The 143,825-nt window shown below is 41.9% G+C and overlaps 4 protein-coding genes and 12 non-coding genes across 16 annotated transcripts; 8 read left to right on the top strand and 8 right to left on the bottom strand.

The window, feature by feature from the left end:
- The first annotated feature begins 31,766 nt into the window (after nt 1-31,766).
- LOC122732830 (butyrophilin subfamily 1 member A1-like) lies at nt 31,767-34,881 on the top strand. Its single transcript, XM_043973227.1, has 3 exons — nt 31,767-31,820; nt 32,753-32,779; nt 34,101-34,881. The coding sequence occupies exons 1-3, from the start codon at nt 31,772-31,774 to the stop codon at nt 34,439-34,441; spliced, it is 417 nt and encodes a 138-aa protein (XP_043829162.1). The 5' UTR covers nt 31,767-31,771; the 3' UTR covers nt 34,442-34,881.
- A 10,853-nt stretch (nt 34,882-45,734) lies between these two features.
- On the top strand, nt 45,735-46,667 carry LOC122732394 (olfactory receptor 4D11-like). Its single transcript, XM_043972518.1, has one exon. The coding sequence runs from the start codon at nt 45,735-45,737 to the stop codon at nt 46,665-46,667; it is 933 nt and encodes a 310-aa protein (XP_043828453.1).
- A 22,334-nt stretch (nt 46,668-69,001) lies between these two features.
- Nucleotides 69,002-69,949, top strand: LOC122731819 (olfactory receptor 4D11-like). The gene has a single exon (XM_043972089.1). It carries the CDS (start codon nt 69,002-69,004, stop codon nt 69,947-69,949), a length of 948 nt encoding a protein of 315 aa, XP_043828024.1.
- Nucleotides 69,950-76,631: 6,682 nt separating this feature from the next.
- On the bottom strand, nt 76,632-76,704 carry TRNAV-UAC. The gene has a single exon. It is a non-coding gene; the product is annotated as a tRNA-Val (tRNA).
- A 510-nt stretch (nt 76,705-77,214) lies between these two features.
- On the top strand, nt 77,215-77,301 carry TRNAR-UCU. Its single transcript is given in 2 exon segments — nt 77,215-77,251; nt 77,266-77,301. It is a non-coding gene; the product is annotated as a tRNA-Arg (tRNA).
- A 1,331-nt stretch (nt 77,302-78,632) lies between these two features.
- On the top strand, nt 78,633-78,715 carry TRNAL-UAA. The gene has a single exon. It is a non-coding gene; the product is annotated as a tRNA-Leu (tRNA).
- An 820-nt stretch (nt 78,716-79,535) lies between these two features.
- Nucleotides 79,536-79,608, top strand: TRNAK-UUU. The gene has a single exon. It is a non-coding gene; the product is annotated as a tRNA-Lys (tRNA).
- A 99-nt stretch (nt 79,609-79,707) lies between these two features.
- On the bottom strand, nt 79,708-79,780 carry TRNAV-UAC. Its single transcript has one exon. It is a non-coding gene; the product is annotated as a tRNA-Val (tRNA).
- Nucleotides 79,781-80,234: 454 nt separating this feature from the next.
- On the bottom strand, nt 80,235-80,307 carry TRNAF-GAA. The gene has a single exon. It is a non-coding gene; the product is annotated as a tRNA-Phe (tRNA).
- A 3,856-nt stretch (nt 80,308-84,163) lies between these two features.
- On the bottom strand, nt 84,164-84,236 carry TRNAK-UUU. Its single transcript has one exon. It is a non-coding gene; the product is annotated as a tRNA-Lys (tRNA).
- Nucleotides 84,237-84,830: 594 nt separating this feature from the next.
- TRNAK-UUU lies at nt 84,831-84,903 on the bottom strand. Its single transcript has one exon. It is a non-coding gene; the product is annotated as a tRNA-Lys (tRNA).
- Nucleotides 84,904-89,481: 4,578 nt separating this feature from the next.
- Nucleotides 89,482-89,554, bottom strand: TRNAF-GAA. The gene has a single exon. It is a non-coding gene; the product is annotated as a tRNA-Phe (tRNA).
- A 443-nt stretch (nt 89,555-89,997) lies between these two features.
- Nucleotides 89,998-90,070, top strand: TRNAK-UUU. The gene has a single exon. It is a non-coding gene; the product is annotated as a tRNA-Lys (tRNA).
- Nucleotides 90,071-90,855: 785 nt separating this feature from the next.
- Nucleotides 90,856-90,944, top strand: TRNAR-UCU. The gene is given in 2 exon segments: nt 90,856-90,892; nt 90,909-90,944. It is a non-coding gene; the product is annotated as a tRNA-Arg (tRNA).
- A 1,240-nt stretch (nt 90,945-92,184) lies between these two features.
- On the bottom strand, nt 92,185-92,257 carry TRNAK-UUU. The gene has a single exon. It is a non-coding gene; the product is annotated as a tRNA-Lys (tRNA).
- A 17,976-nt stretch (nt 92,258-110,233) lies between these two features.
- LOC122730982 (oxysterol binding protein) lies at nt 110,234-143,617 on the bottom strand. The gene is made up of 14 exons (XM_043970651.1): nt 143,058-143,617; nt 137,538-137,746; nt 135,951-136,201; nt 131,772-131,970; nt 131,236-131,338; nt 130,851-130,905; nt 130,500-130,631; nt 127,901-128,146; nt 126,437-126,557; nt 120,132-120,235; nt 118,872-118,967; nt 113,845-114,026; nt 112,673-112,893; nt 110,234-112,586 (listed from the first exon to the last, which is right to left on the bottom strand). The coding sequence occupies exons 1-14, from the start codon at nt 143,435-143,437 to the stop codon at nt 112,444-112,446; spliced, it is 2,442 nt and encodes an 813-aa protein (XP_043826586.1). The 5' UTR covers nt 143,438-143,617; the 3' UTR covers nt 110,234-112,443.
- Between the last annotated feature and the right edge of the window lie 208 nt (nt 143,618-143,825).

Here is a 143,825-nt window from a genome sequence, read left to right as displayed (position 1 = left end):
GACACTTACTAGCTGTGTGACCCTGGGCAAGTCACTTAACCCCAATTGTCTCACCAAAGGAAAAAACATCTAGTGATCATGACAGAAATAGGAGGAGATGAGGATATGATATACAGATTAATCGAAAGTTCCCTAGAAGAGATTCAGGAGAGGGTTTGATAGAGGGGAAGTTGCCTAATGTAGAAGGCTCAGAACCTTTTCTTCAGTTCTGAAAGCTTGCTTCCCACGGTGCTAGGGGTTACAAGAAGGAGAATTTGATTCAATTCTGAGTCAAGGTGGAAATCTAGGTTAGGGTTCAAACTTCCTTTTGGGCCTTCTCCAGAAAGGAGGAAGGAGAGTGTATTGAAGACCTATGTCGTGTGCCCTAGTGATGTCACCAATGCAGGGGGGAAAGAGAGTCATACTATTATGAAGGAGATCTAGACACAGGATGGACAAAGCTTATGGTTGTCAGTTGGCTAGTGGTAGGACTTAGAATTTTGACATGTAGCCTAGCTCTCTATACTTACATCACCTAGTCCAACCTCTCTCCCACCTCCACTACCAAAAAAAACAAAAACAAAAACAAAAACACAGCAGACTCCTGCTTTTTATTATTACTTTATCCTTCATTAAAGGTCTCATGTTAAAGGTCATAGCACTGACTCCTACTCAGAGAGTTTTATAGCAGCATTACCACGTCCTTCTAAACCAAGGCTTTTCTCCCTGTTCATCTACTCATAGGCCATTCCCTCTCTGCGTGTCTAACTCAACCCTGGGTTCATAAGCATCCCTCCAAACCCAAAGTAGGTGCTAAAGCATGTCACATTTGTGTCCACCCCTGGCACAGAATGGACAAGAAGATAGCAAGAGGAGTATCAAGCCTGTAGGAACCCAGACCCATATTACATTCTCCTTGAAGTCTAAGCCTAAAAGAAGAGGGGCCATGAGTGAGGCATCTTGTAATAATAGGGTATGCCTGAAGATCTCAGGATCCCTATAGGAACAAAACTGGATTAAACTGTGAAAGAATTTCCCTCACTACTCACTGAACCTGTTGACTCACAGATAAGTGAAGTGTTTCTTAAAGAGAGGGATCAGTTAGTAGCTGGGAACAGTTCTTCTGGGACACTCACTGGGTTAACATCACTTGGCACCTCTAGAAGAGAGGGATTTTCTCTAGTCAACTTGGGGAGTATAAGGGGAGCACCAGGAGAGACCTTGAAAAAGGGACACATAGTCCCAAAGAAAGAGTATTTGGGAAAGGTATAAATATGGGCTCTATATGTCACATTGCAAAATGAAATCTCTCTAACCTCCTAGTCTAGGTAAACTCCAACTTGGCTAAAGTCAAAGAGAGAGAGCTCAGAGGGCTACTCAGAACCCCATAGTAATTTTTGTAAAGTCTCATTTTGCAAAACTCTTCTGGTGATAGGACAATCCAGCTTTTCATCCTCACAGCTTCCCTACAAATACACAGGGTGCAGGCTGCCCTAGTTCTCACTTCAACCTCCCAGTAATGTCTTCAAGAGGTGAAGCCCTTACTGGCCATCATGCAGGGTCAGGTATCAAATCACTGGCTGGTTTTAGGGACATCCTGTTCTGCATTCCCATAGGTCACCTGGCTCTGGTCCTCAGATAGGATCAGGATGGGATGAGCTGTGGCTGAGTCCAAAATTACACGTACTGGAAAGAGAGATGCACTTGGTTGGGGAACTACTTCCAGAATTGTACAGTTAATCAATCCTATAGCCACCCCAAGTTACATTCACTACTATCCACTTTCTGATAAACATCTAGTTTTTGAGTGGTTCTTCAAGGTCATGAGTTAGGATTGGTCATAGACCTCTGTGCCACAGCTACCTTGGGAATTAGGGAGAATAAACAATGACTAGTGATTAAGATTGACTGCCATAAAGGCTGAAGTTCTACGGTTCTGATAATTCTTTTTTTTTAGTGAGGCAGTTGGGGTTAAGTGACTTCCCCAGGGTCACACAGCTAGTAAGTGTTAAGTGTCTGAAGCCGGATTTGAACTCAGGCACTCCTGAATCCAGGGCCGGTGCTTTATCCACCGTGCCACCTAGCTGCCCCGAGAATTCTTAATATAACCATCTTTGAGACATTTCAGCATCATAAATTTCAATTCAACAAACAGATATTAATCACCTGCTATGCCAGACACAGGGGCAACTAGGTAGCACACTGGATAGAGCACTAGTCCTGAAGTCTGGAATACCTGACTTCAAATCTCACCTCAGACACTTAATAGCTGTGTGACCCTGGGCAAGTCACTTAACCCCAATTAACTTAAACATCCAGGGACATCTCCAATTGTCCTGATATATATAGATAGATATAGATATAGATATCAAGATAGATAGATAGATAGATCTTGCCACTGGACCCAGATGGCTCTGGAGGAGAGAGTGAGGTTGGTGACTATTCACAGCCCTCCCTCAGTTAAATCCAATCCACTGCAAGTCATGACATCACCTTGATGTCATGGTGCTCTTCAGGAACAAAGGACAAACAACAATAATAAAAACAATGTGCCAGACATTATGTTAAGCCCTACAGATATAAAAACAAAAATGAAACAGTCCTTACTCTCAAAGAGCTTATAGTCTACTGGAGGAAAACATCATAAAAAGAATCATGTTTGCTTCATTTGTTTAATTGAACTCTATTGGATGCTATCAGGCTACCTGACATTGGGTCAGGTAAAAGTGACCTATATCTGCAGTCCCAGGTCCAAGGGACACAAATACAGACAAATGGCTCATCTGGCATCATGCAAACTAAAGTAATTGATTGGCCAGGTTTCCCTTCAAAATGTGTTATTTTGGAAACAGAGTCAGAGTCCACAGAAAATGCCACTACTGTCACCTTGGATATGCACAAAAGGAAATATCCTTTCCTTCCTGTGGGTGGCTTATCTGCATGTTTCTGGGCTCTTCTAGACCCTGAAAAAAAAAGAAGTTCAATTTAGTTTTATTTTCTGAGACTACAAGGAAGACCTGTCACACCATATGTCTTGGGACCAAGCTTCCAATGGGCCTCCATAAGCAGGTTTAAAAGAGAAACAAATAGGGACACTGGTTAGATCAGGGGCTAGGGTGGCCGCAAAAGGAGGGGAATTTGTCTCTCTTCTACTCTTCCCTCTACAAGAGATTCAGGAAACTGATTATTTTTCTCCTCCAAAGATTCTGAGGGCATGCTGTTGTAGCAAAGTATTTTTATCTCATTTACCCACTCACCTTCATTGAAAGATGTGGTGGGGACAGGAAAGGATCACTTATTATAAAGATGTGTGTGTGTGTGTGTGTGTGTGTGAAAGAGAGAGAGAGAGAGAGAAAGAGAGAGAGAGAGAAAGAGAGAGAGAGAGAGAGAGAGAGAGAGAGAGAGAGAGAGAGAGAGAGAGAGAGAGAGAGAGAGAGATGAATGAAATCCAAAGAAGGCAAGCAATTTGCTATGGTCACTGAATAGGTAAAACCCAAAACCACAGCTAGAAATCAGGGTTTTTGAATGATAGCTAAGGCTCTTAATCTGCCAAATAAAGGAGTTGAAAGTTGGGGGTAGTGGATAGGGAGCTCCCCAAGGCAGGTGTTAGATCATAGATTCATATAAAGAGTGTTAGATCAGAGAGAATCCTTTGGGATCATGGAGTTCACTTTCCATATATTATAGAGTAGGAAACCAGGACCCAAGGGAAGTGATTTGCCCAGGGTCTCACACACATAACTCACCTGCATCTGTGCTGACTTTTTTTGGAATCTGCAATAAACAAATATGGAGATGAGATGGTGATAAAATAATCCCAAAAGAACCAATTTGGGGTTTTTTTGGTTTTGTTTTTGTTTTTTTTGGTTTTGTTTTTGGTGAGGCAATTGGGGTTAAGTGACTTGCCCAGGGTCACACAGCTAGTAAGTGTCAAGGGTCTAGGGCCAGATTTGAACTCAGTCCTCCTGAATCCAGGGCCAGTACTCTATCCACTGTACCACCGAGCTGCCAACCAATTTGGCCAATATAGAAAACTTACCACTTTCTTCTTGAAGAGCCACTGGGGGGGAGGGGTAGGAGATGGGGAAGGAGACAAAATTCAAAGATTTTAGCTGTGCATGGAACTTTAGACACAGAGCAGGATTTTATCCTTTGCAGGCCTTTGTCTTTTCTCATGAAGTACTTTCCATATTATCACAATTCCCATTGCTGAAATACAGGGCTATTATGTTCGGTAGTTCCTCTGCCAACACTTCCAAGAATTTAAGGAACAGTGGACAGTAATGCTTATGGACCAACCAAAAAAAGTGTGCCTGTTTCTACTACAGGTCCACATTAGGCTTATATATACATGTAGTGTTTGGGGGAAGGGAGGAAAGTATGGATCATTGGTATCAAAACCAGGAGCCCTGGCTTTTAGCCCCAGCTCGGTTCCTAGAAGCTTTATTCCTGGCTCAGCTCTCTCTCTTGACTACTCCACCTTCCCACCACTGCCTTGCCCATTGTTATCATCCATTCTATGAGAATGAAAGTCTATCATTAATCTTGACTTTTTGCCTCTCTCTTCATTTTGAGATTGACTTTCTGGAGGAAGAAATAGTGTGAAATTATATCTTCTCACATGTTAAAAAAAAACAAAACAAACAAACAAAAAAAGTCATTCAATACAGTCCAGGTTCCCTTCCTGTCTAGGTTCTCCATTCTTTTTCTATTGCTCTTCCTGGAAAAAAATTGCTTTGCATATATTTTGTTTCTTTTTATATGTCTACATATTCTTTCCCCCAATAGAATATAAGTTCCTTGAGTGCACAGTCTGTTTGGGGATTTTTTGCCCCGCACCTAAATCAGTGTCTGGCCTATAAGAGGCACATAAGAAATACTTCATGGGGGACAGCTAGATGGCGTAGTGGTTAAAGTGCTGGCCCTGGATTCAGGAGTACCCGAGTTCAAATCTGACCTCAAACACTTGACACTTACTAGCTACGTGACCCTGGGCAAGTCACTTAACCCCCATTGCCCCGCAAAAAAAAAAAAATACTTCATGAATTAATAAATGAATGAAATATCATTTGTGGAGTCAAAAATCACTTTCAAGTACTAGGTTGACTATTCTGTCTATGAAAATAGCTTTCTCTTCATTCATTTTCCTTGTTATTCTCCATGGATCTTATTCAACAAATTCCTTGGAGTAGAAGGATTCATTTCTGTAATGCTAGATAATGGTGTACAGTTTCCATCAGTCAAGGGACTAGGATGAAAGAAGAAAATCCCAAGTTTTCTTTGCAGCATAGTTCAATTGCTACCTTCTGCAGGTTCCCCTAGTTGATTTTCCCACCCCACATACAATCATTATTAGTACTTTACCCCCCCAAATTACCTCATTTGTTTTGTATATATCTTATATGTGTTCTTGCTGGTATCCCCCCACCTAAAAGATATAAGTTCTTCAAGAACATGGTGTATACTCCCTGGCAAGTAGTAGGTGCTTAATAAATGCTTGTTCAGGGCAGCTACATGGTGGAGTGGGTAGAGTGCCAGACCTGGAATCAGGAAGACCTGAGTTCAAATCTGACCTAAGACACTTACTAGCTGTGTGATCCTGGGCTAGTCACTTAATTCTGTTTGCCTCAGTTTCCTCATCTGTAAAATGAACAGGAAAAGGAAATAGCAAACCACTCCAATATATTAGCCAAGAAAACCCCAAATGGGATCATGAAGATTTGTACACAACTAAAATGACCCAACAATAACAACAACAAGAAAAAATGTTTGTTTCTTGGAGTTAAATAGAAAGTACCCCTAGAAGATGAGTGATATTTAAAGGGAAAAAAATGAAAGAACTGGGGCTATTAGGGGGCAGCTAGGTGGCACATTGGATAAAGCACCAGCCCTGTATTCAGCAGACCTGAGTACAAATCTGACCTCAGACACTTGACACTTACTAGCTGTGTGACCTTGGGCAAATCACTTAACTCTCATTGCCCTGCAAAAACAAAGAACTGGGGCTTTTGGATCTGTAGACACAATGTGTGGGTTCCAAATTTGGTTTTCCCAATTACTCCTTGTGTGGACTTGAGTAAGACACCAATGAGGTATTTGGACAAGGATCAGAGGATCAGAAATTTCCAGCTGACAGAAACCTTAGAAGCCATCAAGTCCAAACCTCCCCCCCCCCATATTTTACAGATGGGGAAACTGAGGACCAGAGAGGTTAAGTGATTTGCCTTAGGGCACATTGTAGTAAACGTCAGAGGTGAGGGCTAAATGACTTTGGATCATTTCCATCTTTAAGGTAGAAAGAGAGAGAACATGGAGGTAGTGCATTTATATAGGAAGAATTTTATTGAAGTATTATTAAGCAATTGCTGTTCTCTGCCCCCACAGAAAGACAGAGCTGACCTTACACTAGCTGGATGGAATCCCTTAGAGACACAAACTTAAAAGAAAGCAGGAAAGGCAAGAGTTGGACAAAAGCAGGAACCTCCTGGCAACTAAAGCAAGAAAACTCTCCCCTCTGTTAACTGAGCAAGTCTAGAGCCCTAAAGATCTTTCAGAGAAGAATAATCACCTACTCTTATCCTGGGAGGGACTTTTGCGTAAGGTTTTTTTTTCCAGATTTGGGGTTGTAACTTATTAAGAGTATGTTGTTGTTCGGTCATGTCCATATGAGGTTTTCTTCGCCAAGATACCAGACTGGTTTGCCATTTCTTTCTCCTGCTCATTTTACAGATTAGGAAACTAAGGCAACCAGGGCTAAGTGACTTGTTCAGGGTCACACAGCTAGTTAGATTCTGAAGTTGGATGTGAACTCACAAGAAAAGAGCTTTCCTGAATTCAGGCCTTGAACTCTAAGCACTCAGTCACCTAGCTGCTTCCTTATTAGGGGTATAATTAAACATAAAATGGAAGTAAATTTTGGTAATTAGTCACAAGGAATTCACCTTTTCCCTCCTAAAATGCCTTAGACATCAAGGTTGCTGAGCATCCACAGCTTCCACACTGGGCTAGAATGATCTGAGCTCTTTAACTCACAATGCTCATTGTTTTTGACAGATAACATTCATCTCTGCAGACTCCCCAGATCCAAGATTAACTCACCTGCTCCACCTTGTGGCCATTTTCCAATTATACCTCCATGAAAACAAGAAGATGGAATTAGATCATAAATGCAAGGCTGAAAGGAATCCATGAAGCCATTTAATACAAACCCACTTCCTTCATTTTACACATAATGAAAGTGAGGCCAGAAAATGGCTTGCCCAAGGTTACATAGGTAGCAAAAGGTAGAGGTGAAATTTGTACCTAAATCTCTGACTTCAAATCAATTAGTCATTCCAGGTTACCACACTTCCTCTTTGATTTTAAACATCCCTTTTAACTCTAAAACAAGATACCTTTGGAAGGCTTTAGAAATAGGAGAGTTTGGAATACTATTGTTCTGTAAGAAACAATGACCAGGCAGATTTCGGAGAATCCTGGAAGGACCTATATGAACTGATGCTGAGTGAAATGAGCAGAACCAGGACAACATGGTACACAGTATCAGCAACATTATGTGCTGATCAACTGTGATAGACATGATTCTTCTCAGCAATACAATGGTCTGAGATAGTTCCAAATGACTCATGATGGAAAATGCTCTCCAAATCCAGAAAAAATAAAAAAAAAGAACTGTGGAATCTAGATACAGATTGAACCATACTATTTCTATTGTTTTTATTGTTGTTTTTCTTTTTTGAGGTTTTTCCTTTTGGCTTTGATTCTTCTTTCACAGCATGACTAATGCAGAAATATGTTTAATATGATTTACATATATAACCTATATCAGATTGCTTGCTGTCTTGGGGAAGGAGCAGGGAGGGGAGGGAGGGAGAAAAATTTGAAACTAGAAATCTTATAAAAACAAATGTTGAAAACTATCTCTACATGTAACTGGAAAATAATAAAATACTTTTATGAAAAAAAAAGAAATAGGAGAATTTCTCATATGGGTCCCAGTTTGTTGTTCAACCTATTTGTACAAAAATATTTCTAGCAGCTCTTTTTGTGGTGGCTAAGAATTGGAAATCAAAAGGATGCCCATCAATTGAGGAATGGCTAAATAAGCTGAGGTCCATGATTGTAATGCAGTATTATTGTGCTATAAGAGATGACAAGCAAAATGATTTTGAAAAGGCCTGGAAAGACTTATATGAACTGATGTATAGTGAAGTGAGCAGAACCAGGAGAATGTTGTACACAGTGACAACAATATTTTTCAGTGAAGAACTGTGAATGACTTAACTATTCTCAGTGATACAATGGTCTAAAACAATAACAAAAGACTAATGAAAAAGCAAACTATCTATCTACCTCCTAAGAAAGAACTGATATTGATTGAACACAGACTGAAGCACACTATTTTTCATTTTCATTTTTTTCTTCAAGTTTTCTGATACAAAATGACTAATATGGAAATGTTTTACATAATTGTTCATGTAAAACCTATATCAGATTGCTTACCTCCTTAGGGAGGGGATGGGGAGGGAAGAAAGAAGGGATAGAATTTGGATCCCAAATAAATAAAATGTTACCTATTATTTTTTAAAATGTCCTTGGCCAGAGAAGGATGGAGAGAGGAGTACATCTTGTTCCCCAAAGGAAGCCCTGTCTTCCTGCATCCCCCTGCAAGCAGCCCTGCTCAGTCTCATAGCTTGGCCTACAAGTTGGTGCACACAGGCCAGGGTGACAGCACAGACCTCAGGCAGAGCATGAACAAGGCTTCACCCACCCACTTTCTTTTTTGTTTGGTTCGTTTTTTATTTTTTGAAGGGCAATGGGGGTTAAGTGACTTGCCCAGGGTCACACAGCTGGTAAGTGTCTGAGGTCAGATTTGAACTCAGGTACTCCTGAATCCAGGGCTGGTGCTTTATCCACTGTGCCACCTAGCTGCCCCAAATCATAATGTCGAGCTTTTATTATAGAGAAATTTGCCTTGGGAAACACCAACTTCTTCTTCTTCTCCTCCTTCTTCTCCTCCTCCTTCTTCTTCTTCTCCTCCTCTTCCTTCTTCTTCTCCTCCTCCTCCTTCTTCTTCTCCTTCTTTCTTTCTTTCTTTCTTCTTCTTCCTCTTCCTCTTCTGTCTGAGGCCGGATTTGAACTCAGGTTCTCCTGAATCAAGGGCCGGTGCTTTATCCACTGCACCACCTAACTGCCCCCACACCCACCCACTTTCAATCCTGGCATAGTCTGCGAGGAGGCAGGAGCTCTGAGATGCTCACTCTCTGCCTCAGTTTCTGAAGCTGCAAAGCCCAGAAGCCCCACAATAGTTCAGGGTCTGGGACTTCCTGGATCTTTCACCACTTCTGACCCTGACCTCTCCCCAGTCAGTCAGACCCTGTGCAGGAGGTAGGCATAAAAACCTCTTTCTGAGAATGAATCCAAAGCCTCCCTAAACTCACACAGTTAAAGGAAGGAATCAACCCACATTGTGCTGGGCCATGTTGGGGTGGAGCACAGAGCATGGGCATAGAAACAGCTGAGTGGTACAATACCCCAGAAGCTGAACTTGGAGTCAGAAAGAACTGAATTGAAATCCTTTCTCAGACGCTTCCTGGTTGTGTGACCCTACCCAAGTCATTCAACCTGCCTTTGCCTAGGTTTCCCCATGTGTACAATGGGAACAAAAATACCCCCTGCCTCCCAAGGCTGTTGTAAGGGTCAAATGGAAAGGGAAGAGGAAAGGAATAAGCATTTATGTGGCACCTACTGTGTGTCAGGCACCATTCTAAGCACCTACAAATATCTCCTTCGATCCTCACAACAATCTTGTGAGTGAGGTGCTGCTATTATCCCCATTTTAAAGTTGAGGAAACTGAAGCAAATGAGGGTTACACAGCTAGAAAGTATGTGAGGCTGAATTTGAACTCAGGTCTTCTCAACTCCCAGCACTCTAGCTGCCCTACAATAGTCAACATTTATATAGCACTGTACACGTATCTCATTTGATCTGCACAACAACCCAGAAGTGAATCCCTTTTGTAACTTGCCTATGCTTGACTTTGAGAAGGGAGGGTTAATTTTTCTTTCCCTTTTCCTTTTTACAAGGTCATATCACTTAGCACAGAGCCTGGCACAAAGTACATACTTAATAAATAACTCATTCCCTTCCCCTACTTTCCTTTCATCTTCTTTGGTTGGGAAAAGGCCCTTTTTACAAGCAGCAAGACAGGTGGTGTCCTATTAGACCTCTGAAAAATGGCATCGGTTTGCTACATTTTACCAAATACCATGTATTTGAATCTAGGGATGAACTTGAATTATTGAATTTGGTTACAAATCATGGCACATAAATTTTTCCCAAGACTCTCTCTTACAAGGCACTGGGGAAGACATTCAAAAAAGAAATGCAAGCCCCCACCCCCCAAGTCACTAAATAGTTCTCCAGAATTTGACTTTTGTCAAATGCACTCCAGCAGATTTGGGAACATTAAATACTAAAACTGGGGGGGAGTATAAAGATTACTTCTATTAGACTTGCAGTCAGAAAGTTGTTATTGAATCATTGTTCAGTCATGTCTGACTCTTTGTGATCCCATTTGGGGTTTTCCCAGCAACAATATTGAAGATACTGCTTTGAAACTTCCTTCTCTAGCTCATTTGGCAGATGAGGAAACTGAGGCAAACAGGGTTAAGTGACTTGCCTAGGGTCACACAGCTAGTAAGTATATGAGGCCAGATTTGAACTTGGGAATATGAGTGTTCCTACCTTCAGGCCCTGAACTCTATCCCCTGAGCCACCTTTGTAAGTCCCTGGTTTCAAAGGGGACCAGTGACATCACAGGGGGATGTCTTGACTTACAAGTGAATTGAATTTAAATTAGAACTCAAAGTTCTCAGCCTCATTCTTTCTTCCAGAATTGCTGAAGTCCAAGCAAAAGAACTGGTGATGGCCCAGGATGCACTGGATGGCCTTGGCATTGTCCATGTGTGACCAAGCTCTAAGCCCCGCACGGTACCTGCTCCAGCTGCCTTCATGGCTATTGGAATAAATTGTTCTCGTCCCCCCATTCCCCTGGGGGAAGCCTGACATGCTCGTGGTACACATCTCCCTGACTCACTGATGGTCTTGAGGACATCTAGGAAGTTTATCAGGCTGGGGCTGCCACCAGGGGCCACAGGGGAGAGTTGGGTAACAGACCAAAGGTAAATGAGAAGCCCTGAAAAAGGCTGAGCAAGCCGTCACAGCAGGGGTGCTAGGCCTCCTGGGACACCCCATACAACCCAGGGCCACCTGGCTGCCTTATGAAAGTGGTGGCGAGATCCAGCAATCCTCTACTTCACTCTCCAACACTCGTCACCTGGCTGTTCTACAAACAAGATACTCCAACTTCTGACTTGGGGCATTCTCAGGCTGTTCCAAATGCTCTGGATTCTCTCTCCTCATCCCTGCTTCAAGTACCAACTAATATCCCTTGGAGTCTCTTTAATTCTAGGGCTTTCCCTCTTAGATTATCTTCAATTGACCTATCTAGAATTTGTTTTTAAATGGTTGTTTCTGTGTTCTCTCCCTTTTGGGAGTAGGGATAGTTCTGTTGTTTTGCCCTTTTTTGTATGTTCAGCACTTAGCACAGTGTCTGGCACATAGTAGGTGCTTAATAAATGCTTGTAGACTTTACTTGTCCTGGCCTGTAGGGAGAAATGGGTGAATTATTTACACAGTTTGAAATATCAGGACTAAATTGTACTGGTAGTGACTCTAATTGACTGTTTCTCTTTCCTCTTCTCTTTCCACCCCAAAACAAAAATGAAAAGATTTTTATCATTACTGTATGGGATAGGTGGACTTGAGTCAGTTCAGATTCTGAGGATGGGGTCTAGAAAGAACCCAGCCCCCAGTCCCTGTTATTGTTAGATTATTCTGTTCATGTTTTATTCCATTGCTAATAACAGAAACCATGTATCTTGCCTTACTGAACCTGATGTACCTTGATACCACCCCTTCCCCAACCCCCCTTGCCTATATTCCAAAACCCGGTCCTTGTTACGGATTAGTTATGCCGTTGCTATGATCCGGCAGGAGATGTCTCCTGCTAGTGCAGACGCAGACCCACCTAGATACTACCTCTCCTTTCCCGCATTCCTAAGTCCTAACTCCGCCCCCCCCCTTCAGATCCTGGTACCGTCACTCCCTTCTTCCCCCTTGCCCCTCCTTACCTGGGTGGAATGGTTTGGAGTGGCTTCACCCTTCCTGTGGTTTGACCTTTTCCCCCTCCCCTTTGCCCCCAGCTCTCAGACATAGCTGAGCATGGATTCATACTCTGATCACGAGCTGAACACGCACTCTGGGTGAGACAGGATTGGCTGTTAGATTGTAAACTCATCCTGTGCATGAAGGGACCCCCCCAAAAAAAACTTCCAGAAAAAAACCAACTCATGACCCTATTACTGCACTCCTCATCTTCCATGAGGTTGACTGTTCTCATGAGAATGAAATAAATCTGCCTCTGCTTGACTTGGTGGTCTACTTGAATTATTTGGGTAAACTGAGGCAATTTTGTCCCAAACATTATAGAGGCTGTCTCTAAATACCCCAAGTTCATTCTTGTGAAATTTTTCATTTTTTTCCCAATGATAACCAGACAATTTGTAGCACTTAATAAAAGGCTTTTTTGATTAAGTCCCCATCTCTGAAACGGAAATTTTTTCAGCAGACAAGAGAAGTTCTTTTAGAAGTTGAAATTATTTCCAAGCCAACTATAACTTTCCTTTTCTTTAAGAAAGCCACTTTTCCTATCCCATGCTGCCTATTAACCCTATCTGTGAGCTTATATTCTCTTCACTTATAGCCACTGGCACACTAGCACCCCAGTTCCATTTAAACAATCATTTTCAAGTAGCTTCTACAAGGGAATATTTACTTCATAATCTTGGGAAGAACAAAAGTACATTTATTACCCCAGCTACTCATTCAGGGACACACTCTTTCTTACCTCAGCCTCCAGGGAAAATGGATTTGGGATTAATAGAATCTACAAGTCTTTGTTCCAAAGTCCTCAACCCAATGTGCATGTTACTAGCAGGATACACCCTTAGCTATCACTGGGCTGAGTATGAAAGGTCATTCCTTTAGAGTATAGAGCCTAGGCTATCTCCAACACTTGGCATGGATATGACTCTGGAACTCCTGGACTCCAAGAACATTGATGTGTGGGGGGGTGGATTTAACTGATCAAATTGATTGTGAGGCATCTCAAAAGAATTACAAGACTCAGTGACTTAGTTTCCCAAGTTTTATTGAAATACTGTGCTGACCACAGGGAGACACCACAGAGATAAGTGTCTCCGATATGTAGAGGGAAATGGTTATATTTATAGTGGAAAAAAATAGGTTATCTCCTCATTATCTTAATCTCCTCCTTAAGGAGGTATATGGGAGGTCTTATTCTAATTTGGACTTCCTGGGGTCCCAAGACAACCTCTGAGGTGAGTGCCTTTTTCCATGGAGGTGTGTTTTGGGGTTTGTATGTCATAAGGTGAGCCTAAAGACATATTTGGTCCTTTCTGCACATGTTCCTAAAAACAAGCTTAAACTTGTCAGACCCAGAGGGTCTCTATCTCTTTGATATCTCTTTACTTAAGACCTGGTTTCTAGGTGTCCTGTTATCTAGAAATATTAATGGCTAATAGTCCCTAGTTACTTTCTCTGTTGATGGTGAGGGTTGATAGGGAGTAGAACCCTCTTGGTTAATGTATTGTTGATAAGAACACAAACCTTAGTTTCTCTGTTAACCCTTTTGTGTACTATTGATCTTAGGTTATTTGTTAACCACTTTTAGCTACAGTTGATAGGTTATCTGTTAACCCTCCTCCATCAATGTAAGACTTGAATTTTAGGTGGTTCATTCTTTTTTTCCCTTTTTTTTTTTTTTAGTAAGGCAATTGGGGTTAAGTGACTTGCCCAGGGTCACACAGCTAGTAAGTGTGAAGTGTCTGAGGCCGGATTTGAACTCAGGTACTCCTGACTCCAGGGCTGGTGCTCTATCCACTGCACCACCTAGCTGCCCCGGGTTCATTCTTAGTAATCTTTTTATCACTAGGGGGAAATAGGTGGTGGGGGTCTTTAGGTATTTCTCTGTAAAGAATTACAGTGTCACATACACAGTCCAATTAGGATTAAAATGGTCCTTTACTGGGCACTAGAGAAAGTGACCAAGAGGGAAGTGGAAGACATAGCAAGAGTAGAAGATGGTTTAGAGACATTCTCCTTGTAGAACAGAAAAAAGGCCAAAGCTTTTATAGAGGATAGATGGGGTGACCACCTGACAGTGGAAAGTTCCTTTTGTAGGAGGGGGTGGGAAAAGTTTGAATGAGGGGTGGTGGCCCTGACTTCTGGAGTTATCTGTCCCTGGCCCCACTCCAGGTAGTAGCCATGCCTAATTGACTTTCCCAATAAAGAATTTTATCTCAGGTATTAATATGTAGTTGGCCTGTTTAAACTTTACTAGTCCCTTAATTCCTTGATATGTCCAAAGCCCTGGTCACTTGAAACTCACAAGGTTGTTGCCTCCAAGTTCCTTCACCTAAAATGAAAGAATAAAAATGAAGAGAACCAAGGCCCACATTCATGGGGTCACAAGTCAGCCTCAGAGGATAAAGCACTGGAGACCACTCCCTTCATTGTTTAACCAAAGGAAGTAAGCTGAAGAAAACTCAAGCCAAAATAGAGACCAAAACTGATTCGGGTCTTTTGAACATTTCCCCTCCATTTCTAGCTCTGCAGCCTCAGTCAATGAAAAGGCTGGTTTTTCTACAGAGGGTTAGCAGACTGGAGCCCCACCTAGGACAATACTATAAGTCGCTGAAACTATAAAGATGTCCCTGGTGAGAGAACGACTCACACTTTCTATGGCTCAGAAGAAAAGCCTGTCTATTTCAATTAAATTGTAAATGAAATAGTTTGAGTAAGGAGATTTGGGAGCTTGTGTACTTGAAACATGATCTGGAAACTACCCTTGGGAACCTGTCAGGTATCGATATTCCCAGACCATCTGGGTTACAGCAAAGGACAAGATGTGTGAAAAGTCCTTCCATTGAATTGCTCTATTTTAGTCAGTCACCCAGGATGCTGTGAGCTCTTACCAGGTGCTAGGCCCTCTGTTAAGCACTGGGGATATAAAGAGAAGTCAGTCCCTACCCTCGAGGAGCTAACATTCTAATGGGGGAGACAACAGGCAAACAATGGTATACATACAAGATACATATAATGAAATAGGAGGTGATTTCAAAGAGAAGGCACTTGCAGTGGAGGAGTCTGGGAAAGACGAAAGACCTCCTGATGAAAGTGGGATTTGAGTTGAATATTGAAGAAAGCCAGGGAAGCCAGGAGGCAGAGGTGAAGTGGGAAATTTTACGAATGGAATGTAATTATGAACTGACTAAGAATATAGAAAATAGCTTTTGCTCCAACCATAAATAACTGAGGGTGGCCCTTTAAGAAATATAATGAATATAAATATAATAATATAATATAATATAAATATAAAATATAATATAAAATATAATATAAATATAAATATAAAATATAATATAAATATAAATATAATAATATAAATATAATGGTTGCCTTGTGACTTGAGAGATTGGGGTGAGGTTAAAGTGCAAACAGTTTATATTTTCGATTTCAAGTGGCTCCAATGGCAGCTACAAGAAATGACATTTAAAGAGAATTCTAGACCTAAAGGAAAACCAGGGCAGTTCTGAGGCCTCATCCTCTGGACCAAGTCCCTGAAGGAGGATTAAGGGAAGTGCTCACTGAAATGGAGCCCATCTCTCTTCCAGATGTCACCTTCATGCTCTTGATCCTGCTCCCCTGTCCCCTCTCAGGTAGGTGGGCAATGTTGCCAAGATCTCTGTCTCCATTACCTTTCTGATCCCTCCAAGGGCAGGATCCCCTTGTCTCTGGACTTGTCCATAACTCTCCTGCCTTGCATCTCTCTTGCCTCCCATCTCTGGTGTCAGATATTTTCTAAGGGAGAGGGTATGGGTGTTTAAGGAAAAGGAACTAAGTGACTGGCCAGCCAAGGCGGAATCAAATTTCCCATTAAGACTCCAATCCCTGGACAGCTAGGTGGCACAGTGGATAAAGCACTGACCCTGGATTCAGGAGGACCTGGGTTCAAATCCAGCCTCGGACACTTGACACTTACTAGCTGTGTGACCCTGGACAAGTTACTTAACACTCATTGCCCTGCAAAAAAAAAAAAAAAGACTCCAATCCCCCCCCCTCACTAGAGACCCCAGTGAGATCCTTCTGCTTGTGTAAAGCTGTCCCTAACCTTTGGACATAGTTGAGATCTTTCCCTGCTTTCATACAGTGAATGGTCTGCCCCATTCATTTGGGCCATCGTGAAAGGGGTATAGGGTATAATCCTCAAGCCCTGTGCTTCTCCCTCAAAACTTCTACCAACTTAACATGAGTCCTGGGCCATGTAGGGAGGAGGGGTGGGGAAGCCTTCCACAGGAAAGCAGGTCACTGAAGGGCATCCTGAGCTGTTCAGAGGAAGGTACTTCCTCCTTGTTTTAAAACATTTTATTGATGACATTTGGGGGTTTTTTTTTATCAGACTTTTCTGGACATGCCCTTTCTCCTCCCCCATATTCTTAATCTTACTGATGAAAGTGGAGGGGAGAAAGTGAAGGGGGTGACCCCATCTCCAGACCCCCATGTCAGGACTTGTGACCTGACAAAGGATAGTGACTTTGCAAAGTCCAGTCCTTGGCATTGGGCTTGTCCTGCAGCCTCCTAAGATCACGTGAGTAATGATCTCTGCTGTGAAGAAATAATTTGAAAAATAAAAGTGGAGAACTCTAGCTGCTTAAAGGGAACTAAGTGGCTCAGTGAATAAAGCACTGGGAATGGATTTAGGAAGACCTTAGTTCAAATCCAGCCTCAGACACTTAGTAGCTGTGTGATCCTGGGCAAGTCACTTAACTTCTATCTGTCTCAGTTTCCTCAACTGTAAAATGGAGATAATAATAGCACCCACCCCAGGGTTATTGTAAGAATCAGATGAGATAACATCAAGCACTTAGCACAGCATCTGCACTTGGTAAGCAATAAATTCTTGTTTCCTTCCTTCCTTCTCTGTCCTACCTGAGGTAAACCAAGGACTCTTGTATGTCATCTGCCTCCATGTGTTCCTTTCTCCTCCAACCCGAGGGCACCCAAGAAATACAGACCAACTTCCCCCAAGGAAATTTAGCTTGGGGAAGCAAAAAGTTTTGTTACTACTGAGCCCTCCACATTTCCCTCCCTGCTCAGTGTCTCCCTTTCCTTTATGGCCAATACTCCACCAGCCCACCCCATTCATTCACTAAATAAGTTCTCTCACAATTGGATTTGATTCTCTATACACTTCAAACAAGCCATAGAAAGGGAGGAGTCCACAACCTGAGTTCTCACCTACACCGCTGTATGTCTTTAGAAGAAGCAATGGGGGGCAGCTAGGTAGCACAGTGGATAGAGCATCAGCCCTGGAGTCAGGAGGACCTGAGTTCAAATCCAGCCTCAGACACTTAACACTTGCTAGCTGTGTGACCCTGGGTAAGTCACTTAACCCCCATTGCCTCACTAAAAAAAAAAAGAAGCAGCAGCAATGAAGAGCCAAAGTGGGGAGGAGCCTTTGGGAGGTTGGCAGAAACTTCCACTACAATCAGCTATGTCAGGTTCCACAATGACCGATAGCACTGAATCAGTTTGAGACTCGCGGTTTACAAAATGCAAAGCAGATGTATATTTGGACACATTTGGACATTGACTTGTCTACACAATACCATGGACTCTTGAGAGTGACACCTGACGCTGTGTTAAAATGTAGAAAAACTAAGGACAATCCAATTTTACTACCGCTAGTGACTGAAATTCTTCTTGTTCACTCATTTCAATTCTATCCAATGCTTCATCTGAAATTCTTCTTGTTCACTCATTTCAATTCTATCCAATGCTTCATCTGAAATTCTTCTTGTTCACTCATTTCAATTCTATCCAATGCTTCATGACCCCATTTAGGGTTTTCTTGGCAAAGATAGGGGAGTAGTTTGTCACTTCCTTCTCCAGCTCATTTTGCAGATAAGGAAACTGAGGCAAACAGGGTTAAGCGAATTATCCAAGGTCACACAGCTATTAGGTGTCTGAGCACTCAGGAAGATGAGCCTTACTGATTTCTGGTCTGTGTGAATAGTAAATAGTCATTAATAAAGTTGAAAAAGCCTCTGGCAAGAAAATCCTAATTTGAAAGTTCCTAGTTAATTCAATGTGGTATTGTGTTATTGGATAGAGAAGCTATTTGTAGCAACAAAGCCTTATATTTTGTACCCCTAAATTCTAATTTATTGTTATAGTTTACTAAAGAATAGAATGGGGGCGGCTAGGTGGCGCAGTGGATAGAGCACCGGCCCTGGAATCAGGGGTACCTGAGTTAAAATCCGGCCTCAGACACTTAACACTTACTAGCTGTGTGAAGCTGGGCAAATCACTTAACCCTCATTGCCCTGTGCAAAAAACAAGACTACTGCCATATAAAACAGGTGAGTGATTTAGTGTTTTTTTTTTCTAATCAGAAGGCAATTTCCCTCTTATTCTCAAAAGAGAGGCCAGATTTTTTTTGTGGGGCAATAAGGGTTAAGTGACTTGTCCGGGGTCATACAGCTAGTAAGGGTCAAGTGTCTGAGGTTGGATTTGAACTCATGTCCTTCTGAATCCAGGGCCAATGCTTTATCCACTGTGCCACCTAGCTGTCTCCCCCACCTAAAAAAGAGAAATAGCCTTTCCCTCCAAAAATGTTTTGTAACTGAGAACTCTTGTGTTAACTTAAAAATAAAAACAATAGAAATTCTTTTTAGCAGCTAAGATTGCCACCTATCAGCCCATTGCTTTCACAAATTTGACTCAGGCCAATTTTTTCCAGAAGTTACTTTAAAATAACTTCTGTTATGTTTTATAACAATTTTAAGCTTTAAAAAGTTTTTTAATATTTTTTTTAATTTTTTTTTTGCAGGGCAATGGGGTTAAGTGACTTGCCCAGGGTCACACAGCTAGTAAGTGTCAAGTGTCTGAGGCTGGATTTGAACTCAGGTACTCCTGAATCCAGGGCCGGTGCTTTATCCACTGTGCCACCTAGCTGCCCCCAAGTTTTTTAATATTTTAAATTAATTAATCTTATCATGAATTATTATTTTTGTTTTCCACTAGGGGTTAGGCAACTTATAGGGATTGTTTGATTCTCAGGAAACCCTAACAAAAAAGCAGCTGCCTTTTACTTTTAGAATTTGGGGCTTTGTTCATATACATGTTCATTTTGATGGATTCTATTCATTTGGCTGGTCTAGCCAATTATTTGACTAATATGTTGATGAAATTGACCAATTGGCTTCTCCATTCAGTAAGAGAAAATTCAGGTGGTTTTGTCATATAAACAGAGCCTCGGACCAAAGTTTTGGTTTCATAAGAAACATGTTTTGAGACCCTAAGCCTAGAGGCTACTATTCATAGTCTTGTCTACCTTAGTTCACATTTCTTTTTTATTATTTTATGTTTCCATCAGTTACATGTAATGATCATTTTTAACATTCCTTTTTTTAATTTTGAGTTCCAAATTTTCTCTCTTTCTCCCTTTCTCCCTCTCTGAGGCAGTAAGCAATTTCATATAGATTAACTATTCATATAGGTTAACTATTCATCTCTCTATCCCTTTTATAGATTCTCTTAAGACAGAGAGAGGTATGTTATATTATCAATTTTTACATATATGTTTATGTATATATGTGTTTTATAATTTGTGATTCTTACATGCATAACAGAATTACTGGAGGAAGAAGTTTATTTATTTTCAACTTTCATTTTTAAAATTTTTGGATTCCAGTCTCACACCCTGCTTTCCACACCTCTACAATGTCTTCAGAAGATAACCAATATCATATCCTTTATATATGTGAAGTAATGCAAATCAAATGTCCATATTAGCTTTGTTATTTGGGATCTCTTTCAGGAGGTGATCGGTGGATTCTTTCAATTTCTATTTTAGCTTCTGCTTCTAGAATATCAGGGCAATTTTCCCTCACAATCTCTTGGAGGATGGTGTCTAAACTCTTGTTTTGGTCATGGTTTTCAGGTAGTCCAATGATTTTCAAATTATCTCTCCTAGATTTATTTTCTAGGTCAGCTGTTTTTCCAAGGAGATATTTCACATTGCCCTCTATTTTTTCATTCAATTGGATTTGCTTTACTGTGTCTTGGTTTCTCATAAACTCACTAGTTTCCATTTGTTCAATCCTAATTCTTAGGCAATTATTTTCAGCAGACAGTTTTTTAATCTCCTTTTCCATTTGGCTTTTCAAACTGTTGACTTTTTTCTCATGACTCTCCTGCATTGCTCTCATTTCTCTTTCCATTCCTTCCTCTCTTTCTCTACATCTTCGTTCTATCTCTCCTACTTTCTCTTCAAAATCCCTTTTGAGAGCTTCCATGGCCTGAGACCAGTTCATATTTTTCTTGGAAGCTTTGGGTGTTGGAGCTTTGACCCTATTATTATCTTCTTCTTCTGAGGATGTATTGTGGTCTATCTTTTCCCCAAAGAAGTTTTCGATGGTCTTCTGCTTTCTCTGCCTACTCATCCTGGCTTACTGTTTCTTGGCTTTTTACTCCTTAAAGTGTAGTGCTGCTTCCCGGACACACCGTTCGTGCTACAGCGTGGTCCAGGGGGTGATTGGGCTTCTTCTCAGCCTGCCTGGCTTGTGAGTAATCACAGCCACTTTCTCTTTGACCCGGAAACAGAAGTCTGATTGAACTCTGATTCTCTATGGTCGGAAGCTTGGCGTGCTTTTACCCCTCCCCCATTGGGCCACCACCACTCGATTCAGCCCACTGGTTCAGACCCAGGGCGCTTTGCCCCAACTCCAGCAGTTGCTGCCTCCACTTCACCCCGGCCTACCTCCGAACCCCCTCACCAGTCCGTGATCGGAGCCTCAGAAGCTGCTGGTGCTGAAGACTCTGACGTGTTGGAGGCACTGTCCCTGGCTGGGTCCGGACCGCGCGCTGAGCTGTTCAGCCTGATCAGTAGGTGATCAGAATTGCCCTCTTTTGCGGAGAAACAGTCTCACTCTGTTCTTATGTGCATTAGGCTGTTCTGGGTTTTGATTTTTACCGCATTATTTGGGTGTGAATGGACGGGTTTATCTGGAGCTTGTGGGAGTCACAGCCTCTCCTCCGCCATCTTGGCTCCGCCCCCCCCCCATATTAGCATTGTTACATAAATAAATTAACAGATAAAAAGGAAGAAATATTAAAAAGGGAAACAAAGATATATTTCAATCTAAGAATTGATCAAATCTCTTTCTGGAGGTGGATCACTCTTTTCATCATAAATCCTTTGGAGTTGTCTTGGTTCATTACATTAATCAGAATAGCTAAGTTATTCACAGTTGATCATTGTTACAATATTGTTGTCACTATGTACAATGTTCTCCTGATTCTGCCCATTTCATGTTTACATCAGTTCATATAAGTATTCCCAGGTTTTTCTGAAAATTTCCTGCTCATCATTTCATCTAGTATAATACTATTCCATAAGAATCATATAACACAATTTGTTCAACCATTCCCCAATTGATGGGTATCCCCATAATTTCCATTTCTTTGCAACTATCAGTGAAATTAGCTAACTAATGAAAGTCTCATAACCTCAGCTATACTGTCATCTTATTAGAACTTAGACATTGCCAGAAAGGAAAAATTAAAGAAACTGAGACTTCCATGAGGCAATAGGAAGTGAAGAACATAGGGACAAAAAAAAGTATTGAAAATTATTAAGAAAAATCTCGAAAAAGTCAATATAGAGAAGAGCAAAATTCAAGACAAATATAATAGACAATGTCAGTACCTTACTACCAAAGTCACAAGATATAGCCTTTATGTCTGTTAATCCATCAATTAATGTTTTTGATTAGGGGCAGGGAGTCAGATGTTATAGGTGTTTGTTAAAACGACTTGTTTTATCAAAAGAAATGTCAATAGAAATGTTATCGGAAAAATGACATTTTTAAAAGTAAATTAAGTTGGGGGCAGCTAGGTGGTACAGTAGATAAAGCACCAGCCCTGGATTCAGGAGGACCTGAATTCAAATCTGACTTCAGACATTTGATACTTTACTAGCTGTGTGACCCTGGGCAAGTCACTTAACCCTCATTGCCCTGCCCCCCTCCCCCCAAAAAAGTACTCAGGGCCTTAGAGATGATCTAGCCCAAAATACTTAGGCCCAGAACCATTAACTAACTTGTCCATGATCAAAAAGCAAATGAGAAGGAGGAAAAATTTCCACTGAGGTCTCCCAGCTACTTGGTCAATGCTTACTCCTTTACATCATACAGCCTCTATAACTTATTAAATAGAGCAAAGCAACCAAATAAGGCAGTCAAGTGAATAATAACAAGTTGGAAAATATTCAAGTGTTAACATTGTTCTCTCTTGTCTCTCTCCTCTTTCTCAATCTCTCCTCTCTCTCTCTCTCTCTCTCTCTCTCTCTCTCTCTCTCTCTCTCATCTCTCCTCCCTCTCCCTCTCTCTCTCTCTCTCTCTCTCTCTCTCTCTCTCTCTCTCTCTCTCTCTCAACAGATTCCCTTTTGATCAAGTCAGGTAAGTTTATATTATCTCTTTTACACACACACACACACACACACACACACACACACGAATTATGATTCTTACAAGTAAAACAAAATTGCTGGAGGTAAAAGAACTTTAATTGTTTTTAACATCCATTTTTTTTAAATTTTGAATTCCAATGTTTTCCCTCCCTTCCACCCCTCCACCATTGAGAAGACAAACAATATAATACCTATCATACATGTAAAGTGATGCAAATCACACTTCCATATTATCCATGTTGCATAAATAAATTAACAGATAGACGGATAGGTAACAAGGAAGGAATATTTAAAACGTGGAAGAAAAGTATATTCTGATCTAAGAATTCATCAAATCTCTCTCTGGAGGTAGATAGCCCTTTTCATCATGAGTCCTTTGGAATTGTCCTCGTTCATTATATTAATCAGTATAGCTAAATTGTTCACAGTTGATCATTGTTACAATATTGCTGTTACTATGTGCCATGTTTTACTGGTTCTGCTAATTTCATGTTATATCAGTTCTTATGCATCTTCCCAGGTTTTTCTGAAAGCATTGTGCTCATCATTTCTTATAGCACAATAGTATCCCATCAGAATCATATATTACAACTTGTTCAGCCATTGCCCAGTTGATGAGCATACCCCCAGTTTCCAGTTCTTTGTCACCATCATCCATATATTCTTGGTCCCAAACATCTATTGACAACTGTAGCAAGAAATATTGGATCACAGGACAATCCCAAGGAACTAATGAGGAAGCATACTATGCACTGCTATAGAAAGAACTGATAAAAAGAACACTTGTGGATTGTACATATATAACCTGATTGAGATCTTGTGGAGGGGGGAGGAAAGTCACTTAACCCCAATTGCCTCACTAAAAAAAAGAAAAGAAAAGAAAAGAAAACTACCCTTACATGTAAATGGAAAATAAAATAAATGTTTGTTGAGAAAAAAAAAAGAAATACTGGATCAGTGAAAGTAGCTATCTAATGGAAATCTCAAGTCCTCAGCTATACTTTCATCTTATTGGAATTTAGACATTGCCAGATAGATAAAATTAGAGAAACAGAGACTTTCCTGAAGCCAAATGGAGTGAAGAGAGTAGAGTCAAAAGAATAATATTCAAAATTATTTCAGAAATCTAAAAAAGTCAACATAAAGAACCAAAACTCAAGTCAAATATTGTAGACAATGTTAGTACCTTACTACCAAAGTAACAGGATACAGCATTTATTTATGTTAATCAATCAATTAATATTTTTGATTAGGGGCAGGGAGTCAGGTGTTTTAGATGTGTGTTGAGAAGTGCTTATTTTTATCAAATTAAATATCAATAAAATGTTAAGAAAAAAATGACATTTTTAAAAGAAAGCAAAGCAACCAAAAGAAATAATGGTGGCAAATAATGATGGGCTTCAAGCTGGAAAGGAGCTATGAGATCATCTAATTCCTACTTCCCAATTTTGAGATTAGGAAATATGAGTACCAAAGAGAGGAATTCACTTTACCAAGGTAATGTATAATAAGGGGGGAAATCTAGGGTAGAGTCATAAATTAGAAGTACACAGGGACATAGAGATTATCTTGACCAAAATCTTAAGGTTCTGAAAGATTAACTAACTTGCCCAAGATAAAAAAGCAAATGAACAGGAGAACCAGGCACCACTGAGACCTCCTAGCTACTTGTTTACTGCTCACTCCTCTACATCAAATAACCTCATTAACTAATTAAATACAGAAAAGCAAGAAGATAAAGCAGCCAAATGAATAATGACAAATTGGAAAATTATCAAAGGTTAACACTCTCTCTCCCTCCCTCTCTCTCTCTCTCTCTCTCTCTCTCTCTCTCTCTCCCTCCCTCCCTCTCTCTCTCTCTCTCTCTCTCTCTCTCTCTCTCTCTCTCCCTCCCTCCCTCTCTCTCTCCCTCTCCCTCTCTCTCTCTCTCTCCCCCTCTCCCTCTCTTTCTCTCCCCCCCCCCCTCTCTCTCTTTCTCATAGAATCTTTTAGGACAGAGCAAGGTAAGTTATATTATCACTTTTTACACGCACATATTGAGTACAGTATCCTGCCAACTACGCCAATTGTTGGGTATGGCCAGGGACTCAGATGTATACCTCCCCTCTACACTGAGATAACTCGATACCAAAGAAAGCCATTGGCAGCTCCAGTTTTAAAGAGATAGAATTTATTTAAAGGAGACTTACTTACACGGAGGTCAGTGTCCAGAACAGCCAGCAGGCATTATGTGAATTCCTTCCTAGCTCTTCCCCCAACCTTTCCTGATGTTTATCCATATAGGTTATAAAATCATACCTGGAAGAAAGCCTTCTTTGTCTGTGCAAGCAGGAACCAGAGGTATAGGGGCACATGCACAGGAGGTTGATTGGTCAAAAGGTCGCATAACTTCCCTGTGCTTGGCTAGGCTACACTAAATATACTGTAAATGCAACCCGTAGGGCTCTTCCTAATTTGGATGTTCCATTCTGCATCTCTTGGATCCCACATACCACCTATACTTCCCTAGGAAATTATTGATAAGAGAGTCTCTAAGACTGTCAAGGACAGGCAAACAATGTGGCAGTGGGCCTAAAAGATATGCATGTACACATACCTCCCATTATGTAATGGGGTAATTGGAAGGTCAAATTTTTCCTTGTGAGGCCTGACCATACAGCTAAATTCATGATACCCTACAATATAAGTATACTTGTGTGTATATAATTTATGATTCTTATGCATATAACAGAATTACTGGATGCAGAAGAAGGTTATTTAATTATTTTCAACATTCATTTTTTTAATTTTAGATTCCAATTTCTCCCCCTCCTTTTCACCCCTCCACAACTCCTTCAAAAGACAAAATCATACCCATTATATATATGAAGTAATGCAAATCAAATTTCCACATTAGTTATATTACATAAATAGGCAGATGGATAGATAAAAAGAAAGAAATATTAAAAAGTGAAACAAAAGTATGTTTTGATCTAAGAATTCAACAAATCTCTCTCTAGAGGTAGATAGTCCTTTTTAACATGAGTCCTTTGGAACTGCCTTGGTTCATGACATTAATCAGAGTAGCTAAATTATTCACAGTTGATGATTGTTACAGTATTGTTGTCACTGTACAATGTCCTCCTGATTTTGCTAACTTCACCTTACATCAGTTCATATAAATCTTCCTGCTCATCATTTTATCTAGTCTAATACTATTCCATAAGAATCATATAACACAACTTGTCCAGTTATTCTCCAATTGAAGGGTATTCCCATAATTTCTATTTCTTTGCCACTGTCAGATATTCTTGCTCTCAAACATCTGCTGACAAAGTGTAGCAAGCAATACTGGTTCAGTAAAACCAACTAGCTAATGGAAATCTCAAGACCTCAGCTATACTTTCATCTTATTAGAACTTAGACATTAAAAAAAAAGAACTTAGACATTGCCAGATGGGAAAAATTAAAGAAACTGAGACTTGCACAAAGCAATAGGAAATGAAAAACATAGAGAAAAAAGAACAATATTCAAAATTATTAGAGAAATCTAAAAAAAGTCAACATAGAGAACAAAACTAAAGACAAATAGAGTAGACAATATTTGGTACCTAACTACCAAAGTCACAGGATACAGTCTTTATTTCTATTAATCCATCAATTAATGTTTTTATTGGGGGCAGAGAGTCAGATGTTAGAGGTGTTTGTTGAGAACTGCTTATTTTATCAAAATAAATGTTACGAGAAAAAATGAAATTTTTAAAAGAAAAGAATGCAACCAAGAGAAATAATAGTAGCAAATAATGATGCACTTCAAGCTGGAAAGGAGCTATGAGACCATCTAATTCCTGCACCCCATTTTTGAGATTAGAAAACTGAGTTCCAAAGAGAGGAAGTCACTTTCACAAGATAATGTAAAATAAGGGGAAAACAGAGAGGCTAGATTTTTAAAGTATTAGAAGTCCTCAGGGCCTTAGAGATGATCTAGTCCCAAATAGGGCTAGAAACATTAGCTAATTTGTCCATGATCAAAAAGCAAATAAGGAGAAAAAGTCTCCCCTGAGGCCTCCCAGAAACTTGGTCACTGCTCACTCCTCTACATCACACAGGCTCAATAACTAATTAAATAATTAAATACAACAATGGAACCAAATGAATAATAACACGTTGGAAAATATTCAAGAGTTAACATTGCCTCTCTCTCTCTCTCTCTCTCTCTCAACAGATTGCCTTTTGATCGAGTCAGGTAACTTATATTAACTCTTTTTACATATGTAGATATATTATATATATATATATATATATGTGTGTGTGTATAATTTTTCCTTCTTACAGGTAAAACAATTGCTGGAAGTATAACTTTAATTATTTTCTACATTCATTTTTTTTTAATTTTAGATTCTATGATTTCCCTCCCTTCCACCCCTCTACCACTCATTGAGAAGACAAGCAACCAAATGAGGCACCCAAATGAATAATCACAAGTTGTAAAATTATCGAGTTAACATTCTCTCTCTCTCTCTCTCTCTCTCTCTCTCTCTCACACACACACACACACATAGAGTCTCTAAGGACAGAGCGAGGTAAGTTACATTATCACTTTTTACATATATATAAATATATTTGTGTATAATTCATGATTCTTAAACATGTAACAGAATTGCTAGAGGCAGTAGTTTAATTATTTTCAACATTCATTTGTTTTAATTTTAGATTCCAATTTCTCTCCCCTCCTTTTCATCCCTCTACAACTCCTTCAGAAGACAAACAATATCATACCCATTATATATATATATATATGAAGTAATGCAAATTACATTTCCATATTAGCCATGTTACATAAATAAATTAACAGATAAATGGATAAAAAGGAAGAAATATTAAAAAGTGAAACAATAGTATGTTTTGATCTAAAAATTCATCAAATCTCTCTCTAGAAGTGTATAACCCTTTTCATCATGAGTCCTTTGGAATTGTCTTGATTCATGACATTAATCAGAGTAGCTAAGTTATTCACAGTTAATTATTATTACAATATTATCATTACTATGTACAGTGTTCTCCTGGTACTCCTCACTTCACTTTACATCAATTCATATAAGTCTTCCCAGGTTTTTCCTGAAAGTATTGAGCTCATCATTTCCTATAGCACAATAGTATTCCATCAGAGTTATATAACACAACTAGTTCAGCCATGGATATCCCTCAATTTCCAGTTCTTTGCCACCATCAACCATATATTCTTGCTCCTAAACATCTGTTGACAACTGTAGCAAGGAATACTGGTTCAGTGAAGTAGCTGTCTAATGGAAATCTCAAATTCTCAGCTATATTTTCATCCTATTGGAACTTAGACATTGCCAGATAGGAAAAATTAAGAAACAGAAAACAGACTTGCTTGAAGCCATATGGAGTGAAGAAAGTAGAGTCAAAAGAGCAATATTTAAATTATTTCAGAAATCTAAAAATGTCAACATAGAGAAGTACAAAAACTCAAGTCAAATCTAGCAGACAACGTCAGTATCTTACTACCAAAGTCCCAGGATACATCATTTACTTCTTTTAATCCATCAATTAATATTTTTGATTAGGGGCAGGCTGTCAGATATTTTACATGTTTGTTGAGAACTGCTTATTTTTTCAAAAGAAATATCAATAAAAAGTTATCGGGAAAAAATGAAATTTTTAAAAAGAAAGCAACCAAGAGAAATAATGGCAGCAAATAATGATGGGTTTCAAGTTTGAAAGGAGCTATGAGGTCATCTAATTCCTACACCCTATTTTTGAGATTAGAAAACCAAGTTCCAAGTCACTTTCCCAAGATAATGTATAATAAGGGGGCAATCTAGGTTAGATTCATAAATTATTAGAAGTACACAGGGACTTAGTTAGAGATTATCTACACCAAGATCCTAAGGTCCAGAAAGATTAACTGACTTCTCCAAGATCAAAAAGCAAATGAGCAGGAGAACCAGGTACCACTGAGATCTCCTAGTTACTTATTCACTGCTTACTTTTCTATATCAAATAACATCATTAACTCATGAAATACAGCAAAGCAACCAAATGAGGAACCCAAATGAATAATCATAAATTAGAAAATAATCAAGGGTTAATTATCTCTCACTCTCACTCTCCCCCGCTCCCTCCCTCTCTCTTTTATTTTTACAGATTCTCTTAGGAAACAGGTAAGTTATATTATCTCTTTTGCATATATAATCATATGTATATGTACCTATATAAAATTATATATGTGCACTTATATATATGTAATTTTGATTCTTATACATGTAACAAAATCATTGGAGGCGGAAGAACTTTAATTATTTTCAACATTCTTTTTTTTAAATTTTGAATTCCAATTTCACTCTCTCCCTTCTACCCCTCCACCAATAATTGAGAAGACAAACAATATGATACCCCCATCATACATGTGAAGTCATGCAAATGGCATTTCCATATTAGCCATGTTGCACACAGAGAGATGATAGATGATAGATCGATAGATGATAGATAGATAGAAATATGAAAAAATGAAAAACATATGTTTCAATCTCAAAATTTATCTGATCTCTTTGGATGTAGGTTGAAGTTTTTATCATAAGTCCTTTTGAAACATCTTAGTTCATGATATTAATCAGAATAGCTAAGTTGTTCACAATTAATCATTCTTACATTATTACTGTTACTATGTCAATGTTCTCCTGGTTCAGCTCACAACTTATATGAATGGAATTAAATTGTTCCTGGTTTTTTCTGAAAACATCCTGCTCATCATTTCTTATAGCAGAATAGTATTCCATCAAAACCTTATACCACGGGAGGCAGCTAGGTGGCACACTGGATAAAGCACTGGCCCTGGATTCAGGAGTCCCTGAGTTCAAATCCAGACTCAGACAATTGACAGTTACTAGCTGTGTGACCCTGGGCAAGTCACTTAACCCCCATTGCTCCACAAAAAAAAAAAAGAGAGAGAGAGAGAGAGAGAGAAAAGAAAAGAAAAAAAAAAACAACCCATACCACAATTTGTGCAGCCATGCCCCAATTCAGGAATATATACTCAATTTCTGATTCTTTGCCACCAAAAAAAGAATATTTGTGTACATATATGTACTTTTCACTTTTCTTTAGTCCTTTTGGGGTACAGACCCAGTAGTGGTATTGATGGGTGAAAGCTATGCACGATTTTATATCCTTTTGTTCTCCATAATGTTTGTACTAGTTCCCAACCCCACCAAAAATGCAGTGCACCTATTTTTCCACTTGCCTTCCATTCTGTCATTTTAACCAATTTGATAGGTATAAGGTCTGGTTCTGTTTACTGGTATGGTCCACATGCCTGGATTTCAGATGGAGCATGGGCTGAGTCAATCTTGGGCTATCTACACACTATTCTGACTATTTTCTATGGTGCTCAAGCAGGGGCTCAAGGGTAGACGACTTCATTCTCGGCACTAGTCTAGCTTTTTCCCCAACAGAGGTTTGAAAGGTGAGCCCTGTACTGGATGCTGGCCCTGTCATCTGAGGTACCTTAATATGAAAACAGATTGCTAGTCTGGCCCTATCTCCTCCTACGCAGGCCCCATGATGTGCAGTAGTTTAATGAGTGCTATTTATATTGTGTTTTAAGGTTAGCAAAGCACTTCCCTTATGTTAACACATTGAGTGAAGGATCTTGAAATAAAGAAATAAAAGCTACCAAGCACCAACTTAAAAAGTTCCAGATTACACTAAGCAAAATGCAAATTTTTATAAATGCTCTATTCCTTCACACCCATCAAGTCAGCAAGAGTGAAAAAAAAATTCATTGTTAGAGAAAATGTGGAAAGATAGACATTCCAATGCAGTGATAGGAGAGTTGTCATTTGATTCACCTGTTTTAGGAAATAATTGAGATATATACAAGTAAAGTTACTAAATTATTCATATACTTTAATACAGAAATTTCCCTTCTTGGATTAGACCTCCAAAGAGGTCTAATACCAAAGAGGGTATTCAAAGGAAGGAAGAATATTACGTACAAATATGTTCATAGTAGCATTATTTTTAATAAAAGTTAGAAATTAAACTTGTTCCCATTCATTGGGAACGGATGAACGAACTGCAGTAGATTAATGTGATGAAATACTCCTCTGCCTTAAAGAAAATGAGATACATAGAATTCAGGGGAACAGAAACCTACATGAAATTATAATAAGTGAAGAGAGGAGAACCAAAGAATACTATACAGAATACTTATGTAGAGCTCCCTCTGGGATACTTTCAGAGAAAAAGATTATTCTCACTGTTTCTAAAAATAGTTCCCTGGTTCTGTCATCATAAATCTATTCATCATGAGTCCCGATTGGTGAGTTCACAAACCTGGGTCATCCAGTAAATATGCTTAGCTCAAGTCAAAGACATTAAAATGGCACATAAAAAACAGCAACTTCAAAACATTCTTTATAAAAACCCACCATTCGCTTTGCCTCAAATATACACAGGATCAATGAGTTGGTACATACACATATATTGCACCAGTCCTGAGGAACATATAGCAAAACATATATGTCCAGGTCAACTTATACCTATGGTCCTGCAGAGCCCTGATGGCCTTTTTCTCCTCTGAGTCCTCACATTTTTCCACTTAAGCCATAGAATCACTTCTCAACCACCCAGCTAAACTTCACATAGCAAATTAGTAAGAGAACCAGACAAGAACTCAGATCCCTTATCTCCTAAGATTATATTAATTCCCCTGGATTCCTGCCTGGATAATGGATAAATTGTAGTAAATGAAGCAGTCATAGTACAGAAAATAAAAAGGGAAATCATAAGATAATGCATAACCCAGAGTGGATGATTTTCTCCCCCTCCCCTCCCCCCCATTTATTATCACTCTTTTTTTCAAAATTTTTTTTTTGGCGGGACAATTGAGGTTAAGTGATTTGCCCAAGGTCACACAGCTAGTAAGTGTTAAGTGTCTGAGGCCGGATTTGAACTCAGGTCTTCCTGAATCCGGGGCCAGTGCTCTATCCACTGTGCCACCTAGCTGCCCCTTTATTATCACTCTTAAAGAAAAGTTTGATATGTTATATTTTGTTCTTCATTATACAACTATAGATGATAAAACCACATGGCTTTGGAAAATTCTAATGTCTCTAATTTTTATTTCAGAGGAAATTAAATTCCGGGGACAGGAAGGTAAGTAAACATAAAATGTCATTTTTTGAAGAGTTCAGTAAGTGGCTCACCATCTGCCTCTTGAGATTTATCCTTCATATTTTTGCACTTCAAATGGCATGTTTATGTACCCTAAATCTCCCTTTGACTTCCAGTTCATCGACCCCCTTCACTCTTGACCTAATACAAGAATGGTTATACTTTTGAATATGCCAATACCAATAAATGACTATGCACTCTGAGATAGATCTTATAAATTTTGAGATTTAAACATCATCTTTCACGTTTTTATATTTCTTTTTATCTCTCTCTCTCTCACACACACACACACACACACACACACACACACACACACACACTTTCCCCAGAAGAATGGGTGGGTGAGAACAATTTGTTCCAAATGCCATGAAGGTGGCTGAATCAGGTGCTATGGAGTACCTAGAGGTTGGACAGACATCAGAGTCACCAAGGCCATCCACTTCATTCCAGGCCATCACCAGTTGTCTCTACTTTTGTCTTGCCATTGAGTTCTGATGACTCTGAAAAAGAAAGTGAGTCTGATGACTTTGCGCAACTCTGCCTCACTTAAATCCAATGCAAGCATCACTCAAGATGTCTCCCCATGATGTCATTTGTCCTCTTCAAAAATGAAGAATAAACAACAGTATGGGGTAGAATGGAGCAAAGATGTAGGAGGCAGCTAGAATATATTGACAAGAGCTTTATTATCCAAGAACTAGATATCAAACCCCACTTGTACCATTTACTAATTGGGCAAACTTGAACAAATCATTTATCCCTGTGATCTTCAGATTCCTCATGTATAAAACGGGGAAGCTACACCTGATAATCTCTAAATCTTAAAGATCTGCAGGGAAGAAGAGGTATCAAGAAGCAGGGAGAAACAATAACAATTCATCTTAACCTTGTTCCTCCTCTGGGTTTCATTTCAGGTTTACAAAGGGCACGGAAATACAGAGGTAATCAGTGCAGAGGCTTCAAGCACAGTCTGTGGAGAGTGAACCATATCTTCAAATTAGATCTGGAGATTTTATTGAAAAAACTCAAAATGAGTCAATAATGTGGGGTGATGATTTAAAAAGCTGATGTGATTGTAGGCTGCATTGAGAAGAGTAGAGTGTCCAGTAATAAGGGTAGGATGTCCCAATGCCCTCTGCCCTGTTCAGATCACACCCAGATTCCATTTGGGGTGCTCTACTTTGAAGAGGAAATGGATAAGTTTGAAAGTGTCCAAAGAAGAGAAAAAGGATGATCCTCAGGTTTATTTTATGAAGATGAGTTGAAAGACATGGGGATGAAGAATGAGGAGAAATACAATAGTTCTCTTCAAAACTTGGAAGGGATGTCAAGTGAAATCGGAATTGGATTTCTGATGTTTCATCCCAGAAGGCAGAACTAGAAGCAATGGGGGAAAAGGTGAAAAGAGCAAAAGTTAGGGCTTGATGTAAGCTCAAACTTCCTAATATTTAGGATTTGACCAAAGGGAGAACATGCTACCTCAAGATGTAATGAGCTCCCCCTCACTGGAGATATTCAATTGAAGACTAGATAAGCCTTCCTTGGAGGTGATGAAGAAAGGATTCTTCTGGTATGCATTGGAAAGGACAATATCTGAGGTCTTTTCCACTCCAAATGTTATGATTCTCTGCATCTCTCAGTTTGTCTTCCAGGTCAATTATACTTCCTGGAATTCAGGGCTCCTCACTCCTCCCAACCCTGTTCTCCTTCCACTCTACTGTGAAAGAATAGGGAAAGAGGAAGGCAGAAAAAGAGGATAGTGCAGGGACACAACCCAAGGTAGGAGAGGTTCAGGGAGGAGGGGGTAGGAAACAGTATCAAATGCCTCATAGAAATCAAGAATACCACTAGGAAAAATCCATTTGATAAAACAATGAGCTAATCAGTTACAGTTTTAGGAGAATGATTAAGGAAGCATAATTGAGGATACAGGAAGGAAGGGGAAAGCATGTGGTGAGAAAGTGGACATAGCGAGTATAGACTGATCAAGAAATAGCTGTGATTTGAATGAAGGGTAGAGGAAGAAACTAGGTCAGGTGAATAGAGTTCTTTTTTTTTCTAGATGAGCAAAATGTAAGCATGTTTAAAATAAGAGGCAGGAGCTATTGGAGAAAGAATGATTAAAGATCCTGGTGATAAGGGGGAAATAGAAGAAATACTGTATGTGTGCCTGCACATGTGTCCAGCTAAAGATAGGGAATGTGGGTGTGAACAAACTCTTGTTCCAATCTCCTCAGGCTGAACCTGTTCATTTCTTTGCAGTGGACGTGACTTTGGATGCAAACACAACTCATCCTTACCTCCTCCTGAAAGACAATGACAAAAGTGTGGTTTTCAGTTCAGAGAAACAGGATCTGCCCAAGAGTGATGAGCGCTTTGACACCTGGTTCTGTGTCCTTGGCAAGGAGAGATTCACTTCTGGAAAATTCTATTGGGAGGTCAAGGTAGCACAGAAGATCAAATGGACTCTGGGACTCTGTGACGACTATCTGCAGACAGGGGGCAATCCAGGCCACTCCAGAGGCTGGGTTATGGACCTTGTGTCTGAGAAAGGGGAACATGTACCAGGCCCTCTCCAATCCTCAGATCCACCTTCAGCTTGAAGAGTTCCCCCAGATAGTTGGAATTTACTTGGACTATGAAGGGGGCAGAATCTCCTTCTACAATGTTACTGCTGGCACTCATATCTACACCTTCCGTGACACTTTCACAGGGACCCTATGGCCTTATTTCTATCCTGGCCCTGTCTATGGAGAGGAAAATGTGGCACCTCTCACCATTTTGTCCCAGGCAGAGAGGGGATCCTCAACCCAGAATGCTTGAGTAATAAGTGATACCCTCGGGCATTTAGGTGGTTCAGTGGATAGAACAAGGTAAGAAAATTTTAAAAAGGGGAGAGAATAAGCATTTCTATAGCCTCTATGCTATGCCGGGCATTGTGCTGAACTCTTTCACAATTATTATCTCATCTGGTCCTTACAACAATCCTGAGAAGTGGGTGCTAGTATCATGATTCACATTTTGCAGTTGAAAAAACTGAGGCAGAGGTTAGGGATCTGTCCAGGGTCACACAGCTGGCAAATTTCTCAGATAACATTTGAACTCAGGTCTTCCTGTCCTGAGTGTTAGATTTGGAATCAGGAAGACCTGAGTTCCAGCTGTGTGATCTTGTCAAGTCATTTAACCTCTCTTGCCTCACTTTCATCTTCTACAAAATGAGGGTAAGAATTGCACCTAGCTCATAGAGTAGTTGTAAAGAACAAATAAGGTAAAGAATATAAAAAATAAAAAGGCTAGCTACTATTTTTATGTTGTTCATCCTTCATTCTCAAAGAGGACTGTTACAGGTTAGGACTATTAAATTTTAACCCGGCCATCTGACACAGGTCTTCTTGCAACATACCTTGAAGCAAAAACAAGATAAGCCTAAGCATGGCTACTACCTGAGTGGTGCTGGGGGACAGAGATGGCTCCAGAGATCAGAGCCATCTCTCCCCTGTAGAAAATTAAATATATAGTTTATTTTGCCTGTCTCCTATAAAAAGATCAAAGAAATAAATTTCATAATATCTACAATTTGTTTCCATACCTGTCCTACCAAAAGAACAAAAAACAAAAAACCCAGATCAGAGAATATGGCTAAAAACCAGATCAGAGAACACAATGCCTCCTACAATATGAACCAGATCAGAGACAGACAGGAAAATGTAATACCAATTTATTTTGTCCCAAGAAGAAAAAAAAAAACATGATCATGTGGAGACCCTTCCCAAAAGAGCTCAAAGACCCCCTTTTTTATAAGGTTTTTTAAGGTTTCTTAGCTTACAGGTTACAGAATAACTTCATTAGCATGATAGAAATCAAGCCAAAGCAAATATGGCAAAATGTATGGTACCTACTTTGCTGGGCTTTTGTGAAGAAGATTCTCTGTCAAGCTTAAGGTTGATATAGAGGTTATGAAGAACAGGATGCTATCGGGAAAACCTGGAGAGACCTACATGAGCTGAAGCAGAGTGAAATGTACTGTATACAAAATAACAGCAATAGTGGGGGATGACCTGCTGGGAAGCATGTGGTTGTTTTCAGCAAGGCAATGATCCAATGTAACCCTGAGGGACTTATGAAGATTGCAGCCCATGTGCAGAGAAAGAACTGATAGTATCTGAAAACAGATGGAAACACATTTAAAATTTTTTCTTTTTCATTTCCTCTTTGACAATTCCTTAATCTGAAGTTTTGGTTTTTTTGACTGTTTTCTCTCACAACTAGCTAATATGGGAATTTTTCCATGACTACTCGTGCATAATTTATTTTGCATTGATTGAGTTCTTATGGTTGGGGGGTGGAAATGGAGGGGGGAAGAGAAGTTGGAACACAAAGTTTTTTTTTTTTAAATTGATGTTAAAATTTTGTTTTTACATATATTTTGGAAAATAAAATTCTATTCAGAAAAAAAAAGGCATTTTGTTCCCATTAATCCAGGGTCTCATAAAATCCATTTGGATAATAAGGCAGCTCCATAAAATCTAGATGGTTTATTCATTCATATTAACACCCCCAACTTCCCCCAGTCACCACCAATGAGGAACGACCCTCTCTCAGGTGATCACTCCCAGTAAGGGAACTTTCCACAGTCAGATAATCACCCCATCCAGTTCTCTATAAAAGTATTTCCCTTTCTCCTACTCAAAGAGATAGTTATCTCAGAGAACCATGTCTCTGTGCCATGCTATCTCCCCATCAGAGAAGTTTGACTTCTCTCTTGGTTTCCTTGCCTAAATAAAATACTATTTTATTCTAATTGGATTTGTGTGCAAGAGGGTGTAATTCTCTAAAGAGGAATTCCTAAGGACCCCTACCCCAACACTCCCACTTATTTCCCCCATAACAAGGACCAATGACATCATGATGTGATGTCTTGACATGAGAGTCAATTGGATTTAAATGAGGTAGAGCTTTGCAAAGTCTCGCCCTCTCCTCCAGAGTCATCAAAGTCCAGTAGCAAGACAAAAGTCAAGACCACTGGCATTGACCCAGGATAGAGTGGGTGACCTTAGTCTTTTTAAATGAAGGTCTTTCACTAAAGTGGACTGATGCTGAATGAAGTAAGCAGAACAAGGAGAACATTGTACATAGTAACAGCAACATTGCGTGATGATTAACTATGATGGACTTAGCTCTTCTCAGCAATACAATAATCTAAGACAATTCCAAAGGACTCTTGATGGGAAATGCTCTCCACATCCAGAAAAAACTATGATAGTCACACTATTGGCATGGGAAGAGGGGGGGGGAAGGTGGTGATTCTTAGTTATTCCTTAATAAAGAATTACACTCTCGCAAACAGTCCAATTAGAATTAAAGGGTCTTTTATTTGGTGCTAGAGAAAGTGACTGAGTGAAAAGTCAAAGACTTTACCCCTGGGGAGAAGGGCTTAGAAACATCCTCCTCCACCAAGAGAAAGAAGGCAAAAGCTTTTATAGAAGATGGATAGGGTATCCACTTGAAACTGGAAAGTTCCCTTTAAGGGTGGAGTGGGGTGGGGAAAGCTTGGATGCTAGTCATATTCCTGAGAACCAAGCGAGATTTTTTTTAAGTGATAGTCTTGACCTTTAGAGTTATCTCTGTCTCCTAGCTCCAGTCAAGTAGTAGCCACACCTAACTGACCTTCCTGCTATAGAATTTTACCTCCCCTTACTTCTTAGGTATGTCCATCCAGATATCTAGTTGGTCAATCTAAGCTTTAATAGTCCCTTGATTCCTCAATAAGTCTGTCCTGATATCTGGTCATCTTTCATTTTTCTTCTCACAGGAGAAACTTCTGATTTATCCTAAGCCCCATGTCATTATTATAACCATTTGTGGTCTGATAGGCAGCTAGGTGCTACAGTAAAGAGAAGGCTGAATTTGGAGTGAGGAAGGCCTGAGTCTGAATCTTGTTTCAGTGGCTTACTAGCTGTGTGACAAGAAGTGGCTCTCCCTGCCCTATTTGCCTCAACTGTAAGATAGGGATCACAACAGTACCTACTTCCCAGAGTTATTGTGAGGATCAAATGAGGGAATATTATCAAAGTGCTTAGCACAGTGCCTGGTACATAGTAGGCACTATAAATAAAAGATTGTTTCCTTCCCCTCATTTTACAGATGATTTTTCCTCATCTGTAAAATGGGGGCAGTAATTCTTCCTATCTCACAGGTTTGTTGTGATAATCAAATGACATAATATGTGTAAATCCCTTTGTCAACCTTAAGGTACTCAGTTTTCCTTTAGAGATAACTCAAAGGTAAAGAAAGTCCAGGAGACATCTAGGTGGCTCAGTGGAGAGAGTGCCAGCCCTGGAGTCAGAAGAACTTGAGTTCAAATCTGGCCTCAGACACTTAGCAAGTGTGTGACCTTGGGCAAGTCACTTTCCCCTCTTTGCCTCAGTTTCCTCATCTGTAAAATGAACTGGAGAAGGAAATGGCTAACCACTACAGGATCTTTGCCAAGAAAACCCCCAAGTAGGGTCACAAAGAGTTGAACAAGACTGCATAACACACAAACTGCAACATATTTGCTAATATTTGCTGTATCTTAGGTACTTAACTATTCTCAGCAATACAATGATCCAAAGCGGTTCTGAAGGACTTATGATGAAAACTGCTATCCATCTCCAGAGGAAGAATTGATGGAGTCTGAATGAAGATTGAAGCATCCTTCTTCCTTACTTTATTGTTCTTGAGTGTTTTCTCTGTGTTTTCTTTCACAACATGACTAACACAGAAATATGTTTTGCATAACTGTACATCTATAAGTTATATCAAAACTGCTTGCCTTCTCAATGGTGGGGGAGAAGAGGAAGGGAGAGAATTTGGAACTCAAAAAAGTTTTTTCAAATGTTAAAATTGTTTTTCAAGTAATTAGGGAAATTTTTTTAATTGATTCAGAAAATTGCCTGTTCCTAGCCTCAGTCTGAAATGTATACATTTGTCCAACATCAAAATTTTGTCAGATGTAATGAAAACCTTTTCCTATTCAATCTTTTTTTTACATTCTGGATGGATTGCTTTCATTTGTACAAAAGCTTTATTTTTATGTAGCCAAAATGTCCTATTTTTCCAGTTATAATTCCCCTTTTATTGTGGCTAGTTACAAACCATCCCCCATACATAGTTAAGGAATATAGTTATTGCATTGGCATAGTGGAGAGAATGATGCCCTTTCAGTCAAGAAGATTTGATTTCAGATTCCTCTTCTGATGCCTGTCATCTGTGTGACTATGGGAAAGTTAACTAACTACGCTAAGCCTCAGTTTCTTCATGTGAAATGAGGTTGAACTAGATGTACAATAAGGTACCTACAAATTCTTGGGCTTTAATGTCCTTACAATTATAATGTATCAACAAAATATTAGTGGTAGAGAATTGTATCTCTTCTGTGTTCCTGTTTACCAGAAAAGTCGAGTCTTCCCTATGATTCAAAGAATTTGACTTATCACAAACTGAATCCCAATGGAGTTTGGGCTGAATTTCTTGGCATTCTAAGTGTACTTACAAAAAGTCATTAAGAAGTATCCTTTGCTGGGCCCCCTGTGTGTTAAGCCCTAAGTGCCCTCCTACCCAGTCTATACCTTGGCCCAGCTCATCCCACCAGGGAGCCTGGATGACTACTATAATTGTCTGGGCTGTGCTCTGTGGAGGTACTGCTACCTATTCTGGCTTAAAAGAGCTCCTACCAGCCTGGGAAGGCTGCCAGCATGATGGCCAAGGGTGAGTAGCTTCCAGGGCTGGGACACCTGGACATAGCTGTCTGATGGACTGGACCATGTGTTTCACTTATCTACATTTGTTCCCTTGCTGAAGTTTGTATACAGATAGATAAATGTAATAATATTAATAGCATTTATATAGTGTTTTGATGTTTGGAAAACACTTTAAAAATACCTGACTTGATCCTCACAACAACCATAGGAGGTAGGTACTATTATTATCCCCATTTTGCAGATGAAAAAACTGAGACAGAGAGATGAAGTGGTTTGCCTAGGATCACACTGCTGTTATGTGTCTGAGGCAGGATCACAACTCAAGTCTTCCTGACTCCAACCCCATTTTTATATCTACTTATTTGAATTCCTCAGGCATCTATGGTTTTATTAGTGCAAGGGACCCCTCCACTTAACTAGGTCTTGGTTTGGGAGAATTGTTATGGGGGTAAAATTCCTATGAGCATTCTTCTGCGCTCAGACAGCTGGGGAGCTTCTCTGAAGCTAGCCGGGATGATCCTAGAACAAAAGACATATTTTGTCTCTTGAGTCCCTTACCACAAACCTTTGCTGGTTGGCAGGACTTAAGAGAATTTAAACTCTCTTAGTCATCCAATCACAGATTTGGAGCAAGAAAGGACCTTAAAGGTACTTAGTACATGCCTTCATTTTCAGATGAGGAAACTGAGGCCCACGGAGGTTAGATCACTTGTCCAAGGTCACCAAGGTAGCAAGTGGCAGAGGCAGGATTCCAACTCAAGTGGGCATGGGAGGGGATAAGCATCTATTAAGCTCATAATATGTTCCAAGCATGACACAAAGTGCTCTACAAATATCTCATTTGATCCTTATAACAACCCTGTGATATAGATGCCATTATTACCTCCATTTTATTTTTGAGGAAACTGAGGCAGTCACAGGCTAAATGACTTACCCAGGGTCGCATATCTAGTTAAGTAGCTAAGGCTGAATTTGAACTCATCTTCCTAACTGCAGGCCCAGAACTCTAGCCACCAGACTGCCAAGCTCCCTCACCCAGGTACCTTCTTTTAGATGGATTTCATCTTCACCACATTCCCATCCTAATGGCATGAGCTCCAAGATCCCAGACTCACTATCTCTAGTCACAGAAGGTTGAAGTTTCTAACTTTAGTGAAGGAATATACATTTATTAAAATACATACTTTTTAAAATATACATTTATGGGAAATAATAGTAGTAGATAACATTTCTATACTGATTTATCTGTGCCTGGCACTGTACTTTGTATTTTACAAATATTATCTTATTTGATCCTCACAGCAACCCTGGGAGGTAGGCACTATTACTATTATTCCCATTTTACAAATAAGAAAAAGTGAGACAAACAGAGGGTTAGTGATTTAAGTCTAAGGTAACAAAGCTAATGTCTAAATCTGGATTTGAACTCAGGTCTCCATGACTCCAGACCCAGCTCTCTATCTACTAGACCATTTTAGCTGTCATTTAAAGTACTGTTCATTAAATATATGTTCATTTCAAGGGTTTTTCTTTTTTTTTAGGGAGGCAATTGGGGTTAAGTGACTTGCCCAGGATCACACAGCTAGTAAGTGGTAAGTGTCTGAAGCCAGATTTGAATTCAGATACTCCTGATTCCAGGGCAGCTCCAATTTTTCCTAAGTGTATTTATTTTTAATGAGCTGGAAGGGACTTTAGAAATTCTTTAAAAAAAAAAAAAAAGAGGGGGCAGCTAGATGGCACAGTGGATAGAGCACTGGCCCTGGAATCAGGAGGACCTGAGTTCAAATCCAGCTTCAGACACTTATCACTTACTAGCTATGTGACCCTGGGCAAGTCACTTAACCCCAACTGCCCTACAAAAAAAAAATTCTTGAGCCCCAAACCCTCAATTTATAGATAAGGAAACTGAGGTCAAGAGGTAACTGACTTGTTCAAATTCCAACAAGTAAGTAGCAGAAACCCTGTTTGAAGCCTGGTCATTGAAACATAACAGTGAGCTCTGCAAGGCTATACCAAGGCACCAAATTTCTAGCAGATACAACCAGGCTAGAAAGGCCTCAGTGACAGACTATGTTGTGTATCTGTCATCCAAGCCAAAAAATAATAACGGCACAACATTTATATAGCACTTTGAGATCCACAAATCATTTTAGATCCGTTGGCTCAGTTGATGCAGAGACTTTCATTACCAAAAGACTAGCCAAGAGGGTTTTTCAGCCACAACAACTCAGAAAGACTGTGTATTGGGGTTAGAACGGATTGCAATCTCTCAGTGATGAGAGTTACACATCAGTGAAATCACAGACCCCTGATGTAAAAAGTCAAAATATCCTGAACCTTTGGACTGACCACTTTATCAGACTTCCTTAACAAGCTGGTGAGCAAAACAGGGGCTGACAAAAAAAAAAAAAAAAAGAGGCTTCCCCTGATGCTTCAAAGTATTCAGAAGCATTCTCAGGGCTCAGAGGAAGTTGCCACAATAGCCCCTGAAAATAGAGGCATAGGCTGGGAAGCTGGGTGGTACCAGTTGCCATCACTTCCCTGAAAGCTGCTACAGAGCGTCAGACACATAGCGCTCCAGGGACCTGAGCCCGAGAATACTGAATATCATACACAAATGCTGTCAGATCTGATCCCCGGAAAGGTTCAACACAAAGGGAAGCATGAAAGAAAAGAATGGTTCTCAGCACCAAGGACAGAGATCCTCAACATTCTACTGGGCCTCTTGTGGTTTGCAGAGGCCAAATAGGAAACATGGGCTGTTACCAAATGTAAAACCATGGTATATTCTGTCTGGTTGAGCTTTCCTCCCAATAAAAGGAAATGAACAGGGGGCGGCTAGGTGGCGCAATGGATAAAGCACCGGCCCTGGACTCAAGTGCCTCAGACACTTGACACTTACTAGCTGTGTGACCCTGGGCAAGTCACTTAGCAAAAAAAAAAAAAAAAAAAAAAAGGAAATGAACACCAAGAGCTCTCTGACCTCTTATCAAAAGCACAGGAGGTCAAGGGGCAGAAATTTAAAATGTCCCTAAGGGAAGTTTTCTGTGTGTGTGTGTGTGTGTGTGTGTGTGTGTGTGTGTGTGTGTGTGTGTGTGTGAGATCATCAGATCATCTAAGGGAAATAGTCATTGCCACCCTGACTTAATTCCTTCACCAAAATGATTAATGACAAACTTATTTCAGGAAAAACTCAATTAACCGGAATACTTTGAAAGGAGTAGTGCTCTGAGTAAACCAAACTTCCTGATTCCTTCAGGGTTAAAAAATTCTTCTGGCTTTAGGGGCCTTTAGAATATAGATGTCAAAGGGACAATATAGTCATTTAGAAACCATCGAGTCTAACTCCTTCATATTCCAAAGAAGCAAACTGAGGCCCAGAGAAGATAAGTTAGTGAGTTAGTAGGAACTTCCTCAAATCCACCAGTCCTATGTTTTGCCTTAGGCAGTACTGAAAGAACAGAAAGGTATATTTTGTGGAGATCAAAGACTATGCAGTTTTTTCAAGTCAGTGTACTCAGTAACTATTATTACTGCACAAGATAATAGATGGACAAGTAGACATGGATAATTGACCTGAACCTGGGCTGAAACCAAGATGTTTCCTCTGTAAAATAGATTCATAGAAAAACTAGAGCTGGCAGGTACCTTAGAGAATACCCACTATGACTCCTTCATTTTAAACATTAAGAAACTGAGCCTTGGGGAGACAGCTAGGTGGTGTAGTGGATAAAGCACCAGCCCTGAATTCAGAAAGACCTGAGTTCAAATCCGGCCTCAGACACTTGACGCTTACTGGCTGTGTGATCCTGGACAAGTCACTTAACCTTCATTGCCAAGAAAGAAGGAAAGAAGGAAGGAAGGAAGGAAGGAAGGAAGGAAGGAAGGAAGGAAGGAAGGAAGGAAGGAAGGAAGGAAGGAAGGAAGGAAGGAAGGAAGGAAGGAAAGAAAGAAAGAAAGAAAGAAAGAAAGAAAGAAAGAAAGAAAGAAAGAAAGAAAGAAAGAAAGAAAGAAAGAAAGAAAGAAAGAAAGAAAGAAAGAAAGAAAGAAAGAAAGAAAGAAAGAAAGAAAGAAAGAAAGAAAGAAAGAAAGAAAGAAAGAAGCTGAGCCTTGGGTAAATAAAGTAAACCTACCCATGGTGAAGAATCCCATAAGTGGCAAATCCAGTATTAGAATCCAGGTCGTCAAATTGCTTGGCACACCCTCTGTCCACTACACCAAGCTGCTTCCCTGGCCACACGTCAAGCAAATTTCCCACTATATTCTGAGGATCAACAATAAGGTAAGGGACACAATGGCCTTCAGAGGCAACAAAGACATTCATAACCAAGGCTTCTTTTCTTGTCATTTGCCAGAGCCCTTACATGAAATGCCCAGAACAATCCTCATTTGTCAAACTGCATGGTTTTACTGGTCTCATCTGGATGAGATTTGAATGTTCCTGATAGGTTCTGAAGACAAGGAGAGCTCAGAATGTGCAGGCTTCCCTACAATATGAGTTATAAGGCACATGCCTTGTTATTTAACTTAATCTCTGCCCCAGTCTATAATGGAAGTTACAGCACTGAGAGGGAGTTTCACCAAAGAATGACCAATGATGGCCAAAGCAGGAGGTCAAGTCTAATTCACAAAAGGAAAAGTGCGATGTCTGAAAGAAACCATGAAGACTAAAGAATAGAGGAAAGCAGGAACAAAGAGAGAGGAGGCAAAAATGTAGCCAAGGCTCAGCAGCTGCAGGTAGAAAGTTCCCAAAGCCTCAGGTGTGCTGGAATCCAGGCTACAGCAGGAAGAGAGGTAAGCCTAATCAATCTGAGATCATTTACTAGGCTGCTAGGTAATTCAATGGAGAGAGTGCTGTACATGACATCAGGAAGACCTGAATTCAAATCCATCCTCAGACACTTACTAGTTGTATGATCCTGGACAAGTCACTTAACTTCACTTTGCCACAGTTTCCTCAAATATAAAACTGGGATAACAGCACCAATACTTTTTCATTTAATTTTTATTGGTTTTCTGTGTGCTTTTTGTTGTGACATGGCTAATATGTTTTCCATAACTTCACATGTTTATTTGAAATCATATTGCTTGCCTTCTCAATGGGTGGGAGAGAGGCAAGAGGGAAGGAGAGAATTTGGAACTCAATATTTTTTAAATGAATATATAAAAATGTAAATATAATTAGGAACTATTTAATAAAACAAATATATATACACACACATTTTATTTTTTGTTTTTTTGGGTTTTTTGTGAGGCAATTGGGGTTAAGTGACTTGCCAACAGTCACACAGTTAGTAAGTGTTAAGTGTCTGAGGTCAAATTTGAACTCAGGTCCTCCTGACTCCAGGGCCAGTGCTCTATCCACTGTACCACCTAGCTGCCCCTACACACACATTTTAAATAACACCTATCTCACAGGGTTGGTGTAAAGATTAAATAAAATATTTCTAAAGCACTTAGTACAGTGCCTGGCATATACTAGGTGTTATATTAATGCTTATTCCCTTCCCTTCCCAAAGAGAGTATAGACTCAAAATCAGCACACATCAAAACCTGCCGGAAATTTTTTTTGGTTTTTGCTGGGCAACGAACATTAAGTGATTTTCCCAGGGTCACACAGCTAGTAAGTGTCAAGTGTCTGAGGCCACATTTGAACTCAGGTCCTCCTGAATCCAGGGCCAGTGCTTTATCCACTGTGCCACCTAGCTGCCCCCTTGCTGAATAATTCTTCCTCACAATATTGCCATTCCTGGGTCCTTTTCCTCCTCCATAGCAAAGGAGGTCATCCTTCCATCATTGGCATGGCTTTTTATAGAGATAGGGCACCAGTCCTAGTTCCCTTCTTGCTTCAGGACTAAGCAGTAGGGAGACCAACCAAGGACCAATAAGGTCCTTGACTTCATAAGCAGATAAAGGATTCCATAAATAAAAATAGCTGGTGAGGATAGTCATATAGAAGAGGGACTTAAAATTGTTTGTTTACATAAGGACATGGGGAGGTCTCAAAAAATGGATAGGGAAAAAGAACTACACAGGGTTCTCACTGCCTTGCAACAGTCTGTTGCCAGTTAGAGAATGTCGCACTCTCCCTAGTCATAAAATTACATCTCTTTTTTTTTCTCCAAGGTGGCCAAGGAAGTGGAAACATGAGCTAATGGAGCTTGGAAATCATACCAGGGTGAAGGAATTCATTTTTGTAGGCCTTGCCCAGTCTCCACAGCTGAGCATAGTCTTGTTTCTTTTATTGTACCTGGTGTATGTGACAACTCTGCTGGGAAACCTTCTCATTATGGTCACTGTGACCTGTGAATCTCGCCTTCACATGCCCATGTACTTCCTGCTCAGAAATCTATCCATTGTGGATATCTGCTTCTCCTCCATCACTGCGCCAAAGGTTTTGCTGGACCTTCTAGCGGAGAGAAAGACCATCTCTTTCAATGGCTGCATGACACAGATATTTTTCTTCCACTTCCTTGGCGGGGTTGATATTTTTACTCTCTCTGTGATGGCTTATGATCGGTACTTGGCTATCTCAAAGCCCCTTCACTATGTGACCCTCATGAGTAAGGGAAGGTGTCTTGGGCTCCTAGTGGCCTGCTGGGTGGGAGGCTTCATACATTCCATTGTTCAGATCTCTCTGTTGCTCCCACTCCCTTTCTCTGGGCCCAATATCATTGATAGTTTCTACTGTGATGTCCCCCAAGTCCTCAAACTGGCCAGCACTGATATCTTTGTTCTGGAGCTCCTAATGATCTCCAATAATGGTCTCGTCACCACACTCTGGTTCTTTCTCCTCATTGTGTCCTACACAGTCATCATGGTGATGTTGAGGTCTCACACAGGAGAGGGCAGGAGAAAAGCCATCTCCACCTGCTCCTCCCACATCACTGTGGTCACTCTGCATTTTGTGCCCTGCATCTATGTATATGCTAGGCCCTTCACTGCCCTTCCTTCTGACAAAGCCATCTCTGTCACCTTCACTGTCATCTCCCCTCTCTTGAACCCCATGATTTATACCCTGAGAAACCAGGAGATGAAGTCAGCCATGAAGAGATTACAGAGACGACTTGTGTCTTCTGAAAGGTAATTGGATCTGTGTTAATGGGCAACTAGGAAAGACAGAAACAAATTTCATTGCCTCCAAATCCTTCTGAGGGGCCCAGTATAAAAGACAATTGTGGGGGGGTGGCTAGGTGGCGCAGTGGATAAAGCACCGGCCCTGGATTCAGGAGTACCTGAGTTCAAATCCGGCCTCAGACACTTGACACTTACTAGTTGTATGACCCTGGGCAAGTCACTTAACCCCCATTGCCCTGCAAAAAAAAAAAAAAAAAGACAATTGTGAGGCCACAAGTGCAATAAAAATTAGGATCTACTAAAAAGCCTTGAAATTACATTAGTATCAGTCCTCCTCTCCTCTTGCCTAAATTAAGGTGGTAGATATGTGAGTGGAGAGAAAAGATGGGTGCGAGAGATTTTGTAATGGTAGAAATGGAAAGATTTGGCAATGGACTGAATCTGTGGCATGAGTGAGGAGTTGGGAGATGTTTAATTGAAGAAGAGAAGGGTAGCAGCAACAACCAATCCAGGGCAGTCAAAAGAGAGGAGAGAGAGAATGACCTTTGTCCAACCTAGATCACAAGGTTGTTGTGAGGGAAGTACTTTATATATCTTAAAGTTCTATGTAAATGTGAATTATTATAAAATCCCAATTGTGTGATGTTTATGAGAACGGGGCAGCTAGGTGGCATAGTCAATAGAGTACCTGTCCTAGAGTCAGGAGGACCTGAGTTCAAATCTGACCTCAGACACTTAACACTTACTAGCTATGTGAGCCTGGACAAATCACTTAACCCCAATTGCCTCACCAAAAAACAAAAAAGATAAAGTCTATGGGAGAATCACTAGAAAACACCATATGCCCATTATTCCCAAGCTAATCACCAGCCACAGAGCTTGTCCCAAAAGGACAAAGCGGTCTTTTGCAGAGAGATTATTGAATGTAACTATGTATAATCTTTAATGTAGAAAGTAAAGTAGATAATGGCATGTGTGTACTCTACAGGCATCCATCATTAAGTGACTAATTATCTTCATTTACTTTGTTACAATGAAGGCTTTAATTTTTTCTGTTTAGAATTTTATTTTCCAAAATATATGTAAAAACAAATTTTGACATCAATTTTTTCAAACTTTGTGTTCCAACTTCTCTTCCTCCCTTCCCATCCCCCACCCCCAAGAACTCAAGCAATTCAGTATAAGTCATACATGAGTAGTCATGGGAAACATCCCCACATTAGCTAGGTTGTGAGAGAAAACAGTTAAAAAACAAAACTTCTGATTAAGAAATTGTCAAATTGGGGCAGCTAGGTGGTGCAGTGGATAAAGCACTGGCCCTGGATTCAGGAGGACTCAGACACTTGACACTTACTAGCTGTGTGACCCTGGGCAAGTCACTTAATCCTCAATGCCCCACAATAATAATCATAATCATAATAATAGACATGTGAAATAAAAATCTGAATTATTATTTTATACACATCAAATTGGCATTGATGGTAAAAGATGGAAATACTCAGTATTGGAAAAGCAACAAGACAATCACCTTAATGCATGTGGGTGGAGTTGGGAAATGGCCCAGCTGTTTTGAAAAACAATTTGCAATAAGGAGAGTGTACCATGAAAATCAAAGGCAGGAAAGAGTTGTCATATATAAAAAATATTCATATGTTAACTTTCTGTAGTATCAAAAAAAACCTGGAAATTAAGCATAGGCTTTTTGGAGACCCTCTGAAAAATGGTAGTTTATGAATGAAATGTTACTGTTCTGTTCAGAACTACAGATGCAATGATTTTTTTAAAAAGCAACATGGGGGGCAGCTATGTGGCACAGTAGATAAAGCACCAGCCCTGGGATTCAGAAGCACCTGAGTTCAAATTCACATTCAGACACTTGACACTTACTATCTGTGTGACCCTGGGCAAGTCACTTAACCCTCATTGCCCTGCCAAAAGGGAAAAAAAAGGCAAAAAAGGGGAAAAAAGCAACATGAGGGCAGCTAGGTGGCACAGTGGGTAAAAGCACCAGTCCTGAATTCAGGAGAACCTGAGTTCAAATCCAATTCAGATACTTGACACTTACTAGCTGTGTGACCCTAGGCAAGTCACTTAACCCACCAAAAAAAAAAAGCAGCATGGAACATCTAATATGAACTGATGGAGAATGAAGAAGGCAGAACCAGGAAATTATATACATAAAAACTATCCTGATAAAAATGAAAACAATCCTAAAATACAACAAAATTGCAATAAAAAACAATGATCAATACTGGTTTCTCATGGCTTATATTAAAACACGTTTCCCCTCCCTTAAGAAATTCTAAGTGGGAGCAGCTAGGTGGCACAGTGGATAGAGCACCGGCCCTGGAATCAGGAGGACCTGAGTTCAAATCAGGCCTCAGACACTTAACACTTACTAGTTGTGTGACCCTGGGCAAGTCACTTAATCCCAACTGTCTCACTAAAAAAAAAAAAAAAAAAAAAAAGAAATTCTAAGTGACACACACAACAATCTAGCATCCAAGAAATACAAACTTCTATGGAGAAAGACTCCTTTTTTAATATAAATTACTGGGAGGGGCACCTAGGTGGTACAGTGGACAAAGCACTGGCCTTGGATTCAGGAGGACCCGAGTTCAAATCCAGGCTCAGACACTTGACACTTACTAGTTGTGTGACCCTCGGCAAGTCACTTAATCCTCATTGTCATGAAAAAAAAAACTACTGGGAAAACTAAATAGAAGTATGATATAAATTAGTTTAGATCAACACCTTCTGCCACAATAAATTCTAAATACATTTACAATCTAATATGAATAGACACATTTTTTAAAAATTAAAGGAGTGGAAGATAACTTTCACAGTTATGCAGCTTGTATTAAAAAATATATAACCAGGGGGCAGCTAGGTGGCACAGTGGATAGAGCACCAGCCCTGGATTCAGGAGGACCTGAGTTCAAATCAGACCTCAGACACTTAACACTTACTAGCTGTGTGACCCTGGGCAAGTCATTTAACCCCAATTGCCTCACATATATATATATATATATATATATATATATATATATATATACACACACATATATATACATATATACATATATATATACACATATATATACATATATATACATATATATACATATATATGTGTGTGTATACATATATATGTATATATATATGTATATATATAACCAGTGAATTTTGAATCACAGCTTTAGAATGAGAAGGGACCTCAGAACCTCCCATCTAGCCCCTTCATTTGACAGATAAGAAAAGTGAGGAACCAAGAAGCCTCAAGGCCAATGAATCAGAAAGCAGCAAAGCCAGGATTTGAATCCCTGGGCATCTCACTCCACTGCTTTCAATCCTAACCAACTGTCTATCTCATCACGACAGCTTCCTGGCTTTACATTTGCTATGACCAATACCCCAGTTTCAAAGTCCCATAATTAATTTCAAGTCAGTTGCATAACTGTAGAGTTGGGGTTGGGAGACAAGAAAGGAGACTTAGCTAGACAAGAGTTCATTTGAAAAGGACCTTAGTAAAGTGGAAGTTTAAGTAAGTTTGATACGGCATCTTGGGTTGTGTTACAAGTAGAGGGTCTCAAATGTAGATGATGATCATACTACTTTCAATTCTCCTACATTCATATCACATCTGGAGCATGATATCCTATGCTAGTGGCAAATTTTAGAGAAGACATATTGAGTTCATAAAGGAGTGTAGGATTCTGAGGAACCGAGAATCCATACCACAAGAAAATAGTAGGAAAAAATGAAGATGAGGATAGAAAAAAAGTTAAGAACATGATAATCATATTGTAGTATTTGAAGGACTGTTTCATAGAAAAGGGATTAGAGGGGCGGCTAGGTGGCGCAGTGGATAAAGCACTGGCCCTGGATTCAGGAGTTCCTGAGTTCAAATCCGGCCTCAGACACTTGACACTTACTAGCTGTGTGACCCTGGGCAAGTCACTTAACCCCATTGCCCCGTAAAAAAAAAGAAAAAAAAGAAGAAAAAAGAAAAAGAAAAGGGATTAGACTTGTTCTCCTTGGCACCAGATAACTAAACTAGAAAAAATGGAATAAAGTTTAAGGATATACTGATTTGGATTCAAGGTTGGGGGGAAGGGGCTGCAATTCCTAATGCTTAGAATTGGGTTTTTTTAAGTTTTGTGGAGACTAGCCTTTCTCAATAGGTAGTGAGTCACCCATCACCAAGTCTTTGATTTAAAGCTAGATGAAGATAATTGGCACGGTTGTAGGAAAAAAAAAATCCCACTCAGGTTTCTGTTGTACTAGACAACCTCTAAGGTCCCTTCTAGTTCTTAAAAGCCAACAGTTTAAAGATCTTGCCACTATTACTTCAAAATGTTGGAAATTGTACCAACTGTGTCAAATCAAGTCAAGGCAACAAGCATTTATCAGGTACCTAACTCTGTGGCAGACACTGTGCTAAGTGCTGGGGATATGCAAGGTAAAAGACAGTCCTTGTTTTCAATGAACTCACAGTCTAATGAGGGAGATGACATGTAAACAACTATGTGCAAACAAGATATAGGCGGGATAAAGGGATGATGATCTCAGAGGGAAGGTAAAAAAAATGGAATGTTCACCATAAATAATTCAAGCAATTTGACTTAGCATAAATAAATCCCACAGTGAGCTGTTGAGCAGAATTTCTTGGCACTAAACACCTCTATTTCTAAAAAGTCATTAAAAGTGTCCCTTGTTGGAGCCACTGTGTAAGGCCTAAACCCACATCTCTCTGGCCCACCCCTGGTCCCAGCTCTGCCAACAACCCATCAGGGATGCTACCAACATACACTAATTGCCTGGTGACCTCATACCATGAGGCTGTGCTCTGCAGAGGTCCTCCTACCTTGGCTCAGAAAGATTACACATGAAACAGAAACAGAAGCTTCCTAGCAGTCTGAGAAAAGCACTAGAATGCCAGCCAACTGCAAGTAGCTTCCACTGGTGTGACAAGTGGGAACACTGGACATCATCATGCAACTGGATTACTCAGATTTATCTGCCTTTGTTACCCTTTCAAGCTTATTCACATAGACATACATTATACACACAAGTATACACACCAAAAATTTAATACGTCAAGGATCTGTTAACCCATCAATGAGAATGAACTGACATTGATTGAACACGGACTGAAACATGCTATTTTTCACTTTGTTCCTTTCTTTTTTCTTTTATTCAAAGTATCTTATACAAAATGATGAATATGGAAATGTTTTAGATTTAAAAAAAAAAAGACTTGCCACCGTAGGATGATTGTTTGAAGCCACAACAACACAGGAAGATAGGATAACAACTGGGCATAAAGGGGTTTTAATCTGTGTTTACTGAGGGAGCATCCACTTCCATGAAATTCCAGATCTTTTCATTAAAGAATATGTATTTTATCTGAGATTCTTCAAAAGCCAATAGGCAGGATCAGGCCTGAAATGGAGAAATAGCTTTTTCCCCGGGGTTTAAACTATCAAAGATAATTCTATAGGCTCAGGGTTCAAGAGACACAATTACCTCATTATTGGAGCCCCTGCCTGGGTGCAGAGACCGGTCCATGTGAACAGAAAATCATTCATACATGAGAGAAAGTTGCATAGCACCAGATGTCTTTGCTTCTAAAATGACTTTCTAAGTTACCACAAAAGTCAGTATATTATGAGTACAAAGGATCCTGGGACCAGAGCTATAAAATTATTTCCCCTAGGTAGAACAGACTCTTCTCTGACTAACCACTAGTCATGAAACAACTGGCCAAGAGCTTGGAGCTGTTCATGAAACATGTCCATCTTTCCCAGAGCAAAGTTGTTCCAAGGGTTAAGGAAGAAGATAGATGAGTGCTTCATTCTTTGTGTGTGTATATAAAGAGGATCTCCAATGTATAGACTGGGACTGGGGCACAGGGAAAGGAACAGCAGATGAAACAAAAGGCCATGGGTCCCAGTTATTTAGTCATTAAGTAGTTGGACCTTTGAGTAAGTTTCTTTTCTCCCTATATTGGCTGAGAGCAAGTGCCTCAACATTTCTCATCTCAGTTTCTTAATTTGCAAAATAAGTATAATAGTGGATGTAACCTTCCTCACAGAGTTGTTATGGAGAAGGAGCAGAAGAAGGAGGAAGAGGAGGAGAACTGGTCCACAGCTTCATCAGACTAAGGTTTCCTACCGATATAAGATGGAAAGGACAATGAAACCAAAGAGATAATTAATTCAGGGTTAATAACCAGGTGAAGATAGAAAACACTGAGGTGAATTTCCAAGATTCTGTTCCTAATAGCTTAAGGAAAAAGCTACTTGATTTATATTATGCGCTGGGATATTACTAAGAAAGATAGATCACTAGGGGCAGCTAGGTGGCGCAGTGGATAGAGCACCAGCCCTGGAGTCAGGAGTACCTAGGTTCAAATGTGGCATCAGACACTTAACACTTACTAGCTGTGTGACCCTGGGCAAGTCACTTAACCCCAATTGCCAAGAAAAGAAAAGGAAAGAAAAGCAAGGAAGGAAGGAAGGAAAGGGAAGGAAGGAAAGGGAAGGAAGGAAAGGGAAGGAAGGAAGGAAGGAAGGAAGGAAGGAAGGAAGGAAGGAAGGAAGGAAGGAAGGAAGGAAGGAAGGAAGGAAGGAAAGGGAAGGAAGGAAGGAAGGAAGGAAGGAAGGAAGGAAGGAAGGAAGGAAGGAAGGAAGGAAGGAAGGAAGGAAGGAAGGAAGGAAGGAAGGAAGGAAGGAAGGAAGGAAGGAAGGAAGGAAGGAAGGAAGGAAGGAAGGAAGGAAGGAAGGAAGGAAGGAAGGAAAGGTGACTGGTCTATGTGGTGCTCCATAATCCAAAACTTCCTTCAGTTGCATTAAAAGTTCAACAAACCCAGAGTTATGATCTCACATATCCCCTAAGGAAACAAACTTTGTCAAACAGTAGGTAAATGAAATCAGATTACAAATTAAACTACATTTAAAGGATTCACAAATAGGCTGATTGAGAAGGATTTTACATGTTACCAAATGAGAGACATTAGCTTCATCCTCCAACTTCTTATATCTAAAGAATGTTTAAGGCCTGAAGGCTATTTTCACATCCCACAAGACAGGTTTTGGTCAAGTGAGGTTAATATTAAGATGGACTTTTAATTATCCACAATTTGCAGTAGAAATGGGTCTGAGTAACAAATAATAAAAAGAAATAAAAAATGTCCATAACATCACTGATCAATTCAAGTTATAGAGGAGTAGAATGGAAAGGAGTTTAGACTAAAGATTGCTGGTCCCACCTAGAAGACTTCCATTTTTGAATAATCAAACAATCCATTATCCACCATTCCTTAACTCCTACTTTTTTCTAGACACTGGTCTAGATGCTAGGAATACAAGTAAAATTGTAAGAGAGTCCTGGTCTCCAAAGAACTTACATGATAAGGACATGACCTCTGCTTTTATATTCCTGATTGTTTGCCTAAGTTCTGTGATGTTTAAAATCTAAATTGCGGTCACCTTAAATTAGAAGCTTTAGCACCAGTCTTTGGGCATTAAGCATTGATTAAAGCATACAGGTATTCACACGGAGTTCAGAAAGTTAAGAAAAAGCCTACCTAGCCTAGAGTTCCAGCCTGGGCTGGTTCTTCCTCAGGTCCTCTGCCATGAGCCTGCTTCAATCATGAACTCTCCAGCAAACTCATTGAGGAAGCTTTTTATAGGTCTGGAACAGAGGCAGTCCTTACACACTGCTTCAAGCTGATTGGTTGGTGTCATCCAAATCCATTGGTTCACTGGACTTGAAGGTGTTCTCAAGTTGAGTTCCCAGTCTAGCTTCTGAGAACAATAACTACTTAAGGGCTAGCCAGGTGTGATTACAATCTAGGTAACTTGAAGTAGGCTAATCAGCAGTCAATCACTCTCACTTGATTCAATCAGTTTAGATTAATCTCCAGGTGGGCCTTTAAGCATCTGCTAAATTCCATTATTTTATCACAGTTCCAAAGCCAACTGTTACTTCTAAAATAAAGTACAAATACCTCTCTTTAAAATAGAAATCCCTTCACAATCTGGAATACTCTTTGTTCAGCCAAACTGGCCAGTTTACTGTCCCTCTATATACAATTTTTGGGGTAGCTAAGTAATTCAATGGGTAGAATGCCAGGCCTAAAGTCAGAAAGACTTCTTCCTGAGTTCAAATTCAGTCTTAGACACTTACTAACTGTAAACCCTGGACAAGTCACTTAACCCTTTTTGCCTCAGTTTCCTCATCTTTAAAATGAGCTGGAGAAGGAAATTTCAAATCACTCCACTATCTTTGCCAAGAAAACCCCAAATGGAGTCACAGAGAGTCAGACACAATTGAAATGACTGAACAACACAACAAAAAATATACAATATTCCATCTCCCATCTCTGCACCTCTATCTTGCCCAATCCCTACCTTCCTTCAAGACTTTACTCAAGATGAAGTGAGCAGAACCAGGAGAACATTGTACACAGTAACAGCAACATTGTGTGAAGATTAACTGTGATCAGCTCCTCTCCACTGGTTTTATTTGTACAAAACCTGGGCATCTAGGTGGCACAATAGATAGAGCACTGGCCCTGGAGTCAGGAGGACCTGAGTTCAAACCTGGCCTCAGACACTTGGCATTAACTAGCTGTGTTACCCTGGGCAAGTCACTTAACCCCATTTGCCTCATAAAAAAAGAAGAAGAAAATAATAGATAAATATTTGTGCAAAACCTTTTTAATACTATGGATCCAGAGTTTCCCAACAGTCAAACCCAAAACATACTAATTCTACAATATCTATAAACAGAACTTCTGAGGGGGGTGGAATCTTGGTCATGAGGTCTACAAGAATACCTGGAAAATAAAGCAAGAAATAAATAAATAACTCTGGAGAAAAAAAAATAAAGGTGAATAAATCACTTAAAACTAAAGGTGTTAAAAAACACTGAAGGTGCTAAAGCTACCCAAGTATCTGAATCTCCCAAAATTTGAATGGAATAAACTGCAATCAATGACTCCATGAGACAAAATGAAATATTGGAAGAGAATCAAAAGGTAATGAAAATAGATGGAAATATAAGGTATTTACTCATACAAAATACTTTTCTAGAAAGCAGTTTAAGGAGAGAAAATCTCAGAATTATTAGAATCCCTGAAAATATTATTTTTTTCTTAAAAAGTCATACATACTAGTGAAGTGAGCAGAACCAAGATACCATTGTGCACAGAAACAACAACATATTTGATGAAGAATTGTGAATGACATAAGTCTTTTGAGCAATACAATGATCCAAGACAATCCCTATTGATGAAGCACACTGTCTACTGCCAAATAAAAAACTGATATTGACTGAACACAGACTGAAGCATGCATGCTATTTTTCACTTTCTTTAATTTTTTCTTTTATTCAAGTTTTCTTATAGAAAATGACTAATATGGTAATGTTTTTGCACATGTATAATCCACATCTTGTAGCCTATGGGAGGGGGAAGGGAAGAAGGGAGAAAGAAAAGAAGGGATAAAATTTGGAACTCAAAACTTTAAATAAAAATGTTTATTTTTTTTTTAAGTCATACATGGGGGCAGCTAGGTGGCACAATGGATAAAGCACCAGCCCTGGATTCAGGAGGACTTAAGTTCAAACCCAGCCTCAGACACTTGACACTTACAAGCTGTGTGACCCTGGGCAAGTCAGTTAACCCCAATTGCCTCACCAAAAAAAAAAAAGTCATACATAAAAATTTCAAGAAATCCTAAGTGAAAACTGTGAAACAGAAGGCAAAGTGAAAATAGAAGAATCTTCTGATTACTTTCTGAAAGAAACTCCAAAATGAAAACACCTAGGCACATCATGGCCAAAATTCATAGCTTCCAAGTCAAAGAAAAATACTACAAGCAACCAAAAAGAAATAGTTCAGATAACAAGGAACAGTAATCTGGATCTCAAAAAGTTTGACTGCTGCCACCATAATGCACTCAAGAGATCTTGGAATTGCCAAAGATAAAGGCTTAAAACTAAGAGTAACTAATGACAGGATTATCCATTTAGAATTCAAATGGACTCTTAGTTTATGATGTTCCCAGTGAAAAACCAGAGCTGAATAGAAATTTTGAAATGTAAATACAGGAACCAAGAGACATCTAGAAAACACATATGAAAAAATGGAAAGAACTGTGCAAGAATGAGGTATGTCAGCTAGGTTAAATGGATAGAGCACTGGGCCTAGAGTCAGGAAGTTTCATCTTCCTGAGTTCAAATCTGACCTCAGACAGATTTACTAATTGTGTGACCCTAGGCAAGTCACTTCACCCTGTTTGCCTCAGTTTCCTCATCCATAAAATGAGCTAGAGAAGGAGGAAATGGAAAACCATGCCAGTATCTTTGCCAAGAAAACTCCAAATGGGATCAAAAGGAGTCAGACATGATAGAAACAACTGAACAAAAAAATAGAAGAATGAAGTGTTTCTTTTTTAATTTTAATATGTATTTTTCCAATTACAAGCAAAAAGACATTTTCAACTTTGTTTTTTACAATTTTGAATTCCAAATTCTCTCCCACTCTCCCTCCCCTGACCCTTCATTGAGAAGGCAAGCAATTTGATGTAGATTAACCATTTGCAGTCATGTAAAACTTCCAAATTAGTATGTATAATTTCCATATTAATCGTGTTATGAAAGAAAACAGACCAAAAAAGGAAAAGAAAAAGAAAGTTAAAAAACCCAGCAAATTTCTATCTGCATTCTCTCAGAAATGGTTAGCATTTTTCATCATAAATCCTTCAGAATTGTCTTTGATCTTTTTTTTTTTTTTTTTGCGGGTCAATGGGGGTTAAGTGACTTGCCCAGGGTCACACAGCTAGTAAGTGTCAAGTGTCTGAGGCCAGATTTGAACTCAGGAACTCCTGAATCCAGGGCCGGTGCTTTATCCACTGTGCCACCTAACCACCCCCGTCTTTGATCTTTATATTGCTAAGAATAACCGTCGTTCACAGTTGATTATCATACAATATTGCCATTACATTGTACGATGTTCTCCTGGTTCTACTCACTTCACTTGCATCATTTTTCTGAAAGCATCCTACTCATTCTTTCTTATACCACAATAGTATTCCATAATAATTATATTAGCAAAACTTATTCAGCCATTTCCCAATTGATGGGCATCCCCTCAATTTCTAGTTCTTTGCCACAACAAAAAGAGATGCCATAAATATTTTTGTACATACTTTCTCTTCCTTTTTTAAAAAATTTCTTTGGAGTACAGACCTACTAATGGTTTTGCTGGGTCAAAGGATATGCACAGTCTTATAGCCCTTTTGGTATAGTTCCAAATAACTCTCGAGAATGATTGGATCAGTTCTCAACTCCACCAACAGTGCATCAGTGTCCCAATTTTCCTATGTCCCTTCCAGCATTTATTATTTTCTTTTTCTAGTATATTAGCCTATCTGATAGTCATGAGGTGGTGCCTCAAAGATGTTTTTTTTTTAATGATAAACATTTGTGTTTATAATTTTGACTTCCAAGTTTTATTCCTCCTTCCCTCCCTCTTCTCTCCCCTCCCTGAGTCATCAAGCAATCAGATAAATATGGGATATGCATGTGCAATTATGTAAAATATTATCATTGGTCATTTTTTGTAAGAAAACTTGAATAGGGGCAGCTGGGTGGCACAGTGGATAAAGCACTGGCCTCATATTCAGGAGGACCTGAGTTCAAATCCAGCCTCAGACACTTGACGGTTAACTAGCTGTGTGACCCTGGGCAAGTCACTTAACCCTCATTGTCCTGGGAAAAAAAAGTGAAAAATAGCATGCTTTAGTCTGTGTTCAGTCAATATCCGTCCCTTCTTTGGAGGTGGATAGTATGCTTCATCATTAGTCCTTTGAGATTGTCTTAGATCATTGTATTGCTGAGAATACTTAAGTCATTCACAGTTCATCAAACAATATGGCTATTTCTATGCACAATGGTCTCTTGGTTGTGCTCACTTCACTATACATCAGTTCATACAAGTCTTTCCAGGCCTTTCTGAAATCATTCTGTTTAGCATTTCTTATAGCACAATAATATTCCATCACCATCATATACCACAAGCTTTTTTAGTCAATCTCCAATTGATGGTCATTCCTTTGATTTCCAATTCTTAACCACCACAAAAAAAGCTTCTATAAATATTTTTGTACAAATAGGTCTTTTTCTCTTTTGGGAGATGTCTTTAGGCTATAAACCTAGCAGTGGTATTGCTAGATCAAAGGGTATATACAGTTCTATAGCCTTTTGAGCATAGCCAATGTTGTTTTAATTTGTATTTCTCTATTCAATAGTGATTTAGAGCATTTTTTCATATGACCATAGTGGGTTTGATGTCTTCATCTGAAAACTACCTGTTCTATCCTTTGACCATTTGTCAATTGGGGAAGGACTACTTATAAATTTTACTTAGTTCTCTATATATTTGAGAGATGAGACCTTTTTCAGAGAAATTTGATATAAAAAGTTCCTATTTTCTGCTTTCCTTCTAGTCTTGGATGTACTGGTTTTGTTTGTGCAAGAATTTTTAAATTTAATATACTCAAAATTATCCATTTTACCTCCTATAATGCTTTTCTATCTCTTCCTTAGTAATAAATGCTTCCATTATCCATAGATATAACAGAAGAACTAAAGAGGGGAAAAAGAAACAAGTGATCATTCCCAAACTTAGCATCTTGGGTCACGGAGGCAGATAAGACAACAAATAAGAAGACTTGGGAATGTCTCTTCTACCTCAACCATTTTAAGAGAGGAGAAGGAGAAAAGAGAATTCCCAAGGGAAAAAAGCAAGAAGGAGAAAAATGTATTTACTATTTCTAATGAGAAAAGGAGAATTGAAGAAGGAATAACCACCACATAAACTCCACTATTACCAGCACTGGGCAAAGGAAGATTTCATAAATGAAATGACACATGCAAGACATTGACAATGGAAAAATCAACAGGGAAACTGTGCTAGCTTGTTTCTAGGTTATTTCCTTTTTTTTAATTTGGGGCATGGGGCATTTTGGAGAGAGAGCTGTAAGTTGATATATCAAAGAAAAAGGAGAAAAGAAAGAAAATAGAATCATCGTATCCTTTTATTTTTTAATGCACATGATAGAAGAGGAAAGTTCAGAAGGACACAGATAAGCAGACAGTCTTGAAACTAATATGTTGCACTTATATCCTTTTTTTAAAAAAAGCAAACTATACAATTTCATATACAATCTCCTGTCTATTGAAATAAGTGTATGTGTCAAGAGTTTTGAGTTCAAAATGACAAAAACAAATCAAAAGCAATCCCTGCCAAAATTTAAATGGTGGGGAATATAAGACCATTTAGCCTGTGGAAGAAAAGAGTTGGGGGAAGCAGAAGAGCTTTTTTTCCATTATTTGAAAACTATTGTGTGGGAAATAAATCAAATTTGTTGTCCTTGGAGCTATATAACAAACTAGGAATGATATGCTGAAATTGAAGAGGAAAATATTTGGGTTAAATATAAGGGAAAATATCCTAAACATTAGAGCTATGCTGGTTTCATAGCCTGGCTCAATAGGAGGTGAGTTCCCCAGCACCAAGTCATTAAGCTGAAGCTGGATGAGTACTGGTGTCGGTGAGATTTTCCCCACCCCATAGTTAGAAGTGATTTAATTATGGTAATAATCAGTATATTAACTAAAATTGTGATTTAATATATGTAGATATTTTATTTTATTAGTAGATTAAGTCAATGATAATGGATTAGGTAAGATAGATGTTAGTAAGGCTATACATATACCACATTGAAGTAGTTCTGTAACCACAGAACTATAAGCTAAATCCACACATAACTATCAGTCAAATCCACAACTTTTTTTTTTTTTGGTGAGGCAATTGGGGTTAAGTGACTTGCCCAGGGTCACACAGCTAGTAAGTGTCAAGTGTCTGAGGTCAGATTTGAACTCAGGTCCTCCTGAATCCAGGGCCTGTTCTTTATCCACTGCGCCACCTAGCTGCTCCCCCTGTGGCTCTTTTTTTAACAAATATGCACTAATATGCATCACTTTGAGTGTGTTTGTCTTTCAGAAGTGCCCATTTTGATTATGTTGTGTGTCTAAAATTAGTAGCATATAAATACAGCCCTGTTGGGATATAAAAACAGCCAATGACACTACTCGGGGTCTTTCAGGTCCTACCCCTGACTGACCAGCTTTATTGTGAGCTAGGCCCTCTCTCAATAAACTTATTTTCTATGGCTTGGAGACTTTGTTGTTTCTGTTTTTCATCGGACTTAGAAATTTTCACAACACTAGGAGCCAAGTTATACAGTGAACTCAGATTTGGCTTGCATGAGATGACATCATAAGTCCCTTCTACAATTTTAACATATTACCAATGTTTTCACAAAATATCAGAAGTTTAATATTGTACCCTTGTATGTTCCTAGCCAACCAGAAAAACCAGGCCTTCACTGAAATCCAAGCAACTTGACTAATCACAAAATAATTCCCACCAAAGGCTGTTGAGCAGAATTTGTCACTAATTTGTCTGTTTCTAAAAAGTCATTAAAAAGTATCCCTTGTTGGGTCCCCTGTGTGTTAAATCCTAAGAGCCTACCTACGAGGCCTATACCCAGTCCCAGCTCTGCCCAATGGCCCACTAGGGATGCTGTCTACATCCTCTAATTGCCTAATGACCTCACTTACATCATGGGACTGTGCTCTGCGGAAGTCCTCCTACCCTGGTGCAGAGGACCTGTACAACAGAAGGGGTAGCAGCTTCCTAGCAGTCAGGGAAGAGCACCAACATGCCAGCCAACTGTGAGTAGTTTCCAGGGCTGGGAACCCAGGAAATTGTTATCTTGATGACTGAAAGACTTGTTGAAAGATTCTGAAATATATGTACAGTTATATTTATGCATATATGAATATAATGTTGTTGTTCAGTCGTTCCCAACTCTTCATGACCCTGTAGGGGGTTAAGTCAGACACAACTGAAAAATGACTGAGCAACAGCTTCCTGACTGCAGACCCAGCACCCTATCCACTGAGCCATGTCGCTGCCTCATATATACACACGGATACATACAATACTCACACAAGCTTCAGCATTTCAAGGATCCCTAATTTCATTGTTGTAGGTTTTCTCTCTATGGAAATGGAAACCCCTCTATGAGTTAGTAAATGGTTTCTCTGAATTGTTAAGACCATAAAATAGACTGCGTTTAGCCAGGAAGGTTAGGAACTTGTACAAACTTAGCTTGTCTAGTCCTTTAAGGGCTTGGGGGGAAGACACACAATCTGTCAATAGGACCTCACTAGAAGTCATTGTACTTGGAAGGATGGGCCAGGGCTTGTATTTGGGGGACATGATATGAATCTAATGGAATCCAGGAACCTAGCTAGAGAATGCTAGCCCATGTGCAGAGGAAGCCCTAATCTTTCCATCTATTGGCCCTGAGCCAGCCAGCTAAAAGCATGGGTATGTACTAATGTGTCTATATGGCAGAAAATAAAGCTGTCCAGCTGGTCAGGGAGGAATATAGTTGCCTCCATATTCTTCCAGGGAGGCCTTCATTTCTTATGTTTATATAAATCTGATCTCCTACATATAGTCTGGAAATGAGGCAAAGGGAAAGGAACAGTGGATCAAATACCAAGGTTTTTGGGTTCTACTGTTGGTTTAGTCATTAAGAAGATATTAACCGGGGCAGCTAGGTGGCGCAGTGGATGGAGCACCGGCCCTGGATTCAGGAGTACCTGAGTTCAAATCCGGCCTCAGACACTTAACACTTACTAGCTGTGTGACCTTGGGCAAGTCACTTAACCCCAATTGCCTCACCAAACAAAAAAAAAAAAAAAGAAGAAGAAGATGTTAACATTTAGGTAAAAGTTCCTCTTTTCTTGGTGCCGGCTGAGAGAAAGTCACTTAATACCTATCTTCTAAGTTTCCTCATTTGTAAAAATGAGTGTATCAATATTTATTATAATCTCCTCTGTGGGGTTGTTATGTAGATGGAATAAATCATGAATGTGAAATCAGTATGGAAACTTGAAAATGTCAGTCAGATGTGAAAGGTAGAAAAGGAGAAGGATGAAAGAAGAGGAAGGAAAAAATAATGGAAGATGAAGAAGGTGAAGGCAAGAATACAAATGATTATGATAGACATAAAGAGGAGATAGGAAGGAAAAGAGAGGAGAGATTAAGAAGAGGGAGGGGATGGAAGAAAGCACAAGAGGGAGTGAGAAAATAGAAAGAGGAAGAGCAAAATCAGAAAGAGGAAGGAGAAACCGAGAAAAGAAAGGAAAGAAGGAGAAGACAGGAAATGAGAACAAGAATAACCAGCTACAATAGAGGATTAAATTATACTGGGAATAGAAAGGCTGAGTGACTTGTCCAGCACCAAGCACAAAGTCTGGAGTGGAACTGTTGCCACCCTTAGCCTGGATGTAATGAGCTATTTATTGAATGTCAAGCGCACCCTAAAGGTGATACAAAGGTACTATAGAACCAATCCCTTGGACAGGTTTGATCCAAAGGAAAGATCAGTCAAAGTAATGGAACGATTCCCTAAATGTCTGGGCAGGGAAAAGGAAGCTAATAGTCTCTAAACACCAAGGACAGGAGGTTCTTAGCATTCTGGGGACCTCTAGTGGTTCGCAAAGGATCCAGCAATTAAAGAGAAATGACAAAAGAGGAGGGATATTTTGCTCTTGTTAACTGGACAGATGCAGGTGGAAAACTTTCAGCAGAATTTCCATGATTCTGCTACTAACAGCTTGAGGAAAAAGCATCCTGATCTCTAAATGCTCTGCTTTAGAAGGAAGAAAGGAAGGTCACTGAATACCCTTCATGTTGTGGTCTAGGCACTCAGTAAATATCTATTGGATTAAATTAAATTGAATCGGGCAGCTAGGTGGTGCAGTAGATAGAGCACCGGCCCTGGATTCAGGAGGACCTGAGTTCAAATCCGACCTCAGGTTTAACTAGCTGTGTGACCCTGGGCAAGTCACTTAACCCCAATTGCCTTAAAAATTAAAAAATTTAATTGAATCCCTCTGCTTGAGGGTACAAGCAAACTGGTTGGAAAAAGCCTGGGGACAAGAAGGCCGTTCAGAGCTCCCACCTCAATCCTTAGTTTTACTCCTTTTCTCTTATTCCCAGTTCTACTTGCAGCCAAAGACCTCATCTCACAGTCCCCCCTCAATCTCCTTCAAGTATCCTCAAATGAAAATACAAAGTAGCATCAGTCAGAAACTGAAACCAGAGAGGACTGTGGGTACTATTCTCTTTTCTTTTCTTTTTTTTTTTTTTTTTTGGTGGGGCAATTGGGGTTAAGTGACTTGCCCAGAGTCACACAGCTAGTAAGTGTCAAGTCTCTGAGGCCGGATTTGAACTCAGGTCCTCCTGAATCCACGGCCAGTTTTCTATCCACTGTGCCACCTAGCTGCCCCATGGGTACTATTCTCAAGGAGAATTGTCCCTGTGTGTGTGTTTGTGAGAGGGAGGGAGGGGAAGGGAGAGGGAGAGGGAGAGAGAGAGGGAGAGGGAGAGGGAGAGAGTTTGTGCAGTTTCTTCTGGTATTGGGATGTAAAGAATTAATTGTTATTTGAGGTTTTTATGCCTCAGTGTGCACTAACCTGGGGCTCCCAAAACCACACAGTGCTCCACCCACTGGTTGTAGCCATTGCCATGGCGCTGGCACCGCACATCATCACCACTCGCTGACGCCTACATGGGCCTGGCAAAATTATAATGACTGGAAGCCTAGTGAGGGCAGTCATGTGACTGTCAGAGCGGCCAGACAATTGGTTGGGGGCCGTATGGGGTTTCAGGGAACCCCCGGTTAGCTGGAAGCTGGAAGGCAACACGAGTAGGGCTGTGTATTCTCAGCTGATTCCTGGTTGATGGTATTTTTTCAGATTGTATAATTTCCCTTTCCCCGTTTTATTTCCTGTCCCTTGATCCTACTGATCCTGTTTGTGGGTTGTTGTTTTATTTTAAGTTCGTTCTTGTTAAAATAAATCCTGTTCTGTTTTGAGGGAGGCTGCCAGTCTCCTTCCTTGCCCCAGTATTGAGAGGAGCCACTTAGCTAACACTCCCCAATTAAAATTTGGTCCCCACAGGGAAATGGAGTGGAACAATGGTCTAAATTCCTTGGTTAACCCAGATTGAGTCCCAATATTCTTCCAACTGACATTGTTTCTGAAACCCACTTATCCAAGTGCAGCCCACTGAACAGAACTGATTCTTGGTGATGGAGATTAGAGCAATGCAGCATTTCTGAGGCATGGTCTTCAACATCTGCTTTCAGTATAAAAGACAGGAAATGAAAGATAAAATGAGAAAGAGTTTGGACTGAAAGTGCTCTGAACCCAGGACATCCTAGGTAGTTCTAGTTTTGTCTAATGAGTCAAAAAATCATGGAGCATTTATTAAGCTCATATTTTATGTCATGTGTGGGGGATACAAAGTCCGAATCCATGTCCCCAAGAAACTTGAAAGTTAAGTCCTAAAACCAACTGCTGACAGTCATTTCTGGAAAAATACAAATGCTCTTTTTGGCATGTAAAGCCCTTCACAAGCTGGTGCAACCTGCAAGACAGTTAGATGATGCATTGGATAGAGCACCTGCCCTAGAGTCTGGAGAACCTGAGTTCAAATTCAGCCCCAGATACTTACTAGCTGTGGGGCCCTGGTCAAGTCACTTGACACTTTTTGTCTCAGTTCCTCATTTGCCTCAGTTCCTCATCTGTAAAATAAGCTAGAGAATGATATGGAAAACCACTCCAGCCTCCATGCCAAAAAAAACTCCAAATGGGATTACAAAGAGTCAGACATAACTGAAATGACTCAACACATTTTCTATACAAACTGGCTGCTGTGCTGTTGTTCCCCCATACACAACATCCCATCTCCCACTTCTGCACCTTTGTCTAGTCAGCCATGCTGGGAAAAGGTTCTCTCCTCATCCCCACCTGTTATAATCCCCAGCTTCCTTCAAGGCTCAGCTCCAGAGCCAGGAGGCATTAACTAACTGCCCTTGATTAGTAGTGTCCTCCAAAAAATGTATTTTGGATTTACTTCGTATCTATTTTTCAATTCAATGTAGTTATTACCAGTCATATTTTCCCCCAATAGGATGTGTCTTACTTCAGGACATCTTTGTATCCCTAATGCCTAGTGCAAAGTAGGACAGAGAACCTGGAAACTCTGTGGGAAGTTAATCATATGTGAATTAATATATTAAATCAGTTAATAATAAATTGATTAATATATTAATTCAATTAATAATAATGGAATTGTGGGCGTTGAAATTAGCCTCAGGCTCCCCAAGCAGAGCTTCCCCTCCCGCTCTGCTTCAGCTGCTAGGAGAGGGGGATGGTCTCTGAGCCGGGCTAAGCTGCGCAGACCAAGCCAGCCACTAGTGTGGCATGGTGCAGCTCGTGCAGAGTGGAAAGGCCCATGAAAACCCTCAGGGACGCACTCCCTTTGCCCTGAGAGGATCAATCCCAGAGATCCCCAGCTCGTCCAGGCCGGGCTCTGGGTAGCCCATGCAGAGGTCCCTGGGCACACAGCAGGGCGCACGGGCCCCTGGAGCCCTGGGTGTGGTACGCATGAGACACTTGAGTGCCCCCCCCCACAGCGCTAGTGCAGCCGGCAGATTAGCTTGGGGGGGGGGTGGCCGCAGGGAGCCCAAGATTTGAGGGGATAGAAGGAAGATATATACAGGGGAAAAGACAGTAAAAGGGACGATGCTGGAGATTAAGAGCAAGGGAGAAGCCAGAAGATTAAGAGGGGGGAAGGGGGGGGGGAGGAAGGTGTTACAAGGAGACAGGCTGTGTAAAGAGAGGGGCTGACTGAGACGGATAAAAGGCTAAGAGCAAGGAAGAAGAACGCCAGAAGGCTAGAGACACCAGGGGGTTGGCAAAAGAGGTGAGGACGCTAACGGGCTTTTCAGCCGGGTTGACAAAGTGAAAGGGGCTTGGAGTTAGAAGAAAGGAGCTGAGCAGTGAAAGTGAAGCAGGGGAGCAAGAGTGAAAGTTGCAGAAAGCTGGAGCATACCCTAAGGCAAGAGGCGGCAAGGGCCATTATTGTATTAAAAGCAGCCAGGTTGTATAATTTGCATTTCTTAACCTTTATCATTTACATTGATTTTTATGAATAAATTCTGCTTTGATTATTTAATTAAGAAGCTTCTTAATCTTTTGCTTATCAATTTGGGAGGAGCAAGTGTGGTGGAACTTTATAAATGGCCCACATTAAATTAATAGCAGTAGATAGCAAAGCAGTCAAAAGTCCCAGATTAAGTACCCCAGTCAGATTAGTCTCCCCAGATTAGGCAAACTAGTTAAAATATTTCTGCATTTGAATGACAACCTTGGCAGGATTTTGGCCCAGTTATAATTTTCATAAAGTTATAATTTTTCATAGAAGCATAGTTATTATTTTTTCAGATCAGATAAGCTAAATTAATTATTTTTTTTACAGAATGAAGAATGAATTTTCCAAAATAATTCTGATTAATAAAACTTCATGAGGCAGCTAGGTGGTGCAGTGGATAGAGCACCGGCTCTGGAGTCAGGAAGACCTGAGTTCAGGTCCAGCCTCAGACACTTAACACTTACTAGCTGTGTGACCCTGGCCAACTCACTTTACCCCAATTGCCTCACCAAAAAATAAATAAATAAATAAAACTTCATGCTTCAGTTAAACTATTGTCTACCTTCCACATGTGAACTTCACTCTTCTTCCTCTGTCCTTTGTCCCACGTTGTTCTACATACTTAGGATAAACTATTTCCACCTCTTCCACTGTAGAATCTTCTTCCTCTGAAGTCACTTTGACAGATGAACAAAGAGTGGATTGGAATGGGGAGAGATTTGAGGCAGGCAGACCCTCTAGAAGGTTATTGCGGTAGTATGTAATTGAGGTGAGGAAGGCCTACACAATGTCAGAGGAGAAAAGGGGGCCTAGCTATAAGACGTGCCGCAAAGGTAAAATCAACAGGATTTAATGAAAGAATAGTTTTTAGGGTTGAAAAAGTGAAGTGTTGAGGATAACCCCCACCTTGAGAGCCTCAATGACTGCAACCGCCTCAACAATAATAAGGAAGTTAAGCAGAGGGGAAGGTTTGGGGGAAATAATGAGTTCAGTTTGGGACATTTTGAATTTAAGCTATTTGTGACACATCTGGAGAGAACTGGAGATGTGAGATTAAAGGACAGGATGGATGTTAGGGTTAGATAAGTAAATCTGAGAATCATCTGCAGAAAGATCATAATCCACAGAGGATCACCAAGAAATAGTCTAGAGAAAGAAGAACAAAAGACCCAGACCCAAGACAGAGCCTTAAAGGACATCCATGATTAGTGGGCAATGCCCTGATGAAGATACAGCAAAAGAGAATGAGAAGCAGGAGCCAGATAAGTGGGAGCGCAATCAGGAGAGAACAGCATCACAAAAAACTAAGAAAAGATAGTAACAGGGCAGCTAGGTGGTGCAGTGGATAGAGCACCAGCCCTGGATTCAGGAGGTTAAGAAGAAGGAGAACTCATAAGGGGCCATTGGATTGGGCAATTAAGAGATCACTGGTAACTTTGACAAGAGCAGTTTCAGTTGAATGATGGAGAACTCTATCGAATATCGCCTTCTCAAGGAGTTTAGCCAAAAAGGGGAGGAGAGCTATCAGATAACATATAGAAGGGATGTCTAGAACAATCGAGGATTTTCTGAGAATGAAGGAGACATGTATGTAACAACTGTACTGGGAAGTCCTCTCATCATGCTTATAAGCACTAGGGAAGTAGCCAGTAGATGGAGAGATTGAAGCTAAGTGAGAGCGGGAATGAGAAAGACGACAATTTTCTAGTTAAGTAAGGGGAGAATGGGATGACTTGTGCATGTAGAAGGTTTGCATGACCAAGAATAAGGACAATTGCACTATATGAGATAGGGATTGAGGAAGCATCTGAGTTATGTGAGATGAGGTAGAAGGAAGAAGAGGGTGCTCTGGGAGAACGGCATCATTTTGGGTGTGAAATATGAGACAACTGAGAGGGTGGAAGAGCTATGGGAGGTTTGAGAAGATATCAAAAGGTTTGGAAAACGGATGTGGTTGGTAGGATAGTGAATCAGCTAGGGAGGGTTAAAAGGATTCTTTCGCCTCAATGAAAACTTCAGTCAGTATTGTTTTATGATTTTCTCTAGCTTCATTCAGCAGCACATGAGTAGGAGTGAAAGCAGCAGATGGTGCATGTAATTAAAGGAGGGGGCTATCTGAGTAAATGTTTATTCTTTATTATTTAATTCTTTTTTCCCCAAGGTGGCCAAGAAAGAGGAAACATGTGCTAATGGAGCTGGGAAATAATAGCAGGGTGAAGGAATTTGTTTTTCTGGGGCTTACCCAGTCTCCAGAGCTGAGCATAGTCTTGTTTCTTTTATTATTCCTGGTTTATGGAACAACGCTGCTGGGAAACCTTCTCATCATGCTCACCGTGACCTGTGACACTCGCCTCCACACGCCCATGTACTTCCTTCTCCGAAATTTATCCATTGTGGACATTGGCTTCTCTTCCATCACTGCTCCAAAAGTTTTGCTGGACCTTCTAGCTGAGAGAAAGACCATCTCTTTCAATGGCTGCATGACGCAGATGTTTTTCTTCCACCTCCTTGGTGGGGTTGATGTTTTTTCTCTCTCTGTAATGGCTTATGATCGGTACTTGGCCATCTCAAAGCCCCTTCACTATGTGACCCTCATGAGTAAGGAACGGTGCTTTGGGCTCTTGGCAGCCTCCTGGGTGGGGGGGTTCATACATTCCATTGTACAGATCTCTCTATTGCTCCCACTCCCTTTCTCTGGGCCCAATATCATTGATAGTTTCTACTGTGATGTCCCCCAAGTCCTCAAACTGGCCAACACTGATACCTTGGTTCTGGAGTTCCTTATGATCTCTAACAATGGTCTCCTCACCACACTTTGGTTCTTTCTCCTCATTGTGTCCTACACAGTCATCATGGTGATGTTGAGGTCTCACACGGGAGAGGGCAGGAGGAAAGCCATCTCCACCTGTTCTTCCCATATCACCGTGGTCACCCTGCATTTTGTGCCCTGCATCTATGTATATGCTAGGCCCTTCACTGCCCTTCCCTCTGACCGGGTCATCTTGGTCACCTTCACTGTCATCTCCCCTCTCTTGAATCCCCTGATTTACACCCTGAGAAACCAGGAGATGAAGTCAGCCATGAGAAGATTACAGAGACGACTTGTACCTGCTGAAAAGCAACTGGCTCTATGCTAACAGGGAACTGGGAAAGGTTGGCCTGAACTTTATGCCCATTATTTGCTTGGGGAAAGGTAGTTATAAGAGAAACATTCTTTCAGATATCTCCATGTTGGAGTGTAGTGATGGGAATTACCCTAAAAAAACCAGTGAAGGCAAAGAATTTGGGGCATTCCAAGCATAAGCAAAGCAAGGTACATAGCAAGATGCACAAACACACTAGACCCTCATCCATTCAAAGAAAAATTATCCATATTAAAGATTCTATAGAAAAAAATGGAAAAGACAATGGCCTGGGAACCCGGAGACCTGAACCTCCCACCAACTCACTGTGTAAGCTAAGGCAAATGATGTGACTTCTCTGCATGTTATGAATGTAGGGATTGGACAAAATGTTCTTTAAGGTTCCTTCCACCTCTAAAATTCTGTGTTCTCAAGTCTCTTCAGGCTCTTGCTTTCTACATTAATAATAATAATAATAATTGCTTACATTGATAATGGGGAATTAAGCAAAAGAGCTTCTGATTTATCTGAGGAGGTTGACAATCACCTTGAAGGCAGCCAATCAGAGAAGGGACCAATCAGAGAAATTCCTTGTGTCTTCTCAACAAAGGGGAGCTGGAGGTGGAGGTTGCAGGGGTGGGGTAGAGAGAAATGGGGATAAGGATTGCCTCCTTCCCTAGAAAGCGTCCCTTTCAACAAAAGACCACACTCTATAATCTTATTGAGTTGATCACTTGGATGGACAGCTCTCTGGATGAATCCACCATTATGATATGGCATTTAAGCACAATGTCTCATTTGACAACAATCCAATGAGATAAGCACTACAATTATTATTATGATCCTCTTTTTAAAAGGTGAAAACTTATTCTCAGAGAAGTTAAACATCTTCCTAAGTATGGGATGATAGAATTTCAGAGTTGAATAGGACCCTAGAAGTCATCTAATCTGACCGCTATTCAAACCAAAATCCTTCAATAGTATACCTACCAGAGGTCATCCAGTCTTTGCTTAAAGACCTCTAAGAGGGAGAATCACTAGCTCCCTAAGTAGACCAGTCTTCTATTGGACAGCTCTGATTCAAAATCTTGACCATTTTGTGTGTCCTGGAACTCTTCGGAAAGCTGGTGAAACCTTTGCTCAAAGTAATGTTTAAAAAGGCATTCAATAAAAAACATAGGATTACAAAGGAAACCAATTATATTGAAATACAACTATCAAAATAGTAAAACTTCCAAGTTCATGAATCCCCTGAAATTTATTCACAGACCCTTAGGGTCTGTGGAGCCCTCCTAAGAACCCCTTCTCTAAGCATTAGGATATTTTTCTTTACATTAGATCTAAATTTGCTTCTTCACAATTTCCATTTGTCCAAGACCATACAGGTAGTAAACATAAGAGACTGGGCTCAAATCCTGTCCTAACCCAAAGTCCAAATGCCCTATTCATGTTCTCAGAATGAAGGGAACCTCAGTGTCTCCCTCATCTGACTTCCTTGCCATCTTAATTGTCCTCCATGGGTCACTCTCTATCTCATTCATGTATTTCCTAAAATATGGTGCCTAGGACTAAAGGGGAGGCTGACCAAGACAGGCAGCAAAAGGACTCCCATCATCTTGGTCTTGGGCATTATGTCTCTCTGAATTAAACCTAAAAGCCCTTGGTTTGGGGGGACTGTTGTGTCATATCATTGACTCATACTGAGATTATGATTTACTTCCTCCCTCAGATCTTTTACAGATGAACTGATATCTAACTTCTCCCCAATCTTACCCTTGTGAAGTTAATTTTTCACTCAATTTCATCTTGGGTTTTAAACAGTCAATATCTTTTTGAATCCTGACTGTCAGCCAGTAGTCTGAGCCTGGATTCAGGAAGAGCCAAGTTCAAATCCAAGCTCAGAAACTTAATAGCTGTATGACCCTGGGCAAGTCACTTAATCCCTCCCTATTTGCCTGTTTCCTCACCTAAAAATGAAGATAATAATAATACCCACTTCCCAAGGTTGTTATATGGATCAAATAAAATAATAATTGGAAAACACTTAGCATAGTGCCTCCTGGCACAAAGTAAGCCCAAACTAAATGTTAGCTGTTGTAGTTATTACTATTGTTATTATTATTACTATCATTATTATAGCTAAGTTGTCCTTCCTAGATTTGTGTCATCTGCAAATGAGATAAGCCAAAACAGTAGGAGTTCCATTAGAAATTCTCTAAAATCTCTAGTTCTTCATCTTAAGCCATTATTAGCCCGTATGCACCACACTTCATTGTTTTTTGGTGAGGCAATTGGGGTTAAATGACTTGCCCAGGGTCACAGAGCTAGTAATTGTTAAGTGTCTGAAGACAGATTTGAACTGGGATCCTCCTGAATGCAGAGACAGTGCTCTATCCACTGTGCCACCTAGCTGCCCCTACCACACTTCCTTTTAAAGGGGACACTTCCGATGAAATTTTAAAGTGCTGTGGGTCGATTTGTCTTTTTTCTTCAGAGAACTGAATGTTAAATATTTACCAGCACATCACACCGCTCTTAACGGTCTATGATACTATAGAGCAAAGCTTCTTAAACTGCAGGTCATGACACCATATAGGGGCATGTAACTGAATATGGGGATCAGGAAAAACTTGGCAGCAAATGTTTGATTTGTAGACCTATTTTATATGCCTATATACTTGGGGTTGCATAAAAGTTTCTCAGGCAAAAAGGGGTCTTAAGTGGGAAAAGTTTAAGAAATTCTATTAGAGAGGATGGAGTGCTGGACTTGCAATCAGGAAGACCTGGGTTCAAATCCTATCTCAGACATTTGTAATCTGAGTTGTACTAAGCAAGTCACTCAACCTCAGCTGTCCTCAATACCTCATTTTAAAGCAAAGGAGTAAGACAAGCTGTGCTTCAAGGTCTCATCCAACTCTCTACTAAGGCTCCTGTGATCCTATAGCCTATTCTAAGGTCCCTGCCGGTTGGTACATTCTATAGTTCTCTTTGCTAAGATCTTTTCTGGCTCTAGCATTCTATATTCTAAATTTCCTCCAAGATCTAGAACTCTGTGGTCTATGTCTTCTTCCGATTCTAACATTCCGCAGTCTAAGGTCTATATTCACCCAGGACCATAGGATCACAGATTTAGAGATGGGAGGGAACCCTAGAAGCCATCCAGTCCAACCCCCTCACTTTATAAATGAGGAGACTGAAGCCCAGAGAGGTTAAAGTTGACTTGGCCAACTCAGGAATTGAACTCAGGTCCTCTATCTGACTCCAACTCTAGAGCAAAGCTTCTTAAGCTGTGGGTCAGACCACATATGGGGTCAAGTAACTGAATGGGGGGGGGGGTGTCACCAAAAACTTGGCAGTAAATGATTTGTAAACATATTTCATATACTATGTGCCTGGGGTGGAGTAAAAATTTCTCAGTCAAAAAGGGGTCATGACTGGAAAAAGTCTAAGCCCTTCTCTAGGGCACTAGCTGCTCCTTTCAGTTCTACCATTCCTGTTCTAAGGGCCCTTGTAGCTCTAACATTCTATAGTCAAAGATTCCCTTGTCAATTCTGATGCCCTCCATTCTATTTCTAAGGTCTCTTCCATCTCCAGCAGTCTATGATTTTGCAATTTTGACCCTAGTTCCACTATCTAGCATTAGCATTTCGGCTAGATATAAGTCTCCACTTAGTTGCATAATCAGAAAATCCCTCTCAACCTTTATAATGATGGAAAACCAGCTCGCTGTGTTTAAGCATGAGATAGAAAGAGAATCCAAAAGGAAAGAGGGTATCAAATAATGCAAATTAGAGGAGAATGACCATCAAGGAGAAAAAAGCTATTGGACTAGGGAGTCATTTATAAGAAAAAAAAATCTTCAGTAGAGTAGATGGACCACATTCCAAGGAGATGAGGAGGAAGTAGGATAGGGTGGCAACCTAAGTGATATGCTTTGGGAGGCCAGGGCAAAGTTCCTTCTATTCCCCAAATATTTGCCTTCACTTTCTCTATTTTCGTATTATTAATAAACCATTAAGAGTCAGAAGGGACAGGGCAGCTAGGTGGTGCAGTGGATAAAGCACTGACCCTGGATTCAGACATTTGACACTTACTAGCTGTGTGACCCTGGGCAAGTCACTTAACCCCCATTGCCCCGGAAAAAAAAACAAACCAAAAAACAAACCAAAACAAGAGTTGGAAGGGACTTTAGATAGCATTTGGTCCAGTGCCCTTTGTTTTATAGATGTGGGGATTAAAGCTAAAAGAGATGAAGTCAATTGTCAAGAGCTGGGATTGAACTCCCTGCATTATGATATTAAGCCCCAAGGGTCTTTCCACCAAAACATGCTAGGTTGGCTTCCTTCCTTCCCCTTCTCTTCCCACTAGCCCTTTTATTTTCTCTCCTGCCTATGCCTTAGGCCATCACATGTCACCCACTGATGTCTCTTGTCCCCACAGAGAATTGTCAGAGTAGGAAGGGGTCCTGAGCCCTGGGCTGGAACATGTGCCAGGCTTCCATACTCAGAGTTTCCTATGGGAACCTTTCTAGAAAATACAATGCTTCTAACATGACATGAGCATCCTTCTTTAGCAAAGTCAAGTTTTTCAAATGTATAGTGAAAACAGTCGCTACAAACATTTCCCCCAATACCAGGAGCACACTCTCCCATAAACACCCCCAGCATCCAGGAGAGGGAAAGATTGGACACCAACTCAAAATACAACAGTGACTGAATAGATCATTCATTGTCTTTGCTGGGTCCTCGACAAACTTGGCTGATACTGGATTGGCCCCAATACTGTACTCTTCTAAGTGGGCTTTGTCTTTTAGCCCCAGCCAACCTCAGACTTTTGTTGGTCTTGCTGGAACACACCCTCTCTTTTAGACTATAATTCCATAATTAAGTAATGTGGAAATGAGGCCCTGGTTCCCAGATCTGCCTTAGATAACTGTCAGGTTGCAACTCCCCTAATAATGGTATCGTCTTTCCCCAGTATTATCTAGTGTCAGAATACTAGAAGGGTTCAAGTGTTACCTCAAATATTACTAGCTATGTGACCCTGTTACAATTTCCTTATGTTCTTTTACCCCGATTTCCTCATCTATAAAATGGGAATAATAATCCTTGCACAATCTACCTCACAAAAGAAAAGAGCTTTGTAAACTTCAAAATTTGGGATAAGGATACCTGGCCTAGCAAAACCCCATGCTCCTGGACTTTGTGGATAGGGGTAGTATGCTGTTTCTGCTAAGGGTCATAGAATGGAGTCTTTCCTTGGGTCTGATGGGAAGAAATGGGTGAATAGAAGGTTCCTTGATCAGACTGACCCCCAAATCAATAGTCAAGAGGCCCAGTTTTACTGCACTGATGTGTGCCCTCTCCTAACTGTTTGGACTCACTCCTTCCTGGGAACTGAAGTCCCTGTGAAGGTAGGAGCAAAGGAAAGACCAAAGGAACTAGATTGAGAACTAGAAGGAAGCTTCAGGCAAATGGCAATATCTCTTGGTGGTGTCTTGCTGAGGTCTCACTGGTGGTGGCAGCATTGGCATTGGTGGTATCTCTGGTGGTTGTGGCTGTGGTAGTAGGAGCAGCAGGTATATAACATTCTAAAGTCTACAAAAGTGCTTCCCTCCAAGAGTCCTTCTATTTAGGTAATACCTGTTTCCTTAGTCTTATCTGATAGATTTCCAAGAGAGGGTAAGTGTGTTTTCCAAGATGACACTGGTAAGGGCTTGGGGTGGGGGGGGAGTGACTGAGTTCGTCCTCCCTCTCTCCCAGAGTCCTTCTCTCCCTTTAAAATTCGGGTCAAACACTAAATTCTTCATGCAATCCTTTTCTTGAACTGCCTGTGTTTTTCTTCCTAAATGCCTTCATTTTAACTTACTTGGTCTATATTAACTTTCGATTTATGATGTGTGAGCATATGTCTATATGTGCACATTTACATATACATACAAATATTGTATGTGTTATATAGTATATATTTGTATATAAACATATATGTAATATATGTTTATATACAAATATATTGTCTCCCCCATTAGAATATAGGTTCTATAATTAGGAATCCTTTCTGTCCTCGGCACCTAGCATAGTGCCTGACACAAAGCAGGCGCTTACTAAATACTTGTTAACTGCTTGATCCCTCAAAACCCCCAAACACAGCTTCCCCCTGGGACAAGCTTAGACCAGACTCCCAGACCTCTTTGTTTTACCAGCCACCACATCACCCCTTCCGCCCGTGCACCTGACCCGACTTTCTGTCTGGGTCCTTCCGAATACTCTAACGTTTATGACTCCAAGGCAAAGACAATGACAAAGTTCTATCTAGGAAAGGCTCTGATGCTCAGACAGCAACCTCGGAGCCTAGGGATTAAGGGAGCTCAGGCTGCCTACCTAGCTCCCTCAGGGTGGTCACCTGTTGAGCACCTCCAACAATAGTCTTGCTTGAGGGAGAGCTTCCTGTACAAAGATAATAGGGACCTAGAACTGGAAGAGAAGTTCCTTAGGGAGCATCCATTAGCCCTGCCCCTGTTCTCCTACCCCCCAGTCCCATTTTGCAGATGAAGAAACTGAAGACGATAAATTCATTTGGGGGGATCTCGGGATAATTTTCCCTACTTTTCCCGTTAGAGGAATAGGATCGTTTAAATCTGCGTGGGTGTAGGTTATTAAAGGACTCCTTTAGCTAAAAGTGAAATTTACTCTCCTCATGGTTCCACTGGGGCTCGAACCCAGGACCTTCTGCGTGTAAAGCAGACGTGATAACCGCTACACTATGGAACCGCTGATGGCTTACCTCTTTAGGAAGCTTTAAGAGGAAAGAAATTTCTCTCATTTATTTTTGTACTTCTCCGTTTTCTCACTTTTCTTCTTTTCGACTTTTCCTTCCCGAAATTGATAGGGGAATCTTGTTCCTCTAAGCACAACAGAAAGGCCCACGGCACCTCATCGTAAGGGAAAGCCGTACTCCCCAAAGGCCGCGCTCTTCCTAGCGCGAGCTGGGTGTTAACCCTACCTAGGAGGGGTCGTGCGCTAGCAGATCAAACAAGTACAGCCTCGCCGGACTGCCCGACCGCAAACAACGCCCTCCAAATGCGCGCACGTGACGGGGTGCAAGGGATCGCAGCTGTGCTCTGAGTCCAACGAGGGGGTTAAAGAAATGATCTCCAAGGCTTCTTCCTATTGCAAACTCCAGAATCCCTTTTTATACTCTCAAACTTGGGCCCTTTCCCAGGAGGCACGCTGCCCTTTGTGTTTAGATGTGTCTATTAAGGGCAACCTTGGTAAGTAACTGGCTCTGTGGCGCAATGGATAGCGCATTGGACTTCTAGTAGAGCTGAAGGGATTCAAAGGTTGTGGGTTCGAGTCCCACCAGAGTCGTATTTTTAGAAATGAAAATCAAAAAAAAGAAAAAGAAAAGAAATGAAAATCAAGCAGGACTGGCATCTTGGAACTCATTTCCTAACGTTCCAAAGAAGTCCTCCAGGTTCCATACTCGTATAACCTCTTTCGTGCTACTCTGTAGCTCCCGGTACGGAAGGAAGAGTGCACGTTTTGTGGAATGGTTGTGAACTTCTCGAGGTCAGGGTCTGTTCATTGTCGGTTCTAAATCCTCAGTGCCTTGGCCTTAGAAGGCTCTTGTTAATTGGTGTTCCTTCTTCTAGACATTTCATCTCCATCAAGTCCATAAGCATCTCTTCAGCATTCAACTACGAGGCAGGCTCGGGGCTAAGCACAGAAAATACAAAGAAAGCCGAGAGAGAGACAGAGACACACAGAGACAAAGAAAGAGACAAGAGAGAGACACACAGAGACAAAGAGACACAGAAACAGACAGACATAGAGACAGAGACAAGAGACAGAGACACAGAGAGAGACAGAGATACAGAGACAGACACAGAGACAGACAGACAGAGACACAGAGACTCTTCCCCTCGAGGAGTTTACATTCTAATAGCAGAGACAGCATGAAAACTAGAAAGTATAAATAAGACATATACAGGATAAATTGGAAATACTCTCAGAGGAAAGAAAAGAGCTTATTAAAGGGGATTCTCAGAGGTTTCTTGCAGAAGGTGGGGCTTCAGATGAGGCTTGAGGGCAACTAGAAAGAGGAGACAAGAAAATATCCGGATGAGATGAAGAGTCTTGTTCCAGGAACATCGAGGAGATCAGTGTCCCTGAATCTGAGTACAGGAGACAGAGGGAGGTGTAAGAAGACTGGAAAGGTGGAGAGAAGGGCGGACGGTTTGGGAAAGGTGTTTAGCTCGTTCCCTTCTCCTCCTCCTTCATTACTACTTATTTACGTCGCATAGGTGTCTTGCACACTCATTCATATACCGGCAGACTCCCCAGATAAAAAGGAAACTCCTTGAAGACAGGGAGACTTGCACTTCTGGACACCCAGAACTTTGTGAAGAACGTCTGGCACATGTAAACAAGCGACTAGTAAATACTTATTCAACACAGGCTCCCGGCCCCAGAGATGACCTAGCCTTGTGCGTCACGTGTATGTCCCTTCTGGGCCTGAAAGACGAGATGAAGAGCGTTTTAAGTGGTGACAGAGGTCTCCTTGCCCCTCTCGTCTTTAAGGTGGGGTTTTCTTGCCCTCTCCGGCGTGGGCCACAAACTTGGTCACCAGGTGAGAGCAACTGAGAGGCTCAGGGACATGAGACCTCATCTGAAGAGGGGGGAGCCTGTAGTCATCGCCAACCAGAATGGCCGAGTGGTTAAGGCGTTGGACTTAAGATCCAATGGACAATTGTCCGCGTGGGTTCGAACCCCACTTCTGGTAGGAAGATTTTAATTTTGGTCCTTAATAAGAAATTCTCTAAAAATAAAATCTGGAAACTAAAACCCACTGGAAAGTCCACTTCCCAAGAGAATACAAACTTTGAACACTTGAGAAATACCGCCAGGGAGCCTTGAAAGCACAAGCTCTATTAAGTTGGTGGTTGCTTCTTCCGCACCAAGAACATGCTTGGTCATTTAAAAGTAATAAGAGTGATCATTGCGATAAATTGTATGTTTATAACTGTTTTCCATAACGTTTTCATTGATGACTCCTTTGTGCAAGGACTCCTTGCTATGAGTTGCCTTGTCTCAACTGTTCCAATGCTTAGCATAGTGTTTGGCACAGAGTAGGTGCTTAGCAAATATTGACGGATTAAACTGATCTTCACGAGAACACACAATAAGAACCAGATCGCGATATGCTCCGGGCTGTCCCAACCCTCTGGTCTGTTTCGTGCTTAAGATCTAAAACCCCAGACTTGGAAGGAGCCTCAGACGTCATGTAACCCACTCTCCCACGTGTCTGGACACGTCTACAAACATCTCTAATGAAATCGTCTTGGCTTACACACCTCCAGTAACCGGGAGCCCAGTGTCGTTTTTTTCAAGGAATGAGCAAAGTAGGAGCAGGAGCTCTCGCATGCAAGTTAAATCTCCTTTAAAACATACGCGCGCGCACAGACACACACACACACAGACACACACACACACACACACACACACACACACACACACACACACACACACACACACACACACACACACACACAAAATGGTTGATTACACTGGGGATAAAATCAGGGAGAGGAGTAAACAGTAGAATCTGGATGGCTCAGTTGGTAGAGCTTCAGACCTTTAATCTGAGGGTCCACGGTTCAAGTCCCTGTTCAGAGGGAAGTAATGTTTTGGTGAATGAAGACCTTTTTCATAATAGGCCCCATCCAAAACACCAGTCGATCATACCCGAAAACAACACACAATAAAGGTTACTACTGGTTCCACTGGGGCTCGAACCCAGGACCTTCTGCGTGTAAAGCAGACGTGATAACCACTACACTATGGAACCAGAGATATTCACCTTTGATCCTTAAGCTAGGAAGCAGATTCATTCCCTGGAGTTTTTGTATTCTTTATTGTTCGCTTTATTAATTAATTAGGTTTTTTGTCTTTAGTATCTTCTATTATTTACTTTTATTTACTTGTTTTAATCTGTTATGATTACGTATTATTTATTTACTCTAGAATTATTTATTTATTTATTAGTTAAGTGTGGCCTGAGTGAGCAGGGGGCCTGAAAAACAAAATGCGGAAGCCCTGCTGCGTTGACGCCCGGCCTCGGAGCCCTCCGTTACACCGGACTCTTCTCTGAATCTCTCAAAGCTCCACGATGAACCGGGGGTGGGGTGGTGTCCGTGAAAGCGGATGCAGGAGGACGGGGGATGGAATTGTATCTTTATCGTCGCTGACCTTTTCAATTACAAGTGAGCATTTCCCTCAAGGAAAAGAAAAAGAAAATTAAGTGCCGAAACCCGGGATCGAACCAGGGACCTTTAGATCTTCAGTCTAACGCTCTCCCAACTGAGCTATTTCGGCACCCACACATTCCTTCTTCAACTTTGTTAGCTGCCAATCCTGAGCTAACTTTTTTAGGTGCTTTTTGAATGTTGTTTCTGTTTTATGCTCAGAAGAAACGAGAAAAAAAAATCTGTGTTCAATTATCATGTTAGAACAACATTCCAAAGAAACCAGAGACCAAACCCTGGGGTGTACAGTACTGACATGTTCAAGAATGCATTGAGGCGCAAGGAATCATGAATGAATGAATGAATGGATGGATGGATGGATGTTGGACGGATGGAAGGACGGACGGATATGGGGCTGAAATAATTAGTTCATTTATTTATTACCTGGTTGAATCTCCTGTTTTAAATAAATCTATCATCTTGTGAAAAAGTGATGGCTTTGAGAGGCAAAAAATCATTACAGACTAACAGCTATATAGAAGATAAAAGTCAGTGTCTGAGATATTGGTCAGAAAGTCATCCTGTTTTTTTTCACACCCAAAGGATTTGTGTCATTTCAAACCATTTTTCCTGACATTCAATTTGCTCCCGGGGGAAAAAATCGATTTGCCCCAATACAATGTCATCCTATTTTTCCAACCTATCAGTGTTTTTCGTCTTACTATACTCTCCAGATAAACCGAACCATTCACTGTTATCAGAAACCTCCCACCTCCACAACACACACAAACACACACACACTTCTTACCTGCCTTTGATTCCACTATTGTGTGCTGGGCTCAGAATATCTTCTCCCCTAACCCCAGACACACAATGAATGCCTTCTAATTTTTTTTAAACTAGAACTGGAAACGATTATATACTTTACAATGCCATCTATCTATCCCAGAGAGATTGAAAAAAAAAGTAAAGGAAGGAAAAGAAAAAAGTTTTTCATTAAAAATGATCAATACAGGGGGCAGCAAGGTGGTGCAGTGGATAAAGCTCTGGCCTTGGATCCGGGAAGACCTGAGTTCAAATCCAGCCTCAGACACTTGACACTTACTAGCTGTGTGACCCTGGGCAAGTCACTTAACCCTCATTCCCCCACCAAAAAAAAATTATCAATACATCAAAGAAAAATCTGGCCATGTTCCACATCTGTGAACTTCTTCCCATGCCTACACCCCAAGCCCTGTCCCTACAAAGGATCTGGGAAACGTGTATTCCCCACCTCTTCCTTGGAGCCATGCTTGTTCTTTGTAATTTTTCAACATTCATTTTCTACTACTTGATATCAATGTCAATGCTTATAGTATTATTCAAAGATTTGTCCACTTTTTTCACATCCAAAGGATTTGTATCAGTTCAAACTCTTGCTCGCCCAGTTCATTGCCATCCTGGTTCCTTTTAAAATTCGTTTTCATTGCTATATTTTGTTTTTATGATGCCTGAATTTCTACCCCTGACCTCTATTCCTCTCTGTACCCTGCCAGAGAACCAAAACTCTTCAAATCTCTATTACTGTTAAGATGGCCACAGAGCTCCCATTCAACCAGACTCCAACTAGGTGTCATCCTTGACTTCTCACTCACACTCACCCCACATATCCAATCTGTTGCCAAGTCCTGTTCATTCTACCTTTGCAACATCTCAGATGCAGATGCATCTCTCACATGACCAAGATCCTGATACAGACCCTCATCACCTCATCAGTGGACTATTGCAATAGCTACCTAGCTGGTCTCCCTTTCTCAACTCCGACCCCACTGCAGTACACCCTTCTACTAGGTTGGCAAAGTGACCTTCCTAAAGCGCAGACAGATCTGACCATGTCAGATCCCCCTACTCAATGAATTTCAGTGGCTCCCTATTGCCTCCAGGATCAAATAGAAAATGATGCTTAACTTTTGAAGCCCTTCATAATCTGGCCCCTTAATCCCACCTTTCCAGGTCTTTTAAAATTTATTATCAAGGCAGCTAGGTGGTGCAGTGGATAGAACACCAGCCCTGGAGTCAGGAGGACCTCAGTTCAAATTTAGCCTCAGACACTTAACACTTACTAGCTGTGTGACCTTGGGCAAGTCACTTAACCCCAACTGCCTCACCAAAAAAAAAAGAAAGAAAAAAAAATTAAGACTTATTATCCTCCCCACAGTCTATAATCCCATTATGTCAGCCTTCTCTATCTCCCCACTCCGTACTTGTTCACTGGCTTCTCTTTCATATCCAGAATGCACTTGGCTTCCTTCTTAGGACTTGGTTCAAATTCTCCCTTTTGCAAGAAGCCTTTCCCAGTCAGTTCCCACAAAGCCAGTGCCTGCTCTCTGAGATTATCTCCAGTTTATCATGTACATATCTGATAGGCACATAGTTATTTGCAGCTCACCTCCTGCCCCAGAAGGTGAGCTTCTTAAGGGCAGGAACAGTTAGTTTTTGCCTTTCTTTGTATCTCTGGCACCTAACACCATGGCTATATAGTAAGAACTTTACAAATGTTGACTTTCTCCTGGAACTAAAATAGTGGCGGGAGGGGTGTTTGTTTTGGGGGTGGGGATGAGGTCCTGCAGAGATAGCAATTGTCCCATTAGACGGTCGGATCACTGCAGGAAGCTTGGGGCAAAAAGATGTGGGGGTAGAATCGGGGTACTCTTCTGTATTCTCGGCCTGCATCAGGTCTACAAAGGACCCTTTTTAGTTTTTGAGCAAGGAATGATAATCGGACATAGAAGTTGCCCGAGAATTCACTTCCCCATCCCACAAGTTTGCGTCCTGTGCCAAAGCCCTATTTGCCCAGTGGTAGTTAAGCTCTGATTCAACCCATCCGTTCTCCAGGATGGAGGTCGCAAATTTTTGCTTGAGTTAAACAAGGCTTCAAGAAAGTTCAGCTGAGTACAACCTTCAGTGCTATTCAATTGCCCATTTACTTTGTGGTGGATGGTTAATTAACTCAGAAAGAAACTTAGCTCCCTCAGATGGTTACCCACCAACCTCCCAGCCCTTGGCTGCCCAGTCCTTTCCTAATTCCCCCGGGTTGCTAGTGCCCTCTAGTGCTTTAAATTACTCAGCCTTGTGTTTCACGTAATTAAGAGCACGAGCACATAATTATTGTGTGTGACTTGCATCATCACGCTCTAGAAGAGAGGTTCTTGAGCTTTCTTTGTGCCAGGGATCCCTTGGGCTACAGTCTGGGGAAATCTATGGGGCTCTTCTCAGAATCGTGTTCTATATAATTGAAAGAAATGCTACCTTTTAGTTAGAAGTGACGGAAAATAAAGCAGCATTTCTCCATCCAAATCCACGGACCCCCTGAAATCTATCCGTGACCCCCAGGACCCCTGTTGCCCTAGAACAGAGGGTTCTTGGGGCACGTTGGGTTGTTTCCACGTGTGTCCTTAGCCTGGGCCGTGTGCCAGCGCGTTGGAAGGGCTTGGCACATACTGGGAGTTACTAAATGCTTGTCGCCTGCCTGCCTATTCTTGTCTCGACGATTCGTTTTACTCCAAGGGAGTAGGCACCCGGATCATCGGTCAAGAGGCGGGTGGGTTCGAGTTCCGATTCTCCTACCTCCTGTATGACAGGAAAATCATTCCCCTCCCTGTGCCTCAGTTTCGTCGCCTGTAGAATAAAGAGACAGGCACGATAACAATAACTAATACTTTAAAGTTTGCAAAGCTCTGGAAATATCTCATTCGACCAGGCATTCATTTCCTAACCTTCCTCCGACACAAGAGCTCTGATGCCCGAAATCAAGCTCAGAGATTCCGCCCTTTCCGGATATCTGAAGCCGCAGGGAGGGGTACACTGCTTTCCCACTTCTAGGCAACACTCGGGTACAAATGCCGCCCCACCCCCGCTCATCCCGAAGCGGAAGAGGGGGGGCGGGGGGACATTCAAAGTACTTTCTTCCTTTATGGTTTTTTTTTCTTCCATAAAAGTGAAGTGTTCGCCCGAACAGGGACTTGAACCCTGGACCCTCAGATTAAAAGTCTGATGCTCTACCGACTGAGCTATCCGGGCTCTTAACTTACCAGCGAGCTTGGGTAAATGAATATCTTAATTTGCTTTTGCATGGGTCCTGTCACGAAAAGATTGTTTTCTATATAAGTTTCTCTCCTCATCCCACCAGCTAAAACCACCTCCTACCGGTACTCTTATTTCTTAGCCCATTATTTGTTTCCCTTAGATTTTTATTGATGTCTCTTCTGATTTTTAGGATTTTTGTTCTAGTGTTTCATTGGGGATTTTTAACTTTTGTTTTCGAGGGGGTTTTTACTTGTATGCGCGCGCACACACCCACACACCCACACACCCACACACCCACACACCCACACACCCACACACCCACACACCCACACACACCCCTCCGACCAGGCATTCATTTCCTAACCTTCCTGCTCTGATGCCCGAAATCGAGCTCTTTCCAGATTCTCTGAAGCCGCAGGGAGGGGTACTGCTTTCCCACTTCTAGGCAACACTCGGGTACAAATGCCGCCCCACCCCACCCCACCCCACCCCACCCCCTCTCATCCCGAGACGGAAGTGGGGCGGGGGGACATTCAAAGTACTTTCTTCCTGTGATGGCCTTTTTTATTTCCATAAAAGCGGAAGATTCGCCCGAACAGGGACTTGAACCCTGGACCCTCAGATTAAAAGTCTGATGCTCTACCGACTGAGCTATCCGGGCTCTCGGTGTAGGATGGAGACTGGGTAAATGAACATATTAAAGTGCTTTTGCATGGGTCAGACTGTGGAGTTTTATTTCACTTGGATCCTGAAATTTTGCCTGTCTCTAGATTTGGGGGCTGAAGGAGAAAAGTCTCTCTCAACCTACCCCAACCTCATTCCGTGAGCGGGAAAGGGGAAGTCTTAGAGAGGGGTAGGGAACCTCGGACTTGGAGGAGTGAGACCTCTGGGGTCGATGAGAAGAGCTTTGTCCTTTCTAGCCTTTTGCTGAGAGCTTAGGTTAGTCAGGGAGACTTGCCCCTCCAAGTGTTCAGAATTAGAGGAGGAAGGGGAAACAGGGGCACCACCCTTTCCCCACGCCACCGCCCACCATCCCTCCAGTCTAGTGCATTTGGGAACCTGTGCCTTTAAATGCTAGTTACTCTTTGTCTATGACAATTTGTGCTACAGGTAAGCCAGGGACACTTGTCCAACTGTGCTAAGGGTATATGAATGGGAGGGAATGGAAAGGGAGGGCAGTCGAACCTGATTTTTATTTGTTTGCTTGCTCATTTGTTTTTGCTACACATGTATAAACACTGCTCGGGGTTTTATGCTGTTGAAAATTAAATATAGGTTTTATCTGCCTGTCTCCTGCAAAAAAAATAATTAATAAACAGATCGGAGAAATTAATTTTATATCTCCTACAAAAAAAAATAGATCAGAGAACATGTCTCCTACAGGACAAAACCAGACCAAATCAGAGAAATTATTTTCAGAATTTCTCCTACAGGAAAAACCAGATCAGAGACAAGCAGGAAAAACATAATACCAATTTATTTTTGTTCCAGGAAGAAAGAAACATGATCGTGTGGAGACTCCCTCCTAAGCAGGGAGCTAGGGGACTCCCTCTCTCTGAGGGGATATAAGGGTTTTTTTGTCCACCGGTTACCCAGAAGCAAAAGCAGTTTAACAATTTCAGTTATAACAAGTATGGAGGAAATACAGAAGCATCATAATAAGATTACAGGATTCCCAAAAAAAAAGGTTTGGCAAGGATGAGGACACCCAGATGTCCTCATAAGATAGGGATTTATCCTATGCTGAGGAAAGAAGTCACCAGGTAGGGACTTTTATCTGCTAGCTATCTGGGTTCAGTTTGGAGTTCAGGTGAAGGACATTCTGCTCCTATTAACCCAGGGTTTCCTAAAAATTAATTTTGGATAATAAGGCACCTCCATCAAATCCAGGTGATCCATACATTCATATGAACATTGCATATGCATAATATGGATCTATTATATATGGAGAGAGTATATATAAGATATAGAGAGTGTACATATACATATGCATCTATATACCTCAAATACACAGCACAGTAATTTAGAAATTGAAAGGTCCTTTATAAAATACAAATTAAAATTAAAATGCTTTGTGATAGGAGAATTCGATATTTTGGCCAAAAAAATCCATATTCTACAAGTGGAAAGCCAACTTAGCTTTATTCATTTTAGTGGGATCTTCCCAGCCATGCCTATCTTCTGTATCCTCTTCCTATAGTATGGAAGGAGCAATTTTTTTTAAATGAAAAGAAGCAAAACCAAAAAAAAAAAGTTTTAATAAGGCAGGAGATGATCTTCCCCCTCCCCTTACTTCCCTACCTTTCCTTAACAGAGGATGGAGGCCAGAGCCCTGAAAAAGTCTGGTATTTTTCACTACTTTTCAGATGAATCCTACCCTTGGACCCATAAATGCAATCAAGCTGAAAAAAAGTTCAAGCAGGACAGGGAGTGGGCAGCGTGGCCAAGGGCACCGAGGTGGCCTAAGCTGATGGGGTTTGTTGTGTGCAGGCCAGTCTGCTAGATGCTGGGAAAGATCAACATTATGGGCCTATTTTGTGCCAGGCACTATGGGATACAGAAATAAAAGTGAGACACCCTCAAGGAGCTTACATTCTGTCCTCATAAAGCTCACAATCTATTAGGAGGATAAGGAGAAAAAACAAAAGCAAAGAAAAAGGCAATGCCCAATATTACAAGCTAAGTGTATTAGGGAAATGCAGAACAAAATGATATGTGAGGTCTGAAGGAAAGAGTCCTGTCCCAAAGTGGGAATCTGGGAAGGATTCATAGGGGTCATTCTATTTCACAGAATCACCAAGTTGGAAGAAACTTCAGAGGGTGCCCACTCCATCTTGCACCAAAACTAGAATCCCCTTTTCTATATCCTCAACCAATGATGACCAGACCCATATTTCCAAAATTCTAATCAATGAACCATTAGAAGGAACCTAGAGGTAGCCCATTGTGTTTTACAGATGTATCCTTTTTCTCACTTCAGGAGCCGAGCCGAACATTCTAATCCCTCTAAAACTTGACATTGCTGGAACTTGACCCCATAATCTTTAAATCCTTTCCATTTTACTTGCCAAAGCGATGACTTTATTTATTCGATCCTTCCGAGAATAGGGAGCCACTGGGATTCATGAAGCTCCTAGGGGATTGACCGAACTAGAAAAAAGTCACATTGAGGGTGAAAAAAGTCACAGCTAGATGGCGCAGTGGTTAAAGCACCAGCCTTGAATTCAGGAGTACCTGAGTTCAAATCCGGCCTCAGACACTCGACACTTACTAGCTGTGTGACCCTGGGCAAGTCACTTAACCCCCATTGCCTGCAAAAAAAAAAAAATCACATTGGTGGCTGAATGGAAGATAAATTGGGGTGAGAAGAGACTTGAAGTTGGGAGAGCAGTGGGAAGTGCTCAATCATTTCTTTCTGCTTCATTTGTTCATCAGGATACAGAGATAGAATGAACAGGATTGTGTAACTGTTTGGATATAAGAAGGGAAATGGCAGCCCCAAGGCTGTGAACTGGGGAGACAGAATGAATGTTGGTAACAAAAACAGGGGAGTCAGAAAGAGGGGCAGTTAGCCCTTTAGGATTGGGGCCAGTTACAAAAAGACTGGCTTTGTTGAAAGAGAAAAGGTTTTCTTCCCCACTTCCACAGCAGCAGGTTCTGGTCTGGGAATAAACTGTTCACTGAGGGGAAAGAGATTAGTGGAAAGTAAAGTTAGACAGGCAGTGGAAGGCCTTGAATGTCAGACCAAGGAGTGGGGACTTTATTCATTAAGCCGTGAGGAGCCACCCATAGTTGTGAAGCTGATTCTGGGTTCCTGTGTATGTGGGATGGCTCTGAGAAGGGAGGGAGAGACAGACAGCAGCACCAGTGAGGAGGTCACAACAGGGGCTGGATCAGAGTAAAGGTATGATGGGAATGAATAAGAGATTTTTTTTCAGCCTGGGATTTGGGGAAAAAAAAATCTTTCCAATTTTTCATCCAGGCTGAGAGGCCCACTGGAAATAGCACACTGCCCCTGTAGTCTGAGAGTGCATGCCTTCCGGCAGGACCCACTCATCAAGACCTAATGGAAAGGATACAATTTGGAGGGACATCAGTCTGGAGACGAGGCAGGACCTCTAATCTTGGACCTTGTCCTCTTAATTATTCCTCAGTATACTCAAGCATGTAGTGCTTCTTTTGCCTGCTTTGTGCAGAGGTAACTTCGCTGGAGACACCCCTACACCCAATCAGCTCCTTAATTTGCAATCCCTGGAGGGTACCGACTTTCTAACATGTTCGCTAAAGGAAGTAGGGGCAGGGAAGCCAAGTTTATGAGCATATGTGCAGTCTTTCCAGGTCCGGTGGGACTGTTATGACTGCGCTCCAGAGCCATAACTAGGACTGGGTCATTGGGCATTTGCCTCAGGACTCTAACTGCCATGAACAACATCCCTCCACCCCACTCCCCTCACTCCGAATGCAGCATGAATGGAATAGGACCCCGGTTCTATTTTGTTGGTTTTCGGAACTGGGTAAGAGGGACGGCCCGGGGGTGGGGGTGGGGGGTATTCTTATTGTGCCGCTAAAGGTTCTTGGACCGGCGCCAGACCGACCAGAGCAAAAGCATTTGCGAAGAATGTTTTCATTAATCAAGAATTAAATGAACCCCTGCTCTTAACTAACCTTGAAAGTCCCATCTATATCAAGCCTCCTCTTCCCAAGTGCTACTGTGACCCTACTCACCCCAAGGCTGGGGGAGTCTGGGTAACTATATTCCCAGAGAGTCAAGCCAAATCACTGCACCCCCACTATAATGGAAGGACTTTTCGGTTGAATTTGCCTACATTTGAGGGGTGAGGTGGGGTGAGGGGTGCATGTAGGGCTGCTTTCAGGTGTACATGTGGAGGAGGGAAGGAAGGAAGGAAGAGGGAGGGAGGGAGGGAGGATAGACAGACGAACGTATTGAGGTGGAAGGAGGGAGGAAATGAGAGAAAAGGGATAAAAGAAAGCAGATTTACCCTCTCTGAAGCTTGCAGACTACTTCCCGGTCGGGTAGTGCAGATTTCTTGAGGCCGCATAGTGTCTGAATAACAGCATCTAAGGGACGTGAAAGTGGTTGAGGACGTTTCCCCACCAGCTTTTGCCTCCCAGTTACCTCAAAGATCCCTAAGATCCCTTCGCCTCCCCGGCTCTAGTATTCCTAGAAAGCCAAGAACTCAGGATAAAACCCGAGTCTGAAACGCGAGTTTAAAACTTCTGCCGAAACCCGGGATCGAACCAGGGACCTTTAGATCTTCAGTCTAACGCTCTCCCAACTGAGCTATTTCGGCTCCACAAGAAGCAGTTCCTCTTTGCTCTGGCTAGAGAGAAGCTCTTGCAGCCTCTAGTGGCCAAAGATTAGAGCTTGGCTGGGTCTGAAGCTTCGGGATCCCTCGGCTTAGCTCTCCGATGTCCCAGTTATGGGGGGGGGGGGGCGGAAAAGGTGTTGGAAATATTCCCAAGGAGGCGTCTCTCTCCATCCTACGGCTCCTAGGAAGAAGTGGACTCGGAGCATCATCTCCGATTGTCTCCAGCTTCGCTGTATCCTCATACGTCCGTATACAGTATATTCTGGGTTTAGCCTTCAAGCGCCCCGACCTCCGCCCCACTCCTACGCGCATCCCCAGAAGTCCTTCTCTCCCAATCTCATGCATATTTATACGATTGGATATTCATGTTATGGCCGTTCCTTTTGCCCTTTTCACCTTTCGAACAAAACGTAATTTCTTACGGAGCCTGGATAGCTCAGTCGGTAGAGCATCAGACTTTTAATCTGAGGGTCCAGGGTTCAAGTCCCTGTTCGGGCGGCACTATGGATTTTTAGCACAGATTATCAACGACCATTTCAGTGCCTCCTATGGTCCCCCAGCGCTATGCACGAGGAATACAAAAATAAAAGTGAAATAGATCCCACTCTAAATGCGCCACGCCTACGACAGAAGCCAATTTCATTTTTGGGAGCAAAGGCAGAAGTATCGGCGGGTGCGCATGAGGCTCAAGGAAAGGATTTCTGAAGTCGATTCGAATTAATTCAATTTAATAGACATTTATTACGCTCCCACTGTATGCAAGGGCCTGTCATAGGAGCTGGGAATATGAAAAACAACCTCTGCCTTCCCGGAGTACTAATAATTGGGAAGATATGAAGAGGCTTCGTGGAGGACATGGTACGTGAACTGAGCCTTGGAAGGAGCTGGGCATGGGGCGGGCGGGGACGGAAGGATAGGGGGTGCATTTCAGTACTAGATAGCAGCCTATGCAGGGTCCCAGAGGTAGGAGGTGGAGAGTGCCTGACAGAAAAGAATGGGTCAGCAGCCTAGAATGGATAGCTTTGAAGCCTGATTATGAATACAGAAGAGTTTATAATTGAGCCTAGAGGTAATAGGGATCCATTGAAACTACTTGAGCTGGAATCAAGTATGAATTTAAGAAATCTCCTACTTCTAGACAGTTTTGGAGTCCTGCCAGCGTCGTGCTTTAGAGAACCATGTGGTACAGTGGACAGCGCGTTGGACTTCTAGAACTTGAAAATATTGCTTTGACTTAACTAATCACATGTATCTACTACTCTAAAAAGTTTTAATTCCTGTGTGGCTCTGTGGCGCAATGGATAGCGCATTGGACTTCTAGCTACCTCGGTGAGGTATTCAAAGGTTGTGGGTTCGAGTCCCGCCAGAGTCGTATTTTATTTTGTTTTGTTTTGTTTTTTGGAGTAGTAACCGAAAGGATTAAGTACAATTTCTGGAGTTGGAGTTTCAGTTTCTGCTATGTCCAATTAAGTGATCCCGTAAAACTCCCATAGAGCAAGGGGGGTTTTTTGGTTTGTTTTTCTTTAACCAGTGCCTGGTGAAGAGGAGGTACTTGATAATGCCTGTTGAATTCAATGGCGGAAATGATGACATTGGGCTAAGTGGACTTTCACAAAATATCACTATTGGAAAGGAATCCAACTCGGACCCTGAGCCATCTTTCTTTCTTTTAAAAAAAGTTGAATCAGCATTGTGTTTTTTTCTTAATAATACACATTTTATTTATAGTTTCGAGTTCCAATTTCTATCCCTTCTCCCCTCCCTCCCCGTTCCCTCCCCGTTCCCTCCCCGTTCCCTCCGTCCCTTTCCCCCGTCCTGTTCTCCGCCCCTCCCTCCCCTTCCCCCTCCCTCCCCTTCCCCCTCCCTGAGGCGGTAAACCAGCAGATATGGGTTATACCCGTGCAATTACGTAAAACATTACAATATTAGTCTTTTTGTACAAGAAAACTTGAACAAAGGGGGAAAAAATGAAAGAAAATTTAAAATAGCATTCTTCGGTCTGTGTTCCAGCAACATAAGTTCTTTCTTTGGAGGTGGATAGTATGTTTTTCATCAATAGTCCTTTGGGATTGTCTTGGATCATTGTATTGCTGAGAACAGTGAACTCATTCGCACTTTTTCATCAAATATAACTGTCTCTTTGCACGATGTTTTCTTGGTTCTGCTCACTTCACTATTCATCAGTTCATACAACTCTTTCCAGGTCTTTCTGAAATTATCCAGCTTGTCGTTTCTTATAACACAATATTCCATCACCATCCTATACCACAGCTCGTTTAGCCATTCTCCAATTCTATGATTCCTATGATTTCCAATTCTTAGTCATCACAAAAAGAGCTGAGAGAGAGATTGATTGATATATATTACAAATAGGTCTTTTTCTCTTTTGGGGGAATGTCTTTGGGTCTTTGGGTTATAAATGTAGCAGTGTATGCAGAGTCCTATTGTCCGTTGGGCATAGCTCCAAACTCTGAGCCATCTTTCTTAATTGTACAATCAGCGAACTGAATACACCTCCTGGTAGCTGAAGTAACTTCGGTAGTTCATTTTAATATAGTTCTCACTTCCTCCAAATGCGGCACCAAACAGCATTATATCTAAAAGTGACTTTTCGCCCGAACAGGGACTTGAACCCTGGACCCTCAGATTAAAAGTCTGATGCTCTACCGACTGAGCTATCCGGGCTCTCGAAACTCTGCTGGAGTAGGAGCCTATGTAGCTTACTCTGACTGCTCTGACTGGCGTTTTTGGAAAAGTTTCGTGATATACCAAAAAGTTCAATCCAAAAGTGGAAGTTCAATCCAAAAATCTAAATCGACGTCACCCTTCGGTCCTTTTTTTTTTTTGAAGTTGTGTGACTTTGAGTGGGTCATTTCACTTTGTTTCCTCATCAGTAAAATGAAAAGGGTCCCAGCATTAAGTCTCGCATCCAATCAAAATATTCGATAGTAGCGCCTTCTGTCACAGAAAGTAACCAGAAACCTTGTGAGTACCCATTAATGGGGTTAAGGATTCCGTGAAGAAATATTCTTGCACCCTAAGAAACGATGAATTGGAGGAAACCAGAGAAGCGGAGGCTTTTCCAAATCCTGCTTATGCCACCTCCGTTGTTTTCTATTTGTTCCGCATCTGTATTTGTACCTGTACTTGTTTCTGTGCCTCACGTGTTGTTTCTCAGATAAAATATAAAATTCTTAGGGACACGAGCTGTTGCTTTGTCTGTTTCCTCCTAGACTAGTACAATGTCTGACAAATATTTCTGGTGCTTAGGAATGGCTTAATGTAATTATGATGATCAATCTTTGCCAGGAAAAGAGAGAAAGATATCCATCTCCTTCTCTTCCTCGGGAGCAGCTAGGTGGCGCCATAGCGCACAGAGCGCTGGTCTTAGAGTTAGGCCGACCTGAGTCCAAATCCAGCCTCAGGGGGGAGCTAGGTGGCGCAGTGGATAAAGCACTGACCTTGGATTCAGGAGGACCTGAGTTCAAATCCAGCCTCAGATACTTGACGCTCACTAGTCGTGTGACCCTGGGCAAGTCACTTAACCCCCATCGCGCTGTAAAAAACCAAAACACATCCAGCTTCAGACACTTATTAAGTGTGGAATCCTGGGCTAGTCACTTTACCCTGTTTTAAGCTGGAAATGACAAACCTCTCCACTATCTTTGCCAAGGAAACCCCAAATGGGGTCACGAAGGGTTGGACATAACTGAACAACTTTTTCTTCTAGAGACCGAGGATGCAAAATGTTTCATATGCCTTTAGACATGGGGTGTGTGTGTGTGTGTGTGTGTGTGTGTGTGTGTGTGTGTGTGTATTGGCTCACTTGGTCAGTTTTTCTTTGTTATAAATGGGTTGGTGGGAGGGAATACACCAGGCAGTGGCTGTGCTATTAGTACCCCCAGTAACCCCATCATCCTGCCAGATTGCATCAGTCCCTCAATACTCAGGTACATTCTGCAATCCTCTCTCTCCTTGTTTGATCATGAATTCTTCCCCTATCTAGAGATCTATGTTGAAAGTGAATTTGGGGGAGCCAAGATGGTGGAGGAAAGACATTAAACCCACAGGGCTCCTGAAACAATCATCCCAAAAATAGCAATAAAAGAACCCTTGGGGCAGAAAAACACACAAAAATACGGGCTGAGAGTTTTCTCCAGCTGTAGATAGATTTCAGGGGCCTGCTGGGCCACAAATAAAGCCTAACCCCGCAATTGCGCGACACACCAGACACCCAGCAGGGGAATTTGCCCCAGTGCCTCTGAATCGGCTGCAGCTGAGGTCGGACTGAACTGCTGGCCGGGGAGGGGGTGGTAAGTGCAGGGGTACCAGTGGACTACGGGGAAAGATTTGACTGTCCCACCCCAGCGGGGAACCAGGAAGAAATCCTGAGTGGCAGGAGACCCAGGTGGGGGAGGGGAGCAGAGGAGCAGTCTCATTGGAAGCTGAGAACCACACCACAGAAAGCTTTGCTGGTTGGTTCCTTAGTAAGTAGGCCTGAGGTTATCTCCGGACCTGAAAACAGGTCAGGTGAGATTTAAACCTGCCCCTCCTCAACCCAAAACACCTGGGACCCTCTGAAGCTGAGAACAGGGGTGGAGCCGAGATGCAGCCCCCCTATTCCCCCCCCCCAGTGGAGAGTTTAAAATCAAATGAAACTGAGGCCACGCAGGCTGAGAAGCCCAACCATCACCAGCGCCATGCTGTAGCTTTAACAGTGTATCCTGGAAGCCGTGCCACACTTTAAGGAGTTAAAAACCAAGAAATAGTAAGCCAGGATGAGTAGGCAGAGAAAGCAGAAGACCATCGAAAACTTATTTGGGGGTAAGGTAGACCACAATACAACCTCAGAAGAAGATAATAACAGGATCAAAGCTCCAACATCCAAAGCTTCCAAGAAAAATATGAACTGGTCTCAGGCCATGGAAGCTCTCAAAAGGGACTCTGAAGAGAAAGTAGGAGAAATAGAAAGAAGATGTAGAGAAAAGGAGAAATGAATGGAAAGGGAAATGAGAGCGATGCAGGAGAGTCATGAGAAAAAAGTCAACAGTTTGAAAAGCCAAATGGAAAAGGAGATTAAAAAACTGTCTGATGAAAATAACTGCCTAAGAATTAGGATTGAACAAATGGAAGCTAGTGACCTTACAAGAAACCAAGACACAGTAAAGTAAATCCATTTGAATGAAAAAATAGAGGGCAATGTGAAATATCTCCTTGGAAAAACAGCTGACCTAGAAAATAAATCTAGGAGAGATAATTTGAAAGTCATTGGACTACCTGAAAACCATAACCAAAACAAAAGCTTAAATACCATCCTCCAAGAAACTGTGAGGGAAAATTGCCCTGATATTCTTTGTTTTGGGGGGGGGGGGGCAATGGGGGTTAAGTGACTTTCCCAGGGTCACGCAGCTAGTAAGTGTTGTAACGATTGGAATGACGCCACCTGCTGGATACTTACTGTAGAAGAGTTCTGCCCATGAAGCAAAGGTCTTTGAGGGCAAGACCAGGCTTCAGGAAGTGACGCGGACTAGTGGGAGGAGGAAGGAAGAGACTGGCGCTCGGTCTCACTCTCTTTTCCTTTGGACGCTGGCGGAGAAGGGAGCTAGAAATGTGCTCTCCCTTTAATAGATAGGAATCTAGGCCTTTTTCTCTCTCTTTACCAAATTCTTATTCTCCTTAATAAATGCTTAAAAGTCTAACTCTTGCTAAAGCTTATAATTTATTGGCGACCACTCATCAGATATTTTAGACAGTTTAGCTAGAATTTTAGCCCTTAACAGATGGCTGACCACGAAGAGGAAAGCTAGCCTTCAGTCTTCTTCTGATCTTCTGGTTGGGTAAGAAATTTCCCCTCCCTCTCCCTTTAACTGCTAAGTACTGGCGCACTGGCTGTGTTTTCCCTTTAAATTTTTTCGAATGGACCTTTTAAACTCCCTAATTAGCCTATTTTTGATTTTAGTCTGTTTAACCAGACAAATGGGAGATAAGATCATGTTAATGCTTTGTTTTTGTGGATTTTCTATTTTTCTTTTTATTTTTGTTAGAAGAGCCAGCAACTTACTCACACAAGGAAATATCTCTCCCTCTCCCAACCATGCTTTTTCAGAGAAACCTGAAGAGATTCCCGCAGCTTTTCCCAGTTCTAACACTAATTGTTGCTCTAATTTTGCATGCCTGGAGGCAATGACCCACCCTCTAGAAGCTTTTAATCCCCTAGCACCTGGAGGCAAAGTGGGGGAAGAGGAATCCAGGCCTGAGTTCAAAATCAAGTCTGATTCAAATTGCTCTGGTCCCTCCCCTCCTCTCCAGACCCCACCCTCTACTCCTCCCATGGCCAAGCCCATTGCTTCCCCTGCCTGGGAAGTCCAGAGATCTAATGCTCATGCGCAACTTTCTCTAACTACATTTGCAGCTTCAGGCTCAGCCCTTCCCCAGCCTGGCTGTGCTTCTGAGACAACTTTAGAAAACCCTTTAAATTCCAGATATGCTCGTTTTGTTCATAATTTTGCTAACCTGCTTTTGTCTTTCATTAGTAATCTTATAAAGCATTTGTATGGTGAAAAGACTGACAGACAATATAAAGGGGTTAAAGAAGAAAAACTTAAGCTGAATAAGAATGACAACCATCAACATAGTTCAAGACTCCGCTTCTTTTGCCATGGAAGGGTATATATTTTACAGAAATGTAGAAGTCAGCAGCAAGGTATTGATATGAGTATTGGGGATTTTAGATATCGGAATCAAAAATGTTCTGAATTCACTCAGAGTATTAATGTCAGTTCAGAGGTTACATAGGATTTCTATGCTATTACATATACATTTTGAAATTAATGGTATGGGTTTATTTTCATAGAGATTTTCATGCTTTTGAGATTGTGTCTTATACTTAGTTTTTAAAACAAGGAGAATATTTGTAAAAGCTTTTTAGTCATGTGATCAAGTTTATATTTTATGATAGTCTTATTAATATTAAGTTCATATTCATTTAGATTTCCTTAGTTTGAATTTCATTGTCTTTTATTGTTCCATGTGTGTTTTCTTCTATTCATTTGTCTATCTAATTTTGAAACATTGCAAGATGGTTTTGATTTCATAATACAATGTTAATTCTAGGAGTATTGTGCTCCCATATTCTGAGTTGTTTGTTTTTGTTATTTTTTTCTCAACTGATTATTTGATCAAACTCTTTAAAGCATTTCCCTGGCAAATTGTTTGCCATGGCAAGTGTAAATTGATTCTAGAAGTATTATTTTTGATAAGCATATTCCAAAAAAAAAAAGAGGGGAACATTTGTAAAAGTTTTCTTTGAGATTGTGTTGTGCTTTAACTTGTATTTAAATATGTTCAGATTTTTCAAAAAAGTAATTGTATACTAAGTTAAAAAAAAAAGGTATTATTTGAAATTGTTGCATAATTATATATTATATTCTGAGTCAAGATGTATTCACATTTTTTTGCAATCATTTATTATCCTCAATTTTTAAATCCATATGAGACTTGGATTATGGGAACTTATCATTTAAGACACTAATTACCTTTATTCTGAGTTATCAGATGCCAGTTGGCCAAGGTGCCATCCAATCACAAGAGGAATACATGCAAGAGCAGACACTGAACTGTCACATGAGGGGAGACATGCATGAAGTCAAGGTATGGCCGAGAGAACAGCTTTTGACAAATGTTGAGGTTGGATTCTCTTGGTTTAATATTTTATTTTATTTTTCCCCACAATATTGTACAGATGGCTGGAAGTATTCATCCCACCCATCTCACTTCTACACCTGGCTTCTATGCTCCCTCCTATATGCCTGATGCCATGGACATCTTAATTCCATGGATCTGATTAAGTCTGACTCAGTTTCCTCTAATATGTTCGGTGGCATGGACGTATATTCCATCCACCTATTTTAAGCCTGGCATACTGTATGGGCAGTATATATTGCTCAAGTGTGGGAATGCTCATATCCCATCATTTCTCTGTTCTTTTATGGTAACCCCCATAATTATCTTCTCATAATGGCATGAGGATAATTAGGCAGATGATGCAAAAAGTGATGAAACAAAGATAAAAATTATTTTTAAAAATTAATATCGCAGCAATTGTCTTCTCAATTACCCTCCATAAAGGGGGACTATAATAATAATATAATTGTAAAGAATGGTTCAATTTTTGTTTTATTATATGTTTCATGTGTAACAACTAAGATTATGAATTCCCTTAGACATGTTTTTGAGAACTTTCATTGTTTGATTTGATTATTGACAAAGCTATTTTAAAGTTGTGTTAAGCTCGATTTTGTAGGAAATTTTCCTGGCTGATTACCAGCATCCACACATCAACCCCTGAAGAGACTTCCATTCCACGACTACACCTAGAGGACATCTGAGAAAAGACTTTCAGAGATTTTAAATGAACAGTTTTGATTTGTTGTTGTTATTGGTTTTTTCTCTTTCTGTTATAATATACACCATCTGTAACATGTATTCTCTGCAGAGGCCCTCCCTTTGCAAGACTAATGTCAAAGCGTCGGTTCATGAGGACAAAAAAATCGCCCCTCTGGACAAAACTTTCCTCTCTTCCTTTTCTATATTGTTGTTCACATATTATTAGTTAGCAATAGTTATTATATTGTTTTTACTGTTCCGTCAAGGAAACATTTTGTTTCTTGAGGAACAACAGGGGGGGACTGTAACGATTGGAATGACGCCACCTGCTGGATACTTACTGTAGAAGAGTTCTGCCCATGAAGCAAAGGTCTTTGAGGGCAAGACCAGGCTTCAGGAAGTGACGCGGACTAGTGGGAGGAGGAAGGAAGAGACTGGCGCTCGGTCTCACTCTCTTTTCCTTTGGACGCTGGCGGAGAAGGGAGCTAGAAATGTGCTCTCCCTTTAATAGATAGGAATCTAGGCCTTTTTCTCTCTCTTTACCAAATTCTTATTCTCCTTAATAAATGCTTAAAAGTCTAACTCTTGCTAAAGCTTATAATTTATTGGCGACCACTCATTAGATATTTTAGACAGTTTAGCTAGAATTTTAGCCCTTAACAGTGTCAAGTGTCTGAGGCCAGATTTGAACTCAAGTACTCCTGAATCCAGGGCCAGTGCTTTATTCACTGCACCACCTAGCTGCCCCCTGCCCTGATATTCTAGAAGCAGAAGCTAATATAGAAATTGAAAGAATCCACCAATCACCTCCTGAAAGAGATCCCAAAAGGAAAACCTCCAGGAATATTATAGCCAAATTCCAGAACTCCCAAGTCAAGGAGAAAATACTGCAAGCAGCTAGAAAAAAGGAATTCAAACTCTGTGGAGTTCCAATAAGGATAAAGCAAGATCTAGCAGCTTCTACATTAAAGGACCGAAGGGCATGGAATATGATATTCCAGAGGGCAAAGGAACTGGGACTTCACCCAAAAATCACGTACTCAGCAAAACTGGGTATAATTTTTCAGAGGCAAAAATGGGATTTCAATGAGAGAGGTCTTTCAAACATTTGTGATGAAAAGACCTGAACTGAATAGAAAATTTGACTTTCAAATACAAGACCCTGGAGAAGCATAAAAAGGTAAACAGGAAAAAGACTTCATGAGGGGTATTAAAAGATCAAACCATTTACATTCCTACATGGGAAGATAATACTTTGAAATCATAAGAACTATCTCAGTAAGCAATTCACAGAAGACAGGGATGAACTGAGTATGAAGGGATGATATCTGTAAAGCATTTATGTTTTGTTCTTTATAGGGCAGACAGGGTGGGGTGTCTTATGTCTGGGGCCGGATTTGGGCTTGGGGCTTCCTGGGTCCAGGGCTGGTGCTTTGTCCACTGTGCCACCTAACTAATCCATGATGACATCTTTAAAATAGGATTGAGGTGTAGGAGGAATAAACTGGGGGAGGGAGAAGGGGAAAGATGGTCTGGGGAGAGGTAGTTCACATGAAGGAAACAAGAAAAAAGCTTATGGAGGGGAGGAGAAGAGGGGGAAGGAGCTGGGGAGTGAGTGAACCTTAATATCATGAGAATTGGCTTTAAAAAGGACTAACATACATACTCAAGTAGGCATAGTAATACATTTTTGCCCTGAGGGAGGGGAGGGTGGGAAGGGGGTAGGGAGAAGGGAAGGAGGGAAGGGCAGATTGGGGAAGAGAGCATTAAAAAGCAAAACACTTTCAAGGAAGATGAAGATGTTCTGCATTACTGCACCAGTATGACATATTGAATTGCTTGATCTCATAGGGAGGGTTGAGGAGGGAAGAAGAAAAATTTAGAACACAGAATTAGCTCAGGGACCCTGATCTCATTGGAGTGGGCTCATGGAGGGAATAGCTTTCATACCCAATTGGGAGGAGCAATCTATTTAACCCTGCAGGAAAATAGGAGGGGAAGAGGATAAGGAAGGAAGGGTGCAAAAAGGGAGTGCAGAGCGAGGGAGAGGATAGTCAGAAGTAAAACACCTCTGAGGAGGAACAGGTAAAAAGAAGATAGAGTAAATATCATGGGAAGGGAGTAGGATGGAGGGAAATAGTTATGATGATTGATTATAATGGCAAAACATATGGTACCTACTTTGCTGGGCTTTTATGAAGAAAATTCTGTCAAGCTTAAGGTACTATATACAGGTTATGATGAACAGGATACTATCAGGAAAACCTGGAAAGACCTACATGAACTGAAGCAGAGTGAAATGTACTGTATACAAAATAACAGCAATAGTGGGGGATGATCTGCTGGGAAGCATGTGGTTATTTTCAGCAAGGCAATGATCCAATAGAACCCTGAAAGACTTATGAAGATTGCAGCCCATCTGCAGAGAAAGAACTGATAGTACCTGAAAACAGATGGAAACACATTTAAAAAAAATTTTTTTTTCATTTCCTCTTTGACAATTCCTTAATCTGACGTTTGGGTTTTTTTGACTGTTTTCTCTCACAACTGGCTAATATGGGAATTTTTCCATGACGACTCATGTATAACTTATTTTGAATTGCTTGAGTTCTTGTGGGTGGGGGGTACTAATGGAGGGGGGAAGAGAAGTTGGAACACAAAGTTTTCAAAAAATTGATGTTAAAATTTTGTTTTTGGGGGGCAGCTAGATGGCACAGTGGTAAAGCACCGGCCCTGGATTCAGGAGGACCTGAGTTCAAATCCGGCCTCAGACACTTGACACTTACTAGCTGTGTGACCCTGGGCAAGTCACTTAACCCTCATCGCCCTGCAAAAAAAAAAAAAGGTGAAAAAAAAATTTTGTTTTTACATATATTTTGGAAAATAAAATTCTATTTTAAAAAAAGAAGGTGAATTTTGGGGGAGAACATAACATCTTGTTCTGTATCAGTTTTTGTTTTTTGTTTTGTTTTTTTACTGTGATCCCTCAAAGACTTGCAAAACCAGCTGCAGTGGCTGGTGTCCTTTGGTGACTTCTTTCCTTCTCTTATAGAGTCCTGGAAAGGTGCTCCTCCCTTGTCTGCCCTGATCAACTGTTCTCTGTGATTTAGTCAAACTTCCTCTACTAAGAAGAGACCTCCCTTTATCTATCTTCCTTTAACAAGTATACAATTTTTCTTTGTATGGGCACTGGTATTTTAATGTATAGCCATTTTTCTTCTTTCTTGTATATTGTTGATGAACTGTGAATGACATCAAGTGCCACATTCTGTGAGGATTAAAACTTATTCCTAATTCCTTCTGGTTTATGAGTGTCAGTTAAATTAATAGAAAATTTCTCACTAAAAAAAAAAAATTATAAGGGGCAGCTAGGTGGCGCAGTGGATAGAGCATGGGCCCTGGAGTCAGGAGTATTTGGGTTCAAATCTGGCCTCAGACACTTAACACTTACTAGCTGTGTGACCCTGGGCAAGTCACTTAACCCCAATTGCCTCACTAAAAAAAAATTTATAGAAAATTCATAAATAAAAGTTTATTTCTTCCTTGCCCATCTAATTTGCTTATGATGTCACCTTTTTGTCGAAGTCAAGTGTCCATTTGGAGTTTATTTTGGTATACAGTTTGAGATGTTGAGACCATGGTATTCAAAGCCTTCAGTTTCTACAGCATCACTGGATGAATTTTGTTGTTTAGTCATGTCCAATTCTTCATGACTCATGTAGGGTTTTCTTGGAAAAGATATTAGAATGGTTTGCTATTTCCTTTTCCAGATCATTTTACAAATGGGGAAACTGAGGCAAGCAGAGTTAAGTGACTTGCTCAAGGTCACATAGCTAGTAAATGTCTGAGGGTGGATTTGAACTCAGGAAGATTTCAAGCCCAATTCTCTACCCATTGCACCACCTACCTACCCTACTGAATAAATATTGTTAAAAAGTTGGTTCTTTATTTTGGTGAAAATATTGGGCTTTTAAAAAAGCAAAACAAAATTTGCTAGCAAAAAGCCACTTGCTGTCTATGGACAGTATCTGTTTGAGACCTTCATAGAGATCTTCATGGGCTGGTCATCATAAGCTGGAAAACCAATATTTTCTATAAACTTGGTTTTTCAAATGTAGATAATTAGTAGAAACTCTTTTGAGTAATTCTGAACCTTATTTAGGAGACTCTGCAACATCTTGGGGCTTGATGCAAGCAGCCCAGAGTGATGTAGGAGGCAAAAAAGGGGTTAACAGAAAAACCTAAGACCCAACTTCTAATTCAAATATGAGCTTGAAGAGGGATTCAGACCCCAGTTAATGGATGACTTACAAGTCAGGATGCTAAGTTCTCTTACCCACACACGGTAATCAGTACCCATAATGGGAACAGAGGGAGCTAGGCCATGAAGACCTTAAATAAAATGACAGGCTATAGAAATTCAAACTAGAAATAAATGGTAAATTAAGATGTTTTGAAACTAAGCATGGGAACCAGAAAGAGACATGCACAGAAAAGGCCAAAATTGTCCCCAAATTCACCTTATGACGTGTAAATACCCAAAACACACCTCCACAGAAAAAGGTACCCACCTCAGGGGTTGGCTTAAGACCCCAGGAACTCCATATTTGGATAAGCCCTCCCCTGTACCTCCCAAAGGTGGAGATTATTATAATGAGACTGATAATCAATTTACCCATACTATAAATATAACTGTCTTTTCTTTCACTATTCGAGATACCTTTCCACTTTTCTGTTTTTCTCCCTGTGGTCACCCACAGCATTGCAATAAAACTTGGGAAACTGAGTTACTGAGTCTTGTAATTCTTTTGGGATGACTCACAATCAATTTGACCCTTAATTCCAGCCCACATAAAGAGGACCTCATCATTTCTTGGGAATCCCTTTCAATCCTAATTCTTGAATTCCGTGAGAGTGCTTTACAAACCTTTGAGCACTATCTAAAGATGAATCATTAATGTATATGATGGATTTAAGTGATCAAATTGATCGCATCCCAAAGAATTACAAGACTCAGTAACTCAGTTTCCAGTTTTATTAAAAGACTGTGACGACTATAGGGAGAACACCAAGGAGAAAAGTGTCACCATTCGGGGAGATGGAAATGGTTATATTTATAGTGAAAAATGTAAGTTACTTCGTTGTAGTAGCAAGCTGGTAGGCTTGAGTCCAGTTAGGGATGCTCTGGCCCTGAAGGGGACACTATGACCCTGGAGAAATATGGTTGATCAGCTTTTTGGGGTCAGAGATGACTCTTTCCTTGGAGAAGCAAAGTAGCTGATTAACCACGTAGTGGTTGGTCAAACAGATAATAAGCAGTCACCCAGAAAGCTGGGCTCCTTGAATTTACAACATGAGCTTAGTTGGGAGCCAGTTGTGTTTGCTATGTGATTAGGACCAGGTAGTGACAATAATCAAGTTAGAAATGTGGAATTTTTATTATGCATATGTCTAAATGGCTAACATCGTCATTTTCAAACTGCTGTAACTTTTCAGTTTTAGGTCTCTGCCCCCATCCCCTTCTCACCACTAAAAAATTGTCATCTCCTTCGTTCAGGGAGTTGAAGTTAGGCTTCTCCTCCCAGCCATATCTCTATGGCTGTCTGATTAAACCTCCCCAAGGAACTGAAGTCACTCTTCTTCTCCCAGCCATACCTGGATGTGTTGTCTGATTAAGGAACATGCCATAAACCTGTATCTTCTGGGAGTTGAAGACTAGGCTTCTTCTCCCAGCCACGCCTCTGTGTGCCAAATAAAACCTTTTACTAAAATTTTGATCGGATTGTGTGGGCGAACAATTCTTTGAAAGAAGAATGTTTTCAAGAACCCATCTAGTGGTAACATTTGTCATTATCTTAATCTCCTCCTTGTGGGAGGTTCATATCTTATCTTGGAATTCTTAAGATGCTAAGATGTCCCCCAAGGCGGTCCCTTTCTCACCAGGTGTGTCTTTTGGGAACTTAAACATCATAAGGTGAACTTGAGGATATATTTGGCCCTTCTGCACACATTCCTAAAAACATGTTCAAACTTGTCAGACCCCAAGGATCTCTCTGTTTAGAATATCTCTTTACTTTAAGGTTTGGTTTTTAGGTACAGTTTCTGTTTCTTGTCATCTAGAATTATTAATGGCTATTTTTTAAATAATACTTGCACTATTTATTCCTATTTGGACATTTACTTTACAAATATTAAAGTACTATTTCTAGCAGCTTTTTTTTTTTTTAATCGGGACAATGGGGATTAAGTGACTTGCCCAGGGTCAAGTGTCTGAGGTCAGATTTGAACTCAGGTACTGCATCCAGGGCCAGTGCTTTATCCACTGCACCACCTAGCCGTACCCTATTAATGGCTATTAATGGTTAATGGTCCTTGGCTACTGTCTCCTTAAACTTCTGTCGATCATGTTTGTTGATAAGGACTCAAACCCTCTGGTTTCTGTACTGTTCATAAGAACTCAAAGCTTAGTTTCTCTGTTAACCCTTTTAGGTACTATTGATAATTGAAGTCTTAGGTTATCTGTTAACCCTTTTAGCCTCCTCCATCAGATATAAGGTGGTATCTATAAGTTTTTTAACTTGTGGCTTTTCCCATTATGAGAATCCAAATAACCTTGAGTGTCACATTTATATCAACTATAAAGAAGAAAAAGTGCCTCTGAGGATCCTCTGCTAACCTCTGAATTCATGATTCAGTAACTTGGCATCTCCAATCTTTGGGACAGGGACCAGCTAAGGATATTGGTTTTACAGCCTATATATGGAACACAGCCCTTTCTATGGGGTTGAGGAATAAGGGAACGAAACGGAATAAACATTTATACAGCATGTATGATGTCAACCAGGTGGCACAGTAGAGAGTGCTGGGCCTGGAGTCAAGATAGACTGGAGTTCAAATCTGACCTCAGACACTTACTGGCTGCGTGGCCATGAACAAGTCACTTAATCTCAATTTCCCCATCTGTAAAATGTGGGTGATAATAATAATAGCACCTAAATCCCAGAGTTAATGTGAGCATCAAATGAGATATTTGTAGGAACTTAATGATAATAAGACAACACATGTGCCTATTTACCTAGGCACATAGTAGGCATTTAACATATGACTAGCTACTGTGTGATGTCAGGCACTGTGCTAAGTGCTTTTGTGTGATCTCAGTGTCTTTCTCCAGCCTATCCTTCATTGGTGAGGACCATATGCCCGATATTCCACCTGCTAGCCACTGACCCAAACTGTGACTACAAGAATGGTAGCTCTTGCACAGAGCAAGCTCCTACAAATGCAAATCCTGGTGCTACCATACCTCCTGCAAGAAAAGCTGCTGTTCCCACCGCCCAGTACCAATCGTGCCCGGGGCCATATCTCCAAAGCCCCCAGACCAAGTATTGTAGCTGTTGCCACTGATGCTCCTGGGTCTGTGGTGTCTCCCTGTGCCTGTAAATAGAGCAACATGTACAAACCTGGCTTTTCTATGCCATGAACATATTTCCTCCTGTCCTTCCCTCTGAGTGAATGGAAACCAAATCTTTAAAAAATGTTATCTCATCTCTGATCCTAATCCCAAAGATACTGGGATCATTCCCTGGGGGCAGCCTCAATCTCAGGCTCCCAGCAGGAAGCGGAGAAATAACCAGAACAACTGGAAAGATGGTGCCAAACCTTCCCTGGTACAGTCTATGTCAGTACATCAGCGATCCTTCCCAGTTGAAGGCAAAGTGCTGAGAAATGAGGCAGCAGAGATATCTTTTGCCTGAAGGGGTCCAGAGATGCCAACTGGAAGAGATATCTGAATTGGGCCTTAATGGGACTTCAACAGATTAAAAAACAGGAGGGGTAGATGCTTCCTCAGCAGGTATGGGGTGGCAAAGGCGGGAAGTATCGAGTAGGATGGGGGAAGGAAAGGGTGGCAGTAAGTAATCTAGTTTGGCCAGAGACAATGTGAGTAGCAATAACAACATAAGAGCTGAACAGATCAGTTGGAGTCAGATTGTGAAGACCTTTGAATCCTGGGATTAAAAAATTTGCATTTTGTTCATCAGACAATGGGAAGGCCACTTCACGGGTTTTTTTGTTATCCTTTATGACTTGATTAGCTATGTAGAGAGGGAATAACTAGGTCCAGAAGGACCAGTTAGGAGGCTTTTACAATGAAAGAGATGAGGGCTTGAATTGGGATGGAGAAGAGAAGAGGGCCAAGATGCAAGAGATATTTCAGAACTATGAACCAAAAAAACAACAACAAAGAAGTCTCCATGAAAGGATTTGACCACTGAAAGGATGTGTAGGTTGAGAGGTGGGGGGATAGTTAATTATTATAAGGTCATGAATCTGGAAGACTGGCACAGACAGAGGGGAAAAAAAAACAGATTTAGGAGGAATATAAATTTAGTTTTGAACAACTTGATAAATGTAACCTCAGAAATGACTACAAAATGAGCCGATTAGATTAACTGCCAAGGAAGGCATAAAACAGGGAGATATACCACCGTCTTAGAAGAAATTATGTGTAAGGTCCACACAGAAAAGGGTTTAGAGTTGTTTTGTTTGGCACAAGGGCAAAACTAGTAGCAACAGGTGTAAGTTGCAGACAAATTTCCTTAAAAGAAAATCACCTGACCAATTTGAGTGATCCAACAACAGAAAGGGCTGTTTGAGGAAGTAGTTGGCTCCCCTTCAGAAGTCTTCAAGAAAAAGCTGGCTGACCATTTATTGGGTATATTGTTCTGGAGTTTCTTTTTTTTTCTTTTTCTTTAGAACTAGATGGCCTCCCAGAGCCCAACTGAAATTCTGTTAACCGATAATTCTCCAAAGGATTTTTTTTTTTTTTTTTTGCGGTGCAATTGGGATTAAGTGACTTGCCCAGGGTCACACAGCTAGTAAGTGTTAATTGTCTGAGGCCAGATTTGAACTCAGATCCTCCTGAATCCAGGGCCAGTGCTCTATCCACTGCACCACCTAGCTGCCCCAGGATTCTTTATACATAACAAGCTCTCCCAGATAATACTGTGTCAATTACACCAAGCCCAATGAGATGGGATTATTTCAGAGATTTGGCCTACCAACCTATTTAAAAACAAAACACCCTAAATGTATGAAAATGCCCATATTGATGTTGAATGGTGCATTTATGTGTACATGTGAGTGCATTTATATATGTATATGATTTATATGACAAAGGCCCTAAAGATGGACTATGAGCTGGGCCCAGATTTGAATAAGAGGAAGAATTGGGGGGGAGGGTCGGGGCAATGGGGGTTAAGTGACTTGCCCAGGGTCACACAGCTAGTAAGTGTCAAGTGTCTGAGGCAGGATTTGAACTCAGGTCCTCCTGAATCCAGGGCCAGTGCTTTATCCACTGTACCAGCTCGCTGCCCCTAAGAGGAAGAATTTTGAGAGATTTCATTTGGAAAACTGCAATGCTTTTGATGACAAGCCGATCTCCAGTACAGAGACCTACTTATCCATTTAAACAAAAGATAACATATCTTTTGGTTTTTTACTACAGCATCATTTCTCAATCTGTCCCTCTCCTTGATCTATCCCATTCATCCTTTATAATAGAACTTTAGAAAGGGGGTGGAGGGGCAGCTAGGTGGTACAGTGGATAAAGCACTGGCCCTGGATTGAGGAGGACCTGAGTTCAAATCCGGCCATAGACACTTGACACTTACCACTTACTAGCTGTGTGATCTTGGGCAAGTCACTTAACCCTCATTGCCCTGCAAAAAAAAAAAAAAAAAGAAAGAAAAAAGAAAGGGGGTGAGGTGGAGTGGGGAGGAAAGAATTCAGCAAAACTAAGTAGCACATTGAAAAAGTTTGACATTATGTGATAATGTGTAGTGTTCCACGCCCATATCTCATCCTTGGGATCAAGCTTGGCCATTATCTTGCAATATTATTTCCATTATTTTGTTGCTGTTAGTCTTCCTGTTTACATTGTTGTGGTCATAGTGTACATTGCCCTGGTCTGCTTACTTCTCTTTGCATTAATTCATGTCTTCCCATGCTTTTCTGTACTCCTCGATCAGTGTCTTTCTTTTTTTTGCTTAGCTGTTCTCTAATCATTGGGCATCTACTTTGTTTGAAGAGACCTATCTTTCCAATGCAAGTACTCCCCTGGTGATACTATATGTTCACAAATCCTGGAATGCCACTAAAGTTGCCATTGACTTAAAGAGAAGGAGAGATGCAGGAAAGCATACCTCCAAAGGCAATCTGTGTGCCAGAAGTGGTATGAGGGATATCATCAAGGACACATGACCAAAAACTGATGTGAACTAGTCATGGATGAAATCAGGGTATTAACAGGTAGACGATCTGAATTGTCCCCTGGTACCCAAGAAATACAAGAAGACCTAAAGGCCTCCCGCACACTGGATGAATCCTATGTGGATTTGTGCAAGAACAGAGACAAAAACTACAGGGAAGAACTGCCAATTTGGAGGCAGTAACTGAAACCAAGAGTGGAAGAGATCACCAAGGGGAGAACAACAGAGAAGGTCCACAGTAAGACACTGTGGAAACACCGTTTATTGTTTGTCCTTTATTCTCAAAGAGGACCAATGACATCACAAGGGTGATGTGTCAACTTGCTAGTGAATTAGGTTTAAGAGAGGCAGAGCTGCACAAAGTAATCGACCTCACTCTCTCCTCCAAAGTCACTGGAGTCCAGCACCAAGACAAATCAAAATGACTGGCAATGGCTCAGGATGCATTGGGTGACTTTGGCTTTTTTAAATTAAGGTCTTTCCCAGGCCTCAGTTTGTCTGAGACAATGCTAGATAAGAATTCTGAGAACAACCCCACTTAAGGGGCAGGAAGTACAGAAAACCACTTAGAGGACAAGTCTTAAAAGCAGACAACTATATAAGTGTGGCTCATGGAAACAAGGGAGGATTGAATAAATGGTGCCGTTAAATGCCACTGAAAAGTCAAGGACAAGGACAAAAAGGCTAACAGATTAAGCAATGGTGTAAATGATGAACTGTTTCGAGTTAGTGATGAGGACAAAAGTCTGATCGCAAACAGAATCTCTGTCCCATTTTCTCAAATATCCAAAGGTTATGTTCTAAAGCTGAACTACATGATAATCACCTCAACCTGCTCCCTGCAACATATTTTTAAAAACTTAAATTGGTAATTAATTTGGAATAACAAAATCTGAGCTGGAAGGCATCTCAAAAATCTACTCCCTATACTTCTAGCTTCAATGTGTCTTAAGATATATAAAGAATATTCCTTGCAACCACCCTGTGAGGCAGGGAATTCATGTTACATTCCCTATTTGGCAGTTGGGGAAATTAAGATTCACATCGTTGTTAAGTGACCTCCCCAAGGTCACACAGGTACTCAAGACTTGCAGGAACTCAAACCAGTTCTGACAAAGCCCCATGCTTTTCCCACAATATCAGACTGCCTCAACCTTGATTCCTGTGAAAACAACAAAAGCAAAAATGGTATGATGCTCTCTTCAACTAAAAAGCAATTTCTTGGGGAGCAGCTAGGTGGTACAGTGGATAAAGAAAGCAGTGGCCCTGGATTCAGGAGGACCTGAGTTCAAGTCCAGCCTCAGACACCTGACACTAGCTGTGCGTCCCTGTGCAAGTCACTTAACCCTCATTGCCCCACCAAAAAATAAACAAACAAATAAATAAATAAAAAGCAATTTCTTTTTCTTCTGTCATGGCTTCAATTTAGACCAAACAGAATTCCATGGCTTTAAGAAATGGAAACAGCAAGAATCCCCTTCTCAAGAGAGCTAAAGAAAAGCCAACAATTGTGGGGGAACAGCCCCGGTCCCAGAGCTCTGATTTTGTTTTGCCCAAATTTCCTATGTCATCCTGGCCTCAGATGATGACGACAACCGTAAAGAATAACAGCTAAGACCAGACAAGGGCAAGCCAAAGGAGGCATTGGGAGGCCTGCTTTGCAGCCTCCAGCACCGCTAGACAGAGATAAGGAGGAGTCAGTTATGGGACCCATGGAGTTCTCTGATCTGGTCTTCTCTATATACTTCACAGGCAATTTAACTTTCTCCCATGAATTGCCAAGTGGGAGTCAAAGAAAGGGGCCACATTGATACTTTCACTATAGAACAAAAACTTCAACTTGCTGCTGCTTCTTTACTTTTTCATTCTCTATCACTTAAAAAACTTTTCTCTGCATTTCTCCCCTCTATGGATCCCATAGTCCTAGGAATTAAATGAATGAGGTCCAGGTCTCCCCTCATCTTTCCTACATATATATGGACGGAAGTGAATAAGACAGACAATGGGACTTTTTAAAAATTATTTAATTTAGTCGTTTTCTTGGAAAAAAGCAATAATGCAAAAAAACCCAAAAATATAATTATAGTTTTGTTTTGTTTTAAATCTGCCTTTATTCCACCTGTAGGATTTGAAGCCTCTCCCACTGGCAGGAATCGAGTTCTGATGTGGTACCAAACCTGGAAATAGAACACAGGCAGCAGGGGAAGAGAGGGTGGGCCATGGGGCTGGTGTAGCTGAGGACTGCCCACTCTGAAGCCTTCTGCTCAAACCACTTCCTTGATCCATCTCCTATATAGGACCTTTCCCTGCTCTGGGAGTGGGGCATGTTGGAGGAAGTCCCCCAAGCACCCTTCTGTTCTGCCCGTCAAAGCTGGGAAGGAAGCAAGGGAAATCCTGGAGCCAGCACAAAGTCTATTTCCTCTGGAATGAATGACCTATACTACACACCGTTCTCCCCAAGCCTCCCCAGCCAATAACCCCACTGGCTGAGGCTCATTTGTTAAGGAACAGAATCAAAAACACCAACAAAAGCATACAAGGAAGGCACCTCAGTGTGATCCTCAACCAGGGGTGGGTGCTATTGGATGAGAGAAGGAAGAGAAAGGCTTCAGAGGGTTTCCTGGGGGAGACAAAAGACACAAAATAAAACACCACAGGGAAGGAAGGCAAGACAGAACAGCGGCAGATCTCCCACACCCCCATGGAGTGCTTTGGGGACCTCGTCTCGGTCTTCTTCCCATGCCTGGGGCCTCCCAGCTGCACAACTTGCAAGCAGGGGAGGAGGGGTGAGGGATTTCAATTTGGAGAGCAGGGCAATAAGGGTATTTACTAGTGTTCAGAGATTATGGACACCTCATGAAATGAGTCACAAGAACCTCCCCCTGTTCCCTAACAGCCCACACATGATCCTGACCAGCTTTAAAATCTTCCTGCCTCATCTGAGGTGGAAAAATGAACATGAAATCGACACCAATATATGCTCAATGCAGAGTCCCAGGGTGGGCTGGATTGAAAAAAAAAAAAACCAAACACAAGATTCTTACTGGGAGGAAAATCAAAACAGAAAAATTAGATTTTTCTCTACATATATATAATATACAGATATTTAACAAATTATTCAAGAGGTGGCTCCAGTCCATGGGGCTTCAGACAGTTGGTGGAAAGACTTCTTCTAGATCATTTGCCCCATCACTCCCATCTGAACTACGTGGGAAACAGGTCAAGTTCTGCTCCACAATGGAACACCGAGCCCGTGGCGACCTACTGCCAGGAGAGAAAGCTGAAGCACAGAAGGCCATTGGGGCAGGGGTGAGGAGTGATGCGGAGAGCAGAATGGCTGGACATCTTGCTCTGACCCTTCTCATCTTCTCAGGAAAAGTTCTCAGCTGCAGAAGTCCGAGCAGCCCCCAAAGGTACAAGGACTCTAATCGGTGATGATCAGCCCCGCTCTTCCCGGCGGTTGAAGGGGCAGCTGGCTGCTACGTAGCCCAAAAGACGGAGAGTCATCATGGGGAGCTTTCCATGGATGAAGACAAACTCCCAACAAGAAAGGAGCTTCTGCGGCTGCTCCCATTCTACTTACAAGTCAACTCTTGCACTAGATACTCCCATCTTGCAGTCCGCTCTCAGGGAGGTGTGGCATGCCTCCCGGCCTCTAAAACTTACCCTGCCTTTCAGAACTCTTATTAAAAAGGGCTACCTGAACCCCAACTGCAGCCATTACAGATGCTGCTCAGAGAGATTCTCACTTGCATTTTTTTTTTTAAAAGGAACATCTAATATCAGAGCTTGCTCTTGGCAGCACCAAGATACCTCTAATCCGCATACTCACCACACTTGTCTCTTGGCTGAGTGAGATACTCTTGCTAGGATGGGACTAGAGGTGGCATCATTGTAAATGGGGTAAAAGGGAGGAGGAAGAGTCAGAGATAGAGACCCACAGGTACGAAGTAATGCTAACTCCCAGCCACCCCACCTCTCCCTTACAAACATGGGTATCTAGTACATACATCAATGTCAGGTTCAATCAGCTAAGGCAGCCAATCCATTACCACCCCCAGGGCTTCTGCTCCTGGTGATTGCTTTGGAACAAATGATTGGTTAGGAAAGACAACCTTGAGGAAAGCACGAGGTGAGGGAGTCCCAATGGCCGCCGGCTTCCTCTCCCAATCTTCATCCTCTTCCCCTCTGATCCTCCTCCTTCTGCTTCCTGCCATTTCAGAAAATGTCAGGGCATGAGCTCCAGTCCTGTTTTTCTTTACTTTCCCAGTATCCACCTCTATAAATATGGGTTAACTCCTTGGTAACAGGGTCCTTTTTCCTTTCAAACCACAGTGCCTTGTAAGGATCATATGGAGTGCCTATGAGAAGGAGAGAGAAGATGGAGTTAGTGAAGTACCAGCCGGCCCCGACGCTGCTGCCAAGATGCAGCGGTGCCTCTTCTCACCGTCCTCACTGGCTTTCACAGCCTCGGCTTCCCTCTTCTTCCTGGAAAGACGCTGCTTCTCCTCTAGGCGCTGCTTCTCCGCGTTGGCCTCATCCCAGCGTCCATTTTCCATCAGTCTCTGGTCAGGCCTCAGGCGGCTGTCTGTGGGGGCTGTGCCACTCTCCCAGGCATTGAGAGTTAGGGCAAGTTCAGAGAAGTAGTACATGTTCTCTGCATTCTTCCTAGGGTGAGGGGGAGAAAGACAAGGTGACATCAGGGGCAAGATTCCATTAGAGAGAAGTAAGGGCACTGCAGAAAGGCCAAGAAAAGAAAAGCCATGAAAGACTCCAAAACCCAGTCATGCACCTCCAAAGATGAGAATACAACTGTCCCTTGGCCTAGTCTTTCTGCATTATAGAAACCTCTACTGATCAGGAAGCAAGTGATTTCTTTTTTTTTTTTTTTTTTGGTGAGGCAATTGGGGTTAAGGCCTAGTCTTTCTGAATCAGGGCACGCAAACTTCTGGGAGTGAGGGGCCAAGTTCTGTCCCATGAGGTGACTTTCTCCACTTCGAGCCCCTCTCTACAATTCCAGGCCAGAACCCTACTAAATGTTTACAGTACTAAAGACTTGTACCATATTTGTCCTTGAACTGTCCAGTCTTGCTTAGAGGCAATCATGAACCAAGGGCTAGGTGACTTCCTCCTTGAGATGACTGAAAATCCTGGCTCCCCATTATCACCTTGTGCCTTCCCCTCCCTGAACCAGCATGACCACCAAATTGATTTTAGAAAGCATCAACCCGGGGGCAGCTAGATGGCGCAGTGGATAGAGCACCGACCCTGGAGTCAGGAGGACCTGAGTTCAAATTTGACCTCAGACACTTAACACTTACTAGCTGTGTGACCCTGGGCAAGTCACTTAACCCCAATTGCCCTGCAAAAAAAAAAAAAAGAAAGCATCAACCCCATATGCATAGTAGAGGTGGCCAAGACGTCATGATGACATTTTGTTTTCTTTTAGGAAAGACACCAGACAAATTCAAATAAGATGAAAACCTTTTTTGGTCACCTTTTTTATTTGCTCAGCCTCTTTCTCTTGATATTTAAGGAGGAAAGTAGGCCAGAAAGCTGTACCCACTCTCTAGGATCAGTGCCTCACTAGCCAGAACAGCATTTAGGCAGCATACTCACGGGAGTGGGTTCCTTTTCCAGAGCGTGACTCTGCTCTCCTCTAATTCGTGGCTTCTTTGCCGACCGTCACCCCCATTGTCTCCATTGCTAGGGATAACTTGGAAATAATCCATTTTTTCATCCCAGGTTCCCAGGAGGGCAAAGTGGACTTTTCCTGATGGGTCTGTGACTTCCCCTGTAACCTACAAAGATGGACAGTAGGGGCACAGAGAAGTCACTCTTGGGTTCAATAATGAATGTTTTCTAAATTCACAAGGAAGAACAGTCATAGGACCATTATAGTAAACTGCACAGACCAGTACAAGTTATTCTATAATAGAGAATATGACTTGAAATTAGTGGGTCACAATAACCATAGCAATATTCAGGTTAAATGGGGGTTGGCATTTTTTTTAATGATACAAAGATCTTTCACTATAATGGTATTTAATTCAATAACATCAAATTAAGTATCTAACCACATATTGCAAAGATTTTCCCCTAAGTGACTGTCTCTCTTAGTTTAGCTGCACTGATTTTGTTTGTGCAAAAGCTTTTCAATAGAAATTATCTTTTGTGATCACCTCTACCCCTTATTTAAGAATTCAACTGTTAACCTGAACTGAAAAAGGTAAGTGATCTGATTTTCTTATTTATTTTTATGCTATGACTGTTTGGCTCAGGTCACATCCATTTTGAGCTGATTTGGGATAAGATGTTAGTGTAGCCTCATTTCTACCAAACTGTTTTCCAGTCTTCTCAGCTCTTGTTCAACAAGGAGTTCTTCACCAAGTGATATATGTTTTTGGGTTTATCAAACCCTGTTATTTAGTTCAGTTGTTTCTGATACTTTATCTAGTCTGTTCTACAGATCCATTCTGTTTTTTATTTTTCTGCCAGTACCAGTTTTGATAATTACTGCTTCATAGTATTAAAGTCTGGAAAAGTTATTGCTCTTTCATTCAAATTCTCCCCTTCCCTTCCCCCCACTATTTCTCTTTAAATCCTAGACCAGGGATTTTCCCCTTTTCTGTATCACGGACCCCCTGGGCATCTTGGGGGACTCACAGACCTGCTCTCAGAATCATGCTGTGAAATGCACAAAACAAGACACAGAAGATTACAATGGAAACCGACTATGCTAAAAAACATTATTAAAAAAAAATTAAGTTCATGTATCCTTGAAATGGTTTTTTATTACTCGGTATAGCTCAGATAGTCAAGAATATAAGGACAAGGGCAGCTAGATGGTGCAGTGGATAGAGCACTGGCCCTGGAGTCAGGAGGACCTGAGTTCAAATCCGACCTCAGACACTTAACACTTACTAGCTGTGTGACCCTGGGCAAGTCACTTAACCCCAATTGCCTCACTAAAAAAAAAAAAAAGAAAGAAAGAAAAGAATATAAGGACAAATATAACTCGGACTTCACTGCAGATCTCACAAAACTTACACTGTTTAAGATCAGACACTTAAACAAATAACCAAAATGCAAGATGGCGTATTCTATTATAATGATTCATAGGATAAAGTGAGAAGGGGGAATCACTTCAGTGGGGTGGGGAGAAGGAAACATCATGTGCAAGGGAGTTAGGGAGGGGGTCATAGAAGAATAAAAAACATTTCATCAGCATATATTGCAAAGAAGACTGAGAAAAAGGGAAGGAATTGTATCAATTCAGCCCTGAGGGAGAGAGTTCAGAAAAGTACCAAGAGAGAAGGCCAACAAGCCAACCCAACATGCATTTATAAAGATACAGACAAAACAATAAAAGTCCATTCCCTCTAGCTTTCATTTAAACAAGATAGGGGGCAGCTAGGTGGCACAGTGGATAAAGCACCAGCCCTGGAATCAGGAATACCTGAGTTCAAATTCGGCCTCAGACACTTGACACTTACTAGCTGTGTGACCCTGGGCAAGTCACTTAACCCCCATAGCCCTCAATCAATCAATCAATCAATCAGATAAGGAAGCAGGAAGTCCTGCTTTGCTGAAGGGAGCACCACAGAATAAATGTGGAGATGCATGCTGAAGCCAGACTGTGTGGGAATAAAAACAGAAGGTTAAGAAGTCTGCATTTTTTTACATAATCGGTGGGAAGCAACAGAAGTGTTTTCAACAGAGAATACCAATATTGGGTCTGTACATTAGGAAGATTAATTTGGTAGTTGTGCAAAGGATGAACTGGAGACAAGTGACAATGGGGACCAAAGTATTTCAAATATGATGGGGATGTCAGGAATGGCAGAAAGAGGAGAGGTCTGAAAGAGCTATTTCAGGAGTGAAATAACAGAACCTAAGTGACTGAATATGAGGGATGAGGGAGAGAAAAGTTTCAAAGATGAGCAAAGTTCTGGGCCTGGGTAACTGGGAAGAAGACGTCATCTACAGAAACAGCTATGTTAAGAGGGAGAATAAATTCTGAAAGGAAAATTGTGACTTACTTAGTCATGCTGAGCTTGAGCCCAATGGGACATCCTGGTAGAATTGTTCAGCAGACATTTAGAAACAAGGACACATTAAATGAGAGGAACCAAGAAGAAATTACCCATCAGATCTATGGCTATAGAAAGAGTTCATGATCAGACAAGGACAGAGAGATCAAAGAAGATAAAGCAAACAGTTCTGATTATATAAAATTTTAAAACTTTTTGCACAAATGAATTCAATGAAGCTTAGAAGGGAAGAAGTTAACAGAGAAAAATCTTTGCAATAAGTGTCTGATAAAGATCTCAATATATGGAATTAATTTTAATTTAGTCAATTAGTTAGGCAGTAAGCATTTATTAAGCACCTACTATGGGCCAGGCATTGTGTTAAGTGCTGAGATAAGAATAAAAGCCATTCGCCAACTAATAAATGGCAAAACGATATGAATAGTCAATTTTAGGGGAAGAAATCCAAGCTGATAAAAAATGCTCTATGGGCGGCTAGGTGGCACAGTGGATAGAGCACTGGCCCTGGAGTCAGGAGTACCTGAGTTCAAATCTGATCTCAGACACTTAAAACACTTACTAGCTGTGTGACCCTGGGCAAGTCACTTAACCTCCAACTGCCTCACTAAAAACAAAAACAAACAAACAAAAAATGCTCTAAATCACTAATAACTAGAGAAATGTACATTAAAAGAACTCTGAGGTACCACCTCATACCTATCAGATTGACAAAGTTAACATAACAGGAAAACAACAAATGTTGGATATATGGGAAAACTGGTACACCAATGCACTGTTAGAGGAACTGTGAACTGATCCAGCCATTCTGGGAAGCAAATTGGAATTATGCCCAAAAGGTATTAAACTGTGCATGGTGTTTTACCCAGCAATACTACTACCCTAAAGAGATCCAAAAAAAGAGGAAAAGATCCCATACATACAAAAAGATTTAGAGCAGGCAGCTCTTTCTGTGTTGGCAAGAATAAAAAATTAAGGGGATACCCGTCAATTAGGAATGGCTGAATAAATTATGGCATATGAGGGGGCAGCTAGGTGGCACAGTGGATAGAGCACCAGCCCTGGATTCAGAAGGACCTGAGTTCAAATTGACCTCAGACACTTGAACACTTGCTGTGTGATCCTGGGAAAGTCACTTAACCCTCATTGCCCCGTATAAATAAATAAATAAAGTTTTTAAAAAATTTATGGCATATGAAAAGACTTGCATGAACTGATACAGAACCAGGACAATTTATACTATAATAACAACATTATAAACATAAACAATTATGAAAAACTTAAGAATTCCAATCAACACAATGATTAATCATGATTCCAGAGATCCAGTGATTAGAAATGCTATCCAACTCCTGACAGTGATGATGGACTATTATGTAGAATGAGATACATGTTTTCAGACAAGACTAATTTCAGAATTCGTTTTGCCTACCTATTACAAAAGGGTTTTTTCTTTCTTTTGCCCCACATATGGGGTTGGGGAAGGCAAGAATGAGGGGGAAAAGAGTTTGATAAATGAAAAGAAAATTTAATTTAAAAAGAAAAAGAAAAAAATGGGGAACAGTAGCTCAGGAAAGGAAACCAGAGCCCAAGATGATGTTAGAACATACATACGCACAGAGGTCATTCTCTGTGCAGAAATGCCACCTGAGATCAGAGGAATGGATAAGCTTTCTTCTTGTTTGTTTTGTTTGTTTGTTTTGCAGGCAATGGGGGTTAAATGACTTGCCTAGGGTCGCACAGCTAGTAAATGTCAAGTGTCTGAGGCCAGATTTGAACTCAGGTCCTCCTGAATCCAGGGTCGGTGCTTTAACCACTGAGCCATCTAGCTGCCCCATGGATAAACTTTCTTAAGAGATAGAATCCAGGGGCAGCTGGGTGGTACAATGGATAAAGCAGCAGCCCTGGATTCAGGAGGACCTGAGTTCAAAGCTAGCTTCTGACACTTGACACTTACTAGCTGTGTGACCCTGGGCAAGTCACTTAACCCTCACTGCCCTGCAAAAAAAAAAAAAAGAGAGAGATAGAATCCAAAAAGAGTCAGTCAAAAAGCACTTAATACTTGCCTACTATGTGTCAGGCATTGTGTTAAGTGACGGGGATACAAATATTGCGGAAAAAAAGTCCCTGCCCACAAAGAGCTTATAATCTAATGAGGACAGACAACACACACAAGGAAGCCAAAAGGGGAAGGAGGGAGAAGGTGCCCAGGAAAGCACCTAAGTGGGTAATGCCCAGGAGCCCTCTTTAAATGGAGGTTTTGGGAGCTCTTTGCTCTGTCTTCTAGCCCTCCAATCTGAGGGCCGAAGGCAGATGGATCCAAAGAGAATCAAGGATCATTAATGTCAAGTCCTACAGATAAGAACTGAGAAGAAGCCACTGGGTTTGTCAAATTAAAAGACAAACCAATGGTGACCTTGAAAAGAACAGTTTCAAATAGAAAAAGAACACCTGGTTGGAGAGAAAGGCTGGAAGAGAAAATGATCAATTCAGAAGTTTTCAGAAAAGACAGGAAGACAGGGCATCAAAGGCACAGGTGAAAAGGTTATCCACACAAGAGCTCACGGAATAATTCGGATTCTCACTTTCTCTTACCTTCCTGGCCACATCTCGGGAAAAGTAGCTGTAAGGAACAAACTTGAGATTGCACTTGTCTCCTGTCTTGTGATTCACAATGTCGATCTCGCCAGACTATGAAGGGGGGGAAATATGGGTTGGTTTTACTGAGATTCAGGTACTTGGGCCATAAATTTGATTATCATTCATTCTTCAACCCGCACATTTCAGAATTAGTGACTGTTTCCCACCTAAATCACTTTGGGGATAAGCTGGAGCCCTTTATACACAAGGGAAACATAACAAACATTCCTCTTATAGTGGCTATCCATACCTCCTAAGTGACAGAATATGGCCTATGGCAAAGATTTCCATATTAAAGCAATAACGGAGGTTCCTAAATTTGTTTTCACAACAACCTCCCCTGCCACACATATTCCCCACTCCCCTTTTAACCTCCTCCTACACCCCCGTCCAGCCAGACTGTCGACTGATCCCAGTAGATGCTTTCCTTACTCCTTTTCCACTTTCACACCTTGCTTACTCAGACCCTATCAACTCACCCAAATCCTACCCGTCTCAAGCCAAGCTTGAGTAAATTGATTGTTCCTCCTAGAAGCTTTCCCGTATCATTACAACCCACAGTGAAGTCTCTCTTATGGACTTTACACACAGCACTGAATCAAATATTGCCTCATAGCATATCCTGTTCTGATAGCTTATGTTTTGTTTAACTTTCATGTCTATACAGCTTGTCTCACCTAGACTGTACATTCATCAACAACAGGAACCACGTCTCATAAACCTTTGTACTCCTGGACTGTGTTCTAGCTTACTGTATACTTTCTTTTTGTTTGTTTGTTTTTTCTTACTGTATATTTTCAATAAATATTTGCTTTACGAATGAATTTTAGAATAGGGTTCTAATGTAATCATCAGCACATACTAGGGTTAGACCTGAAAGGACTTTAAAGATCATGCTAGTCTGACCCTTTTGTTTTACAGAGAAGTAAACAAGAGACTGAGAAGGATCAAGTGATTTCTCCAAGGTCATAATGCTAGTTAGTGATGGAACCAAAATTCAAACCCAGGATTCCTCCCTCCCAGTTCTGAGGTGTGTTCCATTTATTACCCATATCCGAGATAAGCAAAGGTTTTTTTTAATTTACTTTGCACCTGTAACAGATTAACTAATCAAATTTTTGTGGGCCAATTCCATTTACCTTTCATATCTCTGCAAAGCTGCACCTAAGCAAATGGCCTCTAAACATTAGAAACCCTGGGAGCACCTTAGCTTACCTGATCTATCCACAATTTGCCCACAATAATGTTGTGCACCGTCGTGGTGACTTTTTTCCAAGTGTAGTGGTGGCCAGTGGCATGGAAGATACAATGGATGCTACCTGGAGAGAGAGACACACAGATAACTACCCAAATATTAGACAATTGGCACGATACTATCATAGAAAGGAAATATGACCATTTTCCTGCCTTTGACAAGTTGTTTTGTGCTTTTCTAATTTGTTCTTTAATAGAGTTATTGTCTTGTGGGCAGGTACCTTGCTATTATGATGAATTTTATCCAGCAACCATGCAAATAGAAATTCCACAAGAAATGCATAATAGATGCTGGTTAACTGAATGAAATACAATCTGCTGAAAAATCTTTTAACTATATATTACACACACACACACAATATCTCGACTGAAAACTTTTCACAACATTAGAAATGGAAATTAAAGAAAGGATCCTAACTTTTTTTTTTTTTGGTGTGGCAATGGGGGTTAAGTGACTTGCCCAGGGTCACACAGCTAGTAAGTGTCAAGTGTCTGAGGCCGAGATCCTAACTTTTTAAAAAAAAACTTGCCTCTATATAGATATTTCTGCTTTTGAATGTTAAAGGTACTGCAAGAGGCCAGATGAAATCTAACAGATCAAGAAGTCAGTGTACAGCAGTGGAAAGAGCACAAGAATCCTAGATAACAGAAAACTTCTCATTCCAGCCCTGCCACTAACCTGGCATGTGACCACGAACAAACCATGCTGTCTCTTTATCACCATCTCCTCCTTCTCCTCCTCCTTTCTAGCCAAACGGGACCTCTGAGATACTCTAATCCAACTTTCTCCCTTTCCAAATAACATGGAAAACCCCAGAGGGAAAAAGGTTTTCTCTACTCACACAACCAGTTAATGGAAGGCACCGATCTAAAATCAGTTTTCTGACGTCCTATGTAATTTATTTCTTTTTTTTTTATAATTTTTTTTTTTGCAGGCAACGGGGGTAAAGTGACTTGCCCAGGGTCACACAGCTAGTAAGTGTCAAGTGTCTGAGGCCGGATTTGAACTCAGGTACTCCTGAATCCAGGGCCGGTGCTTAACCACTGCGCCATCTAGCTGCCCCCTGTAATTTATTTCTAACTGTTAAGAAAAGGTGGGAGCTGGGCAAAGAAGAGGACCAGAAAAGTACCAATCTCTTGCCATGAAGTGAGGACTTTGGACTTGGACCTGCTGGCTAAGGTATATTACTGCCATCTGTTGGCGGTGTGGCTAAACATGTAGGGGCAGTTCTAGAGTGGTGGCGTTTGTTCAGTCTTGTCTGACTCTTCCTGACCCTGTTTGGGATTTTCTTGGCAAAGATAATGGAGAGGTTTGCCATTTTCTTCTCCAACTCATTTTATATATGAGGAACTAAGGCAAACAGGGTTAAGTGACTTGCCCAAAGATCACACAGCTAAAAAGTATCTAAGGCTAGATTTGAAATCAGGAAGAAGTGTCTTTCCGATTTTAGGACTGGCAGTCTATCCACTGTGCCAACTAGCCATCCCAAGTTCTAAAGTACAAGGTCCCAAAACTAAATTCAGTTTGATAAATTTGAGTTGAAAGGAACCTTTAGTGTCCTCCTGTACTTCAACCCCGCCATTTTATTTTATTTTATTTTATTTTTTCTTTGGTGAGGCAATTGGGGTTAAGTGACTTGCCCAGGGTCACACAGCTAGTAAGGGTTAAGTGTCTGAGACTGGATTTGAACTCAGGTACTCCTGACTCCAGGGCTGATGCTCTATCCACTGCGCCACCTAGCTGCCCCTAACCCCACCCCACCCCCATTTTATTAACATTCATTTTCTCAAAACTTTGAATTCCAAATTTCTCTCCCTTCCACCACCCATAGAGAAGTCAAGGGATATAGCAATTCTACATGTAAGATCACAAAAAAGCATTTTCATTATCAGCCATGTTTCAAAAACAAACAAAAAAGCAAAAAAATAAAACATAAAGCAAAAAATGTTTGAATCTGCACTTACAGTTCATCAGTTCTCACTCTGGAGGTATTGGAATCGTCTTTCCCATCATTACAGTTTTTCTGTTATGGTATACAATGTTCTCCTGGTTCTGCTCACTTTTCGTCAGTTCACATAAGTCTTCTGAGGTGTTTATGAAACCACCCCGCCCCAATTCGTCTTTTTTTTTTTTTTTTTTGCAGTGCAATGAGGGTTAAGTGACTTGCCCAGGGTCACACAGCTAGTTAAGTGTCAAGTGTCTGAGGCTGGATTTGAACTCAGGTCCTCCTGAATCCAAGGCCAGTGCTTTATCCACTGCACCACCTAGCTGCCTCCCAATTCGTCATTTCTTATAGCATATAGCATTCTATCACAATCATGGTCAGTCATTCACTGATGGGTGTCCTCTCAATTTCCAATTCTTTGCAACCACTAAAAGAGCTGCTATAGATATTTTTGTGCAAATGGGTCCTTTTCCTTTTTTTTTTTTAATCCCTTTAGGGTACAGACCTAGTAGTGGTATTGCTGGTCAAAGAGTATTGCACACTTTTATAGCTCTTTTATAGTATAGTTACAAACTGTTCTACAGAGTGGATGAAAGAGTTCACAACTCCACTATCAGTGCACTGATATCACTATTTTTCCACAGTCTTTTCAGCATTTATCTTTTGTTTTTCCTGTTGTTAGCCAATCTGATAGGTGAAAGAGTATCTCAGAGTTGTTTTAATTTGCATTTCTATAATCAATAATAATTTATAGCATTTTTTCATGTGACTATAGATAGGTTTGATTTCTTCATAGGTAAACTGTCTGTTCACATCCTTTGACCATTTATCAATTGGGGAATGGCTCTTCATTTTATTAATTTGGCACAATTCCCTATATATTCAGGAAATAAGGCCTTTATCAGAGAAATCTGTTATAAACCCCTCCCCAATATCCTGTTTTTCTTCTAATTTTGGTTGCATTGGTTTAGTTTGTGCAAAATTTTCTTAATTTCATTTTACTTCCCATGATCCTCACTATCTCTTATTTGGTCCCAAATTCTTCCTTATCCATAGATCTAAGAGGTAAAAATTTCAATGATCCCCTGATTTATTTATTTCAGCCTTCTTTTAAAAATAATTTACCCAATGTTAACCTTATTTAGGCATATCAACCTCTCCATAAAATGAGGCCTAGATATGGTTAAGTGGTTTGTCCAAGGTCACAAAGCATTAAATTATAAAATAAGAGCTGGGATCTGAATTCTCTGACTCCAATTTTGGGAAGTGAAAACTTTTTTGCAACAACTGTAATCTTGAAATGTCAGTCAGTCAGTAAGTATTTATTAAACTATGATGTGACAGACACCGTGCTAAATTCTAGATACACAAAGAAAGGCAAAAAACAGTCCCTGTCCTCAAGGAACTCACACTCTAATAATAGAGGTGGGAAAGAGAATTCTCATTTGAATCTAGATTCTCATTTGAAAATAAAATAAAATTTAATTAAAAACTAAACAAAACATCTTTGTGGGGTGTCTTATGTATGGGGCCGGATTTGGGCTTGGGGCCTCCTGGGTCCAGGGCTGGTGCATTGTCCACTGTGCCACCTAACCAACCCATAATGACATCCTTAAAATAGGGTTGAGGTGTAGGAGAAATAGACTGGGGGAGGGGGAAGGGGAGCGATGGTCTGGGGAGAGGTTGTTCATATGAAGGAAACAAGAAAAAAGCTTATGATAGGGAGGGGAAGAGGGGGAAGGAATTGGGGAGTGTTTGAACCTTAATATCATCAGAATAGACTCAAAGAAGGACTAACATAAAAAAAAAAAAAAAAAAAAAACTAAACAAAACATATACACCTTGGTCTCCAGGTTCGTTCATCTTAACTCCCAAATACCTTCATTCTACCCAGCTGCGCATAATGAGTTGTTTTCATCAGTTTCCATGAGATCAATTATCATTTCTATTCAAATAATTCCCCAATTATTATATATCCAGCCCTCAACTCATTCCTAAGCTAGAGGTCCATACCAACAACTCCCTGCTGGGCATTTCTACTTGGAGATTCCATATTCAACTCAAATTCAACACGTACAAAACCAGACCTCCTTATCTGCCTCTCTAAAACTAACCCTCTTCCAGACATCCCTCTTTCTCCCAAGGGCAGAACCAGCTTTCTAGTCACCCAAGAACACAACCTCAGAATCATGTTGGTACCTTCCCTCTCCTTCGCCTGACATCCAGTCATTTGCCAGGCCTTGTGAATTCAACACCCATAACACCTTTTGTATCCATCTCATTACCTCCAATTTCATTGCCATCATTTCAGTTCAGACATTTATCATCTCTTGCATGGACTACAACAAGAACCTCCTAATTAATTTCCTTGCTTCCATTTTCTCCCTCTGTCCTACATACACTACCAAAACAATCTTCCTAAAGCACATATCTCTATTCCCCTGCTCAAGAATCTTCACTGGCTTCCTAATGCCCCTCGGTTAAAATGCAAACTTCTTATTGTGGCCTGTAAAGCCCTTTACCATCTGGCACCCACCTATCTTGCCAAGTTTATTTCATAGCCCTTCCATGCACTCCATGGCTACCAAACATGCTTGCTTGTCTTCTGGTCGTCCAAACTCACCCCTCAAGTTATGTGCTAGTGCCTAAGCTAATCAGTCCCCCATATTTGGGGTGCCCTCTCTCCTGAACCACTGGGCTTTAAAGAATCTTAACCTTAGCTTGTCTCAGGTTCAAGAGACTTTTCTGGGCAACCATGTTAGTATTCTTCCCCCTACTCCTTCTTACCTTCCATCTTTCATTATTTACATGTAATATCCTGAAGTAGAATGTAAACTCCTTGAGGGTAGGAGCAGCTGTTTTTCTTTTCTTTGTATTCTTGGCACCTGGCACAAATGTCTTGCGTACGACAGGTACTTAATACATTTTTTGTTAGTTTGAATGGAATAGCAACCTTGGAAATCTACTATCAAGTCTATGGAAAAGGACACAGGGAAAAGTCTTTGTGGAAGTTTGAAAACCACAGTCAGCCCTGTGACCATCCTCCAAGTACAAGAATCCCAAGACCAGCCAGCAACTCTTTGAGATGCAGGAACAGGGGCTGTGGCAAGCTAACTGCTTTCAAGGAGGACAGGGCCTGTACCTTCTTTTCACAGAACCTAGTAAAGAAGGGAAAGGGGTGAGGAGGAGACATGGCATCTGGAGCCTTGGGGTCTAACTCTTCCAGGAACCAGCTCCATCTTAGTTTTTTAATTTTGTAAAACACAGATAGAGCATATGATTCAAAAAGTCTTTCTGTGAAACTCTCATGAGCCGAACAGTACTCTAAGTTCAGGAAACAGTCGTATGTAAAAAAATACAATCATGTAAAATAACAGGGCTTTCAAAAACCTTTTTTTCACTTCCCTGAAGAAAAGTTGAAGGAACCAAGAGAAATGAACTAAGTGGTAAACACTGAGCAAACTCACCTCAATCCCAGAAAACAAACAGACTCTTAAGGGCCAATTGTTACAAGTCTTGCTCAAGTTCATTTAGACCTCGATCCAGAAGGTACTGCATTAAGCAGTCAGGAACGACTTCTGCATGGGGGCTTGTAGTGGGGAGTTATTGTTCTGAAGAAGGGCTAGGAACTCTTTATTAACTTAGAAATTTTTCGTTGCCCTTTCCCCTTAGGTCCAGAGCAAATAGTGGAAGGCTAGCACAACTAAACATTTCTAAATATGTTGTAATTTAGAAGACTGAGCAAAACTGAAGAGCCTTAACACATTACCAACAGAAGAAACAAAGGTATAAGTTTTGGAAAAAAATGACAATATAAAAGCACTAACCATATACATATATACATATATATATATATATATATACACATACATACATATATGTAGATATATAAACATACTTTATATTTTATAAAATAATAAAAGGAGGTTTTTGGGGGGTTTGGGTTGGTTTTTTTGGGGGGGGGAGGGCAATGAGAGTTAAGTGACTTGCCCAGGGTCACAGAGCTAGTGTCAAGTGTCTGAGGTTGGATTTGAACTCGGGTCCTCCTGAATCCAGGGCCGGTGCTTTATTCACTGTGCCACCTCACTGTCCCTAAAAGTTGTTTTCTTTACCTAAGAAGTGGTTACATTTGGGGCAGATGAAGAATTCTCTCTCTCCTAGACAAAAAATGCCTTTGAGGTGTAGAGGAGAGTTTTTGACCTAACTTGAAATAAGCATTCTAGAGTCACACTAGAAGCATCTACAGAGTACTTTACAATCTACACAGCGTTTTCCATACACTCTCTCACTTGAGATGCCCCGACAGGGGGTGGGCCTTACCAAGAGGCATGATGGACAGATATTTGCCACGGAACTTGCTGGTGATTTTGATTTCCTGTCGTAATGTCCAGCCATTTTTGGATTCAGCATGGTGTGCAGCAGCAGGAGGATGGTGGCTCACCTTGAAGAAATGAGAGATAAAAATATGGAGGAAGAAATGAAAGGGAAAAAACTGGAATGTTTGTGCTGTTAGAATCTTAGAGAATGACTAGTCCGACTCATCGTTTTACAGATGAAGATGACGCTGATGGAGAAAGGGCCAGCCGTTTGCCCAGGTTTGTGTAGCTCGATGGGAGCAGTCAAGGTGAGGGGTCTCCCCATTCTGGCTCCAAGCTTCTCTGAATGAAGGAAGCATTATTAGGTTCTTCAGACACGCTAAATCTGGGGCTACAAAGACAAAGATAACATGGCCCCTGCTCTTAAGGAGCTCTGCTTCGACTGGGGGAGCTGCCAGTCGGATGAAAAGGTCGCGTGGTCCCTGCATGCAACAGCAACGCCGATGGCAAGGTCTTTTCTTTAAGGTCAGCTCCACTGATAAAATCCCATCAGTTTCTGATGTGAAACCATCGGACAGTGCCAAGGCCAAAGACTCTGGTGACAAGAATCTTCTCTGGGTCGCCAGCAGCTGTGACCGCAGAACTGGCAGGAGCAGCTTCGAGGCCGGGAGTACCAGCACTGCCAAGGTCGGGGTACAGATCTCCATCGGGATCCAAGGGGAGATGAGTGAGTGTCAAGGCGGTGAGAGTGGCCCAACCCACCTGACCCAGGCAGTGCCTCTCTTCTGGGGTGTTCTGTTGCTTCGGCCAGGCTGACCTGCCAGTTCTGGGGGTAGCAGCCAGACGGCTGTTGGCAGGGGCGGTTGGTTCCCTCTCCCTTCAAGGGTCAGGCTGGACACAGGGCTGTCAGCGGAGGGAAGGCAGGGCGCTGCCACCCTCAGTACGGCCATCTAGCAGTAGCCGCCCGCGCTGATTAGGGAGGTGGTCTCTTCAACAATGATTTATTCCCTCAATGTTGCCCACTAGGGTGAGGGGAAAGAGACTGGACCGGAAGCAAGTATAGTGGCCTGGAGGTGCTGACTCTTGGTTTCATGGTCTGGGACGTTTAGACGGCAGACAAGACAGCGGTGGTCGTTTGACTTGACCGGCACTTGCTGCTGCCTGTCTCCCCCAGAGGGCCTTGCTGTCCCGGCTAGGCGGGTCGGCCTGCCCGGGGGCACAACACTCTTGACACTTACTAGCCTGGGAGAAAAAACGGACCCACAGGATTCAGCCACTACACGTTAAAGGGGAGAACAGAAGGTCGGGACAGAACGGGAACCTCTGGAGGTGTGGGACACAAGAAGGCGAGCTGTTCCACTAACTGTGAGTTTCCCCTCCACGTAAAGAGGCCCCTCTAAGGCCCCATCGCCCCGCACCCTCCCAACAAAGCCCCAACACCCCGCAGCCTCCCGACAAGGCCCCTCACCTGCTCACAGAGGGATCGGTAGCCGTTCTCCTCGAGCCGGTCCAGCTCAAAGGTCTCTCCAAGGAGTGGGTTGAATGGCTTGCTGGTACGGAAGACGGTAGTGGAGTAGGAGGACACGGTGAAAGCCGCCACGTAGCACAGCTGCTCTAGGGAGTCCTCACATTTTGCAGCTCGGTCTAATAGTTCATGATACTCCAAATCTTCAGTGAGGCGCTGGAGCATGGACAGGGGCTCGTTAAAGTTCACCTGACGGGAAAAGAGAAAGGCCACACTTGTTGGACATATCCTTAAGGATCTATTGCCAAGGCATAGCAGGAACCCTGCACAGCTATTCTTTTATAAACTAGGAAATGGGGAGACCCAGAGGTGGAGAGCTTTGGTCAGTGACAGAGCAAGTCAATGGAGGAGGTACAGGCCTCTTGGTCCAGGGCTTCATCTCCAACATCAACCTTGCAAATCAATGCCCCCTCTCTGGTGAGGGAGCCAGACCTCACAGAAGATGAGGAGTAAAGAATATTTTTACGTGAACACGTGCAGAGCTGGGGAAGAAGGTGGGTTTTTCTTTCTTTTTTTTTTTGGTGAAGCAATTGGGGTTAAGTGACTTGTCCAGGGTCACACAGCTAGTAAATGTTAAGTGTCTGACGCTGGATTTGAACTCAGGTCCTCCTGAATCCAGGGCTGGTGCTCTATCCACTGCGCCATCTACCTGCCCCTGAAGGTGGGTTTTTTCCAAGCACCTAAATATTAAGGAGACTTAATTTTAGGTACAGGAAGTTCCCAACTTATAAAGGGACTTTTGAAATTGTTTTTTCAGCTTTAAAACAAGCTGGCTACTTAGATGCCTCTGTTTTTCCCATAGAAACAATGTTAGAAATGTTGCTTAGGTTTCCAGGATGGATCACTAAAGTCTATTTATTTAGCTCATAATGTGACTGAGCTACACAGTACCAGCCTAAGCTCTAAGTGCTAGAAATAAGTGATGACATGAGACACAAAGTACAAGGAAAAAGAGTTTCTGGCCCAACGCCAGCCCTGGGCACAACTTCAGAGCAGGATTTCCCTTGAGCACCCTCCCATCTTTTCTGCACTTGCCCCCTCTACAGAGGGCCCTCTTTCCTAGCCTTCAGCCCTTGGACTCTGCCCTACAGCTCTCCTTTAGGGAGTTGAAGCTCCCACTTACTCCAAACCCCGAGCATGTTCTTCTGTTCCCTCCTTGGAGCTGATCTCAACCAGAAAGGTGAAAATATGACTCACTGATGGGCCTATAACCCTTTTAGAATGTTTCAATTTTTTAAAGTTATGATGAACCCCCAACTCTAATTCATTGAATTCCATAAGCACGAGCAAAGTCAAGAATTTCGGGCAGTGCGGGCACAGTGTCTTGGTGTGGCTGGCCACTGGGCAGCTCAGCTCTCCCTGGATACTTCTGCTTCCTTCCACCCCCTGCTGCAGAGTCCAGACTCTACAACTCCAATTTTTCTCCTCTGCTTTCATGGCTGTGCCACCAGGGGCTATAGGAGTAAGGAGGGGAAGAGCAAGAACAACTGTTCCTAAGGAAAAGTCATTTCAAAATCAAAGTCCTACATTTTTCAAGGAAGGCTGGTCTTTATTTTAGATGATGCCAAAATCTGCCCTGTTAACATACTCAATGCAGCTAGGTGGCACAATGGATAGAGCATCAGCCCTGAAGTCAGGAGAACCGGAGTTCAAATCTGACCTCAGATACTTGACACTTACTAGCTGCGTCACTTAATCCCAAATGCCTCGCAAAAGACCCCCCAAAATACAAAACAAAGCACCAATACTCTACACTGTATCATGCTCATCTGTAGATATTGCCCTATTTTCCCTTTCTCCCTCCCCAAGGTAGAATGAAAGGATCACGTGTTTCATTTCTGTATCCTCTGAACCTTACAGAGTCCTTGGCACAAAGTATTTATTGAGTTGAGTTGAACCGAATTACAACAAAGGCGACAGCAGCCAGCGGCACCTCTGATATCTCACCTCTCCAGGGAGAAAATGGAAGGAGAACTAAAGGCGAAGTCAAAAGCCCTGGGCTCTCAGCCTTGCTCTGCTCTTGCCTACCATCTGTGACATCCAGAGCCTCCCACTCCTCTTCCGGAAACGAGGAGGTAAGGCAAGGTGAGCTGTGGAATCACTTCAAGCTCTGAATCCACGATGCTGCCTGTGCAAAGGGAGACACCCAGGGCCGCCACCAGTCCCTGCTGCTGACAAGTTTGGCTTCATGCTGGTATACAGGAACCCTCTGGAGCAGCATTCAGGTGACAGTCACAACTACTCATGTTTCTATAGCCCTTATAGCTTTACAACAGTCTGGCAAATATTCCTACTCCCACTTTCCAGAGGAGGAAACTGAGGCTCAGGAAATTCAAGTGACTCAGCCAAGGTCACAGAGCTAGTATGTGCTGCCGCTGGGGTCAGCAGGGAGTTCTCTCCTGACCCCAAGTCCGCAGTCTTTCCACGGAGCCATCTACCTCTGAGACCAGATACTGACTGACTGATACGGGTCACATCCCTCCCCACGAAGGCCTGTGCAAACTGCCATGGCTCCAATCTAGCCATAGAGCCAGAGTCTCACCGGCATTGGGATCTTGGAGAGTTCCTTTCCAATACAGTTCTTCATTATACTCCATAAATTGAGGCTGTAGTTTGGCTTATAGGGAATTCGTGTTCTTTTTTCCTTCTTCGTCTCTTCCAGCTGATGTTTATACTGGGGAAGAGATAAAATGCATACAATCACCTCCAAGAAACAGGAAAAAAAGCAACCCTCTTCCCTAGTCTATGATAAACACCAAAGGTGAAATTCCATCTTCCTCCTGGCTCTTTTCAAGTGAATTGCCACCTGGAGTCAGTCCCCCCAAAGAGCCCCACCAATAACCTTATCTCTTCCCCAAATCTGCTAATAACCCTTCTCACAGTGAAGAACTACCTGTTCATCCAGGCTGATGTCGCTGCTGGCCCCACTGATATTGCTGCCAGTCCGTCTGAATGAATGGAAAAAGCAGGAAGATTAGAGCAAAGATTAGAACTGTAAAGTTCTCATTCTAGGCATTATCTTTCTAAAATCAAAAAGCTGCCGGACTGCATAGACATCTCTTAAAGAAAGTAGTACAAGCAGTGGCAGCGGGCCGAGTGTAGGCTGCAGTGACGCACTCCCGCACACAAATCCGGCAGACAGCCCACCACCTACCAAAGAACCCAGTGTAACTCCTGAGAGCAAACTTCAAGGCTCGCCTCACTGCTGCGGCAGCCTCTCACCTGCGGAGGTCACAAGCTTTGGATCCCGCAGGGGTGGGGAGTGAAGATGAACTTACTTGTGGCCCAAGCTCTCAGGCATGGCGATGATCTCAGGGGCATCAAAGAATTCATTGTCATCATCTTCATCGCTCACATCTGCTTTGCCAGAACAGATCTGATCTGCAAGGGGAAGGCCAGGCTGACACTCTTTGTCTTCGTTTTCCCAGAATCCTGAGCATTTTTGTTTTTTTTTTAGTGAGGCAATGGGGGTTAAGTGACTTGCCCAGGGTCACACAGCTAGTAAGTGTTAAGTGTCTGAGGCTGGATTTGAACTCAGGTCCTCCTGACTCCAGGGCCGGTGCTCTATCCACCATCTTGAGCATTCTTAAATACCAAGTATACACAGCAAGAAGCAGGGACAGAGAAAATAAGGCAAGGGAAGAGCCTGGCCTGCTGGAAATCACTCCAACTTTATGTGGAGTAAGTAAACAAAGAGAATGGGACAGTCGCACTGGCCCCAAGAGGTTAGATGTTCTGTGTCCTGGTAGCAGCAGACAGCCTCCAAGTGATGCAACAGGCCTGTTCAAGAGGCCACCAGGGCCCGACCGCTTACCTTTCACAGAACCGGCACTGCCAGGGGCGTTTGCTGGCAGCACCGTGGCCCCTCGGAAAGCCCTCTCCAGGTGGTTATGCTGTTTGGCCAGCTGCTCCAAGGTCTCCTCCAGGCGGATACGCTGGTCTCTTTCATACTGCAGAGACTTCTGCCACTTCTTGCTATGCGTCTGGGCCAACATCAGGAAATCCCTGCAGGCCTAGATGGCAACAGAACTGACACAAGTCATTCGTTTGATCTCCAAAGAGCCCCACAGAGTGAAGGGTCTCCCATGCTGAGAAACTTTACCCTGGCCAGTCATGGTATATTCCTAGTCCCTAGATTCAATGACAGCCACTTTCCCACTACAATCAAGGTCAAATCCAGGAGAAAAGAACATTTCTGCAGGAGAGTCAATTTGCTAATGCTCTCATGGTCTCCAGGACCAAAGAAACGCCAAGTGAGCAGCAAGCATGGCCCAGGACTTCTGACACCACAAATGATGATATCTATCCCTGCAGATGAAATCATGAGGCAAATGGAGGAACAAAAATATGACAAGAGTAATCAGCTCTTCACAGAATGAAGAACCGTGCACCAAGTAGGGGAGAATATCTGGCCAAACTCACTGAAACTGGGATGATGGGCCAGACCAGGTGATGCTTCTGGGCTTGAGGGTAACCTAGATGGAGCACTAAGTGTAAAATTCTTTATTCTCTAGCCTTCTCACTTTATAGAGGTATGGGAATCAAGCCTAAAAGTACAACTGAGAGCAAAAGAAAAGTTTGATGCTTCAAATTTCAGGATCATAATAGGATTCAGGGTCAGGTCTCCTTCACCTTGGTTAGACCAATTTAGAAGAAGAAAATGAGAACAGAAAAGGACCTCGGAAATCATTTAGTCCGTGTCCCTTTTTTTACACAGAAACAAAATAGAAAGATTTGAAAATCTCGAAAACTGAGCTCTAAGGAAGCAGCAAGCCTATTTCTCCTTAGGATAGTGCTTCTCAATTCAATATATTTTCCCAGTTTCATTGCTACAAACACAGAAATCCGAATATATAGACTCTAATTTGTCATTAAGTGGGAGATCAAGGGCATATAGACTAAAAGCAGAATGCATTTTACAGAGTACCTGAATCAGAAAAGGATGAGGGCAAGCCAGGGAGGGCAAAAAACAAGCAAAGTAAACTGAAAGAAATGCTAATCCATCTCTGAAACCAAATGGCCATGTTCTCCCCTCAAGGCTCAGCTTGGATGAGCCTTCACTGTCAGGAAGCCTTTCCTGACAACTCCCTATACCCTCAACTCCAATGATTTTCTCCCCACAGCCTTTTTCTGGATCTCTCCAGTGACCGATCTATGTGCATGGCTTGGCCCCCTTCCCTACTACAGAACACAGGACTTTCTTCAGAGCAGAGCTGGCCAGCTGCTCAATTCTGTGGTCCCAGCACCTGGCACAATGCCTTGCCATATTGCTATTGAACAGGATGGAACTGCCAGAGCCTAAAAGAATGAAGAAATAATAATGTCCATAGAGTACAATACACAAGTGGGAATGTTAATGAGAGAAAAGATGACAATTAAAGGAGACAGTTGAGCAAATGTTAAAATAAGAGGGCGCTGTCCTTTAGATTTTGAATGACGTCTATGTGTAGAGGAGATATTTTCTCCCCTTTGACAACTAATCTCTAACATTTAAACAACATTTTGGGGCTCATGAAGCACTTTATATACATTATTCGCTGGATCAGGCCGTGTGGTGAGCTCCTACTGTATGTGCAGCACTGTGTTAGAACCTGGGCGAGACAGAAAATTCAATGGACTAAGTCCCCACTCTGAGGGCACTGACACACATGGATAGTTATAACTGCCAAGAACAGAGGGTCAGTACGCTCTAAGACAAGATGCTAGTCCTGGAGCCAAGAGAAGACCTGAACAGAAATACTGCCTCTGACACGAACTGTGGCATGTTGCTATCCCCATTTTATAGATGAAGAAACAGAGGCTCAGAGCTTTGGGGAGCTTGCCCACAGTCACACAACCAATACATGTGAGAGGCAGGAAACAACCCTCCCCCTTGTCTGACTCCGAGCCCACACTGCCATGTCATTTGGCCCTTTCTCGTTATTTTGTTTAGGAAAAGCTCCAAGTGAGCTTCTCTGCTCCTAACTTAATCACCTATCTTGATTATGTGGCGAGACTCTGCCAGAAGAGAACTAATGGAGTCAGAGGTTACTCTTCAAAAGACAAGATGTTTGGGAGAAAGATGATGGGCCTGGTTCAATGGCTGGAATCATGGGGGTCCCCCATCTTTCTACATACATTTCTCTAGAGCAGATGGCTCAAACAAGTTGTTTTCTTGAACAGTTATTAAACCCCTACTGCATGCACACAAGAGTGGTAGGACTGGGGGAGATACAAAGTCACTGGTCTCACGGTATTTCTAGTCTAACAGCAGAGAGGAAGCACAGAGAAGGAGTGATGGGTCTGGAGTTGGGAAGACTCCAATTCCAAATGCTGCCTCTGACACGTAGTGACCATGGGCTAAAGTGCCAAATTTCTCTGAACCTCAGTTTACTCATTTATGAAATGGGGAAAACTTTACACATAGTACCCATGGTACTTACCTCACAGGGCTGTCATAAGGATCAAATGAGCTCATGTCTGGAAAGCCCCTGTGTCAACTCTTACTCTATTTATACAGTACAAAAGTATCATCAAAATGTGGGAAGTCTGTATCCCAAAGAGATCATTAAAAAAAAAGGACCCACATGTACAAAAATATTTATAGCAACTCTCTTTGTGGTGGCAAAGAATTGGAAATCAAGGGAATGCCCATCAATTGGGGAATGGCTGAACAAGCTGTGGTATATGAATGTAATGGAAGACTACTGTGCTGTAAGAAATGAGAAGCAGGCAGATTTCAGAGAAACCTGGAAAGACTTAAGTGGATTGATGCTGAGGGAAGTGAGCAGAACCAGGAGAACATTGGACACAGTATCAGCAACATTGTGTGATGATCAACTGTGACAGGCTTGGCTCTTCTCAACAGTGCAATGATCCAAGACAACTCCAAAGGACTCATGATAGAAAATGATCTCTCCACAACCAGAAAAAAAGATCTGTGGATTCTGAATGCAGATTGAGCCATAGTGTTTCTACTTTTTTTTTTCTTTCTTGAGGTTTTTCCCTTTTCTTCTGATTCTTCTTTCACAGAAGAAACTTATCCCAAGTCACAGAGGCAGTAAGGCGTAGAATGAGGATTCAACCCTAGGTGCCCTAATTGCAAATCTAGTAGCTTTTCACTATTATCTCACAGTGTCTTCACTTCTTTTTTTTTTTTTTTAGTGAGGTAATTGGGGTTAAGTGACTTGCCCAGAGCCACACAGCTAGTAAATGTTAAGTGTCTGAAGCCGGCTTTGAACTCAGGTACTCCTGACTCCAGGGCCAGTGCTCTATCCACTGCACCACCTAGCTGCCCCCGTCTTCACTTCATTTAAGATGGAAAAACTACTCAAATATTTTTCTCAAGAATCTTCTTCCACCCCATGATTCTTCTAACACTTAAGTGAGATCGGAACAAGATATCTTGTCAGGTTGGTCACTCTGTTTTTTGTCCATGCTTAAGTTGCTCTTACCACTCGGTGTCTGGAGGTCAGAAAAGGACAACAGAGCTGCTCTGTATTTACCTAGCATTTGTCACCTCACAAAGCAGAGGAAGCATTCTCTCTACATCCCTGATCCTCCAGACAAGATCCACCTGCAGCAGGAACCTGCCCACCTTACAGAGGGATCCCCAAAATACAGAGGATTTTTCTTTGTATCCTTGAATTACCTCCAAAAACAAGTGGTGAAACTGGACAGCGTCCTCAAGCTTCCTAAAGTTTCCTCTAACATGTTATCTAGCAGACCCGTTTATTCCACTCTGGGCCAACATGCGCAAGCAGGGCAGGAACCAGCAGGCTTGACTTTAGGTCCCATAAGAGCCCTTCTGTCTACCTGAGCAGGACACAAAGGGTCATTTCAGCTGGGCACCCTGTTTCCCTTTAAGCAACAAGCCTAGTAATTCTAGTTCCAGGAGCAATGAAGCGAAGCCTGATGCTCTATGCTAAGAAGGCTCCCATTTCAGCATATGTACAGGAGCTATTCTAGTCAGGAAAGGAAGCAAGGGGCCGACTGGTACAGGATTTGCACTTACGTTAATCATGGCGTTGGAGGTGATCCTGAAGAGTGTGGCACGTTCATTGACCTGCTTGATCTTCTCATTACTCTCAGCGGGCAACTTGAGGGATTCAAGCTCACTGAGGGATCGCTGGAGAGCTGTGCCGTGCTTGGCAATCAGGTCATTGCATGTGCTCAAATCTTCCACTTTGCTGGAGAGGGTCCGAAGCGTATTCTGCAGCTCTGTCTTATCAGTTTGAGAGACCGACTCTTCATCTCCAGATTCATCTGTGGGAGAAACAAAACAAATGAAGTGACTCTGAGCCAGGGCACATGTTCCAGGGAACCAGCCAGAGTGCACCAACTCTGGACACACCTAAAATGGGTGCTTATCATGTTTGCAGGCCCTAGGGAGGCTAGATGAGTACTGAGGAAGGGGGAGCTGAATGGCTCCTGGGCTCAGCAGTGGGTTATTAGAACCTTTTACCTCTAGTTTGCCGCTTCCAATCCAGCCCAAGCTGACTGTTACTGAAAATCCACTACCATCTGTTGGCTGCTCAGTGGGCCCTGTATGAAACGAGTTGAGAATCTCAGTCTAATTCCTTGTGGACAAGAGTCCACATCACAAAATCCAGAATTGGAACTAAATTGCCTCTAGGCAAAGGTGGACTCAGGGGTCAGAGATGTTAAAGGGCATTCATTTGAGACCTGGGAAACTGCCTAAGGCAGTACTCTGCTGACTGATTCTCTAGTACGGAGGACTAAATGAAGACGTTTATGTCTAAGAGTCACTAGCTCTATTGATTATTGGCCCTAAGAGTGTAACAGCTCACTTAAATTAGCATTAAAAATTATGAGATCCACCTCAGTCTCCCTAATGAGGGAGAAAGACACTGAAACATGAATTTACAACACTGTGCTGTCTTTGCTATGTCAACCCTAAAAATGGCATTGCAGTAAGGAGAAAACAGTCCTATAAATGACCACCCTAAGTCAGCCTCCATGGAACCATTCAACTCAGCCTGACTAAAATCACTTATGTCCATGTGGGGTACGTTGCCAATTCCCTGGAGGACTGTTTGGATGGAAAATCAAGAGCATACAGAGGCAATTCATTTTATAGAGACCACGGTAGCAATAGAGCTTTCAGGCAGGAAAGTCTGCATATCCCATTTTAAAGAAGCAGCCGAGATTTATATTATGTCCGATAATTTAGACTCAAATGAAGAGTCAAGTCAGAGGACGCCATCAAGCTCAGGCTATGGGACTTAGGATGTGATGAATAAATAATGAATTCAGAAATAAAATCCCACAACAGTGAAGTGAGAAGTAAGTGAAAATGCTACTGGAGCCAGACTGTGGCTTTGTAGTAACTCAAAGATTAACTCATTGGTCAAAGGGAAAGTTTCCTGAACCTATAATGTCATATTAAAGCATCAGGTAGACAGTTTGTATTAAAAAGAGAAAAGTTCTTGGTAAAATACACCTACAAGAATATTGCTATGGGTTGATGAACAGCAGGACAACTTTTAAGGTCCAATTAGCAGAGCATGATGAGACCAAAGAAGACACCAACAAGGAAGTTCACCACGTGCCTCTCTCTTTCCTGTCTGCCCCCACTCACCTGACTCTGCCAGCATCTTCACAGCCTTTGCTTTTGCCAGTTCCAAGGCCGTCACCCAGCGCTGACGCTCCACTTCTGAGCTGGCCTTCAAGTGGTAAGTCTGAGCCCCGCCATTGGAGATGATAAAGTTGCAGGAGTCCTCCACAGTGATATTGGCAGTAGCCAGGTTGATGGTTCCTCGGCAGGTGTGACGCATTTCTGCCTTTGATCTACACCAAGGAAACAAAAAAAACCAAGCCCGGTAGAATAGAGCTGAAAATCTAACCTCCATCACATTCCATTCCCTTTCAATACCCTAAGACATCTGAAAAGACAACAGACCTACAAACCTGCAAATTCTAGTCAGAGCTTTTGTGCCTGGTTCCAACATGCATAGCAGGCTACGTGGGGTTGTCTTCCAAGCCTATAAATGCTAGTTCCAAGTTGGAGAACACCCTGCTCTGCCATACCTCTCGCTATCAGTAGAGTTACTTTTTACTGATGAAGTTATGCCTAAGGACTTTAGTTACTTCTCCCACCATCCCAAAGGACTAAGTGTAAGTTGTAGCATCTTCATGAGGTGTTTTATGCAACATATTTGCTACTTATAACATGTTACACTTAAGTATCCACTCCTCTAGTGCATCTCTGCAACAGTTTCAGTGGGGTAAGGATGAGACAAGATGAAAATGCTCACCCTGGGTTCTAACACCATGATCAATTCAACAAAGGTATTAGCAGAGTGTGAAAATTCTCTCAGACCTTTTAAAAACAAAGCTCAGCAAATGCAGTGTGGAGTTGCTTCTTAGCCTGAAGCAAACTTTTATTTTTGTCAAAATGGGCCATGGTCTTCCTGGCATAGGCTCCCAAGACCCACTGAGTCTCCTGATGAGGAGCCCTAAAGCACTCTATTCCTTCCTAGCTAGGTGAGATTTTAGCAGACCTGCTTCTGATTGTCAGTGTAGAAGTTCCCCTGAGCTCCCTGACTGGCAGGTCTATTAATAGCACTAACTTCTGGAGCTTTATGACACCGCTCAGAGACACAACAACCAGCAAGAGATCTTTCATTAAATAATAAGCCTCAGTTAAATCTATATGTTTGCAAGGGAAGCAGAAATGTGCAAGACTCTGGAGCCCTCCCAATGCCAACTTCCCCACTTTACAGAAAGTCATTGATCAGGCCCTCCCAATAAAAAGTAGCCTGGTTGCTGAGACTGTGCTCTGTTCAACCCAGGCACACAAAGAGATCAAAGTCCCTTGCCAACCCTGGGTAAGAGACCAAACACACCTGGAATGTCCTGAATTCCGACATGCCAAAAAGGGCACACATTGCACCCTTTCTTCTAAAAAGGTGCTAAAAAAAAGTTTGCTCACTCTCTCGCTCAGGAGAATCCAGTTTTTTCTGACCACTGTTTCCCTGTGCCCCTCCCTGCCCCCAACTGTGAAAGAAAGCAAGTCTTCTCCCCAGACCATGCATTTCCCTTCCCTCTACCTGATACGCGTGTAACACGAGCCCATGCCGAAGGCTATTTGCACCCCCCTCAGGCTTCAGTTACTCTATGAATAATACAGGCCAAATTCCAGGCACACAGCTGACACATAGGCTCACCCTTCCAAGGGCACCACCTGGCCTCTTCATCGCATTCCTTCTTGTTGGCAATTTCCACAAGCTACTTCATGGGAATCTCTTGTACCCAGGCTGATATCCCCAAACTAACCACTTAGTCTTTAGAAAAGTTTTTCCAACCACCATAGAGGGCTGTGGTTTTCAAGAGCCCATTGGTGAGGCCTGCTTCAATTCAGTTCTGTTGGGTTCAGGTGCCTGCTTCTAAATGCCTAGTGAATAAGGAGAGACACGATGCTCATGAGATTGGGGGGTTCTTAAGGGAATATGGTATTAAGGGGTATTTCCTGGCCCTAAAGCTTTTCCTTTAAAAATATAGTTGAGTGGGTAGGGGGCAGCTAGATGGTGTAGTGGATAGAGCACTGGCCCTGGAGTCAGGAGGACCTGAGTTCAAATCCAGCCTCAGACACTTAACACTTACTAGCTGTGTAACCCTGGGTAAGTCACTTAACCCCAATTGCCTCACCAAAAAAAAATATATATATATATTATATATATATATATATATATAGAGAGAGAGAGAGAGAGAGAGAGAGAGAGATAACAGAACCCTGGGCAGAGGGTTTATAGCTGAGGATCTAGAAGGCCAGGCAGATGCTTCATTTCCAAGACATAAAATGCTATATATAAAGACACATGACGGTGGCACAAGAACAAGGGCTAAGAACTAGACTTGCAAGAACAAGGAAGGACAACACAGAAGTATGGGTATAGAAAAAGCAAGTTAGCTTCATAGGGATTGCTTTCGAGGGCAAAGATGGAATTAAAAAGCAGCTCAGCCACCTAGGGCTTTGGCGTTTACAAAGCATTCCCCAGGAGGGAGGCGGTACATGTTTTATCATCCCCATTTTGCAGGTGAGGAAATCAAAACTTGAGAGGTTAAGTGACTTGTCAAACGTCCCACAGCTGACGGCTGGCAGAGCCGGGACCTGACCCCAGGTCCTCTGATTCCAAGCCCATTGGCCTTGGACCTCCACCCTGCTGCACAATTCATAGGTATATCATGGGAAAGTGAGGAGTCTCACTGATAGCATGAAAATCACAAAGCTGACTAGCGAGCAATATTGAGTTGTGGCCCCAAGTGTAGTTCTTGGCGTTAACCTAAGATCCTGTTGGCTGGTTGGCATGTGAGCAGCATTCTTCAGGGAACAAGGTAACTCTATAGTAGCAGTTCTCAGACTTTTTGGTCTCAGGACACCTCACTCTTTCGTTTAAGTGGATATCTGTTGATGTTTAGAATGCATCGAATACATCTAGTGATACATTTTAGTAATATTATATTATTAATAGTTTTGACCCGAAAGAGTCTCGGGGATCCTCAATTGGTCCAGATCACACTTTGAGAACCTGTGATCTACATTTGCATCTCAATATGTCTTGGATTATATTTTATCTTAGGTCAGAAATTGCTCAGAGAACTGACAAGAGTTCTCTAGAACTATGACAGTTAGGCTACAGGGACATCCAAGACCCTAACAGACTAACCAGATTTATTTGGCAGGAATCGGGGTCAGGAAAAAGTCACCACAAAAATCAAAGCTTCCTTGTCTATATTCCATTTTTTGGAGAGGAAGGAACCAGATGAGGAGAGGCAAAATTTAACTAAGTCTAAATTCTGCCTTCCACTCAGGCTGATAAAGGAAATATGACGGGAGTCAGAAAACTGACTGCGAGCCCAGTGACTAGCAGGAAGGAGGAGAAATGCAGCCGGCTGGCTAGTGCTACATTTCCAACACTCTAGTGTGAGCCGAGAATCCTGAACCCTGCAGTGGAGAGTACTGTGGAAAAGGCCCTAATTCAATGAAACATTTGTCAAGTGTCTTACCTGACATCCTACACTCAAGTGCACTCCAAAGCCAAGGTCTAGGAGCATAATTACTACAGGCCAATGACCATCCTCTTCTACTGAATACTTCAATCCAATGAAATCAGTACCCAGACTGACTTTGGGAAGACCTAGTTAGACTAGCTGGACCCTTCCTTTGCACTGGGTTGCACTTAATACAACTAATATCAGAAAGGGAGAAGGGTGATAGGGGTGTGGTGGGGATCAAGGATCCTGTAAGGGACTAGCTAGCCAAATAATGCATTTATATGGTAGATGTGTATTGGGTTTTCTGTTTGGTTGGGGGTTTTGAGGGCAATTGTGGTTAAGTGACTTGCCCAGGGTCAGACAACTAGGAAGTATCTGAGGCCGGATTTGAACTCAGGTCCTCCTGATCCCAGGGCCAGTGCTCTGCCCGCTGTGCCACCCAGCTGCCCCGGGTGGGTATCGTTAATGACTAACTGCAGAAGTGCAGTTTTAGGTTTGGGTCTTTAGTACTGTGGAAAGACAGAAATACTCTGTAAGACAGCCCTGAACTCAACGAAGGAAGTACATAACAGAACTAATTGTAATAAAGAGACCTAATCGACTAAGCTGATAGCTTTGGGGTGAGTGGGGACAGGCCTAGATCTACATTAAGACAGCTTGGGGGCAGCTAGGTGGCGCAGTGGATAAAGCACTGGTCCTGGATTCAGGAGGACCTGAGTTCAAATCCAGCTCAGACACATGACACTTACTAGCTGTGTGCCCTGGGCCAGTCAATTAACCCTCATTGCCCAGCCAAAAAAAAAAAAAAAGGAGAGAGAGAGCTTAAAAGACTACTGAGAAGATTCCTGGTTAAACTACATGGCCTCTGAGGCCCCCTTGGACCCAGAGAGTCCATAACACTGACAATTGAAGAAAGGAGTAGAGGTGAACAGGACCCACCCTCTTGGGCCAATCATAAACCGAAAAGGAGGGAAGGCAAAATTCAGGCAAATCTTGGGAAGACAAGGAAGGGAGTAGTAGGGGAGAGTACTGGGGGAAGTAAGAACCTCATTTCCAATAGGAAAGATCTTTGTGTTTAAGGTGTGGTGGAAACCACCTTAAAGGCTAACACAACTGAACTGAGAAGGGTGGAAAAACTAAAGTCTCAGAGCTCTGGGGTAAGCAGGAAGGAAAAATATGTCTCTGGCCCTTTCTAGTTCTGATAGTCTGTTGTTCTCTAAAGTTGTGGAGAATGTTTGAGTTTCCAGAAAGCAATAATATTTATTGAGTTGATAAAGCTGGTTTGAAAGAGAGAATTCCATGTGTTGATCATTCCTGGCAGGTTGTATGTATGTGTTTGTGTGTCTGGAGTTATGTAGGCACTATGTCGTGTCAAATGGACTGGACTAAATGAAGTTAAATTGGGCTTCAAAGAATAACAACTGCAGAGCTGAATATAGGGTAACCCTCTGTGTGTTCTGGGCAGGACGGCTCTCCCAATGTGCTCCAACAGTGTCCTGGGCAAGCCAGCCCGGGATCGAGCCCCGCCAGGGCAGTAGTGACATCTGTCAAAGGGACCTCACCCCGGGGCAGCCTCTGTGCTTCCCAGATAAGCCGGTGCCAGTGACGAGTGTCGGGACGCGAGCGCGCTGCAAAGAGAACTCAAGCCCGGGCACAAAGTTGGGCCGAGGGACCTGTGCTGAGCTGGGGGGCATTTCGGCCGCTCGTGAGGGGCGGGTCAGCCCTGGGGAGGGGGGAGGGCAGGGGCGGGAGCCCCGCTGGGGGAGCTGAGCCCCGGGCACTCCCGTGTGTCCCGATGATAAGCGCGGGGGCCTTAGCCCGGGCTGATCAGTCCCGTGGGAGTGTGAGTGAGTGAGTGTGTGTGTGTGTGTGTGTGTGTGTGTGTGTGTGTGTGTGCGCGCGCGCGCGCGTGTGTGTGCGTGTGTGTGTCCGTGTCCAAGCAGTTCTACGGGATGGGGGCGGACGCCAGGGACGGGGAGCTCACCTCGGCCACCCATCTGCCGCCTGCGTGACCTTGGTCGCGCCACAGCCTCAGTTTCCCTCCCCCTCTCGGGAAAGCGGGGGAGGGGCTGGGCCCTGAACGCCGCGCTCAGGCTGAACTGACCTGTAGTAGCTGAGGAGCCCGTTGCTCAGCACGAACCAGCGCCGCTGGTAGCCCTTGATGTAATTGGTCCATTTGAAGAGCCAGCCCTCCCGGGCCGAGCCGGAGCCCGAGCCCCCGGCCCCGCCGCCCGAGCCCCCCGTGGGCGGAGCCGGGGCGGGGCCGGCCGCCGACCCTCCCCCGGCCGTGGCCGCAGGGCCCGGCCCTGGCCCGGGGCCTCCTCCCGACGCGGCCACCGCGGGGCCCGGAACGACTCCGGGCCCGGGCCCGGAGTCACCGCGTCCTCCTCCTCCAGCTGCGGTCGGCCCCGAGCCTCCGCCGCCCGGTGCGGCGCCCATCGCCGGGCCGGGCCCCACCACTCCCCGCAGCTCGGTCGCCGCCATCGTCCCCAGACACCGGCCCCGGCGGCCCCGCAGCAGCAAAGGCAGCGGCAGCACCCGGACTCTCTCACACTCTCACACACTCACACACACACACACACACACACACACTCACACACACACACAGAGCGCAGCAGCGGCCGCCGCGCAACGTCCACGCCCCGCCTGTCCAGCGGCCGGGAGGCGGGACCACCCTCCGCGGCGGAGGCTTTCCATCGGTGCGATCAGCTGCCACTCGACCAATGGCCCCTCATCATTGGCGGTTCTTCGACGCTGGTCGACTAGCCCCACCCCGAGTTACACCTGGGTGGGACACTTCCGCCAGAGATTCCGTAGATTGGGTGACAGGGAGGTCAATCACATTCAGGCCCTAGTTCATTGGCCCTGGGGG

Source organism: Dromiciops gliroides, chromosome 6 (genome assembly GCF_019393635.1).
Source record: "Dromiciops gliroides isolate mDroGli1 chromosome 6, mDroGli1.pri, whole genome shotgun sequence".
NCBI lineage: Eukaryota > Metazoa > Chordata > Mammalia > Microbiotheria > Microbiotheriidae > Dromiciops > Dromiciops gliroides.
Note: the sequence above shows the minus strand (reverse complement) of the source record. Positions and strands in the feature narration are given on the sequence as shown.

Bases quoted from the DNA above. Each gene is read 5' to 3' on its own strand.
- LOC122730982 (XM_043970651.1), bottom strand. From the start codon at position 143,437: ATGGCGGCGACCGAGCTGCGGGGAGTGGTGGGGCCCGGCCCGGCGATG. The intron at 136,202-137,537 runs GTGAGTGGGGGC...TTTCTCCCACAG, and splicing joins GAAGATGCTGGCAGAGTCAG to ATGAATCTGGAGATGAAGAG. The intron at 114,027-118,871 runs GTAAGAGAAAGT...CCATCTTTGTAG, and splicing joins CCCGAGATGTGGCCAGGAAG to GTTACAGGGGAAGTCACAGA.
- LOC122732394 (XM_043972518.1), top strand. From the start codon at position 45,735: ATGGAGCTTGGAAATCATACCAGGGTGAAGGAATTCATTTTTGTAGGC.
- LOC122732830 (XM_043973227.1), top strand. From the start codon at position 31,772: ATGTCTCTAATTTTTATTTCAGAGGAAATTAAATTCCGGGGACAGGAA. The intron at 31,821-32,752 runs GTAAGTAAACAT...GTTTCATTTCAG, and splicing joins TAAATTCCGGGGACAGGAAG to GTTTACAAAGGGCACGGAAA. The intron at 32,780-34,100 runs GTAATCAGTGCA...ATTTCTTTGCAG, and splicing joins AAGGGCACGGAAATACAGAG to TGGACGTGACTTTGGATGCA.
- LOC122731819 (XM_043972089.1), top strand. From the start codon at position 69,002: ATGGAGCTGGGAAATAATAGCAGGGTGAAGGAATTTGTTTTTCTGGGG.